The following is a 137,474-nucleotide window of genomic DNA, read 5'->3' as shown; positions in this document are numbered from 1 at the left end:
ACATCCAATGTATTAACTATAATTTTTAAAATTATAGCTGTCAAGAGGTCGATTGTCAACCCACTCCAAATCTGTTGTGTTTCTCCACAAACCTCCATAGACACATACCTCATGCTGTCAGTGGCTTACACCAAAGAGACAGCAAACCCACAGTCTCATTCAATTATTCACTAAAGTACAGTGTGGGGAGAAAAAGAAGTGGGTAACAAATCAAATCACAAAAACACAGTGTGAGTATTCTGTGGCACTCCCAAGACATATTCTCTTGCTCAGCCTTTGGAAACGTTGGCATGACAAAGCCTTGTTTGAAATCTTCTGAACAAAGCCGGTACATTGACACACTAGAGTTACACCAATAGCACCAGAATGAAAAGACACGAAAATGAAAACAAGATGGGAATAATTACCCAGCTCCTTTCAAGCGCTGCACACAAATTGACTCCCTGGAGAGTTGCATCAGAGAGAGCTAAGCCGCAGAGGGGCAGAGCTGAGCACGGTCAGTGGCTTTCAAATATATCTGATGGAGGAGGCTACAGTGGAGGCAAGCTCCAGTCCTAATATTACATTGGGAGATGTTTCAGAGTGGTATTCGCTGAGCTGGCAGCACTCAGCGATGGGCTGGGGCCCCTGTCTCGCTGGGAAGTGTGACAGTCTCCACCACGCCTGTCTGATCACATTAGAGAACAGGGGCACACTTAGGACGTAACCCCCACAGTTCCTCTAGGCGGCAGGAAATGGGGCCACCTTGCCTGATGCCATGGCAACCTGACAGGAAGTAGCAAAGGCACCAACCCTTGGGCTGCTCTTAATGGCTGGTGCTCCGGGGCTGTTCCTTATCTCTAAAACCTCAACTGGCTCTAACGGGTGGAACACTGGAACGTGCAAATGGAGGACAGGATAGACACAGAGCTGAAAGATCAGTGGGTGTAACTAAAATATAAAAATGTAGGTATATACAAAATAGTGTGCGTGAGAATGCTTTTACAGCAGGATGTACAGTAGGAGGGATGGATCAGTTGAGAGAACACAACAACCAGACCTCTATCTGGATCAGAGGCACATTCAGCAGCCAGTACTCTGACACCAGTATCACTGCACATTTTCCTTCATTTCCATGTTGATATCACTACCCAGGCAAACATACCTCGCCCCATTATCAACCCCTCTAGCCATGTTTAAAGAACCCAACTACAATGGATCCTTGGTCAACAGGATGCTCTGTCCCAATCATTCTCCAATCCTTTGTCAACAGGATGCTCTGTCCCAATCATTCTCCAATCCTTTGTCAACAGGATGCTCTGTCCCGATCATTCTCCAATCCTTTGTCAACAGGATGCTCTGTCCCGATCATTCTCCAATCCTTTGTCAACAGGATGCTCTGTCCCGATCATTCTCCAATCCTTTGTCAACAGGATGCTCTGTCCCGATCATTCTCCAATCCTTTGTCAACAGGATGCTCTGTCCCAATCATTCTCCAATCATTTGTCAACAGGATGCTCTGTCCCCATCATTCTCCAATCCTTTGTGAACAGGATGCTCGGTCCCCATCATTCTCCAATCCTTTGTGAACAGGATGCTCGGTCCCCATCATTATCCAATCCTTTGTCACTCAGACATGACTTCTTGCCTCCTCTCCTAACCGTGAGTGATGTGTCTGTCCAATCCAGACAGTATATTAATAAATTGTCTAAAGGTCTAGTGTTATTTTTAGGCTGTCAACTGTGCTCCTAGACCTAGGGCATCAGATGCTTGCAGCTGTCTCATTTTGATGGACGCGGGTCTTTGAAATGACAACCTCACAAAACAACAACAAATTAACCACTAATCACTATGTATTACCTCTCACTCCAATTTTTGCTTTACAAGTGTCATTTTATATTTTTAAAAAGCACCGGTAACCATGTAAGCTAATGTCATAGGAAGACAACAAAACCCTGTTGTTAATAAATACCAGTCCTCCTCACCAGACCTGACATTATGCATTTTAGGGAATGCTGGGAACTAAGGTCTGTTATTGTTTTTCTGAATGCGATGAACAACCTTGTTTAGGTGCTCGCATGTTGAAATGAGGGATAATAACTAAGTATCTGAAAAGCCCTTCCTGGCATTAGAAACACAACCCTTAGACAGATGTTAGACTCCATGCTTCCCCTTAATACAAAGTTGAGCCACTCAGGGCCATGACCAGGCAGGGTGCTTTGCATGGCTCACATTTTAATTTAAGAGAGATTACCGCGGCAGATGTTCACACTACCATTGTGAAGTTGAGCTACTACTTCATTACTTTCAGGCAGGGGAGAGTTGTTTTGTTCGTTAAATCAACCCAACATACACTAGTTCTGCTTTCAAGTGACAGTTATTGGCTGAACAGCCTGTGCTTTATGAAAGATCAATCGCAAAAAAATACAGTATACAAATGAACATAATATTGCTGTTGCCCACCACTAAATCACTATAAAATGTAAAATGGCTGTGGCAGTGCCAAGAAATGTGTGACAATGTATCATACAGTATTGGTCATCTACCTTGTCATTCAGAAGCCGCACATATGTATGATGACTTTACAACCAGGGGCAGTTCTAATTATACCCTCTCTTGTGCTCGCTCCTTCAAAAACATGTTCTTTCCCCTAATCCTGAATGTTATACAACATCTCTGCACATTTGCAAATGTATTGGAGACGATAAAACATTTATGTCTGCTTTATGAATTATTGATAGGGCTGCAGGCATGTCTCTAATTTTCAGCCTTGCCTTTTTTGCACTGAGCAAAAAGGCAACAACGTTGATTCAACCAGTGTGTGCCCAGTGGGATGTCTCATTTAATGATAATGAAATTAATTGCACAGGTTTTTATACTAATTTCATCATAATTTTATTTCAGCTCAGCCAGACTGAATCAACACTAGTTCTGGTGGGAAAATAAATATGTTAATTTCTTACAATGCTTTCTGTGAAAATGACTTTCGCACTATGTAATTCAAAGCAGCGTGAAAATGATCTCTGCCCCTTTTAATATCTAACACATGGTCACTGCAGTTGGTGTTTGGAACATGTGCACATGCCAAAGGAAATGCATAAAATTAGTCTCTGAAAAGAACCACTGGTGTAAGCATTTTTCCAAAATGCTTGAAATTCTAATTCTTAACCGTTTCTTGCAGTCTTCATGCAAATGCACAGTAAATTACCTTACAGTTATTGAACAAACTAATGGATATTCAACCCCCTGGGGATAACTTGAATTTAAGTATTAAGGTTATGAACAATCAAAGAACTGTAACATCTTTAAAATGTGACTGCATTCATTATTCAAATTCACTGTCTTTTTAAAATCCAAATTGATCCATTTAATCACTTAAAGATGCACCCCAGGATCTTAAGCACAACAAATTCACAACATATAGTACGAATTGAATTCGTAACATACGTAGTACACAATTTGATGATGTAGTACACAAGCATAGCACTCCATTATTTCCAGAGATACCAGAAACAATTTCCTAATTATCCACTTTTTGATCCACTATTTTCCAGAGCACTTCAAGTACAGGTAGTTGTATTTCAGCATAGAGGTAACATAATTAATATGTTATCGTCAATTCATGCTATAGGCTTTATGCAAACAACACTCTTAATACCATACTGTACAGGGTTATACTAGTATGCAGCCTAAGATTTTAGTCTGATCCATTTTATTTGCTGCAATGACCTCTCTCTCTCTCTTTCTCCCTCCCTCTCTCTCTCTCTCTCACTCTCCCTGTGTATATCTAATGCGTTGTCTACTGTGAGAGTGTGAATCTGCTAAGACAGAGCTAGTGATACACATCAATAGACATATTACTCTGGCTAGATAGAATGAAAATGCATCCCTCAGGGGAGAAAAGGCTCAAGGACATGCCTTGGAGCGCTTTCATGTTCATTTGTTCTGGGACATAAAAGCTACCAACGCACTCTCCTCCCACAGTGCACTGTCGACTGTTAATGATGTAGTCTGTGAAGTTAATTTATTATCTCCTCAAAGTGATGCACAGAGCTTCTTCACTGTGTTTCACTGTATTATGTAAAGCTACAGCAACCAACCAACCAACCTGGCCTCACTCCTGTTGCAATGAAGTCTGGGTAAGTACATGAGGAGGCCTCAATCCCATTGAAACTGAGGGGGCATGTGTCTCCTGAATTTCATCCACTTGAAGGATGAAAATACATATACAGGTAACTGCCAAAATAAAGGAAACACTTGAGTAAATGAGGGATACAAAGTATATTGAAAGCAGGTGCTTCCACACACAGGTGTGGTTGCTGATTTTATGAAGCAATTAACATCCCATCATGCTTAGGGTCATGTATAAAATGATCTCAACCCAATTGAACACTTACTGTACGGGAGATTCTGGAGAGGAGCCTGAGACAGTGTTTTCCACCACCATCAACAAAACCCCAAATTATGGAATTTCTCATGGAAGAGTGGTGTCGCAGCCCTTCAATAGAGTTCCAGACACTTGTAGAATATATGCCAAGGTGCATTGAAGCTGTTTTGGCTCATGGTGGCCCAATGCCCTATTAAGACACTTTAGGTTGATGTTTCCTTTATTTTGGCAGTTACTTATATATGAGCGTGAATAACGTACTCAACTGTATTTCCAGCACGATGCCTGTAAGTACATGCATGGGTCTCTCACAGCATGCGATTCATTAGATATACTGTATGGGCCTAATTGCAAGATATCAAAGAGCAGTTGATTTGCCCTTTCAGTATGTTCATCTCAGAGAAGCTAGCGTGAGCTGCATCAAAGATCTGATGGCATCTGTTCTCTTTGCAGCCCTAACACTGAAAAGTGATGCTGATGATGATAATTTACGTTTTTTTGCAAGATCCTTTATACTGTTCAATGCACATTCTCTGGGTCCAATATGTCTCTGAGCAAGGGTAAGTTAATCAGTCACTTTTATCTTCAGACCAAGTTTCCAAAAACTGAGGGATGGGGATGGGCTTCAATTTGGAAGTTTGTAAATATTTTTTTTTGCAAGGGCCAGATTACTGAACAGGCAAGTTGGGGCGCCCAGATAGCATATGATAGCAAAATGTGTAGAATTGCAGGAAATTAGCTTTAAAACGGCAACAATTTCTCTCAGCCTCATGGCAAAATGTGTAGAATAACAGGATGGGAAAAAAAGTTTAGATTTGCAAGAAATTAGCTTTAAATTGCAGTAAGTTAGCTGACCCCCCTCCCCCCCCCCCCCCACACACACACACACACACACATTTAAAAAATAATAATAATAATAATCTGGTGGGGGACCCCGGTGGTCGGTGCCCCGGGGCTCCAAATGCGATAGTCCGGCCCTGTTTTTTGCAGATCCTATATTTGTGGAGAACAATTTAGGTGGGGGACATTCAAGAAGTCAAGAAGCAGTAAAACTAATTGTGTTGCAAAAGGAGGTCAAGAGCATGAATTCTTCAAAATAACCATCCATTCCTTTGGGGAATAGCTCCCCCAGTTGAAGCTCTAAACTGTCAAATAAGATACAATTAGACGCTTAATGAGCCCTAGGTACAGACCCTCTGGACTTGTCAGCCAAAGCATATAATATATGTTCAGGTGATGAATATTACATGATCAAGTTGAAGTCTGAGAACACATATTGCCTTTTGAATCAAATGATCGGAAATAAAATAATATTTACATATCATGATACTGTATATCACTTGCAGCTGCCATATTGCCATATTCTTGTCAGTTTAACCTTACCGGAGGCTACTTATTTATGAGATACAGTAAGGGGGATACTTAGTCAGTTGCACAACTGAAAGCATTCATTCAAAATGTGTCTTCCGTATTTTTTTAAATCTAGCCAGGTAGTTGCTGTTTATTATTTTGGGCACCTGCATAATCCAGAACATGTACAACATCATATCGGAACGATGAGCATGATCTATAAACCTGCAAAGAAAATACATAAATTCCATTATGAGAATATATTTAGGCTACTTTGTGTTGTCCTATAAACATGCATCCAAAGATTATGAATATGGATGATGGTTGATAATCTTAATAAAAAGCATTTCCAAGGTTAAAGACTGACTGTGAGGCAACATTATTGGTAAACTTGAGTATCACCGTAACCTAAACCACACAGTCACAGACAGAGAGGGATGTGATAGATACATAGGCTACTCAGACAAAATGTGATATTATAATCAAATAAAGCATTTTGAAACTTTTTCTAAATTGCCACACTGAGGAGAGGAACAGAGTAGGCTAGTCTACTGTAGTCTACTGTAACTGGATAACGCCCTTACCTCTGTACCAAATGCAGGCGGCTTCCAATTGAACGATGTCTTCCACTCCTTCGTTACAAGAATTTCGCTGTCACCTTGAAAATTAAATTACCAATATTGACATCTTCGGTCGTAATAACCTTGCAGATGTTCAATTTGAACCTTTCTCTCTATATCGAAGCTCGCATTACAATAGAATAACCGACTTCTGTAAAATCATAACATCAGTGCATTATAACCTGGCCCTACGTTTCTCACTGTATTTGAAGCACTATGCGCGCTCCACAGAATACGTCGCTAAAGTCCGCCTGTTTTTCTATCATTAGCCAATAGAATTATTGGGCCACGAGTATCCTCCAATCACATGGAGGAGGCTATCGTGCTTTCTCTCAAACAATGATGTAATGCTTCAGTTTTCATCCTGCCCTAATGTTTACTGATGCGCCAGAAAGAACGAGACAGAATTGTAAGTCATGTTATGATTCGGTCATCGATTAGGTCATTCACTTTCTGTAAACGAGAAATAATAGTTTCAGTGAGGTCATGTTTTCGAGTATAAAGGTAATGTGCCAAACATGATACAGAGACACAATGTAATTTATTATGTACACAAGCACAGTGCATTTTTGATGGCAGCATTGTTATTGGTGGATTATGATATTGTTATTATATATTGTGTACTTTTCTTACCTTGCATTATTGTATCTAATTATGGATGTTAAAATGATATATCATAGAATTAAATATGAGTTGTAGTTTTGCGTTCTCATCATACTCTCCTCTTTACACAGTCTACATAGCAACCGCTAATCCTTTGTTGACATATAGCAGTGGTTCTTTAAAGGACGAACATGCACTGTCAAAGCGACCCATTTGTTTTCATTTCAGACTGTTTTTCCTCCACTAAGCCACTAAATGACAACCTGCATGTCAGTTTGTGTAGCTGTGGCAACTATCCAATCCCTTCATCACTGGTGATGAAGAACTCCAACTCACAGGCAAGAGAGATACCACGGACAGGCATTCTCCCAGGGGCTGCTATTGTCTGTACAAAAACATGGCATCTTTACCTTACCTTTACATTTTTTATTAGTACCTACCTACTTAAAATTATAATATTGCTTACTTAGTATGTTTAATATGGGGCTATGTATTGTCATGCATTTAGGTTCCATGTGTTTCATACATCATGCAATAGCCGCAACAATTGATTTATTCACAATCTCTGTATTTCAACATTCCAAAGCAATTCAATTACTATCTGAGGCCAGTAAGTGATATGAAAACTAGACAATAGCAAAGTGGATTGAGAAGAATCCAAAAGGATTAGATATGACATGAAATTAGATATTTGATTCCCAACCCTGTTATCCCCAAAACCCATTTAATATCCCAGACACTCTTAACCTTTATTTAAACCAGGTAGTACCATCGAGGTTAAGGATCCAAGGATTGCATTTACAGAAGACTGTTTGTCATGTACACTACCGTTCAGAAGTTTGGGGTCACTTAGAAATGTACTTGTTTTTGAAAGAAAGCACATTTTCTGTCCATTAAAATAACATCAAATTGATCAGAAATACAGTGTGGACATTGTTAATGTTGTAAATGACTATTGTAGCTGGAAACGGCAGATTTTTAATGGAATATCTACATAGGCGTACAGAGGCCCATTATCAGAAACCATCACTCTGGTGTTCAAATTGCACGTTGTGTTAGCTAATCCAAGTCCTCATAGCGCTTGATGGTTTTAGCAACTGCACTTGAAGAAACTTTAAATGTTCTTGACATTTTCCAGATTGACTAACTTCGATGTCTTAAAGTAAGTGTAACGGATGTGAAATGGCTAGCTAGTTAGCGGGTACGCGCTACTAGTGTTTCAATCAGTTACGTCACTTGCTCTGAAACCTAGAAGTAGTGTTGCACCTTGCTCTGCAAGGGCCGTGGCCTTTGTGGAGCGATGGGTAACGATGCTTCGTGGGCGACCGTTGTTGATGTGTGCAGAGGGTCCCTGGTTCGCGCCCGGGTCGGGGCGAGGGGATGGTCTAAAGTTATACTGTTACATTGATGCTGTTGACACGGATCACTGGTTGCTGCGGAAAAGGAGGAGGTTGAAAGGGGGGTGAGTGTAACGGATGCGAAATGGCTAGCTAGTTAGCGGGTACGCGCTACTAGCGTTTCAATCAGTTACGTCACTTGCTCTGAAACCTAGAAGTAGTGTTGCACCTTGCTCTGCAAGGGCCGCGGCTTTTGTGGAGCGATGGGTAACGACGCTTCGTGGGTGACTGTTGTTGATGTGTGCAGAGGGTCCCTGGTTCGCGCCCGTGTCGGGGCGAGGGGACGGTTTAAAGTTATACTGTTACATAAGGATGTACTGTTGTTTCTCTTTGCTTATTTGAGCTGTTCTTGCCATAATATGGACTTGGTTCTGACCTAGAATATGTGGACAACTACAAATACCTAGGTGTCTGGTTAGACTGTAAACTCTCCTTCCAGCATCACATTAAGCATCTCCAATCCAAAATTAAATCTAGAATCGGCTTCCTATTTCACAACAAAGCCTCCTTCACTCATGCCGCTAAACATACCCTCGTAAAACTGACTATCCTACCAATCCTTGACTTCGGCGATGTCATTTACAAAATAGCCCCCAACACTCTACTCAGCAAACTGGATGTAGCCCCATATACTACCCACCCCAGCGACCTGTATGCTCTCGTTGGCTGGCCCTCACTACATATCCGTCGTCAAACCCACTGGCTCAAGGTCATCTATAAGTCTTTTCTAGGTAAAGCCCCGCCTTATCTCAGCTCACTGGTCACCATAGCAACACCCACCCGTAGCACTCGCTCCAGCAGGTGTATTGCACTGGTCATTCCCAAAGCCAACACTTCCTTTGGCCGCCTTTCCTTCCAGTTCTCTGCTGCCAATGACTGGAACAAATTGCAAACATCTCTGAAGCTGGAGTCATATCTACCTCTCTAATGTTAAGCATTAGCTGTCAGAGCAGCTTACCAATCACTGTACCTGTACACATCCAATCTGTAAATAGCACACCCAACTACCTCATCCCCATATAATTACTTACACTCTTGCTCTTTTGCACCCCAGTATCTCTACTTGCACATCATCATCTGCACATCTATCACTCTAGTATTAATGCTAAATCGCTTACCTCCCTACTCTTCTACATTTGCACACACTGTATATAGATTTTTCCATTTTTCCATTTTTCTTTTGTGTTATTGACTACGTTTGTTTATGTGTAACTCTGTGTTGCTGTTTTTGTCGCACTGCTTTGCTTTATCTTGGCCAGGTCGCAGTTGTAAATGAGAACTTGTTCTCAACTGGCCTACCTGGTTAAATAAAGGTGAAATAAAAAAAAATGTATTTTACCAAATAGGGCTATCTTCTGTATACCCCCTACCTTGTCACAACACAACTGATTGGCTCAAACGCATTAAGAAGGAAATAAATTACACAAATTAACTTTTAACAAGTTAATTGAAATGTATTCCAGGTGACTACCTCATGAAGCTGGTTGAGAGAATGCTAAGAGTGTGCAAAGCTGTCATCAAGGCAAAGGGTGGCTACTTTGAAGAATCTCATATATAAAATATATTTTGTTTTGTTTAACACTTTTTTGGTTACTACATGATCACATATGTGTTATTTCAAAGTTCTGATGTCTTCACTATTATTCTACATTAAATAATCATTGAGATGACTGAACATATCAAATGTATGATAAGGTCATATGTTCAATATGTACATTTCTATCTCGGGTTGATATATCTTTGTTGCATTACCATGATGAAATTACAGACCTCTCTCTGATAATTCAACCTCAGTGTAAACAGTCCTGAGAGCAAATAAGTTGTTTGTGTTTATGGGGCTCCTTCACACACTCTGGTTAATGTGTGAGACCTCAGACCTGTGTGGCTGTCTTTCAGCTCCCCAGCGCTGAATGAAAAACAATCACATCCCTTGAAATCCGGGATTAAGTTGGATTAGGAAGGCAAATATTAATTCCCCCGGGTCGGGACTTTATTGTGCTTGGTCGGCCTCGGTCTGTCACTCTGGGACAGTCACGTTGCAAGTGACACAGAAACATCCGAATGCCTTAGGACTTCAGAGGCTTTCTGATCCTGAGATGCTCAAAGTGAATTCCAGTATGTCATAGAGAAAAGTATTTAATGCTGTACGCATCTAGTGTTGTGTAGGATAATATCAGTTAGACAATGAAGTGATATAATTTCTGTGTTGCATGCTAGAGTAATCAAACTCACTGGATTTTAAATCAAATATTTTATATAAACAAGAAAACTAACTGAAGATGTTACATTCATGTCTTTTATCTGGATAAACATTTACTTGTAATAATTCAAAACTCATCTTGATAACATTTTTATGATTTCCCCTGTGATGTCATGTATATTTCTGCCTAGTTGACCTAGTTATTGTTGTATTATAATTGTTATTGTTTACTGTAGGTCAGGATATTGATCCAGCATTAGAGCATAGTGCTGACTCATGAAACAGACCAGGGAAAGGTTGACGTGTTTGAATTCTGCCCTCTCTCCTCTCCTCCACCACTGTCTGTTGTCCTCTGGCTTAACCAGGAAAGAAGTATGCAAATTACTATAGCTCTTAGCTTTTCTGTCTGTTTAGTAGTCTAGATTTCTATCATGTGGTCTTTGTCTATTCACCGCCTGAGGAGGACTGTGAGTCAAAACACATTCACTGATGCTGTACTGTAGTTCTGTAGTGGTGCCACAGCATGTTGTGAACTTCCTACTGCACTCACTCTGTGTTACTGTACGTATTCAGCATATCATGCTTAGGACTATGTCTTGACCCACAGCATTTAGTGGTCACCTTACTCATTGGTGAAGGACAAAGTGCTAAAAAATAGGCTAATACAATTCAATATGTTCAAGGAGACAAAATTGCTGAACTGGTTTGAAATACAGTCTGCTTCTGATGGATAAAGGGACTTTTAGGGTACAGAGAGGCTCATTTCACAGAATTTTTATGGGACCATTTGAGATTTTAAATAGCCGCCCACCATTATATCTAGGTCAGAGTACGTTCTGCGTCATTTTAGAGGAATAGGTTTTAATGTTAGCAGTTGGCACCAGTCACTTACTAATGTACTGTAGCTTTGGCACAGACCCTCACTCTGCTTTTCAGTTGTGAAACCTATGTAGGTTGCACATTATTTTATGGTTCACATACACTACGTTGCCAAAAGTATGTGGACACCTGCTCGTCGAACATCTCATTCCAAAATCATGGGCATTAATATGGAGTTGGTCCCCCCTTTGCTGCTATAACAGCCTCCACTCTTCTGGGAAGGCTTTCCACTAGATGTTGGAACATTGCTGCAGGGACTTGCTTCCATTCAGCCACAAGAGCATGAGCGAGGTCGGGCACTGATTTTGGGCGATTAGGCCTGGCTCGTAGTTGGTGTTCCAATTCATCCCAAAGGTGTTCGATGGGGTTGAGGTCAAGGCTCTGTGCAGGCAAGTCAAGTTCTTCCACACCGATCTCAACAAACTATTTCTGTATGGACCTCTCTTTGTGCACGGGGGCATTGTCATGCTGAAACAGGAAAGGGCCTTCCCCAAAATGTTGCCACAAAGTTAGAAGCACATAATCGTCTAGAATGTAATTGTATGCTGTAGAGTTAAAATCTCCCTTCACTGGAACTAATGGGCCAAGCCCGAACCATGAAAAACAACCCCAGACCATTATTCCTCCTCCACCAAACTTTACAGTTGGCACTATGCATTGGAGCTGGTAGTGTTCTCCTGTCATCCGCCAAACCCAGATTTGTCCGTCGCACTGCTAGATGGTGAAGAGTGATTCATCACTCCAGAGAACGCGTTTCCACTGTTCCAGAGTCTTATCGCGGAGAGCTTTACACCCCTCCAGCCGACGCTTGGCATTGCGCATGGTGATGTTAGGCTTGTGTGCGACTGCTCGGCCATGGAAACCCATTTCATGAAGCTCCCAACGAACAGTTCTTGTGCTGAAGTTGCTTCAAGAGGCAGTTTGGAACTCAGTAGTTAGTGTTGCAACCGAGGACAGACGATTTTTTTTCGCCGGCTACGCACTTCAGCGGTCCCATTCTGTCAGCTGGTGTGGCCTACGACTTCACTGCTGAGCCGATGTTGCTCCTAGACGTTTCCACTTCACAATAACAGCACTAACAGTTGACCGGGGCAGCTCTAGCAGGGCATACATTTGGCAAACTGACTTGTTGGAAAGGTGGCATCCAATGACTTTGAAATTCACAGGCCATTCTTCTGCCAATGTTTGTCTATGGAGATTGCATGTCTGTGTGCTCGATTTTATATATCTGTCAGCAATGGGTGTGGGTGAAATAGCCAAATCTGCTAATTTGAAGGTGGGTCCATATACTTTTGTCCATGTAGTGTATTACAAGGTACTGTGTGTACTGACATACACTGAGTGTACAAAACATTAGGAACACCTGCTCTTTCCATGACATAGACTGATCAGATGAAAACTATGATCCCTTATTGATGTCACCTGTTAATCCACTTTAATCAGCGTAGCTGATGGGAGGAGACAGGTTAAATAATCATTTTTAAGCCTTGAGACATGGGTTGTTTATGTGTGCCATTCAGGGGGTGAGTGGGCAAGACAAAATATTTAAGTGCTTTTGAATGGGGTATGGTAGTAGGTAACAGGCACACCGGTTTGAGTGTGTCAAGAACTGCAATGCTGCTGGGTTTTTCACGCTCAACAGTTTCCTGTGTGTGATCCACCACCCAAAGGACATCCAGCCAACTTGACACAACTGTGGGATGCATTAGAGTCAACATGGGCCAGCATCCCTGTGAAACGCTTTCGAAACCTTGCAGAGTCCATGCCCTTACAAATTGAGGCTGGTCTGATGGCAAAATGGGGGGCGGGGGAGGGGGGGGGTATACCTCAAAATTAGGAAGGTGTTCCTAATATTTGGTATACTCGGTGTATATGGAGTTATTTAGACCAGGGAGGTTTTCCAATGCCTTGTAAAGAAGGGCACCTATAGGTAGATGGGATTTTTTTTTTAAAGCAGACATTGAATATCCCTTTGAGCATGGTGAAGTTATTAATTACACTTTGGATGGTGTATCAATACACCCAGTCACTACAAAGATACAGTCATCCTTCCTAACTCAGTTGCCGGAGGGGAAGGAAACCACTCAGGGATTTCACAATGAGGCCAATGGTGACATTAAAACAGTCACAGAGTTTAATGGCTGTGGTAAGAGAAAACTGAGGATGGATCAACAACATTGTAGTTACTCCTCAATACTAACCTAATTGATAGAGTGAAAAGAAGAAAGCCTGTATAGAATAAAAAATATTCCAAAACATACATCCTTTTTGTAACAAGGCAGTAAAGTCATACTGAAACAAAATTGGCAAAGCAATTCCCTTTTTCTCCTGAATACAAAGTGGTGTGTTTGGGGCAAATCCAATACAACACATTACTTAGTACCAGTCTCCATATTTTCAAGCATAGTGGTGGCTGCACCATGTTATGGGTATGTTTGTAATCGTTAAGGACTGAGGAGTTTTTCAGGATAAAAAATAAACGGAATGGAGCTTAGAACAGTCAAAATCCTAGTGGAAAATATGGTTCAGTCTGCTTTTCAACAGACACTGGGAGATGAATTCACCTTTCAACAGGACAATAACCTGAAACACAAGGCTAAATCTACACTGGAGTTGCTTACCAAGAAGACAGTGAATGTTCCTGAGTGGCCGAGTTACAGTGTTGACCTAAATCTACTTGAAAATGTATGGCAAGACTTGAAAATGGTTGTCTAGAGATGATGATCATCAACAAATTTGACAGAGCTTGAAGAATAATGGGAAATGTTGCACAATCCAGGTCTGGAAAGTTCTTAGAAATGTACCCAGAAAGACAGCTGTAATCGCTGCCAAAAGTGCGTCTACAAAGTTTTGACTCAATGGTGTGAATACTTATGTAAATGGATATTTCCGTATTTCGTTTTAAATACATTTGCTAAAATGTATAAAAACATGTTTTCTCTTTGTCATTATGGGGTACTGTGTGTAGATGGGCGAGAAAAAGCAAACAATTTAATCCATTTTGAATTCAGGATGTAACACAACAAAATTAGGAATAAGTCAAGGGATGAATACTTTCTGAAGGCATTGTATGTATCTCTAGTGTAGTGTAGGATGATACAAGTTAGACAGAGAAGTGATAGCATTGCTATGTTGAAGGCTAGAGGAATCAAACTCGTTGGATTTGAAATAAAATATATGTTATATAAACCAGACAACTAACTGAAGATGTTACATTCATCTGTTTTTTTATAAACATTTACTTGTAAAAATTCAAAACATCGTGATATTTTTTTTTTTTCCTTTTTATGATTTCATCTGTGATGTCATGTATATTTCTGCCTAGTTGAGCTAGTTATTGTTGTATTATAATTGTTATTGTTTACTGTAGGTCAGGATATTGATCCAGCATTAGAGCATAGTGCTGACTCATCAACAGACGGTTGACGTATTTGAATTCTGCCCTCTCCTTTCATCCACCACTCTTTTGTCCTCTGGTTTAACATCATTTGAGGAGTTGCCTGAAGCATGAGAGGAATGCAAGATGGAGGCATACAGCAGTGCTGAGGCAGAGGGCTCGTAGTGAGGACGACTGGCTACTATTCTGAACTTTGTGTGGTGATCTTTCTGGCGCCCAGAGCTGCTGAGGCGTCACCTAAGTGGTGTTACACAGAGTGGAAGAGGAGACGTCCAGTGGCTATAAGAGTCAGGATGGTTCCCAGACTTGCCCTCCTACAAGATCATCAGCAGACTCCATCATCTACCATCCTCTGTCCAGATCCCTTCACTCAAGCCATGAACTGACCCTCTCTATCTTCGGAGGATGCCGCTTTCAAAGACTTGGCCTCTATTGGTTGACCTGTCATGATATATTGGTTGTTTGTTTTTTGCTCTTGAAGCGCTTTGAGATTCTATGAAAAGCTCTATAGAAATGTAATTAATTAATATGAATTATTATTCTCATTAACCAGGAAAGAAGTATGCAAATTACTAGGGCTCTTAGCTTTTCTGTCTGTTTAGTAGTCTAGATTTCTATGATGTGGTCTTTGTCTATTCACCGCCTGAGGAGGACTGTGAGTCAAAACACATTCACTGATGCTGTACTGTAGTTCTGTAGTGGTGCCACAGCATGTTGTGAACTTCCTACTGCACTCACTCTGTGTTACTGTACGTATTCAGCATATCATGCTTAGGACTATGTCTTGACCCACAGCATTTAGTGGTCACCTTACTCATTGGTGAAGGACAAAGTGCTAAAAAATAGGCTAATACAATTCAATATGTTCAAGGAGACAAAATTGCTGAACTGGTTTGAAATACAGTCTGCTTCTGATGGATAAAGGGACTGTTAGGGTACAGAGAGGCTCATTTCACTGAATTTTTATGGGACCATTTGAGATTTTAAATAGCCGCCCACCATTATATCTAGGTCAGAGTACGTTCTGTGTCATTTTAGAGGAATAGGTTTTAATGTTAGCAGTTAGCACCAGTCACTTACTAATGTACTGTAGCTTTGGCACAGACCCTCACTGCTTTTCAGTTGTGAAACCTATGTAGGTTGCACATTACTTTATGGTTCACATATTACCAGGTATGTACTGACAAATAAGTCTTGGTAAAACTGTAATTCCACTGTAATGATGTATGAGTTACTTGTTGGTTACTACCCTTATGAAGGTACCAGCAATATATTGTCATTCTTATGTTTGGAATCTGTAGATAAGTCTCTGGACTGAAGATAAGTCTCTGTATGGAGGATGGACTTTTGGATGAGATTACCCCAAAGGTTTTTTAAGACCCCTAGATCTCTTACAAGAAGAGGGGATGGTAATCTTTTAGTCTTGGCCGAGCTCCAACTACCAGCTCTCTATGGGTTTCCAACCATCAGCTTGTCTTCCCTCACATCTCACACACTTCTTATGCACTTTGATAAAATAATGCCTTTAATAGGTTGCACCTCACATGTCAATAGTCATTTAGTTTGATAGTCATCTTGGTTAGGATACGTTTTGAAAAGCCAACTCGTCGAAAAAAAGTGACTTTTCTCTCTTTGATCATTAGAGTAATTAAGAGTTAATGAGTGTTGATGACAAGCCAAAGTGTCATTACCAAGAGGTCAGAGGGCGTGTAGCAATAAACATTGAACAGCAGCAGAGCCCAGACAAGGCCATCAGTTTGGTGAAATGAAACGTTTGGCAGCTCTGTGATCCATGACAAGGATCAGCTATCTCACCATCTGCATCAGTCGTCTCTCAACCTGCCTGCAGACAGCCAGGGAGTCTGCCTAATTTTCTTCGCCTAATCAACTCCTCTGTAATAAAGCCTCTCCACCGCCCACCTCTATATAGAGCAGATAGTCGTCCATCATTCTCTCTCAACTTCCAGCCAAGTGTTATCAAAGAACATTTTCTGGGAGTGTTCTGGGGTTTGGTTAATCAGTACATTGTGTGGAAGTCCTGCTGTGCCTCTGCTTCCTTTCCTCTTTAATTAATACCTAGCCTGGAACCCTGGAGGACCCGCTCTCCCCAGAGGGATGATGACACCAGCGACGGAAGCTCCTTCAGGGAGTGCTTTTGGAATATAGTACTGTGTATTAAATCCCTCACAGGTTGCATCTGATGCTATCACAACCAAAAACAGGAAGGATGATTGTGGTTGGTTTTCTAAATTAAGAGGCTGCATTTTGATATTCAGAGAGGTTTATTCATTTTGTTGTAAAGTTTTGGTATCAAGAATATCTCCCAACTGGGGCATTATTGGTTTCTGTCCTTTCAGAAAGAAGAAACCTACATGGTGCTGAAAATGATCATATGCTGTTTGGTTGAGGGTAGTTTCAGTGTTGGCATACTAGTATGACTGTCACTCCACACACCTTTCAGCATTGTGCATCATTTAAGATAAACCTTTTGAGATGTACTTCAAACTGCAATACACTTCAGAGAAACAGACAGCATCAACGTGATTTCAAAGAAAGGAAGAACAAAACCTTGTACAGAACAAAATAGGATTTTATTAACTCCTAATATTAGTTCTAGATCTGTTTTTAGAAAACAAGAATAATATCTATAACATTTACACAAACAAATTGAAGTGTGTAGATAAAAAATAGTTTGTCTCTCTCTTCCAGTAAATATAATATATTTGGATATTTCCAAAAAAATAAAAGCAAACCCTCCCCTCTGTAAATAAACCCCCAGAGACAATCACTCCCATGGGGAAGGGAAAAGGCTACACGCATCTGAAACCAAATGCGACAGAAACAAACGATAGCCAATACCTCAAAAGACATTGGTACTTATTTCAGCAAGAGATACGACAATTTTCACAAACATATATACAGTGTTTTAGGTTTCCCCAAATATTCTTGAATAGAAAACTGTACACAATGACAAAGCTCCCACACAATAGTACATGTCAAGGTTGTAGATCCATAATGTTTCAGAAACGTTCAAAAAGAGACAACAAAATGCAGCTCAAATCTCCAATCAGAGTTGAGAGCCACAGAACGTTTGAAAACACAACTGCATTTTTCATACAACCTTAAAAAACACAAAATGTACTGTATGTAGCATTTAAGTTACAATGAGATGATTGACAATGTGTGTCTGTGTGGCATTCAGACTATAGCGCTCATGAGCAGAGTAAAATATCCCTCCTTTGAAAAAAGACAATCAATACATCTTTTGCTGGTGAAAGAAGTGGTGAACTCAAATACTGAAGTTTATCGAACTTCTAAGCAACTCAAGATGCTCATAATTTCTCCCACTTCTGGTGGGCGAAAATATGTTCCAATAAATGGCTTTTCTTCACAATATCCATCTCACCCGTTTCAAAAAAATCCCTCACTTGCATAAATAGATACTTAACACCCAAATGTTCCTCATCTCCATTTGTCCGAAAACTTAACTTTAAGGCTTTGGCTAATTCATTTCTTACATCATTTGCATGGTAGTCAAAAAAGAATGATCAAATTCATATATGCTGTATATTATCAACAGTATAAAGAGGGTTCAGAATGGCCTGGTGCATTTATATCCAATTTACATTAGATAGATATCATAGTTTATTAGTTCAGCTAAACTTGCTTCGCATTAACTGATTTCTGAACAGTTTTCAGGAGAGTTGAGACAGCAAAATGCTAAAATGTGTAGACTATGGGACTGGGACAAAGAGGGCCAGTATGTTGAAGACAAGCACATGATGAACAACCTCCTCCTCACTGGGCAAAAACTGGTTGAATCAACATTGTTTCCACGTCATTGTGAGGACGTTGAATCAACGTTAAAAACTGATTGGATTTGAAAAAGGTCAAAGGGCATTTAAAAAATATATATTTTTGAACCAACTTTTAACCAACATCCAATGACATGGTGATTTTTTGTTGTTGAATTCACATCAGTTGACAACTCAAACAAATGTAAATCAAAACTAGACGTTGAACTGACGTCTGTGCCCAGTGGGTCATGTGCCATCTGAAAATTGGGATGACGAAAGGATCAAGTGAGTATTTTCATGTTATCCATATCTGAAAAGAGCTTAAACATGGATGCCTTTAGAACATATTTACAGCACATTACAAGGCTTATGTCCATATATGCAGTAGAATAACCTCTAGCACACAACAGTCAGATCCTCTTATCATAGAAGACGTAGCAGAGCTCTGTATCTACGTGATAAAACTGCAATAACACATTTACAAAAGCAATACATTTCTGTATAGACAATTATTCATATGCAGACAAACATACTGTATTCTTAGGTATATCATTTAGGCTTGTATTTCCAAGAATAGTTTTCATTTGTGACCAAAACGGACAACTTCTTTAGCAAAAGGCTTTTGCCCCAACACTGAGCAAACATAATCTTTCGGTAGCAGTCTCTCTCTTCTGTAAAATGCTGCCATTTATCCCTAACAAACCTATGACATCACTATCCCACCACTGTTGCTCCTGTCTGCTTTAAACTGTCAGCCCATGGGTCTGGGGAAATCCCCCAGCTGTCAAACTGAGAAATAGGCCAGGTATTTGAGCAATCCATCAACATTCATGTCATAAAAGTGACTGGTCAATAGTAAACACATTTCATTCAATTGCCTACACAACACAAACATGCTAGGCTAGAGCAGGATGCATCACCAGTACTGTAGCAATACACAGGCAGAAGTATCAACAAGGTACTGGAGCTACACCACAGAGACATAATATTACACACAAACTATCAAAACTATAGTTTTTGAATTAGAAGGGGTTAGTACATTTTAAGTCCCAGGTAATACAATCGAATAATATTAGCACACGACTGTTAAAAGACAGCAATATCATGAACAGAACACAGCCTGAGATGTATAAAGCTACAGACTGGGGCGTAGGATGTTAAAATATACAGAGGCATTTATAACCTTCTTGTTTCCATGATGTTACAATTTTGTTATTAAATACACTCTGCACAAAAAGACAGTCTAGCCAACAAGGCATTGCTAAGCGCATTGTCATAGAATAGATTGCATGTATATTTAGAACTATTGTTTATAACCGTTCAGTTGCAATAGTGTGATCAGCGTTAGAAATGACTTTTGGACCCATGTCATGATGAATAATAAAAAGGCATATTCTTGTGGTAAGTGTACCACCATGACATCGGCGTTAGTGACTGATTACATGTATGAATGACTGATCACGTGTATGAATACCAAACAGTGAAGGGTAACTGATTTGATGAGTGGCACACACTGTTCCAATACTAGCTAATTGTTTTGCCAATTGTGACTAGGAATGAAGTAGAAAAAAAGTCAGTCCCTCAAAGAGGGTTTTGACATTGTGATGTTAAGTTCAAGGTAAAGTGCTATGCATGAAATCACTGGCCAACAGTCTTTACTTGACTAGAAGTAGGGTAAGAGAGTGAAGCAGGTACTTAGAATAGCCAAACATCCACTAGGATTATTTTTAAGTGCTTTTGAGTGGGCAGATGTGACATCATTTCTAAAGGTTGCTTAGTAATCGTATGAAGCCTATTTCCTCGGATCTGCTGGGCACCTGTAACTAAAACCAGAGGTTAGACAGGCTCACAGAGAAACATACAGTCACAGAGCAGTGATTGAAGAGACACACATTACATTCTGGGAGAGGGTTCAACCAAAACACTAACTGGTTAACAGTTAGGTTCAATTCCATATTCTTGAGGCACTCCTATTTTTTAAAAATTTGTTTTTAGATACACATTACAATTATGATTTAAAATATCCCAATGTAATAATACAAATGAAATACCAAATGCGACTAGTTGTGTTTTGATTGAATCACCTCATTAAATACAATTTCAGATATTGTCCGTAGACATAACACTAAAAAATAAAAAAAAGCCTAATTCGTCCTGAATAAGCCCCCGATTAGACAACAATTACAAGCTCTCAAACTACAAAAGATGATTAAATGAATTCAGATATTATTAATGAATTCAGATATACATTATAGACTCCAGTACAGTAACAAACCAAAAGAGCCCTGCCAATAACAAGTTACTGTAGTCTACTGACTCTAGAAGGACAACACTACTTCATTAGATGGTACAGTAAGTATATTTGGAAAGGCTATTTGGTGTGAAGCTGGACTGTTGTTAAGGATATTAATGCATCTCCTTTAACTAGGAGCAAGCTGAGCTAACAATGTCATGAGTCAGAACTTTATAAAATGCACTCTTAAGAGTAAAATATGTACTCTTTTAATGTACAAAAATAATTGTTGGACACCAATTGCTAATCAACCAACAAAGCTTTTTAAGCTTTTTGCTATAAGCATTATTTGAATAAATTAAAATAATTGTGTCAACATTTCCAATTGTTTGCAAATGTAAAAATGTAAATGGCCAGTGGACAAATATCTCTATAAATCGACCAAGTTGTTTTCAGTAAAAACTAAATTAAATCAAAGCTGATCAAAAGCTTAACCATTTTATTTTCTATGATAACCTGATCTATTGTAAGTTATACTTGGTCTTCAACCATGTCGCATAATGAGATAGTATACAATTATGTTCGCAAACCTCGTCTTTTCTAAATCCATTTTGAAAGTAAACTGGGTATTCTGTGTGTGATTTTGGTAGCATTATAAGGTGTTATAGCCCTTGCATGAATGAAGGCTACCACTGCATCTCTAAAATTACATAGGATTTAATCAATGCAGCTGGTCTTTGGTGAAGTTTCACATGATACTCCAGAACCAATGTTCCATCTTGGCATCAAAATAATTAACTAGTAATTAAACCTAAAAGAAAACCTGGAATGGACAGTGAACATGACCGACTATCAAATTCACATAACAATAGAACGTGATCACACCTGATTCTCCATCAAAATAAACAATACATTTTAATGTTTTCATCTGAATCGTTAAAACACATCCACTAGTTCTCTGGTTTTCATGTTAAAAATGTAAAAAGCTTGACTTTTCCAGAATAAAAGTTCCAATCCAGCCATGAGATTATCAATGGTAAGCGCCATTTCTTTACCATGATTATAAAATGTTTCAGATGACTTGGCTTCTTTAAAAAAAACAGCATCAAGCATCAACATGCCTTCCAAGTTCATCTCAAAGTAAAACACTCGGTATGGTACCACTACAGGTACCCATCTCTTCTTCATGTAACTGGTCATTTGAAAAGTACTAGAGAATAAGAAACCAATTACATGTAAAGCAATGGGCAAGCACTACCATAATGCTTTCATGGACAAAGTTTAATCTATAAAGTCAAGTGCCCTGTCATGGGGGAAATTATAAAACAGGAAAATATATCCATTTAAATTTGAGGCAAAAATATGAATCGACAAAGAAAGAGAGACGCACCAAAAATTCCTTATCTGTCAACAACAACAAAAGAAAAAAAAAAGTAGCCCCTCTAAGTTTCAAAGTTGCCAACACCACCTCTTGGCCTTGATCCAGAACCGCTGGGCTAGCCCGTCATGAGGTTCTTTGAATGCAGATTCCAACTGCTAAAAAAATCATTCATTCAACAGCACTCCGGACAGTAGATCTCCACTCATGAGTGCACTCTGGCTTGGAGTACTTGATTTGGTCATGGAGTGTACCTTCTGTCCCATAGGCTGAACTGGGGAATCAATGTCCACAGGACTGTGGAAGGACTCCAGGACTCTCCTCATGGTTTCTGTGGGCCTGGCGACAGCACTACAGGAGTAGACAGGCCGTCCACACTCAAGGCAGGGATATGGATATGACTGCTTCCATTGGAGGGGAACTAAAACAATCAAGTACAGCTGATTAGTAACATCTAGAGTAGCTACATCATGTTCCCCATTTGTTATGTGTTAAAAGGCTCAACTATGTAATAAATGAGAAGTTGTGGTCCAGCACTGAGACGGTGTAAGATGTTGTAGTATGATTGTTAACCAGTAGAGGGAGGTTAAAGTATTTTCTATTAACGCAGTAACCATAATGTACCTAAACCTACATACAGTATAGTACCAGTCAAAAGTTTGGACACACCTACTCATTCAAGGGTTTCTCTTTGTTTTTACTATTTTCTACATTGTAGAATAATAGTGAAGACATTAAAACTATGAAATAACATAGTAACCAAAGTAAGTGTTACCTATGATTAAAATTACAGGCCTCTCTCGTCTTTTTAAGTGGGAGAACTTGCACAATTGGTCGCTGACTAAATACTTTTTTGCCCCACTGTATTTTATATTTGAGATTCTTCAAGGTAGCCACCCTTTGCCTTGATGACAACTTTGCACACTCTTGGAATTCTCTCAACCAGCTTAATGAGGTAGTCACAGTCATGGAGGAGGAGGTGTGATGGTGCTTTGCTGGTGACACAGTCTGTGATTCATTTAGAATTCAAGGCACACTTAACCAGCATGGCTACCACAGCATTCTGCAGCGATACGACATCCCATCTGGTTTGCGCTTAGTGGGACTATCATTTGTTTTTCAACAGGACAATGACCCAACACACCTCCAGGCTGTGTAAGGGCGATTTCGACAATTTTCTTTAGACATTAAAGGTGCAGAAATTGCTCCACCATTTCCTGGTTGCTAAAATGTTAATAGTTTGCTTAATTTCAGTTTGTGACAAAACAAGCTTGTGTAGATAATCATTGTACCTAAGTGTACATACCTCTAAACCGCTGTGAAATATCTTTTCCATAACCCAAAATATTGTATTTCCAGCTGGTGTACAAAAACCGAAAGTAAAAGACGCAAAAACGAAACTTAAGAATGGGAAGCATTGAAATAATGCACATAGAACAGATCTATCGCTTCTTAGACTTGCTTTCAATGAGAATGACTGATCTATAACTCACATTTCTATGGGAATTTGGTCGGCTCACCCCAAACGTTTCATATTGCAGCTTTAAAAGCACTATGATTTATATTGAATGCTGTAACACCACAGAACAAAACAATTAATACAAGTCCCATGATGGTAGTGACTGCCCATTACTGCTATTCACTTATTAACCATCATTATTCACATTACTTTAATAAAATATTTGTTGTATTTTACAACTTTAAAAAAAAAATCAGAGTCATCATCTCATATCTATAGAGCTGCAGCCTATTCGGTCTGACAAAAATCACAATTTGAATAGTTCTTCAAAGTAAATAAGGTATACTTTTATGACTGCTGAATACCAACAACTTAGATCAGGGGTCTCCAACAGGTAGATCCCGAGCTACCAGTAGCTCACCTATGAGTAGCTCACCTATGAGTAGCTCACCTATCAATTCTGAAAGTACGTGCATTTCTTCATTTGTTCCATCGCAAACTGTCAAAAACATAAATCTCCCGGCTACTATCCAATCAAAGCCACATTGACATTATCTCACCCCTGGTTAGCCACTACAAATGTAACAACCTCTGCCAATACATTTCCAGCACGTTTGCCTATGTCTGTCTATTTGGTGCACCGTTTGTTTATCACTTTATATGTAGCCATTGATTGATGCTAATGATAACCGCCATGTGAGTAGACAAAGAATTTCCCAAAAACCTTCTCAATTAAATGTTAACTGCAAATAATTAGGCCTACCTGACAGAACTGTATCATGATGATCTGTATCAATTGGGTGGCCATTGTTTTACAAACTGTGCCATGACATGTGCTGGAGCAGTAGTCCTAACAGCAGAAACATCGCTAGACTGACAGATTCCTCTCTTTCTAGATGTGCAATTAAAAAGGGAATTACATATTATTATGTTCTTCTGATGTGATTTAAACATTGACATGAACTCCAAATCTAATTTTAGTTTTTTCCTCTATGAATAATTGTAACATTGAGAGTGAAAAACATTTTAAAAAATACAAAATAAATCCAGGATCTTTTTTTTTTTTTACAGAGAAAACAGAATTCAGGAAAATACTGTACAAAAGACAATTTTATTGGGGCCCGTCATGACAAATACTGTTTATTAACCATTATTTTACCAGGTATATTGACAGAAAACATGTCTTGCACACCAAGAACATTAGGAACAGTTGCAGGGTAGAGGAGAGGAGAAGAACGTGTCTATTTGAAAGCTATATAAAAAAATAAAATTAAAAAGTAGCTCGTGCTAGAAAAGATCAGAGGCTCTGGACTTAGATCATGTATTTTCAGGCTCGCGAAGCACTGCTTTCTATCCCTCTCGAACACAAGCTCTCTTCTCTCAGTCAGTCCTCCCTGTCTGCGCCACACAGACCGGACAAGTATGCGGGTGCGCAATGGATTATGGTCATTGTAGTTAATTAACATGTTTTCTGTGCTAAACTATATAGAATATAGGCCTTCTGGAAACTAAAACTCCCTACTATATCGCACAGTTCAGGCTAGATCTGATTTATCTCTACAGAAACTGCACATCGAGCTAACAGGAAAAAAAGCGAACAAAAAAAAAAAATCAAATAATTTAACAGACGTGTCAATTCGTTTTTTTTTAAACTGAAAATGAACGACATATCGCTCAGCACTAATAAGTTGTGACCAACATTATATGGCATTCGGTAAATCTATAATATTTATAATCCAACCCATCTCTCTATACTTCTGTTAGTGATATAGATGAGATCAGGACGGCAGATGGCCTGCTCTAGTGCCCTCTGCCAGGCAGCAGCAGGGACAGGACAGGAAGGACATACCTGAAAGGAGAGCTTGGCCGGGCTCCGGGGAGCAATGGGACTGAGTGTGCTCCAGAAGTGGATGGTGGAGGGGAGAGGACTTGGTGTCAGTAATACCGGAGTCTAAGGGACAGAGCACAAAAATATAGAAAATGTATGATTATTAGCCAGTTTAACACAGAAACTATTTTAATCAATGCATTCATATCATATCAAAAGAAATACATTATGGTCTTGATAAATCATGTATAATAATAATTTGGTGAGGGTAGAAAGGCGTTTGGAAAGTTGAAAACACACTAATACACCGACATTTGTTAAATGAGGCCCCAGGAAGTGTGACAGTTTAATTTATTTTTATGTGGCACTGACCAGGCCAGAGATGTCACTTACCAGAGAATGGGAGGTGAACACTGTAGGAGTCAGAGTGTTGGTGGCACTTCCAGGGGCCAGGAGGCTGTTGACGGCAGCATTGACCTGATCCAGTGACAGACCAGGGGGTAGGAGGGTTGAGGAGGAGGGCAGTTCTAGGACTTTGGGCTTCTTGGCTTTCGGGGGTTGTACTTCCTGAGGCGACCAGGCTGGATGAGTAGCCGCTTGAAGAGCAACTGCTGGAGTCATGGAATTTTCTGAGGGGGAGGAAGGACCAAGAATGAGGGAACAGTAGGCATACCTGTCTTTACAGGAATAAAAACCCAGTAATAAGAACAGTGTTGAAGTGAGAAGCCAGTGTTTGGAGGATATATTGGCACAGGTGTAACTTCTGGAATAGACACCGGCTGGAATGCGGTTTTAACCAATCAGCACTGAGGATTAGACCTATCTGTTGTATAATACCACACATCTAAAGTATACAGTATAGCTACAAATATGTGGACATCATATTGTGTGAGGTATGTATGACTTGCCTGGTAAATGGGCCTCATCTTTGCCTTGTTCCTCCCCTTCCCCAACAGGCTGGCCCACTGGTTCCACGCAGGGTGGGAGGACATCAATGGAGAGGGGGGTTTCAGGTTCCCTTGGTCCTGATGCAGATTCAGGAACCTAGAAGAGGAGAAAGGTCCAAATAAAACCATGGAACAATGGAACATGTCATTTGCTCTTGTGTGTTCTCTTCTTATTCACCTCTACAACATGTTTCTCCTCCAAGGTCATGATCTCAACCAGGTCCTCTTCAGACGTGAGGTTTTGCTCTTTGGAGTGCACCAAAGGTGAAGGCTTGATGACCACAAAGACAGGGTGGCCCTGAGGCTGGTTCCCCACACACTCCCCCGGGGCCCCAGGTACAGCAACAGGGGTCAGGGTCAGAGGAGTGAGGGAGCCAGGGTCCGACACACTGGTCAGATAGATCTGAGGAGGGTCGCATAGGTTCTGGGTCTTCTGTGGCTGAGACTTCTGGACGTTCAAAACAGCATTTAAAGAGAAGCATTAGATTTGCACACCATAGCATCCAGAATCAGAATCCGTGAGCAACATTTGAGTCAACAGGGTACTATGGTTCAAACAGGGCATTTGGGTGCACTTTGTATAAAAGAGTTTTAAGCACAAATGTTAACACATGGATCGATAGAATCTTTGACAAAAGGAGGACATATTGTGACTTGTGAGTGTCTTACCGAGCTGCCTGTGGTTGACACTGACAAGGTCTGGGGGCTGAGGGCAGGCGTGGCGCAGGGCGAGGGATGAGTCAGTGTGACCTGCAGGCTACTCTCTACGCTGCCACAGCCCTGCATGGAGGAGCTCTGGCCATCCAGACACACCTGACAGACAGGTAACACTTGTAGTAGTCTGAACCGTTCAAGTCACTTCAATCACACATTTGACATTTCATCAACACCAATAACATAAAAAAAAGAAAGAAAAAAAGGATATTTAGTAGTAATGACCATGGTTAAAATGGAGAGGTCCTCGTCATGGTCCCTCACCTCCCGCAGTGTCCGGTCAGCGCTGTGGGGTCTGGGGGAAGAGTCCTGATTCAGCAGCTCAGTCTTTATAGGCTGTGGAGAGGTCCTGCAGGGGGCTTGGAGGGACTGGATGGTGAAGGTGGAGTAGAGCCCTGACTTCATGTAGTCGTTGCGAGAGCTGCGCTGGACAGAGACTGGAGAGGACCGCTGCATCTGGAGGTTCTTGGAGGGGCAGTTAGAAGACCCCCCTCCTGGGGACTTGGTCTGGCCCGCTGCATCAAGATTCTCCTGTTGCTGAGAATCCTCACCGCCTCTGACACAGTCCACTGATGAAGGGTCAGGGTGGGCCACAAACTTGTAGACAAACTTCTGCCCACTCACCTTCTTGATGATATTCTATAAAGGATTACACTGAATTAACAGACAATTGCAATAAACCATACTGAAAAAACAAAAACAATTACCTCAACAAAATATCTAGCTGAAAGAAGTAGGCTTACACCTACTGGGCTGCTACCAGCATACTGCTACACATAAATTATCTGTAACAGCCTTTTCTGCTTTGAGTCGTGAATTTACACCTGAACACAATGCTGAGCTCATTGTTTGTGGACAGAAAATCAACAAATATGATTAATGTTATAGCTTCACTCAGTGCATCAAACATCTCATAAATACTTGAAAAAGTCTCATACCAAACAATAAGCAGCAAGGATACCTTATCATAGTAGTATCGGAGCGCCCTGCTTAGTTTATCGTAGTTCATGTTGGTCTTGTTCTTGCGGAGCCCCCAGAGGCGTGCCACCTCCTCTGCGTCCAGCAGCTTAAACTCCCCGTCCCCAGAGGTCCAGGAGATGAGGTGCCTATGGCTGTCGTCCTCGAGGAGATGCAGCAGGAACTGCCACAACGTGATGGACGGGTCCATGGCTGCAGGGGGGAACAAATCAGAAACATGAGTGAGACTGCCTTGCAGCAACGATCCATAACTGACAACATCTGAATGAGCTCTCATGGCCTCATTTAGATACAGCAGCTAGTCTAGCCACTGAGTTAAGATTAGGGCCACCTCATTTGTGCCATGGCTAGCTACCGAATTTAGGTTGGGGCCTACTCATTTGTGCCAGTGTTTGGGAAACATTGCTAGAAAAGGAAAATATTTTGTCACACTGATTTGTTATTTTTCAGATCTGTGACTAGGGTTGCACATTTTGGGGAATATTCAGGTGGAAACTTTCCATGGGAATTAACGGGAATATATGGGAAATAACAGAAATATATGCAAAATTAATATTAATACCATTTCAAATGTAGATATTTTTTGCATTGGACATATTTACCATATCATATGGAGACAGAAACATAAACCTTTTACCTTATCATAAGTAGACATAATTACAATTGATTAAATCCTTCCAATAGAAATAAAAAAAACAATTTAGTTACGAATTCAACTTTAATTAAATGAGTTGATTCTTCACATTGGACAATTTCACTGAACAACAAAAGAAAGGGAATATTGAATGATCCCCAATGATCCATCGCATCTCCCAAAAAGGTTTTCAATATACATCTGTAAAATTATAGTCTAGAAACTAAAGCTTTGGTTGTCTTCCTCTCAAGCTTCCATGTCTTCTTCCTGGACCTCCTCAATGTCCACCTCTTGAACGTCAGACTCAGAGGCCTCATCTTCACTGTCACTTTCCAACTTTGTTGAGGATGGCTCGTTGTCAGGCTCAAAATTCCTCAAATTTGCCCGGATGGCCACCAATTTTTCAACTCTTGTATTGGTCAGCCTGTTGCGTGCTTTGGTGTGTGTGCTCCCAAACAAGGACCAGTTGCGCTCTGAGGCGGCTGATGGTGGGATTTGAAGGATGATGGAGGCAACAGGGGAAAGATCCACAAAGTCCCTTCCCCAAGGTATGCTGATGAGATATGTTGGCACGACTGCCATATTGCATCTCCATCCCAAAGCCCTTGCTTGGAAGTGTACTTCGCCAGACTGCCCTCATCCAGGCCAAGGTGGCGAGACACAGTAGTGATGACACCATAGGCCTTGCTGATCTCTGCACCAAACAGGATGCTCTTGCCAGCATACTTGGTGTCCAACATGTACACTGCGGCATGTATGGGCTTCAGGCAGAAGTCATCATGCTTTTTGATGTATTTCAGAACTGCAGTTTCCTCTGCTTGGAGCAACAGTGAAGTGGGCAGGGCAGTACAGATCTCTTCTCTTACATCTGCAAGCAGAGTCTGAACATCAGACAGGATGGCATTGTCTCTCTCAATCCGTGCAATGGCTACTGCTACAGATTTCAGGAGTTTCAGGCTGCTTACCACTCTCTCCCAAAATACATCATCCAGGAGGATCCTGTTGATGGGGCTGTCCATATCGGCAGATTGTGATATGGCCATTTCTTGGAGAGACTACTTCCCCTCCAGAAGACTGTCAAACATGGTGACAACACCACCCCAACGGGCGTTGCTGGGCAGCTTCAATGTGGTGCTCTTATTCTTCTCACTTTGCTTGGTGAGGTAGATTACTGCTATCACTTGATGACCCTTCACATACCTAACCATTTCCTTGGCTCTCTTGTAGAGTGTATCCATGGTTTTCAGTGCCATGATGTCCTTGAGGAGCAGATTCAATGCATGAGCAGCACAGCCAATGGGTGTGATGTGAGGGCAGGACTCCTCCACTTTAGACCAAGCAGCCTTCATGTTCGCAGCATTGTCTGTCACCATTCCAAATACCTTCTGTGGTCCAAGGTCATTGATGACTGCCTTCAGCTCATCTGCAATGTAGAGACCGGTGTGTCTGTTGTCCCTTGTGTCTGTGCTCTTGTAGAATACTGGTTGAGGGGTGGAGATGATGTAGTTCATTATTCCTTGCCATCGAACATTCGACCACCCATCAGAGATGATTGCAATACACTCTGCTTTCTCTATGATTTGCTTGACCTTCACTTGAACTCTGTTGAACTCTGCATACAGCAAATTAGTAGATAAAGCATGTCTGGTTGGAGGGGTGTATGCTGGGCGAAGAACATTCAGAAATCTCTTCCAATACACATTGCCTGTGAGCACCAGAGGTGAACCAGTTGCATACACAGCTCGAGCAAGACATTCATCAGCATTTCTCTGACTATGTTCCTCCATTGAGTCAAAAAACTTCTGATTCCAGGAGGACCATGAGCTGTTGCTATCGATAAGGTGTCTGATTCATCATCTTCACCTCGAATAGAAGTAGAGGGACTTGGCTTCCGGTGACGCAACTTAGGAAATGGCTGCCTAGTTTTTCGTACTGCACATCGGTTGGGAATTTCCCCCCCAAATTCAAGTATTTACTCTGAGCATTATAATAACTTACGCAAAATTTAAAAGGGGAAAACAGGAAAAGGTCGTGGAGCTACAACAACAGCCCGTAACAAGACAGCAGAAGATATAATCGTCGAAGAACCCGAAATGGCTAATGCTAGCGCAAATAAGATAGCAGCAGCAAAAGAACCCTCATTTCGTGAGGTGATGAAGGAGGAATTGCGCGAGGCGCTCACAGGCTTACGAGAGGAACTTCGAGAAGATGTAAGAAAATAACTAAATGAGTTCAAGAAGGACATTAACCAGAAACTGGAAGAAAACAAATTAGAACTTCACAGCATATCTACAAGAATGGGGGACGCAGAACAGCGCATTGGGGAAACGGACACATGGAACTTCGCAGTCAAGGAAATACTTGAACAGTCACTGAAAAGCCAACATGCACTACAGGCAAAAGTGACAGAACTCGAAGGTTTCTCACGTCGAAACAACATTAGACTTTATAACGTAGTAGAGGGCGCAGAAAAAGACTCTATGCCCAACTTCGTGGAGGGTCTATTCAAGGACATACTTGACGACGACACTGACCTGGGAATCGAGAGAGCACACCGAGCTCTGGCCTCAAAACCCCCCAGCGGCGCCCCACCAAGATCCATAGTAATACGGTTCCTAAAATTCTCAGTCAGAGAAAGTTTTACATGCTACCTGGAAAAAACCTGTTAACTTCCAAGGCCAACGAGTGTTCTTTGATCATGACTACGCGGGAGAGATACTGAAAAGAAGGAAAGAATACACCCCCATTAAGAAAGCACTTAAAGAGAAGGGTATTCGCTTCCAAACACCATACCCGGCAAAAATGCGGGTATTTCTGAAAAATGGCCCGGTTACATACGAGCACACAGACGAGGCGGCTGAGGACCTGAAGTCAAGGGGCTTCCCAGTGGAGTATACCGCCAGGAGAAAGGCGACATCACCAGCGGAAAGACTCGAGCAGGCTCTCCCATGGATCGTTGTCAACAAGCAAGGTCATGGAGAAAGAGGGAAACCATCTCGGCGAGAGGACGTTCACATCCGAGAGAGACTCAGGCATTTCCAACGGGAAGATGAAAGACACTGAATCGGATTTAACAGAATTAATAGTTACCGCAGCTGTTAAGACTTTGGGTTGTTACGGTTGACATTGCAATAGATAAAATATCTCCCCTATTTTCCCCCAATGCTGAACAAGGGTGAGTACCCAAAAGCATGTGTTCTTTATGAACACATTAAGTAGCGTCACGTTAATAACATATATATTAGCTAAGGATTAATGACACATTGACAACGGGGCGACAGAAGGGCATATCAAGGGGAGGATTCATGATATGCACGCATGACCGATATAGTTTTCACTTGTAATTAACCGATGTGTATAAGCGACGAAATAGGCGCCCTTATTATTTTCGCTTCCACCAGGTCTTGTTTGTGACTACGTCACGCATTTTCATATCTGAGCGAGGGGCCCATCCTGCGGACAGGCTCATCCCCTCAAACCCCAGAGGCAAGAGACAGTCCTCTGACATGGGAGTCCAAATACCAAAGTACTTTCCCACTTTGGTTTACTTTATTATCGTTCTTGAATTTTCGTTCATTTTTAGGTTCATGATAAGCAGGCAGATATAGTGCACAGCTTTTTTTATTTATATCGATGCATCATCGGGAATTTAAGGTCATAAGTCTCAATGTAAACGGACTGGGGAGTGCCATCAAGAGAAGTAAGGTAATAGCAAAGATGAAACGGGAGAGAGTTGACATACTATTCTGGCAGGAAACTCACTTATCCACACCTGAACACGAGAAACTCAAGAAAATGGGATATAGGAACACTTTTTTTTCTTCTTACAAAATGGGTAGAAGGGGAGTTGCAATCTTGATCCCAAATTCAGTTAATTTTGAGTTTATGTCAGAAATAAAAGACAAGGAGGGTAGATTTATACTTGTTAAATGTAAACTGGATAACAAGGAAGTTACATGATTTAATGTATACGCACCCCCAGGGAGTGACATGGTCTTCTATAGGAAGGTGTTTGATTTAATTGCCACAGAAACCACTGGCACTCTTATCTGTGGAGGGGATTTTAACACAATTCTAAACTCAAAATTGGACAGCACAAATCAAAATAGGAAAATGAGCCTAGTTGCCAAAAAGATCAATAGGATACTGCAGGATCTAGGACTGCTCGATGTATGGCGTGACACCCACAAGACCGATAAGGAATATACTTTTTACTCAGCCCGCCACACTGAATACTCCAGGTTAGACTACTTTTTTATGTACAGTGCAGATAGACACAGGCTTAAGGATTGTAGGATCGGGCAGAGCGACTTATCAGATCATAATGGAGTTTACCTCACTCTACACCTTGATAGCAAACCAAGAAATACTACATGGAGACTTAATACAAGCATGCTGAATGATCCAGCATTCAAGGAATCAATAAAGACAGAATTGAACATCTATCTGGAGAATAATGATAATGGGGAAGTATCTCCTGCTATACTGTGGGATGCAGCTAAGGCGGTTATTAGAGGAAAAATCATAGCCACATCGTCTCTCAAGAAAAAGATTAAAGCACAGAAATTGCTGAAATTACAGGAAACCCTAAGAAACTTAGAACGATCTCATAGTCAATACAAAGACCCTCTTATATTACGAGAGATTCAAAAGGTAAAACAGGAAATTGACCAGATTTATAGAGAAGAAGTAGAGAAAAAGCTTAGGTTCCTGAAACAACGATATTATGAAGCAGGCTCAAAGGCAACCAAATTACTAGCATGGAGACTCAGGAAACAACAAGCACAGAATACCATTTTAAAAATAAAAGACCCCAAAACAAAAAAGATCACATGCAAATTAGATGAAATACAGAATGCATTTGAATCATATTACACAAATCTGTACAAGCAACCAGAGAAGGCAGATGCACAGACAATAGAGCACTTTTTGAACTCACTTGATCTCCCCTCAATTGGGACAGAGCAAAATGATAGACTAACTTTAGAAATATCCACCGAAGAAATGAATAAAGCAATATCTCAACAAAAAGCCAACAAGTCTCCAGGCACTGATGGCTTCCCTTCAGAATGGTTCAAGACCTTCAGAGAACAACTAACACCACTACTTAAGGCCTGTTTTAACTGGACTCTGAGGGAGGGTGGTCTCCCACCGTCATGGAGAGAGGCCATCATATCTGTAATCCCAAAAGAGGGTAAAGATAAGAAAGAATGCAGTTCATATAGCCCTATCGCAATTCTTAACACAGATTATAAACTATATGCATCAATAATAGCCAAAAGAATGGAGAACATAATCCCAGAATTGATTGACGGAGATCAAACGGGTTTCATACAAAATAGGCAGACACAGGACAATATAAGGAGAACACTACATGTCATGGACCACATTACTCAGAATAAGACAAGTGCAATATTAATCAGTCTAGATGCAGAAAAAGCATTTGATTCAGTGGGATGGGATTACCTATTCCAAGTTATGGAAAGATTTGGTTTCAACAAAGAATTGATACAGTGCATCAAAACACTGTATTCATGTCTGACCGCTAGAATAAAGATAAATGGACATTTGACACGAACGATAAAATTAGAGCGAGGGGCAAGACAAGGCTTTAATCTTTCACCCACGCTCTTCTCCTTGTACCTCGAACCATTAGCACAGGCAATAAGACAGGACCCAACCTTAGAGGGAATAACAACAAGAGACAGTGAACATAAGATATGCATGTATGCGGATGACGTTCTGTTATTCCTTAAAGACCCAGGCTCAAGCGTACCTAGATTGATGGATGTTCTACAAACATTTGGAACATATTCAGGGTATGTGCTTAACGTACACAAGACCCAAGCCCTAGTATATAATTATACCCCACAGGAAGAGCTGAAGAATAGGTATAACTTCACCTGGACCTCTTCATCCATTAAATATCTTGGAGTATACCTACCAAAAGATACACCCAAACTTTATTGCATGAATTACGATCACATCAACAAGAAAATATATGATGACCTAGACAGGTGGAACTCACTTCCCTTAGATCTTAGTAGTAGAATTGAAACAATCAAAATGAACATCCTGCCGAGGTTATTGTATTTGTTCCAATCACTGCCCATAGAAATCCCACCTAAACAGTTTAGGGAATGGGATAAACGGATATCAAGGTTTATCTGGAACAGTAAGAGACCAAGAACTAGATATACAACATTACAATTACCAAAAAACTGTGGGGGTATGGCCTTACCAAACCTAAAAGATTATTATGTGTCAGCCCAATTGAGACCCCTGGTTTGTTGGTGCAATTCAGAATACGAATCCAAATGGAAAGACATCGAGACTACTTTGACAGGGATACCCATACAGTCAGTTTTGGGAAATAAGGACATGGTAAAAGAAATATACAATAGACAAAATCAGTGGATTAATTTCTCTCTGAAGACATGGTTTAGGGTAGTTAAGCAAAATAATTTAGACAGAGAGATCAAACTGCTGAGTTGGCCCGCATACGACCCCAGCTTCATCCCTGCAACTCAGGACAGCAGATTTAAACAATGGACGCAGAAAGGCATCACATCATTCAGTACAATTATAAGGAATGGGAACCTAGATAACCTCCAGGACTTAAGTAAAAAACATGGCTTGGATAAACAAGATTTTTACAGATACCTACAAGTCCGACACTATTTCTTAAGGGAGATAAAAGTGACTGACCCTCGAGCACCTCCAAAATTAATCCAAGTATTCACTAACGCATACAACTTGGGGAGTAACAAAAAAACGATTTCAAATCTCTACTTGGGTATTCAATCCTCAAAGAAACATTCTACAAACTATATTAAAAAGAAATGGGAGGAGGAACTTAACATTGAAATAACTGATGAAACATGGTTGAACATATTAGAGACTCAACAAAGCTCCACCAACTCAAGGTCATGGAGAGAATTCTGTTGGAAGAATGTTATACGTTTCTTCATAACACCTAAACTGAAATCAAAACAGACTGGCTCACCACACCCTTGTTGGAGAGAATGCGGTCTATTGAGGGCGGACCACTCTCATATCTTTTGGTCCTGCCCCGCAATCAAAACTTACTGGGGAGAAATAAGATCTAACATTGGAAAAATAATGGGATTTGACATAGAACAAACATTCATTTCTTTGTACTTGGATGAAATACCAGATAACTTACACAATAGAGAAAAGTACCTCTTGAAGGTCCTACTGGCAGCCAGTAAAAAGGCTATCACTAGGAAATGGCTACAAAAAGACCCTCCCACAGTGACACAATGGATAGACATTGTAGAAGAAATACACCACATGGAGCGTATGACCTTTGCTTTAAGAACTCAACAGGAGAGAGGTCAGGAATACTGGGAGAAATGGGTTTCATACTTGGAAAAGGTCTAATTCAAAGATGCTAATGTAACTAATATGATGATGAAGGTATGAAGTGCACTGTAACTGCCAGATCATTTTTGTTCTTTTATTTTACTTTATTTGTACTTTCTTTGTGTTCCTACAATAAAAACAAAGTATATAAAAAAAAAAGAAGTAGAGGGACTTTTGTCAGAGGTTGCTTGATGTGAGTGCTGAGGGAACTTTATGCACATGGCCAGATGATTCTGCACCTTTGTTGCATTCTTCACATATGATTTGGCACAGTATTTGCCAATCTACACAGCTTTTCCTTCTACATTAGCTGCAGTGAAATGTCTCCACACATCAGATAGTGCCCGTGGCATTTTCCTGTAAAAATGTGAAAAATAAATAGTAAAAAAGTTCAATACAATTCCATGTACAGATAAAAAGTTAAGCAGTTAGATTAAACAAGTCATTTTGTAAGATACATGTTTTAAAATGAAACATTTTGAAACAGGTGAATTAACACTCCTCAGTTATCAGGCTCAAGCAACCTAAAACCCAGATGGTAGCAAAAACTAACTAGCAGAAATGAGTTAGAAATGATTTAACACACTTTGCTGTAGGCTACTATTTACTAGTTTAAAAAAAAATATATGTCATATAAAACATATTCACCCCACCCAGTATTGTAATCAAAACTTACCAGAAAGCATGTAATCCTTGGCTCAGACAGTGTAGTAGTGTGGGCTCAATAGCATCTCATTAGTGTGCAGATCTTGAGAATCAGCTGTACATGTGATGGAAGAATGCACTGTGCATGCAGAGGGTTGCAATTCCATTGAATTGGGGATAGTTTAACCAAAATATGCCACAAGACCTAGAATTGCCTTATATATATCCCACAAAAAAGGTTCACTGTTATAAGCTAACTGTGATGAATTAAAGCAAAATTCCCCAAATTCCCAGGCTTAACTTCCCATGGAAATTTCCTGGAAAGTTTCATAACCCTATCTTTGATCATGTACAAAACAGATTATTTTAATTATTGGGTTTAATGTTGCCTACCCATTCCCCTTATTAGGGTTTAACAACATTCAGTATTTTAAGTTCAATCCCTACTAACATAAAAGAGCATCTTTATTTGGCCTTGCTCATTTCATTACAGTGAAGAGAGTAGTAGTGTAGTACTTCAATACAGTTGTTTCTGGGTATTGTATTATTTCCATACAGTTGGTAGTGTAGTATGTCAATACAGTGGGTAGTATGTCAATACAGTGGGTAGTGTAGTATGTCAATACAGTGGGTAGTGTAGTATGTCAATACAGTGGGTAGTGTAGTATGTCAATACAGTGAGTAGTGTAGTATGTCAATACAGTGGGTAGTGTAGTATTTCAATCCCCACGGTAGTGTAGTGTTTCAATCCCCACGGTAGTGTAGTATTGTAGTATTTCAATACACTGGGTAGTGTAGTTGTGTAGCATTTCAATACACTGGGTAGTGTAGTAGTTCAATACACTGGGTAGTGTAGTATTTCAATACACTGGGTAGTGTAGTATTTCAATCCCCACGGTAGTGTAGTATTTCAATACACTGGGTAGTGTAGTATTTCAATACACTGGGTAGTGTAGTATTTCAATACACTGGGTAGTGTAGTATTTCAATACACTGGGTAGTGTAGTATTTCAATCCCCACGGTAGTGTAGTATTTCAATACACTGGCTAGTGTAGTATTTCAATACACTGGCTAGTGTAGTATTTCAATACACTGGGTAGTGTAGTATTTCAATACACTGGGTAGTGTAGTGTTTCAATACACTCGGTAGTGTAGTGTTTCAATACACTCGGTAGTGTAGTATTTCAATCCCCTGGGTAGTGTAGTATTTCAATCCCCACGGTAGTGTAGTATTTCAATACACTGGGTAGTGTAGTATTTCAATACACTGGGTAGTGTAGTATTTCAATACACTGGGTAGTGTAGTATTTCAATCCCCACGGTAGTGTAGTATTTCAATACACTGGGTAGTGTAGTATTTCAATACACTGGGTAGTGTAGTATTTCAATACAGTGGGTAGTGTAGTATTTCAATACACTGGGTAGTGTAGTATTTCAATCCCCACGGTAGTGTACTATTTCAATACACTGGGTAGTGTAGTATTTCAATACACTGGGTAGTGTAGTATGTCAATACACTGTGTAGTGTAGTATGTCAATACACTGGGTAGTGTAGTGTTTCAATACACTGGGTAGTGTAGTGTTTCAATCCCCACGGTAGTGTAGTGTTTCAATACACTGGGTAGTGTAGTGTTTCAATACACTGGGTAGTGTAGTATGTCAATACACTGGGTAGTGTAGTATTTCAATACACTGGGTAGTGTAGTATGTCAATACACTGGGTAGTGTAGTATGTCAATACACTGGGTAGTGTAGTATTTCAATACACTGGGTAGTGTAGTATTTCAATACACTGGGTAGTGTAGTATGACAATACACTGGGTAGTGTAGTATGTCAATACACTGGGTAGTGTAGTATTTCAATACACTGGGTAGTGTAGTATTTCAATACACTGGGTAGTGTAGTATGTCAATACACTGGGTAGTGTAGTATGACAATACACTGGGTAGTGTAGTATTTCAATACACTGGGTAGTGTAGTATGTCAATACAGTGGGTAGTGTAGTATTTCAATACACTGGGTAGTGTAGTATGTCAACACAGTGGGTAGTGTAGTATTTCAATACACTGGGTAGTGTAGTATTTCAATACACTGGGTAGTGTAGTATGACAATACACTGGGTAGTGTAGTATTTCAATACACTGGGTAGTGTAGTATGTCAACACAGTGGGTAGTGTAGTATTTCAATACAGTGGGTAGTGTAGTATGACAATACACTGGGTAGTGTAGTATGACAATACACTGGGTAGTGTAGTATGTCAACACAGTGGGTAGTGTAGTATTTCAATACACTGGGTAGTGTAGTGTTTCAATCCCCACGGTAGTGTAGTATTTCAATACACTGGGTAGTGTAGTATTTCAATACACTGGGTAGTGTAATAGTTGACAGATAGTAGCCAGGTCTAATTCCAGAATAAAAGACAGTAAACGAAGAGCTACTGGCGAACAACAGGCCACAGAAAGAAAGGAAGTGCATTAGTAGTTAAGGAAGGACATGTTGGGCATGCAAATTAACCGTATTACCATTTTTTTTCTTCTCAATTACATAACTCCTATCAAACACCTTGGAAACTATCACCATGGTAAAAAGCCTTTCATTAATGGTAACTAGGGGAGGGAAACAACAAAGTCTAACATGAACATATGTGAGTGTAGTCTAGTTAGGCAAGTACTAGAGTGTAAGGATGCATCATTACTGTCAACATGATTTTGAATAACAAAGTTACAAGTCCTTTAGCTCATGTGAAGGAGGGAAGAACATAGGCCTAGCTTCAAAGTAACTGTTTCCCAGCTTCCTTAAGGCACACTCTGAACATGTCACTAGGTTTTTGGGTGAGAGCTGGGATAAAAGAATTGAGTAATGTGCACATTTTGTAATGTTCAGCTAAACAGTGTACAAAGCATCATAAATTAAATGGCCAAATAAATATTAGCGGAACTGACAAAGAGTTGTTGTAAATCTGTTTTCACTTACAAACATTATTGCCTCAGAGGTAAACCTATGCATGGAGTGAGCCTCAGCTTCAATAGCCAATAATTATTCACGGACAAAAAGGTCTGAGATGATTTATAAACCTAAATGAATGAACTGCATTGACCTCATCAAGACAAAGCAGCAGCATTGTACATAGAGATTAGACTAAAATCTATCAATCTGAATCTCCATTCATTCAAAACTGACAGAAGAACAATTACCAATGCGATATTTTATAGGCTAACTATGATTTTTGGGGGCTTCATGCCACCCATATGACCATCCTTCAGGGGGACAATGCATCAAAGGGTGTCTCCATTTTGAAAAGTGGTATTAGCCATCTATCAAGGCTTTAGCTTCGGTACAAGCATGAGACAAATAATGCCATTGTAGTAAATTAATGTACTGAAAAACAAAGGCATAAATTACAACACTTAGTACTGAGGTATAATTGTGTAGTCCAGTAAGACACTGGTTTGGATGGTAGATCTAATGAGAATAGGACATTGAGTGTGAGAAGTCCTGGGAACCTGTGTGATGTTGCTTTTGTGGTTGTTAGCAGGTACAGACCTTCAATAAACTGGGGTGGAGGAGGCAGCGGCAATAATTCTGTGCACCACAGAGAAACCGTATGGGTGACCTTTAGGCTGTGAGGTAAGGCAAGAGGGGGAGCATGTTTCATGTACTGTACACATACATTTTCTTGGTCAAGTTTACCCCTTCATTTTTGGAGATTACTTATGATTAGTTTAGTACCGCATAATGACCTATATACAAATTAGCCTACAGTTTCAACTCACAACAGTTAGGCCAACGGTATATAGAAATCAAGTTCTACTTGCATGCGAAAATACACCGTGAAATGCACCTTGGAATAATGCACCAATTCTTGCTTACATGATGGTCTACTCTTCATAGTAAACTAATCTTACAGAAAGTGTGGTTTTACATTCTTGTTCTTGGAATGGGGAGCAAGCTGTATCTCTTGTGAGTAAATCATCTTTATACTAACGTTACAGCCTGTACTGTAGTTCATGAAGATTGAATAATTGCTTTCAAAATTACCAATGGCTGAACCTACAAATTATTGTGACTATAATAAAATGCTTTAAAACACCTGTTGCGACATTACATTTAGCCAGAGGCTAGTTCAATATCCACATGGCTAGTAGCAATCTAGTCACTGGCAACATCCTAGTCCGATTATCAATTGAAGGCCAAACCTTTCTATTTTTAGCTAGCACAAGATGAACATAAACAAATATACATGACAGTCGAGACTAGTACGGAAATGTTTTTCCCGACTACATTCAATTTACATAAATTCAGGGTTAACACTTACCACTTATTACGGGGTTAGACTCCATCGCGTCTTGAAATTCCTTTTATTTTATCCGTCAATCAAATTACATCCATTATGTCAACGCACTGAACGAAGGTGTCAAAAGTCGATTTGCGACACCGTAGAGATGGATGCGATTTACAGATACAACACCGATTTGTTATTATGCAACAGTGACCCGATGGTAACACTTGCATCTCTCCCTCCATGCTACAGTAGCTGGTTATTGACAGTGGTGAGCTAGCTATCTAGAAGCTAACGGTTAGGAATGTTTGTTTGAGGGAAAGTCATGTTGATTTAATTACAGCAAATATGAGAATGGAATTCGCAAAACATTGGCTCGCTCCTTTTAGCTAGATAATCAAAACTTTCAAAATTACGTATGTTATTTTTTAAACAAATGACAACAGATCATGTTGCTAGCAAGCTAACATAATCGCCAAGATTGCGTAGCTGCCCCTTATGAAACCCCCACCGTCTCTCATTTGTGCGTCAATTCGAACGACTCAACGCTCAATGTAGACTTGCTTCCGAGTTCACTGGAGAGCGCCAAAAGTCCTCCATAATGTAAAATGTGTTTGCGATTATAGTCCATGGTATAAAAACATTCAACAAGGTGTGTCTTCTGACGCCCGAACGGCCTGATTTAATCCTTTGCTTTTCCCTCGTTGCTTCCTGTTTCCACAAATGCCTCGACTACTTTCGTGTTCCACCATCACTCATTGCTGCCTGCTGGCTTTTTTCCTTGATCGGTTGCTGCCTGAAAGGCTTCAAACGTCACAAAATCGATGACGTTTCTTGCTCACCAAGGATTTAGACAAGGTGGTAAAGTGAGAATTTTAACTGTCCCCTTGCAGTCCAAGTTTTACCCATTATATTTGGAGCAGCAACATTTAGTGAATAATCTGAATCTGTAGTAATCTTGAACAATCCACAGGTATACTTTCCCCCGTACTTGCCATATTGTTTTATTTTTTCTTACATAGCATAACAAAACATGATGTATGCAATTAGGCATGGGCAGGCATATAACAAAGTACAGGCCTATTTGTGGTAGTAGTCAGTGCCTTACTTAGACTGAAATAGGTGCCAGTACTGTTCATATTTAAGTGCAGGAGCTCCACAATACTTTTGAGCTAATATTCTATAAGAGAAAGAGGAGCACAAGCAGTAGAACATTTGAGGTGCTGGTACTCAGCTCCAGTGAGCTCCTGCCCAAGTCAAGCACTGGTAGTATAATTTTTAGCTTTATATAAACATTGTTCTTTACAACAAGCCCATCATTTTAAGATTCAGAGGCCCAGTGATATTATTTATTGAATGTTTAACTATTACATTCTATTAGCTTACATCTTTCTTTTTAACCTAAGGTCACATTTTCTTCAATTGTAAATCTTTCAAATGTATTTAAAAAAGTGCGCTAAATATCTTAGCAGCATGAATCTTCCTTGTTCCACATCAAACTAACACCGTATCGGGCACATGATCATGCATGTGTCCCTTTTAAGCAATATGTACCCAGAAAAAATGCATCTATTTTGAGAGTCAGGTCTTAACATCCAGTTGCCATGGAAACTGTTTCTGGTGTGATGGGGTATCAGTCAAACAGAGATCCTATGAAATTACTTTAAAAAAAATACAATTAATTATGAGTATTCCTAATTCTATGGTCACAAAAGCCTTACAGGTATATGATTGGAATAAAAAAAAAGACAGAACAATTTATTTCCCTTATATAATTTATTAATGTGAGTACATGGTAACTTGTCCAAAGGGCCAGAATTAAATGAGCGGTTTTGTAAAGTGATGGTGACTTTATGGCTTCAAAAGTCATAATTTAACAAGTGATAGTTTAAAAACAGAATTACAAAAATTAATTAAGTGAAAAAGAGGATATGGTTCCTGTGGATTTGGTTCCTGTTGCCGTATAAGTCAAGAGTCCAATGTCTCTGATACTTGAAGTATTAACATTGAACAGGAAAATCCAGTTTCTCAGCATGAGAAACTAATATAGAGTACTCTGAACGTTCCCTTCACAACAGCACTTCACCATGCTATTTGAAGATGAAAGTGCTGGTGGCTTTGAAGAAGTGACATTTATGCGAGATACCATACTAAGATCAGGCATGTTCATCCGCATTTGCAAGCTTTATTTTCTTCAATATTTAATTGCGTTATTGATGATGACTTCAGGCATTGAAAAGAGAGGTCAGGATACCAAAAATGTGAATTAATTTTTGGATATATTTGAGATATTATTGGAAAGAGTTGTAGGAATATAGTTTGTCAACATAAGGTTTGCTTGATCTAGTAATACAATGCAGAAAAATGCATCAAACATAAGCAAGCCACTGAAACTGGTTAACAGATTTTAAAACTTCTTTCCCACATTTTATTTTAGGCAGAATTACAGTTTTAAAGTAACTTCTAAACAGTACAACCTGTTCAGATGCCAAGTTTGTATCAAAGGTTTGTTTTACACACCATTTATATTACTTCAGATAAACCAAAGAGCAATGGAAATAATACAGCCTTGTCACTATTATGAATGTGATAGAAAACTGATAACGAAAGGTCAGAACAGAAGCACTACTGCAGCTAAAGAGCGTCTCTCGTCCTTTTCTCCGGAACATCCGTAAGATTTTGAAGCTCTCTTAATCCCTGTTAGTTAGAAAAACATTTACATCATTCAAAAAAAAATCTGCCATTACATTTATTTGTGAAATATTTCCCACATTGTGTAATATTGTACCATGCTCATAATACCATCATAATAGTTTGCAAGTAGTAAATACTATTGTGCGAGCAGGAATACCATCTTTTCAATCACTCACCTCCAACACCATGCGAATGTTGGCTTTGATTTTAGCTGAGTCTTTGGTCAACACTTCAGTGTGTCTGGAAAAGGAAATATAATTTCTAAGGATTCACTAATTTCTAAGGTTTATCCAAGATTTGAGAGCTTGAAACATGGGCCTAAATACAATGCTGTATCACAGTAATGTAATAACAAAACACATGTGCCCTCTAGAGGCAATCATTTTGACAGATGTTTACAAAATACTGTACTAATGACCTCTGTGTGTGTTTTAATGGATATTGCTGGTGCTACTCACACTGTAAGCTGATTTGTCTTTTTCTCAATGAACTTCAGAGCTTCTGAGTGCGTTAACTCGACAAAAAAGCCATATCCAACAGCAACAAAGATTTTTGACGAGTCCTCCCTGAAACAAAACAACTCCGTCAAGGCCTCAATCAAATCACAATAAAAAATAAAGTAATATGGACAATTTTCAATAAGCCTAATCACTTACACATGTGCTTGGACATAGAAATTACAGCCAAGATCTATCTCTGTTTTGAGTCCCTTTGTCTCAGATTCCTACGAAGACAATTTGTTAGTACGAACAAATATAAAAATGTATGCACTCACTACTGTAAGTCGCTCTGGATAAGAGTGTCTGCTTAAATGACCAAAATGTAAATGTTCTCAATAACTGAGGAAAAGCACAACAAAACAACACATTTATATTATACAACATTTCTGTTATACAACATGTATATGCCACAACATAGCTACATTAATATACATGTATAGAAAATGTAGAAATGTTGATGGCCCACTGTTTGATGGTCACATCTGTTCATCATGGTGTTTGTTGGCCCATAGATATCCAATGTAAGTGGGTACCATGGTGGTAACTTATACCTTCAGGCTTTCAATGGTATTTTTCAGTTGTAGATATTGTGCAATTTTTTCATACACTCCATCTCTTTGCTCCAATACCCTCCTGTCAGAACATAAATAAATTAAAATTGTGCACATGCGCGAAAATGTTGCGCACATTTGAGTTAGCGAATAAAATGACACTGGTCTAAGGAAAATAGACGACTTACTCCAAATCTCGTTTCAACACATCGCTAATAAACGTTTCATACTGCAAGACCTTTTCGTCAATGCTGGGTTTTCCAGCATGTGCCATTATGAGTCGTGAAATCAATCAGTTGTTGATAGTCATTCGTGTTCGAAAACGAGGCAATGATTCTGAATCCTGAAAACAAAATGTTCCAAAGATATTAACCATATGATGTAGTTAACTCTGCATTCGCCTTATTATTGTTAGCTAGCTGACTATCTATGTTTAATAACAACATAGTCCACAATTTTGTTGTAGCTTTGGCTTACCTATCTCAACAGCACAATAAAACTGCAGCTGTCTTATGTAACCACTGTCTAGCTAGCAGGCATGAATAACTAAGTACTTCCGGGGTTACGGATTTTTGGAATTCTTCAGAATAAGAGTTGTGTCTTGTATGCTTTGTAAATAAAAAATGAGGGTGAACATTTGAACAATTATCGATATATTTTATGCTAGTTATCATACAAATAATCATTTTAAGTTTTTCTATTAGATATTATGTGATTTTTGGAGAAAAAGATTCAAGCCTAAATGGTCAACAATGTTTATTGTGTGTCTACTAATATAATTTATTGCACCGTACACAATTTTCTGTACGTTGTGTCACAGTAACATGGGGTCAATTCTACTAAGGTGCACTTCTAGTTTCCAAATCCATAGAGTTTACATTAAGAAGAGCTTCACTGCTCATTCTGCGGACCTTAAAGAGTCCAATCCAATATGGTTTTCATGTTGGACATACATATTGCACCGTACACAATTCTTTTCAGAATTCTTCAAGCTCTGTCAAATTGGTTGTTGATCATTGCTGGACAACCATTTTCAGGTCTTGTCATAGATTTTCAGGCAGATTTCAGTCAAACTGTAACTCGGCCAATCAGGAACAGATTTGGCCTTGTGTTTTAGGTTATTGTCTTGCTGAAAGGTAAATTAATCTCCCAGTGTCTGGTAGAAAGCAGACTGAACCAGGTTTTCCTCTAGGATTTTGCCTGTGTTTAGCTCCATTATGTTTCTTTTTTATACTGAAAAATTCACCAGTCCTTAATGATTACAAGCATATCTATAATATGATGCAGCCAACACTATAAATGAATATTTGGAGAGTGGTACTCAGTAATGTGTTTTATTGGATTTGCCCCAAACATAACACTTTGTATTCAGGACAAAAAGTTGCAGTCTTTTTTGTTGCAAATAGGATGCATGTGTTGGAATATTTTTTATTCTGCACATGCTCCCTTCTCTGTCAATTAGGTTAGTATTGTGGAGTAACCACTATGTTGTTGATCCATCCTCAGTTTTCTCCTTTCACAGCCATTAAACTCTGTAACTGTTTTAAAGTCCCCATTGGACTCATGGTGAAATCCCTGAGCAGTTTCCTTCCTCTCCGGCAACTGAGTTAGGAAGGACGCCTGTATCTTTGTAGTGACTGGGTGTATTGATACACCATCCAAAGTGTAATTCATAACTTCCCCATGCTCAAGGGGATATTCAATTTCTCCTTTTTGAAAACCTTGTGAAGACTTACAGAAAACGTTTGACCTCTGTCATTGCCAACAAAGGGTATATAACAAAGTATTGATAAACTTTTGTTATTGACCAAATACTTATTTTCCACCATAATTTGCAAATAAATTCATTAAAAATCCTACAATGTGATTTTCTGGATTTTTTTCCCTCATTTTGTCTGTCATAGTTGAAGTGTACCTATGATGAAAATTACAGGCCTCTCTCATCTTTTTAAGTGGGAGAACTTGCACAATTGGTGGCTGACTAAATACTTTTTTGCCCCACTGTAATTGTATGTGTGGGGTACAGAGATGGGGTCGTCATTCAAAAATCATGTTAAACAATATTATTGTACAGATAGTGAGTCCAAGCAATGTATTATATGATTGTATGGCAAGCCTAAATAAGTTCATGAGTAAAAATTTGCTTAACAAGTCATATAATACGTTTTTACTCCTGAACGTATTTAGGCTTGCCATAGCAAAGGGGTCGAATACATATTTACTCAAGACATTTCAGCTTTTCATTTTTTATTAATTTGTATACATTTCGAAAGGCATAATTCCACTTTGACTTTATGCGGTATTGTGTGTAGGTCAGTGACAAAACATCTCAATTGAATCTATTTTAAATTCAGGCTGTAACACACCAAAATGTGGAAAAAGTCAAGGGGTGTGAATACTTTCTGAAGGCACTGTATGCCAGTCAGTTAACACTCCATCTACTGATCACATTATTTCCATTGTTTCTATTAAGCAGTTAGCTTCTCACCCATTCACAAGCTAATAGTCGGAATTTGTCACCTCCATTAAAAGGCAAGCCAATAGTGAAAGTCTGTTATAAAATGGCATTTTATTTTACACTGGAAGCAAACAAGCTAAAATAGTTATTTTATTGTTTTGTAAATAAAATATTGTCCTAAATTAGTCAGTGGGCAGAGAGTTAACGCGACAGTACAAAAGTGCAGACTGGATCCAAAGCTGTGTTCGAATGCCCATACTAACATACTGTAGCATAACATACTGTAGCATAACATAGCATAATGAATGACTAGCTAGACATCTTACGACTTCATTAACAATGTCCATTGAGAACGCACAACGACTATACCACATAGCTAAGCTAAGAATGACGTGAATAATCAAGTCAATAGGTTGCGTTCGTAAATTCACTCTGGCTATCTACTCCGATTTCAGCTTTTGGCATACTAACTATATCGATACAATGACCAATAAGCATACTACATACTCAATTTACGTCGCAAATAGTATGAGTATTCGAACACAGCTCTGGTTTTATGGACAAAAACAATCAATAGTTTTTGTAAAGTGCAATATTTGTACCATATAGTGGCCCCATGCAAACCTATTTCACCACAGTAGAAGTCTAGCAATACTTCCTATGACCTAGCTTTTTGTTCAAACTCATCTATTTTATAATCTACGGACTCTAGTATGTAGACTGGACCCTGGTTTCATGGACACACAATCGATTGTTTTTCCTGTAAAGTGCTATATTTGTGTCCATACACCCCACATTAAGCTGTTTGACTACAGAAAAAGTCCAGCAACACTTCCAATGATCTATATTTTTGTCCAACTCATCTGTTTTGTACAGATAAAAACATACTCCATTTCAGCTGATGAGCAGAGACGCTCCCCTGGGTGTAAACGCTGTGATTTTAGATACTTGAACTGCGTTCTAAACACTTAAAACACACACCCTATCCCCTCAGCCCTCAAAATAAGAGGGCACTTCTAATGACTTATCATGAAATCTAACGATTACACTTGCAGGGTAAGGGGTGAGGGAGGAAGGAATGATTTTTAAATGGACCGTCCTTGCCTGGAAATTCGTCACTCGTTCATCCCTTGATGATTGTGTTTTCAGCCACCGGTAGCTTGGGGGTGCTTTATATGCGCTACAGTCAATTATGATTGCATGTCTACTTATATTAACTATACAATTATTAATATACGCCTACTGTATGATAGCTAGCAAATTAATTAGCTTACTTACGTTAGCCTGACTAGTTGGAACTACCACTTTTGCAGCAATTACAGCTGCAAGACTCTTGAGGTATATCTCTACAAGTTTGGCACATCTAGCCACTGGGATTTTTGCCCATTCTTCAAGGCAAAACTGCTCCAGCTCCTTCAAGTTGGATGGGTTCCGCTGGTGTACAGCAATCTTTAAGTCATACCACAGATTCTCAATTGGATTGAGGTCTGGGCTTTGACTAGGTCATTCCAAGACATTTAAATGTTTCCCCTTAAACCACTTCAAGTGTTGCTTTAGCAGTATGCTTAGAGTCATTGTCCTGCTGGAAGGTGAACCTCCGTCCCAGTCTCAAATTTCTGGAAGATTGAAACAGGTTTCCCTCAAGAATTTCCCTGTATTTAGCGCCATCCATCATTCCGTCAATTCTGACCAGTTTCCCAGTCCGTGCCGATGAAAAACATCCCCACAGCATGATGCTGCCACCACCATACTTCACTGTGGGGATGGTGTTCTCTTGGTGATGAGAGGTGTTGGGTTTGCAACAGACATAGCGTTGTCCTTGATGGCCAAAATGCAACATTTTTGTCTCATCTGACCAGAGTACCTTCTTCCATATGTTTGAAAAGTCTCCCACATGCCTTTTGGCCAACACCAAACGTGTTTGCTCATTTTTTTCTGGCCACTCTTCCGTAAAGCCCAGCTCCGTGGAGTGTACGGCTTAAGGTGGTCCTATGGACAGATACTCCAATCTCTGCTGTGGAGCTTTGCAGCTCCTTCAGGGTTATCTTTGGTCTCTTTGTTGCCTCTCTGATTAATGCCCTCCTTGCCTGATCTGTGAGTTTTGGTGGGCGGCCCTCTCTTGGTGTAACAGTATAACTTTAAACCGCCCCCTCGCCCCGACACGGGCGCGAACCAGGGACTCTCTGCACACATCAACAACGGTCGCCCACGAAGCGTCGTTACCCATCGCTCCACAAAAGCCGCGGCCCTTGCAGAGCAAGGGGCAACACTACATCTAGGTTTCAGAGCAAGTGACGTAACTGATTGAAACGCTACTAGCGCGTACCCGCTAACTAGCTAGCCATTTCACATCCGTTACATTGGCAGCTTTGTTGTGGTGCCATATTCTTTCCATTTTTTAATAATGGATTCAATGGTGCTCCATGGGATGTTCAAAGTATCAGATATTTTTTTATAACCCAACCCTGATTTGTACTTCTCCACAACTTTGTCTCTGACCTGTTTGGAGCGCTCCTTGGTCTTCATGGTGCCGCTTGCTTGGTGGTGTGCCGCTTGCTTGGTGGTGTCCCTTGCTTAGTGGTGTTGCAGACTCTGGGGCCTTTCAGAACAGGTGTATATATACTGAGATCATATGACAGATCATGTGACACTTAGATTGCACACAGGTGGACTTTATTTAACTAATTATTTTTATTTTTTATTTCACCTTTATTTAACCAGGTAGGCTAGTTGAGAACAAGTTCTCATTTACAACTGCGACCTGGCCAAGATAATGCAAAGCAGTTCGACACATACAACAACACAGAGTTACACATGAAATAAACAAACATACAGTCAATAATACAGTATAAAAAGTCTATATACAGTGTGTGCAAATGAGGTAGGATAAGGGAGGTAAGGCAAGAAATAGGCCATGGTGCCGAAGTAATTACAATATAGCAATTAAACACTGGAATGGTAGATGTGCAGAAGATGAATGTGCAAGTAGAGATACTGGGGTGCAAAGGAGCAAGATAAATACATAAATACAGTATGGGGATGAGGTAGTTGGATGGGCTATTTACAGATGGGCTATGTACAGGTGCAGTGATCTGTGAGCTGCTCTGACAGCTGGTGCTTAAAGCTAGTGAGGGAGATATGAGTCTCCAGCTTCAGTGATTTTTGCAGTTCGTTCCAGTCATTGGCAGCAGAGAACTGGAAGGAAAGGCGGCCAAAGGAAGAAATGGCTTTGGGGGTGACCAGTGAGATATACCTGCTGGAGCGGGTGCTACGGGTGGGTGCTGCTATGGTGACCAGTGAGCTGAAATAAGGCGGGGCTTTACCTAGCAGAGATTTGTAGATGACCTGGAGCCAGTGGGTTTGGCGACGAGTATGAAGCGAGGGCCAACCAACGAGAGCGTACAGGTCGCAATGGTGGGTAGTGTATGGGGCTTTGGTGACAAAACGGATGGCACTGTGATAGACTGCATCCAATTTGTTGAGAAGAGTGTTGGAGGCTATTTTGTAAATGACATCGCCGAAGTCGAGGATCGGTTTTATGGTCAGTTTTACGAGGGTATGTTTGGCAGCATGAGTGAGGGATGTTTTGTTGCGAAATAGGGAGCCGATTCTAGATTTAATTTTGGATTGGAGATGCTTAATGTGAGTCTGGAAGGAGAGTTTACAGTCTAACCAGACACCTAGGTATTTGTAGTTGTCCACATATTCTAAGTTAGAACCGTCCAGAGTAGTGATGCTGGACGGGCGGGCAGGTGCAGGCAGCGATCGGTTGAAGAGCATGCATTTAGTTTTACTTGCATTTAAGAGCAGTTGGAGGCCACGGAAGGAGAGTTGTATGGCATTGAAGCTCGTTTGGAGGTTAGTTACCAGTGTCCAAAGAAGGGCCAGAAGTATACAGAATGGTGTCGTCTGCGTAGAGGTGGATCAGAGAATCACCAGAAGCGAGAGCAAGAGCAAGTATGTGACTTCTGAAAGTAATTGGTTGCACCAGATCTTATTTTGGGGCTTCATAGCAAAGGGGGTGAATACATATGCACGCACCACTTTTCCGTTTACATTTCACTTCACCAATTTGGACTATTTTGTGTATGTCCATTACATGAAATAAAAATCCATTTAAATTACAGGTTGTAATGCAACAAAATAGGAGAAACGCCAAGGGGGTGAATACTTTTGCAAGGCACTGTCTGTCCAATATGAAAAAGCTATTACATTTAAGGTGATTGGCCACTCTTTAAGGAAAGTAAAATGTGCAGTGACACTTTTCTAGGTGTAAACTCTGTGGATTTGGAAACTAAAAGTGCTCTTGAGTAGAATGGACCCCCTTTTACTTCAACACTACTGTACATTCAGGGAATTATGTACGGTGCAATATGTATGTCCAATATGAAAAACGTAACAAACATTGTGCAGTACGATGGGATAATTAGCAATGTTATTAATATTGTTACTATAATTTATAATTAATAGTAGCATTATAAATAATGTGTTGTTATTTGTATTATCGTTGTTACTCTGATAACTATCATTACGTGTATTGCTGTTAACAATAATGTTAACGCTATAATATTATTTGTGTTATAAAGGTGATTCACTTTTTTTCATGTTTCATTAGGGAAAAACAATCTAAGTCTGCTAAGATTTCCTCATAAAATGTTACGAATTTCGACCATTTTATTTTTTACAATCTTCATTGTGGGACTTTTATCGCCGAGGTCACGTCCATATTCTTGCTAGGTCTTGCTGGCGGAACGGATTTTCACATGCCCATGCATGTACCGGAAACGGAAGTAGCTAGCTCTTCTGAACTTTTCAGTTTTTCGATGGTTAGTGCTATCCGACTTCCTTGGGACGTACCTACCCTAAACCCTAACCCTTACCATTTAAAATGTCAACTTCGAGAGAGAGAACAAATCCAATTTTGATAAACTCCCATTGGGTGAAATACCCATTGGGTGAAATACCTCAGTGTGCAATCACAGCAGCAAGATTTGTGACCTGTTGCCACAAGAAAAGGGCAAACGGTGAAGAACAAACACCATTGTAAATAGAACCCATATTTATGTTGATTTATTTTCAATTTTTTATTCAACTGTTTGCACATCGTTACAAAACTGTATATAGACATATGACATTTGACATGTCTCTATTATTTTGGAACTTGTGAGTGTAATATTTACTGTTAACTTTGTTGTTTATTTCACTTTTGTTTATCCATTTCACTTGCTTTGGCAATGTAAACACATGTTTCCCATGTCAATAAAGCCCTTTGAATTTAATTGAATTGAGAGCGAGAGGCCCAACTCAGCGGAAAACCTGTCTCCCTCCAGCAGGTGGAGTTTTTACGCACACAAAGCAGGGAGTTCAATGAGAGAGTGTTGAATTTGGTGAACAAAAACATTTATGGCTTATTTGCTATATGAGGTTTATTTAATCGAATAGACGTTTCGTAATGCTTAAGTTGTTACGAGTGTACTGATATAAGTAGGACACGTGACATCCCGGCATCTTTGAGAAAAAACACTTTTTATCGGAGTGGTCTGGAGATGGATATGCATATTCATGGCATGAGGCTAGTAGCATAGCATCTCTCTCAATTTAATACACAAGGGATAATGAAAGTGGTGGAACTAACCTTCCACGGAGTTGTATTATTTTCCTGAGTATGCATAACACCGATTTGATTATCCATTTTATACCATGGCTATAATTTAGCCACATTTGCTGAAAGAAATGTGTTCAACATCCACTGAAGTAGCTAGCATGTTTACTAGATAGCTACAGTTGTTGTCTTGGTAACGAAACAAATTTGCTAGTTTAGCTAACCAAAACATCACTCCTAGTTTGCTTTTATGAAAATCGAATTCAACAGTGCCAATAAGGTTTTCAATTTTACTTTTGCTTTCAAATGCAGTTCAAACAACATGTGGGAATGAACGATAGCCATTGAATTCTACTGTGCTGATATACTATACGGAAATAATGCACGTTCTAGAATTCCCTTAAAGCCAATCAGAAACAAGTATTCAACAATGCCATGGTATAAAGGAAGTTGAGGTCAACAACCCTCATCATATATTTCAAAAAGGATTACAGTAATGAGATGTATCCACAAATCCAAAGAAAGCATAAACGGGAGCTAAAAAGCCCAACATACCGCTATGTGGACATCGACTCTCCCATTGCTAGGTCGGAGAGACATGTAATCTTGTCAGTATATCCATAATCTTTTAATACAATGGGGGATAGGGACGTTCCAAGGATCCATAATAGCACGCACCGTTTTTCGACAGCTGAAACTACATTAATTAGATCATTAATTGGTTGAACTAAAATTAATTATTGATGATTTAAATGTGGATGTTTTCTATTTTCAGAAAATACATCATATCATTCCGTATAATGACCGTATTTGATCATACGTCAGGGGTCAAAGCGTTATGGAGTTCAAAGGTCAGAAGAAAGAGCGCTCGGTTCTCTGATGGTCGGAGAATTGTACTTAAAAAAGGTATAAACGCGTTATTTGAGCTTATCATTCAATTAATATATTAACGTATGTGAAAAATACGGTTGTTGTTTGGATGGCTACACTCACTCCTTTCAATAATCTGTGGTTGGAGACGGTCTTGTCTTATTCAATTATTTAAGGAAACCTATTTGGGTAGCATGCTACATGCGAGCTAGCTAAATTAAGTTACAGGAAGCCCCCTAGGGCCGTCGTGTCAACTAAAGATCCGAGCCAAAGATAGTAAGCAACGCTTTCATGACAGCCTAGAACGAGGAAGTTATTTGTCTACTGACTTGAGCAGCTCACAATCTATTAGGATAACGTTATTTGTTCAACTGTCTTTTTTCCTTCGCAGAATAGTCCTGTAGGTAAACTAACCAGTTAAAAAAACATGGCTGAGTTGCTTCTGGATTCAAGTATCCGAATATGGGTGGTTTTACCAATTGTATTGATTACATTTTGCGTTGGAATTATCCGTCACTATGTCACCCAACTCCTGCAAAGTGACAAAAAAGTTGATCTGGAACAGGTGTCAGACAGGTGAGTTAACTGACTGAAATACTGTTATCCCATGGTTTGAGAAACTTTAGGCAAACTGTTGTAATTATGATTACTAAATATGTCAGCTTATTGCTTACTATAACCTTAAATTGACTTTTTTGCAGCCAAGTCCTTCTGCGTAGCCGCATATTAAGAGAAAATGGAAAATATATCCCTAAACAAGTAAGAGTTACATAATATTTTTTATATTCTGAAATGTTCTATTCCTAGTGTGTGTTAGAGATTTTTTTTATTTTTTTGTAGTCATTTAACATGCGAAAGCAATATTTCAATGATTCGGAAACTGGGTTCTTCAAGAAGGTCAAGCGAAAGGTGACTCCCAAAAACCCAATGACTGGTGAGTCAATCTATTTGTGTTCTTCCCACTTTGACAGTTGTTGCCTCTATTTTAGTTCCATTCTTATAAATGAGATTAGCAGTACATTTTCTCACTCTCAGAGATGCATTAAAATGTGGTAACAATTTTCTTTACTGCTGTGCTAGACACAATTATTCAACAACTCTTCCTTTTTCAGATACCAGCATGCTGACTGACATGATGAAGGGAAATCTGACCAATGTGCTTCCCATGATTGTGATTGGAGGATGGATCAACTGGGCATTCTCTGGCTTTGTCATCAGTAAGTTCAGTTTGTTAGGGACATTGACTGCCCTGCATAACCTCATGTTAGATGTTGAACTTGCAAAATTGGTCCAATAATTAGATAGGAAATAATGCCTACATAATATACAGTATCCTGAATTGTTTGCAATATAATTACACCACAGCCACTTACTATTGTATTGAAGTGGTATTGAACACTGTTAATAGTTTCCCCCCCCACAGCTAAGGTTCCCTTTCCTCTGACATTGAGATTCAAACCAATGCTACAGCGTGGAATTGAACTACTGTCTCTTGATGCATCCTGGTACAGTATTCCATTCATTCAGTTGTCTGTTTTCAACCAGCCTTTTAATTACACCAGCAAAGCAAAAATAGAAACATACTTGGGTAATTCAAGGGTAATGGAATTACGCAGAAAATGTATACCTAACAAAAACCTTTGAAGTTTAACAAACCATAGAACGGAACTCTATGCACAACTTCTAACAATTTCCACTGAACATTTTACGAAAACACATTTACAGGAAGAATTGTGCAGATACAAAGTTTGGCAACAGAATACAACTGAGGGAGATTTTACTGTAATTCTGGTACCAAACTTAGCATCAGCACAGGTAATTATTTTTACTGTGTAAATTGTTAAAATTAGTAATTTTACATAGAGTTGTATGGTAGGAATTATCCAATTGCATTCTTGTCAGGACAATCTTTAGGATGTGATTCAGTATATTCTTATGTTGAGGATGTGATTCAGTATATTATCTTGTTGAGGATGTGATTCAGTATATTATCTTGTTGAGGATGTGATTCAGTAGATTATTTTATTTGTAATTGTTTCTAGGGTGAGCTCAGCCTCTTGGTATTTCCTTAATGTTTTTGGACTGAGGAGCATGTACAGCCTCATTCTTGGACAGGACAATGGTAAGCTGATAATGCCAAGTCTTTGCCATTTTCATAGTGTATATGTTTAACAAGAATGCAGAAAGACTTGGTACCTTGGTGTTAATGTAGAAAACATGTTGGAACAACTCGTTTTAGAACTCTGTTAACAGAATACTGTATCTACCTCGTGAATGCATTTCAGAGTTGTTTACTGTACTTGTCCCAGTTGCAACCCAACTGAGGTACGATGTGGCGGGCACATTTTCGTATTACATGATGACTGTTGGTCTTCTGTTCCAGCTGCTGATCAGTCGAGGATCATGCAGGATCAGATGACTGGCGCTGCCATGGCCATGCCGCCTGATCCTAACAAGGCCTTCAAGGTGAGAAACAAGCAGCCTTGATGTCGGTCTCTCAGCATTAGCTAGCTGTACTTGGACGATCACCGTCAATCATTAAGCTTTAATGTCTAATCTCGCTAATATACTTTCATCTAAAGTAATGAGGATATGGTTTTGTTCTATCCTGGGGCAATTAGTTATTGTGTAATGATGTTGGACATAAATCAAAGACATGGGGGTTGTTGGAGCCAGTTTTCGTACTAGTAGGGGTTTTCTTTTTTACGCCTGTCTCCCGTGTTCTTTCAGAGTGAATGGGAGGCGTTGGAGATTGTGGAGCACAAATGGGCCCTGGAGAACGTTGAGGAGGAGCTGATGTCTCGAGACCTGAACTTTTGTGGAATCTTCAGTCAAGAGATAAAAGCCACAATGTTCTAATGAGGTTATTGACTTAGCTGCTGCTGTAGAGCCAGCCAGTTTCTGTGATACAGTGTATCATCATGGTTCTGAGGCAGTTGTTTAAAAAAAAAAATGTCTTAAATATGATTGTGATACCTAAACAGTATATTTTTGGCTCAAGGCAATAAAAAAACAATAGAAAGGCAAACATATATTTAACCTCTGACATTAACTTAATGACAACTAATGCCTATTTGTTTCGTTGTGTAAAAATACTGTAAGTTGAATGTAAATTATGCATGTTCTCAGCTTAGTTTTATTGTTGCCTTGCAATTTTTCACTATTACGCCTTACTGTTAACTGATTTCATTCTCCATTCATATATCAGCGCATCACACAGATGTATTATTTGTAGAAAATAGTTTGGTTGTGTTGATTAATTTCAGACATGCTTCTCCTCTGCACATTTCTGAATCGGCTTGTTCTCTTCATGTGTGTGTGTGAACCAAGGCCTCATCTCTGATATTGTCTGCATTGCTTGTTTGTTTTTAAGTTCTTAGTAGTAGTAAAAAAAAAATGTATTTTTCTTCAGCTGTTCTGTGCCCTCGGAGTCTCTTTCAGGTGTTACCTGATTAACTCCCAATACCATAAGCATTTTTAAACATACAAAATCTTGCCTAAACATCCACTTTGGCTGTACTGTATAATTTAATGAGATGTAGCCTGTCCATTGGAGCTGATGTTTTTGTATCTGTGCCAGAAGAGGTGGTGATATGGGGAGACGAGGATGTATTGGATCTATACCATCTGCTTGGCTTTGGAGATTTAGAAATAAATTATCTGCAGATCTGAAGGCTTTTGTAAAAGTGTATGTTTCATCAATCACGTGGAATGCCTGATCTCCGTGTAGAAAAAGCAATGCGTCGCATGTACGGTACATCTGACTGCATAATTAAATGTTTAGCCATGTCATCCTGAGGCAGAAGTATTATACACATACAATGTATAAGAATGAATCAGACATTTTATTTTACATACTCATCGCAAAGTAGCAACTTCACTGCATTGTGTCAAAGCAACGTTGGAACAGAAGGGAAGATGATGCAGGTGTGAAATGCCCATTTTCATTAATGTATGAATATGAAAACTTCACCTATAAGAAAAGGGGTACAGTATTCAGTGCACTGCAACATCCTAAATGTGGACATTCATGTATCGTACTGGACGTTAAGTAGTTCTGGAGGACCAAGGAATATGTTTGGGATGGCAGCTTGGCCTCTTCCAGATTGCTCAGAAAACACTAAACTACCTTGGAGAGTGCCTCTGTTCCCACTAAAAGCCCAGACATTTACTGCAGCATCACCAATCGTGTGTTGATACAAGAATATAATCATTGCGGTCACTCCATTGTACAAAATGGCTTCTATGTTTTGAACAGCAATTTCAGACCAAATGGGTGTTGGTGAATAAGATAATTGTGTAGTCAGGCTGGCTGGCATTAACCTTGTGTGTGCTGACCTTTTGTGCCTGAACATATTGTACCAATGTGATTCTGACAAACAAAAATATGAAGATTGACCTTTTACAGGTTTTTAGGCAGTATAATGGCCTTCCGCTCCAGTTTCTATAAACTGCATATTGACAACTACATACTGCATATTGCTTTCTCAGGGAAATAATGAACATCCCAAACTAAGCAGGCCTTGCCATTCAGAGCATGGCCACAGCCCAATCTAAACTACATCTCTAAAGGGCTTGTGTTAACCAGCTCTCACAGCCACCTTAAATCGAATTATAAATCCTGATCATTTACTGGTAAAAAAGATAAGGAAAGCCAGGATGTCATGTAAAAGTGTAAAATCTACCTCATGCCTACTGGCTATAGTCATCATTTATTAATATCAAAAGATGAGTATACAATAAAATATTTAATCTATTAACAAAGTAAATTAATTCACCCCGCCCCTGTCTCTGAATCAGATGACCAAAGACAATACATTTATTACAATAGAAAAATACTGTACAGATGCGCTTTAAAAAATCATTTAAGAGCTCTCTATCCATTGCTCGTCATTAAGAAATTGCACAGAATAAAATAAAACTAATATCTAATTTTAAAGATGTAGCCATTTATTTGCTTCTACTAAGAGAGTACAAATTATATTTGAATCCGAAAAATATGCATCTGTTTATGTCCTGCACAAGAGATTCTATCTCAAAATCACTGTTGATAGTGGAAAACTAATCCTAACTAGAAATGAAATATCTCCACGAGCACCAAGATGCCCAATTTATGTGTCTGATAATTCAATGAAAAACAAATAATGGATCGCAAGAGAAAATATACAACGCCACGGCGCCTCCAACTGTATTCAAAGTGTCTGCTTCTAATACTATGGGTTTTCTTTACCTTTATGTTCCATATAAATCACATTGCAGTGTTTTGGTTAATGCAGTTCTTGATATAAAGATAACAGAGAATGTAATCTGATTTTAAAATCAGGAGTTAACTGAAACCAGGTTATCCATGCTGTTAAAGTGTAAATCCACTCAAAAAAAATAAAAATATTTTGGTGTATTTTTCAATAGTACACTGTTGACAGTCACAAAATGTTTTCCATGTCAGCAGTTAAGTTTTCAAGATATTGGACATTCAAGAAGCAAAGTGTCACTGACCACATCATCATAATGATGCATTTTGCTGTATCAACAGCGGACTAATGGAAAAATGCCAAAAGATAGCTTTTTAGTGGATTTTCCCTTCAATGCAGCTGTTATGATCTGAATATCAAATCATTTCTGTGTAACAGTTAAGTACCTTACTGTGATTTTTTTTTTTTTTTTTTTTTTTTTTTTTAAATGGAGGGGCGAGGTCAAATCATGATGTCAGTGATCAGACAGTCGGAGTTCTAGAAAGATGCCACAGTTTCCGATTTGGAATTCCGAGGTGGATGACCGTTCAAAACTATTTTTTACCAGTCAGGGTTTTTCTTCTTCTCAGAGTTCTCAGTTGAAGGCACTGAAGTCAGATATTTCCAAGTTGTATTGAACGCGCCATAATTGGAGGGATATGTATCCTGAAAACTAGCCATTATTGGTAGGGAGGTTTGAAACTCTGTTATTGGTCTAACTTATAATGCCCGGTGATGTCACCAGGCATGCCAAAACTCCACCCATGCAAAACAAGCTGAAATTCAGGTCTTCTTTTCAAAACAGCTTACACCAAAAGGGCATAATTTTCACAATTTCACAGTATTATTCCAACCTCATAATGAGGAAATATATAAAACCCAGGAAATCAAGTTTTTGACTGCACTGGGCCTTTAACCTCATACATTGTGATTTACCTTCTAGAGCAAAATGCGTTCAATTCTATTCAAACAGCCTCAAGGAATTCTGCCTCGATTTGAGCTCAATTGAGAAGCACAGCAGTGGATCAAAGTTAGAGGTCATCTTTCCAGCAGTGCAGCACAGTACAGATAGATAGTGGTGCACAGATATTCACAATTCATAGGTCTTGAATCACCTAAATTATGATTGACTATATCCAATCACTAAGAGGTCCATTTGGCATCAGCATAGACAAACACTGCATACCTTAGTCTGATTAAGCAATGACAGATTTCATCATTCAATGTTCTACTATATTGGTCTCCCCAGATTTACTCGATAATCTTTCCAAAAAAATTAAATTAAAAAAAGAATAAATTGTATTCCTCACTCTTCTCCACCGGCCTGAGAATCTAGCCTCTCACTCCTTGTTCAATGCAGAACAGAGGAAGAAGGTTCAAGTTTTTTTGGAATAGAAAAGAAATAAAACAATACAAAATCAAAAAGCCCCATCAACTCAGGAAAAAGAGAAAAAAACACTAACAAATCTGCTTCAGTCTGTTTCCATGTTGACACAGGGAGTGGCTCCCTCCATCCCATCGTGTTTGGGGGAAGTGACATCATCAGCAGGCTGGGTGGGAGAGGAGCTGTCCAAGGGTGCGGGTAAGGTGGGCTGGCGAATCTTATCTTGTCGGTGGTAGAACAGGAGGTAGGCAGCATTGGTCTAGAAGTGGAGGGTATAGGCAAAGGAGGGGAGATCATGACATTGCAAGACAACAAAAATTAATAAATAATTATCAGCTGTCCTTTAGCTAAACTTACCACAATTTGTTCCTCCCTTGCATATGTCACCTTGCTGTCATCGAAGTAATACCATTGTCCGTTGTCTTTGTTCCGGGCATAACTGGTGTCTGTCGAGAGAGGAGAGAAAAGTTACACACTGCCTTGAAGGCATATATCAAAGTATGATATACAAAAGCAGCGTCTCACAATGTCCATCTCGGAGTCCGCCGTAGTGGTTGGATACTGCTATCAGATCATAGCGGCTGGGCGGCTCTCCGTTTGTACCGGTCTTCTTCAGCAGACAACCTGAAAAGTCGAGGTGTCTGTAATAAAGAGCAATAGGGTTGGATTAGGATAGCTCCTCTCAACACTAATAACTCTGTAGTGACTTAGAGTTTACACTAGTCACACTGACATCCTCCCCACTTAAAACATGTGGACAGAATGTCTATTATTATACTGAACAAAACTATAAATACAACAATTTCAATGATTTTATTGAGTTACAGTTAATATAAGGAAATCAGTCAATTGAAATAAATTCATTAGGCCCTAATCTATGGATTTCATGACATGGTAGGGGCACAGCCAGTGGGCCTGGGAGGGGGAGAGCATAGGCCCACCCACTGGGGAGCCAGGCCCAGCCAATCATAATTCGTTTTTCCCCACAAAAGGGCTTTATTATAGACAGAAATACTCCTCAGTTTCATCAGCTGTCTGGGTGGCTGGTGTCAGACGATCCCGCAGATGATGAATCCGAATGTGGAGGTCCTGGGCTGGCGTGGTTACACGTGGTCTGCGGTTGGGAGGCCGGTTGGACGTACTGCCAAATTCTCTAAACGACGTTGGAGGCGGCTTATGGTAGAGAAATTAACATAAAATTCTCTAGCAACAGCTCTGGTGGACATAACTGCAGTCAGCATGCCAATTGCATGCTCCCTCAAAACCTTGAGACATCTGTGGCATTGTGTTGTGCGACAAAACAGCACATTTTAGAGTGGCCTTTTAGTGTCACAATGTGCACCTGTGTAATGATCATGCTGTTTAATCAGCTTCTTGATATGCCAAACCTGTCAGGTGGATGGATTATCTTGGCTGAGGAGAAATGCTGATTAACAGGGGTGTAAACAAATTTGTACACAAAATTATAGAGAAATAAACTTACTGTGTGTGTATGAAAAAGTATATTTTATTTCAGCTCATGAAACATGGGACCAACACTTTACATGTTGCATTTACATTTTTGTTCAGTATAGAAGACACAGACAGGATGTAACTAACCTGAGAGGGAAGTCAACGATGATGTCCAGCTTCTCCCTGGAGTACTTGGTGTAAGAGAAGCGCTTCAGGTGGATGATGAGAACCTCCGGCAGTGACCACAGGTCAAGTTTCTTTGTGGCCAGTTGGTGTTTCTTACACATTGGGCAGTACCTGCAGCAAACACATGCAACACATCTTTAGAAGACCATTGCACACAAATCACAACAGTATTTAGCAGTAAGTTGTAATATGTTACTGATGTAAAAATATTAAGTCTACATCTTTTCCCGGGAAAACTGACATTTTAACTCTATTCAGCATCATTCTTGTTAGACAGAGATCGATAGATACTGTAGATGGACAGATTATATTTAATTTGGATATCTACTGTAGGTAGATAGACACTATAGAATTATACTATTGTAAGTTAAGGTTAAATAAAATCTACAGTATACAGTAAATACTGTAGATAGATACTGTACATAGATATACATACTGTACATAGATAAATACAGTAGATAGCTAGATAGATACTGTAGATAGATAGATACTGTAAAGCTCTAGGAAGAGTCTTGGTGGTTCCAAACTTCTTCCGTTTAAGAATAATGGAGGCCACTATGTTCTTGGGGACCTTCAATGCTGCAGAAATGTCTTGGTACCCTTCCCCAGATCTATGCCTCGACACAATCCTGTCTCGGATCTCTACGGACAATTCCTTCGACCTCATGGCTTGGTTTTTTCTCTGACATGCACTGTCAACTGTGGGACCTTGTATAGACAGGTGTGTGCTTTTCCAAATCAGGTCCAATCAATTGAATTCACCACAGGTGGACTCCAATCAAGTTGAAGAAACATCAAGCATGATCAAAGGAAACAGGATGCACCTGAGCTTAATTTTGAGTCTCATCGCAAAGGGTCTGAAAACTTATGTAAATAAGGTATTTGTTTTTTATGTTTTATAAATTCGCAAAAAAATTGTCATTTGTCATTTGTCATTATGAGGTATTGTGTGTAGATTGCTGAGAATTTTATTTTGTATTTAATCAATGTTACAATAAGGCTGTAACGTAACAAAATGTGGAAAAAGTCAAGTGGCCTGAATAGTTTCCAATGGCACAGGAGGATAGATAGGGTAGGATAGATAGAAATAACAGGTGTGGGGCAGTAGTACCAAGGGTTTTCTTCCTCCAGGGTCTCCACAGTGGTGAAGAGCTCTATGCACTCCTGCAGCTGCACTGTGGTCTGCTGGTGAGGGACCTCCATGCTTTGGTGTTTCACATACTTCTGTGGATGGAAGGAGTTCTGGAGTTAGCTAAATGACCAGCAAGCAGGCCCAAACACATTTAATAGCTTCACACTTTAATAACACATATACTGTAAAGCATTATTCACACATACCTCTGCCTCATTCTCGTTGTAGTATTTCTTCTTCATGTCAGGATCCCAGTCCATGGCTACATATGGTTGAGCTGTGAAAGAGATACAGTAATATTACATCAAATGTCCAGCTACTAAGCTCCAAAACAAAGGAAAAGTACACTACGTGGCCAAATGTATGTGGACACCTGCTTGTCGAACAACTCATTCCAAAATCATGGACATCAATATGGAGTTGGTACTTCGCTGCTGTAACAGCCTCCACTCTTCTGGGAAGGCTTTCCACTAGATGTTGGAACATTGCTGCGGGGGACTAATGCCACAGGAGCATTAGTGATGTTGGGCGATTAGGCCTGGCTCGCAGTATGTGTTCCAATTAATCCTAAAGGTGTTTGATGGGGTTGAGGTCAGGGCTCTGTGCAGCCAGTCAAGTTCTTCCACACCAATCTCAACAAACATTTCTGTATGGACCTCGCTTTGTGGGGCGGCAGGTAGCCTTGTGGTTAGAGCGTTGGGCCAGTTACCGAAAAGTTGCTGGATCGAATCCCCGAGCTGACAAGGTAAAAATCTGTCGTTCTGCCCCTGAACAAGACAGTTAACCCACTGTTCCACGGTAGGCCGTCAACTCAATTTGTTCTTAACTGAATTGCATAGTTAAATGTAAAAAATTGTCTCCAAAGCTGGAAGCATAGAATGGTCTAGAATGTCATTGTATGCTGTAGCATTAAGATTTCCCTTCACTGGAACTAAAGAGGCCTAGCCCGAACCATGAAAAACAGCACAGACCATTATTCCTCCTCCACCAAACATTACAGTTGGCACTATGCATTGGGGCAAGTAGCGTTCTCCTGGCATCCACCAAATCCAGATTCGTCCGCCGCACTGCTAGATGGTGAAGAGTGATTCATCACTCCAGACAACACGTTTCCACTGCTCCAGAGTCCAATGGTGGTGAGCATTACACCACTCCAGCCAACGCTTGGAATTGCACATCAGGCTTGTGTGTGGCTGTTCGGCCATGGAAACCCATTTCATGAAGCTCCCGACGAACAGTTCTTGTGCGGACGTTGCTTCCAGAGACAGTTTGGAACTCGGTGGTGATGTTGCAACCGAGGACAGACAATTTTTTTACACGATATGCACTTCAGCGGTCCTGTTCTGTGAGCTTGTGTGGCCTACCACTTCGCGGCTGAGCCGTTGCGGCTCCTAGACATTTCCACTACAAAATAACAGCACTTACAGTTGACCGGGGCAGCTCAAGCAGGGCAGAAATTTGACAAACTGACTTGTTGGAAAGGTGGCATTCTATGGCGGTGCCACGTTGAAAGTCACTGAGCTCTTCAGTAAGGCCATTCTACTGCTAATGTTTGTCTATGGAGATTGCATGGCCGTGTGCTCGATTTTATACACCCGTCAGCAACGGGTGTGGCTAACATAGCCGAATCCACTAATTTAAAGGAGTGTCCACATACTGCTGTATACACAGTGTATATGAGCCTAGCTACAGGAGTGACAAAGCAGTTGACAGTGTGAAAGTGATGTCTGAGACTCACAGCTAAAAGAGAAGGCACTGCCGTCCTCTCCCATGCCTCTCTCTGTGGTGCCGTTGGAGTTGACCGCCTGGATGGAGAAGAGCAGCTTCCTCCGTCTGGCCTCGCAGCCCTTTCTCTTTGCCTGCCTCTCGTTGGCCTGTGGCAGGCAGGGGGGGCACTCACCCCTCTCCTCCTCCTCCTCCTCACATGGCTGCTGCTGCTGGTGGCCTGCACCCTGCTGGCTGTCTGTTGGGCCTGTAGCACTGGCATCAACACTAGCACCACCACTGGCTCCAGCACCACCACTGGCTCCAGCACCACCACTGGCTCCAGCACCACCACTGGCTCCAGCACCACCACTGGCTCCAGCACCACCACTGGCTCCAGCACTGCAGGATGCCGAGGCACTGTCCTCTGTGCTGCACCCTGCCCTGACCTCACTGCTGGCCCCCTCGTCAGCTTGTGCCTCTCCTCCAGACTCCTGGGTCTGGTCTGGCTGAGTCTGGGTCACAGCAGGCCCTTGGCCGACACCATCACAACAGTGATCTCTCTTGGAGGGTTCTGGCCTCTCACAGTCATTCTCGCCGTCATCTGTGGAGACAGACAACATTGTGGAGTGGAGACACTAAGTAAAATCGTGAGTTTGTAGAAATCCATTCTGTCCAGCGTATCAATGATTTGCTAAGTGAGAATTTTAGAGCTCAGTTACCGTAGCTGACACCATTGGTCTGGGTCTTGTACAATTCTTCCTCCTCATCGTCGTCATCATCATCTTCACCCTCCTCCTCATCCTCCTCCTCCACCTCCTCTGAGGGATCTGGTGGTCGGACATATCGCCTGTGGAAACATCACCGCACCATCTTTCAGACACAGTACAGTACAGCATCTTTACAACCAGTTATCACAATCAACCTTGATAAGAGCCTCCATTCTAAAGCATTGCCTATTTTAGCTGATGTTTGGGCTGTGACAGTAACTCACGCTAGCCGCTGCAGGAAGAGGTGATAGAGGGCGTCGCGGCTGCACTGGCCTCGAGGCACGGTCATGAGCAGTGGGTGTCCGAAAAGGGACGTCCCATAGCTGCTGCTCCCTGAGCCGTAGTCCCTGTAGTGGGAGCGCTCCCTCAGGTACAGAGCCAGCACCACCTCATCCCCCTCCTCCTCCACAGAGCCTCTGTTCAGCTCATACCTATCAGGAAAACACACAGACAGGTGTCAGGGGAGATGCTGAAGCTAACAGGAACAGACCCCAAAAGTATGTTTTTGGTGTGGAGGTAAATGCTGTTTTTTTACATACACAAATATGTCATCCCGGTCCAGGATGCAGCTTAGAGACTCATCAGCATGGTACAGCTTATAGAAGCGATGGTTGAACACGTCGGCCACAACCATCTAAAATAGGAAATAAGGAAATGAGAGCGGCACAGGTCAGTATCAACTCAACATTTCATGTGACGAATGACAAAAGAGTTACCAGAGGCTACTGTTTATTTCACAGTGACTTTAAAACTATGTCTTACTTGATTGGCTGGGATTTCGGTCATTTCCGAGAGAACGGAGCACAGGTCAAACACTTTGCCAGCTTTGGGTACAACCAAGCGATGCTGGTGGGATAGTAAACAAATAAATCAATACACATGATCACATATAAAAAGGATGATGTAGGGCCAACTACAGGAAGATGAATCTTGTACCTGAACAGGTTTGGCCACAGGATCCAGAGAGACGAAGAATACCTCCATTACCCGGTCCTTGCTAACAGGCAGGGGAACGCTCAGGTAGCAGAAGGGGTCAAAGGTGACAGACACTTTGCGGCACTCGGGGCAAACCAGGGTGGACTTGAACAAGCCGTGGAAGGTGTCAACAATCACGGAGTTGTTCCGTCTCCGGTGGTTACGCCATGCCTCCTCTGCCACTTCCTGAACGTTGAAGTCAAAGGGTGAGTGTGAAAATGCCTTTTAGGTCTACTACAGCTTGCAGAGCCATGGTGGTACAGTATTTTACTATTATTCTCCCTGCCCTCTTTCCACTACAGGTTGTTACCTGGTCAGGCCTGCCAGCGGCATCCCTCAGCTCGATGTACTCCTTGTTCTTGACCCGATTGAGATCCTCATGAAGCCCGTCCAGCAGGAAGGAGAGCAGCTCCTGGGAGTCATGCTGCTGGTAGCCCAGAAACTGGGAGGCAAAGTGACCAACCTTGGTCTGGTATGAAAAACAACACACAAGGTTCTCAAGGTATGCATGGTAACACCTTAGCATGACAGACTGACAAGCCTTTTTAATTGATTATAAAATCGATTATAAAATTGTGACACTGATTATAAAATTATCAGAGTGTCACACACTGATAACTACCTTGAAGATCCTGGGAACCACAGAGTAGTGCCTCCCCGACCACATCTGTTTGATGACGTCAGCGTAGGCCTCTGCGATCTCCCCCTTCATGCCCAGGGGGTTGGTGAAGTTGAGCTCCTCCAGATAGGCATTCCTCAGGAAGTACTCCGTCAGTGGAGGAGTGTTACTGAGACACTGGACAGAGCAGGGAGAGGAACACAATCCATCCATCATAGACCAGGTCCCTGCATTTAGGTACAGCATTGACACATTATGTAGTAATGATGACTTACCTGCAGTGCAGAGTTCATGAAACATGTGTTTCCCAGATTGGTGAGGCCACAGACTCCTGGCTGGCCCCGGTAAGAGTCCTGCTCCTCCACAGAGTTCCTCCTACAAGACAGGGAAGGAGAAACTATCATCTACTGAATATCATCTACTGAATAATACAATAAGACAAAAGGTAGTGTAGACTCCTACAGATACAACACGTTTTCTTATCCGACATATGGGAATCACCATTACCACAAAACTGCGTTGCTACAACAGCAACGGTACATTCTCTAATGACACACTGATAATATTAGCAAAGAAAGAAAAATGGTTAAAAGAAAGAACCCCCACATGATCTGCGGTCTGGAGCTGGGCCAGGTACCATCTGCATTCCTCATCTCCATGATCACCGTCTGCAATGCAGGCAGGACATGTTACAACACAGTTGCCATTGAAACACACTACCACTGTATCTCAGCGCTGACAGTCAGGGGAGCAGGTAGGTGTGGGGTGGTGTGGGATGAGGGGCGGAGCACTGACAGTCAGGGTAACAGACATACCATGCCAGAGCTGAGGCAGGAGTCGAGGACTCTGACGTGGACATTCCTCAGCCTCTCACAGCTGGTGTCTGAGCTCTTCATCCACAGCCGGGTCTCTGCCCCCTCCACCACATCAAACTGCTTCATCATCACCTTCTGAATCGTATCTGAAGGGGAAAACATGAACAAACACACACACATATATCTATATACATACACACATATATATATATATGAGGTGCACAACGACTCAGCATAGCTACTAACGCATCTTTTGAATGCGTTTCTACTTACGGATGTGATCTGCACGGCTAAACTGTGCCGTCACAACATTTTCCATGTTGCTATGGAGGCACAAGAAGATTTCCACAGGGTAGACCTCAACCTTGACTAGGCTGGGCAGATCCACCACCTGAAACAGACCACGCATTAACAGTCAATGTATTGCCTAATACAAATGAAACACTTCAATGGAAGTTGTGTCTTTTCATAGCCACAACATGAGTCAGTACAACATGATATGATTTGACCATAGGTTCTGCAGGTTCTCTGCATCTCTGTGACCATTCTATTTTGGGGCAATTCCACAGTAACAGAGTGACATTTTACAAAAATGAATTTACTTGAAGAACAGTGCCAATGCAAAGTTTGGTCACAGAATGACGGTGTGCTGTCATTTTGTTACCAAACTTTGCATCTGCACTGTTCTTCAAATAAATGTGTTTTTGTCAAATTGTCAGTGGACATTTTTAAAAGTAGTCCTTGTGCATAGAGTTGTATTGTTTGTTTAACTTCGCAATCATTGGTTTTTGTTTGACATACATTTCATAGTGAAAGATCTGAGTCTCAGTGTCACTGTTACTGTGGAATTGCCATTTACCTTCCGCTCCAGGGCAGGCTGGACCTCTACCATGCCATACCAGGCCAGAAGCTTATGCCATGCTTCAGCAGGGATCAACACAAAGTCCTCATTCTCCACCAGACGCTCCTTCAGATGGTAGGAATCCAGTTCTGTGGGTATCATAATCATCATGATTTGTCTCTGACTTAATACTGTCTTCTGTTGTTACAGGACCTATTTGTGATGTGACACTCACCCTCAAACAGCTCTGTGTTGTCAATCTGTCCAGGGAAAGAAGAGGAGTTCTGGTCTCCTGTTTCCACATACTCCTTCCACTGCTCATACCATCGCCTCTCCACCAGGTACCTGCATGTGTTAGTTATAGGAACAGCTAAATTGGAGACTTATATTTTGCCTGCTGACATTAATTAACCAACAACTCCACATCACATCCCCCTAGACTAGTATTTTATCATTACAGCAATCTCTTTTCTGATTGGGGTGCATTTGGTTTATTTACTGATACAATTCTAGCTATAATGGAAAATTCACACTTGCAGGAATGGATATTTCAAAATTAGGGCAGCTAACCTTTGGCAAATCATGGTTACCTAGCTAACGTTAGTTGTCTAGTTCCCTTTTTAAATTGAGTTTGTTAGGACAAAACAGCACTTGAATGGTGTTTCATTCTTTCACACAGATTTCCTGACCTTTATATAACCACAACGGTAGCAGCGATCATTCCTCATCTGGGTGTTATACTGATAAATCCAGTGGTGTAAAGTACTTAAGTAAAAAAATACTTTAAGGTACTACTTAAGTAGTTTTGGGGGGTATCTGTACTTCACTACATTCCTAAAGAAAATGTACTTTTTAACTCCATACATTTTCCCTGACACCCAAAAGTACTTCTTACATTTCGAATGCTTAGCAGGACAGGAAAATGGTCTGATTCACACACTGGTCAAGAGAACATCCCTGGTCATCCCTACTGCCTCTGATCTGGCAGACTCACTAAACACAAATGCTTTGTTTGTAAATTAGGTCTGAGTGTTGGAGCGTGCCCCTGGTAATCTGTAAATATATATTTATTTTTTATCAAGAAAATCGTGCCGTCTGGTTTGCTTAATATAAGGAAAGTGAAATTACTTATACTTTTACTTTTGACACTTAACAATTCCATTTACTTTTGATACTTAAGTGCAATTTAAAACCAAATACTTTCACTTTCATTCAAGTAGTATTTTACTGGAGGACTTTTACTTGAGTCATTTTCTATTAAGATGTCTTTACTTCAACTCAACTATGACAATTGGGTACTATTCCTACCACCGGATAAAACGAAACTTTGCTGGCAAAAACGAAAGTACCAGCCAGCTAGCTAGCTAACGGGTATGAAGGAACGCAAGCGTAGCCAGCGTAGTTAGCTAATTTAGATAGCGCTCACTTGCTCAAAATAATAGGGACAACACAGAATAATCTGTAAACTTTAGAAAACAAACAGAATGCCAATAATTTGACATTAAACCGAAAGGATTGCAAATTGCTAGATAGCTGTCCCTCTCCTAGCTAGCGTAACAGCTAACAGGCGGGCTAGCCTGCTGGCAGTGTAGCTAGCTAATATTACAGTAGTTAGTAAGCTTGCTTCCTACAGCCAAAACTTTGCCATGATATGTCCCAACAGGCTATGTCAGCTGGGAGTCTGAGACGTGATGTTAATCGTAATAATAGCATCACAATCCAACTAACTAGTTGGTTAATCAAACAACTACCGTGAGCTGACATAACGTTAGCTAGCTAGTTTTCCGCATCATGCTCTCCCTAAAATGCTAACGCAGTGATCAAACGTCATTCCAAACACCAGCGCATATATTTCAGGCAAGAGTAATAACACACATTTGGCAATTAAAAAATGCCATTATCTAAAGATAATGCTAAATTATGCTGATTACGATATATGCCATCTAAGCAACAGCAAAGACATCACTGTCATTATTTGTTGTCGGTACATCAGTGTAGGGTTTAAATTCAGAGCAGAGGGCGGGTTAGTTTAAGTATCTTTAGTCTTACCAAGTATCCCCTGCACGGAGTTCATGTTCCTGAAGTAAAGACTCGATTTCTTTGCGTTGAGTCTCTAATCCAGGAGGTTCTGTAACCGCAGCTGAAGTAGTAGTAGCCATGATAACTCATAAATATCAGAATCTGCAAGAAAAACACTGAAGTCAACCACCGCATAGATTATGTGGAGAAACCCTTGGTGAGATGATTCAGGAAGCAGGAAGTATTTTGATGGTGACAACATCCTTGAATGCAGAAGTTTTTTTTTTGGCTTGTGAGTGTTTTCCTTCCAAGCAGGTGATATTGTATCCAGAGGTCACACGTTCAATATGTCAAGAATTATGAATCCAATCGTCACTTCATTCTTTAATGTTAGTGTTTCCCATATCTCTCCTTGGGGACGGCCAGAATGGTTTATGCTGATCAGTTGAAATCGTTTTATCAGTTTAGGGCAAGAACAAAAACGAGGACCACCTATTGGGCCCATGGGGTTGAGAAACTGTATACCTGTACTAGTGTATCACTGATGTGTATAAACCCCACACGTTTATATACATCATTGGTATTACCTGATAAGGGAACAGTTGTAATGCAGGGTGCCATGTGGCTCATTTGGTTGAGCATGGCACTTGCAACGCCAGGGTTGTGTTCGATTCTCACGGGAGTCCAGTATGAAAACGAATGCACCAACTACTGTAAGTCGCTCTGTATAAGAGCGTTTGCGTAATGACTAAAATGCAAAATATAGTGCAGCTTGAACCAGCCACCCTGTGGTTATGGCGCTCCAGGCCTCTTTGATTGTCCGTAATATGCGTTCCTACAGGGCGGCTATCATAGGCTGTTCTGGTGTAAAATAGGTTTTTATAAATTACACATGATTTGTGAAGTGTGGTCAATGGATGATGATATTGGAGAGAATATCATGGAGGAATGCCATTTTCATAATAGGCACAAGATGGCACTATACACTCATTTGGTAAAAACATTTGTAAGTAAAAACATTACCTATTTCCTCTGTGGTTGAAATATAAGTAACAAGGCTGTTTTTGTATATTCCTAGCTTTCCTTCTTTTAGGGTTCATTCTATGGGCATGGTGAAGATATCCCTCTAGTGGTGCGGGGGCTGTGCTTTGGCAAAGTGGGTGGGGTTATATCCTTCCTGTTTGGCCCTGTCCGGGGGTGTCATCGGATGGGGCCACAGTGTCTCCTGACCCCTCCTGTCTCAGCCTCCAGTCTTTATGCTGCAGTAGTTTGTGTCGGGGGGCTAGGGTCAGTTGGTTATATCTGGAGTACTTCTCCTGTCTTATCCAGTGTCCTGTGTGAATTTAAGTATGCTCTCTCTAATTCTCTCCTTCTCTCTTTCTTTCTCTCTCTCGGAGGACCTGAGCCCTAGGACCATAAGTCAGGACTACCGGGCATGATGACTCCTTGCTGTCCCCAGTCCACCTGGCCTTGCTGCTGTTCCAGTTTCAACTGTTCTGTCTGCGGTTATGGAACCCCTACCTGTCCCAGACCTGCTGTTTTCAACTCTTAATGATCGGCTATGAAAAGCCAACTGACATTTATTCCTGATTATTATTTGACCATGCTTGTCATTTATGAACAATTTGAACATCTTGGCTCTCTCTAATTCTCTCCTTCTCTCTTTCTTTCTCTCTCTCGGAGGACCTGAGCCCTAGGACCATACGTCAGGACTACCGGGCATGATGACTCCTTGCTGTCCCCAGTCCACCTGGCCTTGCTGCTGTTCCAGTTTCAACTGTTCTGCCTGCGGTTATGGAACCCCTACCTGTCCCAGACCTGCTGTTTTCAACTCTTAATGATCGGCTATGAAAAGCCAACTAACATTTATTCCTGATTATTATTTGACCATGCTTGTCATTTATGAACATTTTGAACATCTTGGCCATGTTCTGTTATAATCTCCACCCGGCACAGCCAGAAGAGGACTGGCCACCCCTCATAGCCTGGTTCCTCTCTAGGTTTCTTACTAGGTTTTGGCCTTTCTAGGGAGTTTTTCCTAGCCACCGTGCTTCTACACCTGCATTGCTTGCTGTTTGGGGTTTTAGGCTGGGTTTCTGTACAGCACTTCGAGATATTAGCTGATGTACGAAGGGCTATATAAAATAAACTTGATTTGATTTGTAGTTTTGATCAGTTGTAAGTGCTGCTTCAGAGTCTGGTCAGACTTATCTAAAGGTGTTATTTGATTGCATTTGACACAATGAACCCAAACCTATGACTATCGTAGTTACATTAATCTCTAATACCTGCATCCATAATTACACAGTTACCTAGTGAGGACTAAGTCTCAGTTTCCCCACTGTAGCACGCTGCAGAAATTGACTACCAATTGCAATCACAATGGATGTCCAAAGCCTCAGGTAGTATTGGGGCTGAGGGTGCTACAGCACCCCGTAAAAAAATCAGAATAAATAAAACATTTGAAAACAATGATTTTCTCAAAAGTGGGCCTTTACTAGTCCTGTATTAGCAGATCGATATAGCCACCTGTAGTGTGGGAATAATTTTTCAGCAGTTTGGTCTCATGTCTGTCTGCCCTTATTTGTTAAATATGCAAACAAGCTTTGGTGTTGGTCTGAGAGTGTTAGGCTTGCAGAACCCCATGTGTATCTTTTGCAGTGTTAGAACCCTGGGGATATTAGAATTCACTGACACCTCATGGCCATGCTGCCTTTTTGTATCCATAAATAGTTCACATCCTCAAGAGAATCTGCACACGTTTATGGCAAATTGATATCCTATCATTTCCTGTATGTCAATATTCTTCATTGCAGAGGAAGGCATAACTAAGATGTTGGTCACACCTGCGTTTCCAGGTGAAGTTGTTGGTCACACCTGCATTTCCAGGTAAAGATGGTGGTCACTTGTTTCCAGGTAAAGATGTTGGTCACCTGTTTCCAGGTAAAGATGGTGGTCACACCTCTGTTTCCAGGTAAAGATGTTGGTCACACCTCTGTTTCCAGGTAAAGATGTTGGTCACCTGTTTCCAGGTAAAGACGTTGGTCACACCTCTGTTTCCAGGTAAAGATGTTGGTCACCTGTTTCCAGGTAAAGATGTTGGTCACGCCCCTGTTTCCAGGTGAAGATGTTGGTCACACCTCTGTTTCCAGGTAAAGATGTTGGTCACCTGTTTCCAGGTAAAGATGTTGGTCACGCTCTGTTTCCAGGTGAAGATGTTGGTCACACCTGCGTTTCTTTTACTAGTAGACATCGGATGAATGTCATAAATATGAATCTGATGGAGCACAACAGTTATTTATGCAGTTATGTTCCTTACCTTTCAGGGTAAAACATTGATTAACTGTACATCATTTAAAAGGCATACCGTACTAGTGTCTGCAATGTGCACAAATTAAAGTCAAGCTGAATCATTTCATTGCAAAACATTTATTCCAACATGCATCATCATAGGCATTTTTTATTAGATTTTTTTATTTAACCTTTATTTAACTAGGCAAGTCATAGGCATACATTGAACATAATACCTTTATGCCTAAATCTTGCATCTGTCCTAAGGAAACATCTTTCTTTACAAATAGGAACTATCCATACAGTGACATTTACAATGAGAGATTGTCCTTTATCCAAATGCAAAATAAAACACCTGAGTTTCGTGTAGAGGAGGACATTGCAGTCTTTGCATGTATAAACAACTAAGTGGTTCTTCCTAATGCCTTATTTAGAATCACGAATGGTATTGTGGCATATTTATAACCTAATTGAAACGTATTGATAAATAATAGGTGATAGCACCATACATAAAGCATGACATAAATAATGAAACTTTTCACAATCAAGATGGTTTCTACTTGTATTCTACTTTTATGCCATACTTGGCACTGTATGTAGAGAGCAGAAAACCTTTTAATGTATAGAACATTTCCTTGTTGTTTGTTTTAATGCACTGATTGTATGAGCTATTAAAGGCTTAAACCAAAATATAATTGAAGCTGCTTCTCCACACATTATGAACCTGGTTTATTTTTTGTTATCGGTTTTTGTGCTTTAATTTAAGTTCCGTCTGTAGACCTTCTGCCAATCATAGAAGTAGCCGCCATGATAATGTATCAATGTCATGGATTCTGTTAATCACCACATGGGTTTAGTGAACTATTCTGTCGGGTAAAGTATTGTGAATATGCACCCAGATATTCAGTGTGCCTCATGTCTAAATTGTATGTGCCAAAATTACATGTACAGTACTTTGTTCCTTCTGGTAATGGGAGAGAACCCTTTTTCTGATAAATAGATGTCCTGTCATCAACAATGCACATTGCTTCCTTGTCAATTATGTTGAGATTAAATTGAGATGCCATTATTCAAGCAATACTTTTGTCATCTGTGATCACCATATATGCAAAGACACAATGTTCCAAAACAAATCATTTATGACAACTTTAACTGAAAATGAAGCTGTGCTGTGCTCTATATCAGTGCTGATATGATTTGACAATACATGGGAACCCACCGGATATTAGGAATGGCTGCTCTTCCTTCCTTAGCTTTCTGTGATGCGGATTTTGTAGGACTCTGAGTCTTTGTGCTTAAAGACATGAAGATCATATGCATGCTCTCATCTGCATCACACATACAGTACATTTAATTCAGACATAAGTCAGACATGTTTTTGCCATGACCTTTATACACACCCTATTTACATCATTATTTGAATCAAGTCTATAACGTGTATACTTTATCATATAAAAATTTCATATTTTCTTCTGTGCACATGCAAAAATGCCCAAGGAACCATGAGAGGTGTACAAATGAAAAAGTAATTTTAGGATTTCCCTTTAAAAAATAACACTGTAGTTATGGTCTGGATGAGGGACAAAATGAAAATCCATTCTGTACTTTAAATTGAACAGTATGAATACAAATTGGTTACTCTGTAGATATGACCTTATAATAGATCATCCTGTGAACAACATTTGGGCCTTTTGTGAGAAAACATCAGTAAATCTTTGGATAAGGTGGTAAAAAGTGCAAACGTGAAGAAGAAAAGCATCTAAATTAAAGTAAATCAGGGAAAATAAGGATGAATAAAAATCAACACGGTTTATTGAATGAGTTGATAAATAACTATGTTGATCCAGGTACAGTCTACACTACAGCTTTGTACATTACTTCCACATACATAGAGTAAGGAGACAAAATAACAGGGGCAAAATATTGTTGGGGCATCTCAAACAACATATAACCTAAGTTAAGTTTGAAATTAAGCAAACAAAGCCAAATAGTATCACTGCATTTTGTTCACTACAAAAGAGTTCACTGTCATTTAGGTCAGTTTCTAACTGGGGCATCTGTGTCATTTATTGCAGTGTCTGAGCATCTCTGCAGAGCTCCACTGTAGATTCTTATGGACACAAATATTCACACAAAAACAACTCATGCTGATATGTTGATGAAATAAGCATACAAATGATCCAATGGAGACAACATGTCCTCTGGAGCAAGTTTGAATGTTAAGGTAATAGAACAGAGAGCAAAGAGATTAAAACATCACAATATTTAGAAAAGTACATTATCAGTCTCACATTGTGGTGGCCTTGGTCCATCCCTCTTGCTGTGTCTCAGTATCCAGATGTGTTTCAATGTGATGATCGTTGTGATGCTGTAAATCTAACTGGTTGATAACGGATGGGTCCAGTTTGACTCCACCCCCCATTTTTAATGTGGGCTTTTGGAAGTCTTTAACATTTTGACACCAGTTTAAGTTAATTTTAGTTCTTGTTGAAGGGGTGTAACACTTCCTTGTTGCAGTTTCATTCCATTGACATCCAGTGGACCAGTGAGGTACCTAGTTACTGTTAAAGACAGGCCTCCTCTCCCTACTGCATGGCCTTCAATAACATCTCCTGCCCCTTAGTGAAATGTAGGTCCTCTGGATAAATTATTGGCCACACTTCAGTTACCTGTTATGATAAAAGGATAACGAGTAAGTCAGAATGATGCATAATCAAAACCTCATCATAAACAACGTCACATGCATGATTAACAAAATGCGTAGAATGTACATTAAAAACATACAGTATTTCAAAGTAACAGTCAAATAGTTCACTAGAGAAACAATGAAATAGCTCTGCTATTTCCACAGTCGTGATGACCATGTTGTTCTTAGTTAGTCCAACCACATGACACTTTTCACAATGAGTCTGGACAACAGAGTTAACGCAGCAGTGAATATGCTGTGTGACTGAATGAGGCTAAAACATGGTGTGTTCCTATATTCCTCTCAGATGATGGGCTTGGGAGATAATATTCAGTGTTTGGTCTCTGGTTTCAGTCAAAGTAGATTTTCTTAAGTCTGTAGAGAGGGATGCAAATGAACTAAGACTGTCAAGAGGAAGGAAGAAACTGAATGAATTGCTGTTTCTAATTAGTGGAAAATAGATTACAAGACCTGTCAGACCTTAATGTTCAAGAGTCACTGGTACTCTACAGCTATCCTGTTTTGTTGGAACAGATATTTAATTAAGCTGGCCCATTATGTGCATGAAGGGCAATCCATTTTGGAATTTCCTGCCTTGACTAAATTCGATATGTGCGCCAACTTGTTTCATGGAACCGGCCCATTGTTTCATGGAACCGGCCCATTGTTTCATGGAACCGGCCCATTGTTTCATGGAACCGGCCCATTGTTTCATGGAACCGGCCCATTGTTTCATGAAAACGGCCCATTGTTTCATGGAAACGGCCCATTGTTTCATGGAAACGGCCCATTGTTTCATGGAAACGGCCCATTGTTTCATGGAACTGGCCCATTGTTTCATGGAACCGGCCCATTGTTTCATGGAACTGGCCCATTGTTTCATGGAAACGGCCCATTGTTTCATGGGCATAGCAATGTGTTTGACTGATTAATATGATCTGTTGTTGAAATAGTGAAATAATTACTGCAGTTCCAATGAACATGACCAAGAGCAGTTGAGCAAAAAAGGCCAATAGCTTTGATATTCACTCATACTTGAAAAGATGAGTTAAAAATAGGCGATTCATATGCTATCCAGTACTTCAATATCCTGTTCCAAGATTAAAGTGATATGATTCATAATCTCAATAAAAGCTATACTGACTCATCATGCCAAAACTCCATGAAAGCAATTATAGTGTATGATAAGGATTATACTGGCTGAAAGATTCACCACCTAAATATGGACAGAAATGTCATTTCCTTTTTCTAAAATTCCATTCTTGATGGGACACTTGAAATGATTATTGACTATACAGTGTATGATAAACAAAAAGCAGAGAGCATTGGAGACTGGTCTGTGCAATATGTTTAAATCTGATTAAAATAACCATTGTTGGGGAAGCTACTCTGAAGACATAGTTAGCTAAACTACAAGCTATTCCTCAATGGACTTGCTACTTCACAACAAATACTGTTAGAAACACCTTCATGAATCTATGTCATGCACCAATGTAGTCATTTTATTTGAACCTTTATTTAACTTGGCAAGTCAGTTAAGAACAAATTCTTATTTACAATGACGGCCTACACCAGCCAAACCCGGATGACACTGGGCCAATTGTGCGCCGCCCTATGGGACTCCCAATCATGGCCGATTGTGATACAGCCTGGATTCAAACCAGGGTGTCTGTAGTGACGCCTCTAGCACTGAGATGCAGTGCCTTAGACCGCTGCGCCACTCGGCAGTGATGTGACTCTCAGAAGCACGTCAACCAAGAGCTAAAATACTCTGTTTTAAATACACATTGTTAATTTATAGAGAAATCATGACAATTGTCCCAACAGCAGTCTGGAATTTCAATAAAGTATTATATGTTTACTTAAGAAAGTTAATGAAATGAGATACCCCACTAAATGGTGATAAAATGAGTTAAATACTGAAGTAGCTAGGTTTAGCTGCAGTAATGCCATGGAACTGTAAAAATCAGTAAACAAGTAGTGAGCCTTGTACTCCCAGTTTCTGTGCATCCATTAAATCAAGTCTTTGAGTAGGTTATACCTTGAACAGACTGGAATGTATGCAGCTCTATACAAAGATGTGATGTCAACTGAAAACTGGATTGGAAGCTGAAATAAATATGAAGCTTCACTGGAGGAGAAACAAAAGTAACTCGATTCACGGAAAGGAGCATTATTAATTCGTACTCTTTTTAAAACATCAACCTACTCTCTGTATATACTATAGTATAGCCTCAATAACATCAAACATTTTTTGTAATGTAGGGGGAAAGATATATTCTTATTAATTTAGACATTCAAAGGTGAAGGGAGGGATAGATTAATTGCTGAATCAGTTCTTAAATTTACCTCCAGGTATTTTTCTTTTCTTTTCATAATTCGTCTTTAATAAAGTGTCTTGCATGTGCATCCAAATGTTCACTATGGGAATATCCATATCAATAATTATCCTTTTGGAAATGTCATGCTAACTTAGCAATATTTTGCTCCAAAGACCCGATAATAGGGTTGTAATGAGATGAACAGCCTGAAACTGCCTGACTTTTCCTTTGGTAATGGAAGGGAGTGTGTTCGGTGGAGATAGAGGACCGGTGGAAATAAACCCACAAGGCTTTACAGAGATTTAGGAGGGAGAGAAAGGACAGAAGGGAAAGAGAGAGAAAGAGAGAGAAGTGGAGTTGGATATTGCACAGATAAAGCTTCAGAGCAATGTGTGGATGAAAAGACTGGCAATGGGGCATTTATAACAGGCAACTTAAAAGAATTCAAGTCACCTTATAAATGTTGATTCTATAGATACATTAGGATCAGCTCAAGGGGTCATCCTTTAGATTCGCTCTGCTATGAGGCAAAAGGATTCTGGCTTTTTATGGTACTACAGCCTGGTACTGGTAAGTCATGAATTCAATTAGCTCTGTTTGTTACTTTAGCTGTGATGGCCAATACATAAGAAATATATTGTATGTGGATGCTTAGCAAATGTACAGAGTTTAGTGTAGTTACAGAAGTGATGTCACTGTGCAGGAGACCAATGTGTGCCAATGAGAGACCTACTGTGTTCTGTCTGGCTCGTCAGCCACTGAGAGACCTACTGTGTTCTGTCTGGCTCGTCAGCCAATGAGAGACCTACTGTGTTCTGTCTGGCTCGTCAGCCAATGAGAGACCTACTGTGTTCTGTCTGGCTCGTCAGCCAATGAGAGACCTACTGTGTTCTGTCTGGCTCAACTGCCAATGAGAGACCTACTGTGTTCTGTCTGGCTCGTCAGCCAATGAGAGACCTACTGTGTTCTGTCTGGCTCGTCAGCCAATGATAGACCTACTGTGTTCTGTCTGGCTCAACTGCCAATGAGAGACCTACTGTGTTCTGTCTGGCTCGTCAGCCAATGAGAGACCTACTGTGTTCTGTCTGGCTCGTCAGCCAATGAGAGACCTACTGTGTTCTGTCTGGCTCGTCAGCCAATGAGAGACCTACTGTGTTCTGTCTGGCTCAACTGCCAATGAGAGACCTACTGTGTTCTGTCTGGCTCAACTGCCAATGAGAGACCTACTGTGTTCTGTCTGGCTCGTCAGCCAATGAGAGACCTACTGTGTTCTGTCTGGCTCAACTGCCAATGAGAGACCTACTGTGTTCTGTCTGGCTCGTCAGCCAATGAGAGACCTACTGTGTTCTGTCTGGCTCGTCAGCCAATGAGAGACCTACTGTGTTCTGTCTGGCTCGTCAGCCAATGAGAGACCTACTGTGTTCTGTCTGGCTCGTCAGCCAATGAGAGACCTACTGTGTTCTGTCTGGCTCGATCTTGTTCTGCGTCTCTCCGTTCTGCTTGTCATTGGACTTCTGGGAGAGCCGAGTAGACATGGTGGCCGCCTGCACCACGGCTTTGAAGCTGCGCTTTCTTTTCTGTACGTTCTGCTCTGGGTGGAAGATGATGACATAGACCTTGGGTATGTAGAGCATCCCCAGAGACACAGAGGCACTCAGGCTCATGGAGACTGTCAATGTGGTGGTTTGGATGAACATCTAGATAGGAAGAGAAACACAGGGAAGGGTCAGAGACACAGATACAGAGACTCCATATTCACATGGTAACACATTCAACCTGGACACATTGTAGACTAAGGACAAACGAGACCATGGAATGTGATCCTAGCTGTTCTATTTCAGGGAACCTGAGACCATGGAATGTGATCCTAGCTGTTCTATTTCAGGGTATGTTTTATGTATCTTGCCCAGGGGAATCATATATTTTTTTCTGAGTAATTCCTGATTTTCACACATATGAACAAAATAATACTTCTCCCCCGCCCCTTTCTTGTAATCAATAGTCATTTGTGGGAGGCCACCTGGCCACTAGGTGGTAATACATGCTAATGCAATAATTCCATATTCCCATCACACAGATTTATTAAGAGGGTTAAAACATTGTTCCCCGGTCTCCCACACACTTCCCTTATCTTCCTGCTACCACAATAAAATTCCCCCAAAGCATGCGGTTGGTAAGAGCAGCCTTTGTCTGTGTGTCATGGTGTGTTGTCTTATGATAAAAAGGAACAAAGCATTCCTGGCGTTTCATCCCTCTCCGTGTCTCTCCTCATGCCCATATCAAAGGCTGGCTATAAAGAAATACTGTCTGCTTTGGAACTTAAAAATGTTATCAAGAGCCGGGCAGGTTGTTTCCCAATTTAATGCTCTCATTTAGACAATGGTTCATTTGCATAATTTCAGAGTAAAGAACAGGGTAAGAAAGTCAGCGTGAGCAAGTGAGCGTGGGAAATACCTCCTGCTAAATACTTTTTTTACAGAGCAACTTCTATCATATTAAATAATGCAAAACAGCCCATTTCAAAAAGTTACAGTTACATCAGTATCATGTCACGGTAGAATCTCACCTTCTCTGTGGACTGTGCCGTGCCAAAAAAGATGGGCACGAAAGCTAACCAGACAATGCATGTGGTGTACATGGTGAAGCCGATGGGCTTGGCCTCGTTAAAGGTCTCCGGCACCCCTCTGCTCTTGACTGCGTAGACAGTACAGGTCACCATGAGGACAATGCTGTAGCTCAGGCAGCAGATTAGCGACAGGTCGGACATGTCACACTTGAGGACGCCCCGGGCCATCTCTGGGTTGGGAGGCCTCTGCTCCTCGTAGTCTATGATGGTATGGGGTGGTATCACAGCGAACCAGACAAACACCCCTAGCAGCTTCATAAACACACACACACATAAACACATAGAGACCCACACTATGAATCAGGCCTCTCAAATGAATATACATTTTTTTTTTTTAAATATGTTTATCTGTTCTGCATGTCTATAATTTTATGTATAATTTAATTGCAATTACACAAAACAATATACTTTTACATTCAAATCTCAACAACATATATTCTTCTTCTATAAAAGTTGTTTTGAGGTGTGAGTGGGGGACAGAGGAGATAGAGAGAGAGAGAGAGAGAGAGAGAGAGAGAGAGAGAGAGAGAGAGAGAGAGAGAGAGAGAGAGAGAGAGAGAGAGAGAGAGACAGAGAGACAGAGAGACAGAGAGAGAGAGAGAGAGAGAGAGAGGGCGGGAGGGAGAGAGAGAGAGAGAGAGAGAGAGAGAGAGAGAGAGAGAGAGAGAGAAAGGAAACGAGAGAGAAGGAGAGAGAGTGAGAGAGGGAGAGAGAGAGAGCGAGGGAGAGAGAGGGGGAGAGAGCAGATGTGACCTGTCAGACTGAGTGGTTAAGTGGCTACTCATTCATCTGTTATGTTACTCTGCTGAGAGAGAGAGACACCATGGCCTTGCTGCTGAGAGTGAAAGAGAGAGAGAAGCCAAGGCATTGCTGCTGAGAGGGAGAGAGAAGCCAAGGCCTTGCTGCTGAGAGAGAGAGAAGCCAAGGCCTTGCTGCTGAGAGAGAGATAGAGAGAACTTCTGTGAGTGTAATGTTTACTGTTCATTTTTATTGTTTATTTCACTTTTGTATATTATCTACTTCACTTGCTTTGGCAATGTTAACATATGTTTCCCATGCCAATAAAGCCCCTTGAATTGAATTGAGAGAGAGAGAGAAGCCAAGGCCTTGCTGCTGAGAGAGAGAGAAGCCAAGGCCTTGCTGCTGAGAGAGAGAGAGAGAAGCCAAGGCCTTGCTGCTGAGAGAGAGAGAGAGAGAGAGAAGCCAAGACCTTGCTGCTGAGATAGAGAGAAGCCAAGGCCTTGCTGCTGCTGAGAGAAAGAGAAGCCAAGGCCTTGCTGCTGAGAGAGAGAGTGAAGCCAAGACATTGCTGCTGAGAGAGAGAGAGAAGCCAAGGCCTTGCTGCTGAGAGAGAGAGTGAAGCCAAGACATTGCTGCTGAGAGAGAGAGAGAAGCCAAGGCCTTGCTGCTGAGAGAGAGAGAGAAGCCAAGGCCTTGCTGCTGTCAATCCCAGGCAGGCAAGCAGACAACTTTCATAATCTGGCCTTGCTCAGCCTGACGTTCCCACTGACTAATTCACTATATGGTGGCACTAAACTCAAACAACAAATTCTTTAGGAGGCTCCTCTATGCGATGAATAATATCAGACATGCTGAAGTGTGTAAAGCAGTGACCATAGATTATGTACTGTTTTCAATTAGATCAATTACATTTTACCTGCAGGCCACCTGCAGAACATCCATGCAGCAACCTGCTCTTCTTGGTATTATATTTATTTAGAGTCATTTTCTAAATACCCCTGGCCGACATCTATGATGAACAAGCTGAGTTGATAAGCACTCACATTGATGAGGTTTATCAGTTTGCATTCAAATCAATCACTATGTTGGCATAAAATCATAATCTTTTCACAGTATTGCCTTAAATCAAAAATACATGTATTTAATATATCTCACAGAGTTTATCTTGATTGACAAGATAATTACTGAACTTTTCAAGTTCTGGATATGACATTTTATTATTTTTTCTTCTTTATAATGAATTTACTACTACAGTACACAAATAAATCAATATCTATCCTAAAGAGACCTTGATGTTGTAACTTAAAAAGCATTGGAGGATATACGTATGTAACATTACCATATACGAAACACACTACCACTACATACTAATCAACACCAGTAGATGAAAGACCTTGATGTTGAGGCTTGATGAGCACATAGAGCGAGGGCTAGCTACAGTGAGAGCAAGTAGACGCCCAACACATCAGACCTGATGCAAATCAATACACCAGGGGAACCAACTAGCGTTGCCTCGCTCTGAGGGTGCCCTGAAACTCACCTGTACAGACATGAGGATGAACGTGATGGCCAGCTGAGAGGTGGGGCTGATGAACTTAGGTGGCGACACAGACTTCTTGCCCTGCTCAAAGATGCGGTAGATGCGGTTGGTCTTGGTGAGCATGGCGGAGTAGGTGATGGCCATGCCCAGGCCCAGCAGCAGCCGGCGGAACGCACACACCACTGCGCCTGGCTCTGCGATCATGAGGAAAGTGATGAGGTAGATGAGAAAGATGCCCGTGAGGAGGACGTAGCTGAGCTCCCGGCCTGAGGCGCGGACGATGGGCGTGTCGTTGAAGCGGATGAAAGTGATGACCACAAAGGAGGTGGCCAGGATACCCAGGATGGCCAGGAACACAGGGATGATGGCCCAGGGGGAGTGCCACTCCAGCTTGATGATGGGCGTGGACCGGCAGCTCGTCCGGTTAGGCGTAGGGCGCATGTTGAAGGGGCAGGTCTCACAGTTCATCTCATCCAGCTGGTATTGGTAGCCGTCACACAACTCACAGTGCCAGCAGCAGGGCACACCCTTCACCATCTTCTTCCTCTCTCCAGGGTTACAGGGGAAACTGCACACTGAGTCAGGGATCTGACGGTCCCCACCTGACCACTGCATCTCCTCCATCTACAGTACAGAGAGAAAAATAGAGAGGGAGAGAGAGGGAGAGAGGGAGAGAGAGGGGGGGGGTAGAGAGAGAGAGAGAGAGGGAGGGAGGGAGTGAGAGAGAAAGAGGGAGAGAGAGGGAGAGAGAGAGAGAGATTGAGAGAGAGAGAGAGATTGAGAGAGAGAGAGAGAGAGAGAGAGAGAGAGAGAGAGAGATTGAGAGAGAGAGAGAGAGAGAGAGAGAAAGAAAGAGGGAGAGAGAGGGGGAGAGAGAGATTGAGAGAAAGAGAGAAAGAGGGAGAGAGAGGGAGAGAGAGAGAGAGAGAGAGAGAGAAAGAGGACAGTATGAGTGCTGTAAATGTAGTTAAAAATATATCTTTCTTCTCACAAATCATCAACAATGTAGCAAAATGTTCAGACAGACAATGTAATTGTCCTTAAATATGAGTTACATTGAGTCGCAGATTGTTGGTCCATTGACCTATGACTCTGTATCCAGGAATGGTAGTGTTTGACATCTGGTACTGGAAGATGTCATATCGTCCTGGTGCATCTCCATTCTCATTGAATAGAACTCCTGTCCCTGCACTGCCTGTATGAAAACACAAGAGAAGACTAGTGAGACAAACCAGCAACATCAATCATATTGAGGGAAATAACAGATTTACTGTTAGTAATGCTGAAATCGCTTACGAGTAAGTAAGATAAATTCATTCTATGAAACATAAATGCATAATGCACGTGAAAATCGGTGTCAATGGGAAGATCCAGTATTATCTGATCACTGATACATGACAACATTGCCTCCAAACAAGTCCACCTGTCATAAATAGTAAGTAGGGAACACACTATCATCATCCTTTCAAGAAGATTGTATTGTCTTTTACTGTGAAACAGCTAAACACACCGTTTTGGTCCATAAAGAGATGACTGGAGAAGAGTCTTACAAAGAGATGACTGGAGAAGAGTCTTACAAAGAGATGACTGGAGAAGAGTCTTAAAAAGAGATGACTGGAGAAGAGTCTTAAAAAGAGATGACTGGAGAAGAGTCTTAAAAAGAGATGACTGGAGAAGAGTCTTACAAAGAGATGACTGGAGAAGAGTCTTACAAAGAGATGACTGGAGAAGAGTCTTACAAAGAGATGACTGGAGAAGAGTCTTAAAAAGAGATGACTGGAGAAGAGTCTTAAAAAGAGATGACTGGAGAAGAGTCTTAAAAAGAGATGACTGGAGAAGAGTCTTAGAAAGAGATGACTGGAGAGGAGTCTTACAAAGAGATGACTGGAGAAGAGTCTTACAAAGAGATGACTGGAGAAGAGTCTTACAAAGAGATGACTGGAGAAGAGTCTTACAAAGAGATGACTGGAGAAGAGTCGAGGGAATATAGTTCTTAGTGGATATACAGCAGGCGGGTATGATGTAAAAATGTGACTTGAGTGATTGTGAAGCATGCTAATTTGATTTTAATGCTTTAGTTAAACCAAGTTTTGCATGATTGGTCCTTTCAACGTATTGAGGATAGACCAGAACCAAAGTAGAAGACAGGCTTTATGCAACAGAACTCCTCAACCAAGGTAGAAGACAGGCTTTATGCAACAGAAATCGTAAATACTCCTAACCACTTTGTGCATATTCCTCTGAGCTTTTTACAGTCCTGTACTTCAACCCAACCAGCTGTTACATATGTATTATTCATTCACACACTTTCCTTCCCTCAAATACCACACAGAGACACATTTCCTTTCATTTTCTAAACAAGGACAAAATAAAAACAGATGGATTTTGAATTGCATAAAGGACAATCACTGATTTTTGTAAATCAAAGGACAGAAAATTAAAAAACGTGATTGGCAAATACAATTGTTGCATTAGCCAAGGTCTTTTATCTTCAATGGATGAGCAGCTGTTTCATTTGCATTAGTGAGCTGAACTGTATAGCACCCTCTGACTGTTAGTTAGCTGAACTGTAAACCGCCCTCTGACCGTTAGTTAGCTGAACTGTACAGCGACCTCTGACTGTTAGTTAGCTGAACTGTATAGCACCCTCTGACCGTTAGTTAGCTGAACTGTACAGCGCCCTCTGACCGTTAGTTAGCTGAACTGTACAGCGACCTCTGACTGTTAGTTAGCTGAACTGTACAGCTCCCTCTGACCGTTAGTTAGCTGAACTGTACAGCACCCTCTGACTGTTAGTTAGCTGAACTGTAAACCGCCCTCTGACTGTTAGTTAGCTGAACTGTATAGCACCCTCTGACTGTTAGTTAGCTGAACTGTACAGCGTCCTCTGACCGTTAGTTAGCTGAACTGTACAGCGTCCTCTGACCGTTAGTTAGCTGAACTGTACAGCGCCCTCTGACCGTTAGTTAGCTGAACTGTACAGCTCCCTCTGACCGTTAGTTAGCTGAACTGTACAGCTCCCTCTGACCGTTAGTTAGCTGAACTGTACAGCTCCCTCTGACCATTAGTTAGCTGAACTGTACAGCGCCCTCTGACCATTAGTTAGCTGAACTATACAGCTACCTCTGACCGTTAGTTAGCTGAACTGTACAGCGCCCTCTGACCGTTAGTTAGCTGAACTGTACAGCGCCCTCTGACCGTTAGTTAGCTGAACTGTACAGCTCCCTCTGACCGTTAGTTAGCTGAACTGTACAGCTCCCTCTGACCGTTAGTTAGCTGAACTGTACAGCTCCCTCTGACCGTTAGTTAGCTGAACTGTACAGCTCCCTCTGACCGTTAGTTAGCTGAAATGTACAGCTCCCTCTGACTGTTAGTTAGCTGAACTGTACAGCTCCCTCTGACCGTTAGTTAGCTGAACTGTACAGCGCCCTCTGACCGTTAGTTAGCTGAACTGTACAGCGCCCTCTGACCGTTAGTTAGCTGAACTGTATAGCGCCCTCTGACCGTTAGTTAGCTGAACTGTACAGCGTCCTCTGACCATTAGTTAGCTGAACTGTAAACCGTCCTCTGACCATTAGTTAGCTGAACTGTACAGCGCCCTCTGACCGTTAGTTAGCTGAACTGTACAGCTCCCTCTGACCGTTAGTTAGCTGAACTGTACAGCGCCCTCTGACCATTAGTTAGCTGAACTGTACAGCTCCCTCTGACCATTAGTTAGCTGAACTGTACAGCTCCCTCTGACCATTAGTTAGCTGAACTGTACAGCGCCCTCTGACCATTAGTTAGCTGAACTGTACAGCTCCCTCTGACCATTAGTTAGCTGAACTGTACAGCTCCCTCTGACCATTAGTTAGCTGAACTGTACAGCGCCCTCTGACCATTAGTTAGCTGAACTGTACAGCGCCCTCTGACCATTAGTTAGCTGAACTGTACAGCGCCCTCTGACCATCAGTTAGCTGAACTGTACAGCGCCCTCTGACCATTACTTAGCTGAACTGTACAGCGCCCTCTGACCGTTAGTTAGCTGAACTGTACAGCTCCCTCTGACCGTTAGTTAGCTGAACTGTACAGCTCCCTCTGACCGTTAGTTAGCTGAACTGTACAGCTCCCTCTGACCGTTAGTTAGCTGAACTGTACAGCACCCTCTGACCGTTAGTTAGCTGAACTGTACAGCTCCCTCTGACTGTTAGTTAGCTGAACTGTACAGCTCCCTCTGACCGTTAGTTAGCTGAACTGTAAAGCTCCCTCTGACCGTTAGTTAGCTGAACTGTACAGCACCCTCTGACCGTTAGTTAGCTGAACTGTACAGCACCCTCTGACTGTTAGTTAGCTGAACTGTACAGCTCCCTCTGACCGTTAGTTAGCTGAACTGTACAGCTCCCTCTGACCGTTAGTTAGCTGAACTGTACAGCACCCTCTGACCGTTAGTTAGCTGAACTGTACAGCTCCCTCTGACCGTTAGTTAGCTGAACTGTACAGCGCCCTCTGACCGTTAGTTAGCTGAACTGTACAGCTCCCTCTGACCATTAGTTAGCTGAACTGTACAGCGACCTCTGACCGTTAGTTAGCTGAACTGTAAACCGCCCTCTGACCGTTAGTTAGCTGAACTGTACAGCTCCCTCTGACCGTTAGTTAGCTGAACTGTACAGCGACCTCTGACCATTAGTTAGCTGAACTGTACAGCGCCCTCTGACCATTAGTTAGCTGAACTGTACAGCTCCCTCTGACCATTAGTTAGCTGAACTGTACAGCTCCCTCTGACCATTAGTTAGCTGAACTGTAAACCGCCCTCTGACCGTTAGTTAGCTGAACTGTAAACCGCCCTCTGACCGTTAGTTAGCTGAACTGTACATCTCCCTCTGACCGTTAGTTAGCTGAACTGTACAGCGCCCTCTGACCGTTAGTTAGCTGAACTGTACAGCGCCCTCTGACCGTTAGTTAGCTGAACTGTACAGCGCCCTCTGACCATTAGTTAGCTGAACTGTATAGCGTCCTCTGACCGTTAGTTAGCTGAACTGTACAGCACCCTCTGACCGTTAGTTAGCTGAACTGTACAGCACCCTCTGACCGTTAGTGAGCTGAACTGTACAGCGACCTCTGACCGTTAGTTAGCTGAACTGTACAGCTCCCTCTGACCGTTAGTTAGCTGAACTGTAAATCGCCCTCTGACCGTTAGTTAGCTGAACTGTAAATCGCCCTCTGACCGTTAGTTAGCTGAACTGTACAGCGCCCTCTGACCGTTAGTTAGCTGAACTGTACAGCTCCCTCTGACCGTTAGTTAGCTGAACTGTAAATCGCCCTCTGACCGTTAGTTAGCTGAACTGTACAGCTCCCTCTGACCGTTAGTTAGCTGAACTGTAAATCGCCCTCTGACCGTTAGTTAGCTGAACTGTACAGCTCCCTCTGATCGTTAGTTAGCTGAACTGTAAATCGCCCTCTGACCGTTAGTTAGCTGAACTGTACAGCTCCCTCTGACCCTTAGTTAGCTGAACTGTACAGCGCCCTCTGACCGTTAGTTAGCTGAACTGTACAGCTCCCTCTGACCGTTAGTTAACTGAACTGTACAGCGCCTTCTGACCGTTAGTTAGCTGAACTGTACAGCTCCCTCTGACCGTTAGTTAGCTGAACTGTACAGCGTCCTCTGACCGTTAGTTAGCTGAACTGTACAGCTCCCTCTGACCGTTAGTTAGCTGAACTGTACAGCGCCCTCTGACCGTTAGTTAGCTGAACTGTACAGCACCCTCTGACCGTTAGTTAGCTGAACTGTACAGCTCCCTCTGACCGTTAGTTAGCTGAACTGTACAGCGTCCTCTGACCGTTAGTTAGCTGAACTGTACAGCGCCCTCTGACCGTTAGTTAGCTGAACTGTACAGCGCCCTCTGACCGTTAGTTAGCTGAACTGTACAGCTCCCTCTGACCGTTAGTTAGCTGAACTGTACAGCGACCTCTGACCATTAGTTAGCTGAACTGTACAGCGCCCTCTGACCATTAGTTAGCTGAACTGTACAGCTCCCTCTGACCATTAGTTAGCTGAACTGTACAGCTCCCTCTGACCATTAGTTAGCTGAACTGTAAACCGCCCTCTGACCGTTAGTTAGCTGAACTGTAAACCGCCCTCTGACCGTTAGTTAGCTGAACTGTACATCTCCCTCTGACCGTTAGTTAGCTGAACTGTACAGCGCCCTCTGACCGTTAGTTAGCTGAACTGTACAGCGCCCTCTGACCGTTAGTTAGCTGAACTGTACAGCGCCCTCTGACCATTAGTTAGCTGAACTGTACAGCGTCCTCTGACCGTTAGTTAGCTGAACTGTACAGCACCCTCTGACCGTTAGTTAGCTGAACTGTACAGCACCCTCTGACCGTTAGTGAGCTGAACTGTACAGCGACCTCTGACCGTTAGTTAGCTGAACTGTACAGCTCCCTCTGACCGTTAGTTAGCTGAACTGTAAATCGCCCTCTGACCGTTAGTTAGCTGAACTGTAAATCGCCCTCTGACCGTTAGTTAGCTGAACTGTACAGCGCCCTCTGACCGTTAGTTAGCTGAACTGTACAGCTCCCTCTGACCGTTAGTTAGCTGAACTGTAAATCGCCCTCTGACCGTTAGTTAGCTGAACTGTACAGCTCCCTCTGACCGTTAGTTAGCTGAACTGTAAATCGCCCTCTGACCGTTAGTTAGCTGAACTGTACAGCTCCCTCTGATCGTTAGTTAGCTGAACTGTAAATCGCCCTCTGACCGTTAGTTAGCTGAACTGTACAGCTCCCTCTGACCCTTAGTTAGCTGAACTGTACAGCGCCCTCTGACCGTTAGTTAGCTGAACTGTACAGCTCCCTCTGACCGTTAGTTAACTGAACTGTACAGCGCCTTCTGACCGTTAGTTAGCTGAACTGTACAGCTCCCTCTGACCGTTAGTTAGCTGAACTGTACAGCGTCCTCTGACCGTTAGTTAGCTGAACTGTACAGCTCCCTCTGACCGTTAGTTAGCTGAACTGTACAGCGCCCTCTGACCGTTAGTTAGCTGAACTGTACAGCACCCTCTGACCGTTAGTTAGCTGAACTGTACAGCTCCCTCTGACCGTTAGTTAGCTGAACTGTACAGCGTCCTCTGACCGTTAGTTAGCTGAACTGTACAGCGCCCTCTGACCGTTAGTTAGCTGAACTGTACAGCGCCCTCTGACCGTTAGTTAGCTGAACTGTACAGCACCCTCTGACCATTAGTTAGCTGAACTGTACAGCGCCCTCTGACCGTTAGTTAGCTGAACTGTACAGCGCCCTCTGACCGTTAGTTAGCTGAACTGTACAGCGTCCTCTGACCATTAGTTAGCTGAACTGTACAGCTCCCTCTGACCGTTAGTTAGCTGAACTGTACAGCGTCCTCTGACCGTTAGTTAGCTGAACTATACAGCACCCTCTGACCGTTAGTTAGCTGAACTGTACAGCTCCCTCTGACCGTTAGTTAGCTGAACTGTACAGCGCCCTCTGACCGTTAGTTAGCTGAACTGTACAGCGCCCTCTGACCTTTAGTTAGCTGAACTGTACAGCGCCCTCTGACCGTTAGTTAGCTGAACTGTACAGCGCCCTCTGACCGTTAGTTAGCTGAACTGTACAGCTCCCTCTGACCGTTAGTTAGCTGAACTGTACAGCTCCCTCTGACCGTTAGTTAGCTGAACTGTACAGCTCCCTCTGACCGTTAGTTAGCTGAACTGTACAGCACCCTCTGACCGTTAGTTAGCTGAACTGTACAGCTCCCTCTGACTGTTAGTTAGCTGAACTGTACAGCTCCCTCTGACCGTTAGTTAGCTGAACTGTAAAGCTCCCTCTGACCGTTAGTTAGCTGAACTGTACAGCACCCTCTGACCGTTAGTTAGCTGAACTGTACAGCACCCTCTGACTGTTAGTTAGCTGAACTGTACAGCTCCCTCTGACCGTTAGTTAGCTGAACTGTACAGCTCCCTCTGACCGTTAGTTAGCTGAACTGTACAGCACCCTCTGACCGTTAGTTAGCTGAACTGTACAGCTCCCTCTGACCGTTAGTTAGCTGAACTGTACAGCGCCCTCTGACCGTTAGTTAGCTGAACTGTACAGCTCCCTCTGACCATTAGTTAGCTGAACTGTACAGCGACCTCTGACCGTTAGTTAGCTGAACTGTAAACCGCCCTCTGACCGTTAGTTAGCTGAACTGTACAGCTCCCTCTGACCGTTAGTTAGCTGAACTGTACAGCGACCTCTGACCATTAGTTAGCTGAACTGTACAGCGCCCTCTGACCATTAGTTAGCTGAACTGTACAGCTCCCTCTGACCATTAGTTAGCTGAACTGTACAGCTCCCTCTGACCATTAGTTAGCTGAACTGTAAACCGCCCTCTGACCGTTAGTTAGCTGAACTGTAAACCGCCCTCTGACCGTTAGTTAGCTGAACTGTACATCTCCCTCTGACCGTTAGTTAGCTGAACTGTACAGCGCCCTCTGACCGTTAGTTAGCTGAACTGTACAGCGCCCTCTGACCGTTAGTTAGCTGAACTGTACAGCGCCCTCTGACCATTAGTTAGCTGAACTGTACAGCGTCCTCTGACCGTTAGTTAGCTGAACTGTACAGCACCCTCTGACCGTTAGTTAGCTGAACTGTACAGCACCCTCTGACCGTTAGTGAGCTGAACTGTACAGCGACCTCTGACCGTTAGTTAGCTGAACTGTACAGCTCCCTCTGACCGTTAGTTAGCTGAACTGTAAATCGCCCTCTGACCGTTAGTTAGCTGAACTGTAAATCGCCCTCTGACCGTTAGTTAGCTGAACTGTACAGCGCCCTCTGACCGTTAGTTAGCTGAACTGTACAGCTCCCTCTGACCGTTAGTTAGCTGAACTGTAAATCGCCCTCTGACCGTTAGTTAGCTGAACTGTACAGCTCCCTCTGACCGTTAGTTAGCTGAACTGTAAATCGCCCTCTGACCGTTAGTTAGCTGAACTGTACAGCTCCCTCTGATCGTTAGTTAGCTGAACTGTAAATCGCACTCTGACCGTTAGTTAGCTGAACTGTACAGCTCCCTCTGACCCTTAGTTAGCTGAACTGTACAGCGCCCTCTGACCGTTAGTTAGCTGAACTGTACAGCTCCCTCTGACCGTTAGTTAACTGAACTGTACAGCGCCTTCTGACCGTTAGTTAGCTGAACTGTACAGCTCCCTCTGACCGTTAGTTAGCTGAACTGTACAGCGTCCTCTGACCGTTAGTTAGCTGAACTGTACAGCTCCCTCTGACCGTTAGTTAGCTGAACTGTACAGCGCCCTCTGACCGTTAGTTAGCTGAACTGTACAGCACCCTCTGACCGTTAGTTAGCTGAACTGTACAGCTCCCTCTGACCGTTAGTTAGCTGAACTGTACAGCGTCCTCTGACCGTTAGTTAGCTGAACTGTACAGCGCCCTCTGACCGTTAGTTAGCTGAACTGTACAGCGCCCTCTGACCGTTAGTTAGCTGAACTGTACAGCACCCTCTGACCATTAGTTAGCTGAACTGTACAGCGCCCTCTGACCGTTAGTTAGCTGAACTGTACAGCGCCCTCTGACCGTTAGTTAGCTGAACTGTACAGCGTCCTCTGACCATTAGTTAGCTGAACTGTACAGCTCCCTCTGACCGTTAGTTAGCTGAACTGTACAGCGTCCTCTGACCGTTAGTTAGCTGAACTATACAGCACCCTCTGACCGTTAGTTAGCTGAACTGTACAGCTCCCTCTGACCGTTAGTTAGCTGAACTGTACAGCGCCCTCTGACCGTTAGTTAGCTGAACTGTACAGCGCCCTCTGACCTTTAGTTAGCTGAACTGTACAGCGCCCTCTGACCGTTAGTTAGCTGAACTGTACAGCGCCCTCTGACCGTTAGTTAGCTGAACTGTACAGCAACCTCTGACCGTTAGTTAGCTGAACTGTACAGCTCCCTCTGACCATTAGTTAGCTGAACTGTACAGCTCCCTCTGACCGTTAGTTAGCTGAACTGTACAGCTCCCTCTGACCGTTAGTTAGCTGAACTGTACAGCACCCTCTGACAGTTAGTTAGCTGAACTGTACAGCGCCCTCTGACCATTAGTTAGCTGAACTGTAAACCGCCCTCTGACCGTTAGTTAGCTGAACTGTAAACCGTCCTCTGACCATTAGTTAGCTGAACTGTACAGCGCCCTCTGACCGTTAGTTAGCTGAACTGTACAGCTCCCTCTGACCGTTAGTTAGCTGAACTGTACAGCGCCCTCTGACCATTAGTTAGCTGAACTGTACAGCTCCCTCTGACCATTAGTTAGCTGAACTGTACAGCTCCCTCTGACCATTAGTTAGCTGAACTGTACAGCGCACTCTGACCATTAGTTAGCTGAACTGTACAGCGACCTCTGACCATTAGTTAGCTGAACTGTACAGCGCCCTCTGACCATTAGTTAGCTGAACTGTACAGCGCCCTCTGACCGTTACTTAGCTGAACTGTACAGCGACCTCTGACCGTTAGTTAGCTGAACTGTACAGCGCCCTCTGACCGTTAGTTAGCTGAACTGTACAGCTCCCTCTGACCGTTAGTTAGCTGAACTGTACAACGCCCTCTGACCGTTAGTTAGCTGAACTGTACAGCTCCCTCTGACCGTTAGTTAGCTGAACTGTACAGCTCCCTCTGACCGTTAGTTAGCTGAACTGTACAGCTCCCTCTGACCGTTAGTTAGCTGAACTGTACAGCTCCCTCTGACCGTTAGTTAGCTGAACTGTACAGCACCCTCTGACCGTTAGTTAGCTGAACTGTACAGCTCCCTCTGACCGTTAGTTAGCTGAACTGTACAGCTCCCTCTGACCTTTAGTTAGCTGAACTGTACAGCTCCCTCTGACCTTTAGTTAGCTGAACTGTACAGCGACCTCTGACCGTTAGTTAGCTGAACTGTACAGCGCCCTCTGACCGTTAGTTAGCTGAACTGTACAGCGACCTCTGACCGTTAGTTAGCTGAACTGTACAGCGACCTCTGACCGTTAGTTAGCTGAACTGTACAGCTCCCTCTGACCGTTAGTTAGCTGAACTGTAAACCGCCCTCTGACCGTTAGTTAGCTGAACTGTAAACCGCCCTCTGACCGTTAGTTAGCTGAACTGTACAGCTCCCTCTGACCGTTAGTTAGCGGAACTGTACAGCACCCTCTGACCGTTAGTTAGCTGAACTGTACAGCGCCCTCTGACCGTTAGTTAGCTGAACTGTACAGCGCCCTCTGACCGTTAGTTAGCTGAACTGTACAGCGCCCTCTGACCGTTAGTTAGCTGAACTGTACAGCGCCCTCTGACCGTTAGTTAGCTGAACTGTACAGCGCCCTCTGACCGTTAGTTAGCTGAACTGTACAGCGCCCTCTGACCGTTAGTTAGCTGAACTGTACAGCGCCCTCTGACCGTTTTAGCTGAACTGTACAACAGCGTCCTCTGACCGTTTAGTTAGCTGAACTGTACAGCCCCTCTGACCGTTATGTTAGCTGAACTGTACAGCACCCTCTGACCTTAGTGAGCTGAACTGTACAGCGCCTCTGCCCGTTAGTTATGAACTGTACAGCCCCTCTGACCGTTTAGTTAGCTGAACTGTAAATCGTCCCTCTGACCGTTAGTTAGCTGAACTGTAAATCGCCTCTGACCGTTAGTTAGCTGAACTGTACAGCGCCCTTGACCGTTAGTTAGCTGAACTGTACAGCTCCCTCTGACCGTTAGTTGCTGAACTGTAAACAGCTCCTCTAACCGTTAGTTTAGCTGAACTGTACAGCTCCTCTGACCGTTAGTTAGCTGACTGTATCGCCCCTCTGACCGTTAGTTAGCTGAACTGTACACTCCCTCTGACCGTTAGTTAGCTGAACTGTACAGCCCTCTGACCGTTAGTTTAGCTGAACTGTACACTCCCTCTGACCTTAGTTGCTGAACTGTAACGCGCCCTCTGACCGTTAGTTAGCTGAACTGTACAGCTCCTCTGACCGTTTAGTTAGCTGAACTGTACAGTCGCCTCTGACCGTTAGTTAGCTGAACTGTACAGCGCCCTCTCTGACCGTTAGTTAGCTAAACTGTACAGCGCCCTACCGTTAGTTACTGAACTGTACCGCGCCCTCTGACGTTAGTTAGCTGAACTGTACAGCGCCCTCTGACCGTTAGTTAGCTGAACTGTACGCAGCCCTCTGACCGTTATTTAGCTGAACTGTACAGCGCCCTCGACGTTAAGCTGAACTGTACAGCGTCCTCTGACCGTTAGTTAGCTGAACTGTACAGCGCCCTCTGACCGTTAGTTAGCTGAACTGTACAGCGCCCTCTGCCCGTTAGTTAGCTGAACTGTACCCGCACCTCTGACCATTAGTTAGCTGAACTGTACAGCGCCCTCTGACCGTTAGTTAGCTGACTGTACAGCTCCCTCTGACCGTTATTAGCTGAACTGTACAGCGTCCTCTGACCTTAGTTAGCTGAACTGTACAGCTCCCTCTGACCGTTAGTTAGCTGAACTGTACAGCGTCCTCTGACCGTTAGTTAGCTGAACATACAGTCACCCTCTGCCCCGTTAGTTAGCTGACCTGTACAGCTCCTCTGACCGTTGTTAGCTGAACTGTACAGCTGCCCTCTGACCGTTAGTTACTGAACTGTACGCGCCCTCTGACCTTAGTTAGCTGAACTGTACCGCGCCCTTCTGACCGTTAGTTAGCTGAACTGTACAGCTCCCTCTGACCGTTAGTTAGCTGAACTGTACAGCCCCTCTGACCGTTAGTTAGCTGACTGTACAGCTCCCTCTGACCGTTAGTTAGCTGAACTGTAAGCTCCCTCTGACCGTTAGTTAGCTGAACTGTACAGCCCCTCTGACCGTTAGTTAGCTGAACTGTACAGCTCCCTCTGACGTTAGTTAGCTGAACTGTACAGCTGCCCTGACCGTTAGTTACTGAACTGTAACAGCTCCCTCTGACCGTTAGTTAGCTGAACTGTACAGCACCTCTGACCGTTAGTTAGCTGAACTGTACATGCACCCTCTGACTGTTATTTAGCTGAACTGTACAGCTCCCTCTGACCGTTAGTTAGCTGAACTGTACAGCTCCCTCTGACCGTTAGTTAGCTGAACTGTACAGCAGCCCTCTGACCGTTAGTTAGCTGAACTGTACAGCTCCCTCTGACCGTTAGTTGCTGAACTGTACAGCGCCCTCTGACCGTTAGTTAGCTGAACTTACAGCTCCCTCTGACCTTAGTTAGCTGAACTGTACACACCCTCTGACCGTTAGTTAGCTGAACTGTAACCGCCCTCTGACCGTTAGTTTAGCTGAACTGTACAGCTCCCTCTGACCTTAGTTAGCTGAACTGTACAGCTACCTCTGACCATTAGTTAGCTGAACTGTACATCGCCCTCTGCCATTAGTTAGCTGAACTGTACAGCTCCCTCTGACCTTATTTGCTGAACTGTACACCCCTCTGACCAGTTAGTTAGCTGAACTGTAAACCGCCCTCTGACCGTTAGTTATCTGAACTGTACACGCCCTCTGACCGTTAGTTAGCTGAACTGTACATCGCCCTCTGACCGTTAGTTAGCTGAACTGTACAGCGCCCTCTGACCGTTAGTTAGCTAACTGTACAGCGCCCTCTGACCGTTAGTTAGCTGAACTGTACAGCGCCCTCTGACCATTAGTTAGCTGAACTGTACAGCGTCCCTCTGACGTTAGTTACTAACTGTACGCACCCTCTGACCGTTAGTTAGCTGAACTGTACAGCGCCCCTGACCGTTAGTAGCTGAACTGTACAGCGCCTCTGACTTAGTTAGCTGAACTGTACAGCGCCCTCTGACCGTTAGTTAGCTGACTGTACAGCCCTTCTGACCGTTAGTTAGCTGAACTGTAACGCCCTCTGACCGTTAGTTAGCTGAACTGTACAGCGCCCTCTGACGTTAGTTAGTCGTGAACTGTACAGCTCCCTCTGACCGTTAGTTAGTCTGATAGCTCCCTCTGACCGTTAGTAGCTGAACTGTACAGCTCCCTCTGACCGTTAGTTAGCTGAACTGTACAGCTCCCTCTGACCGTTAGTTAGCTGAACTGTACAGCTCCCTCTGACCGTTAGTTAGCTGAACTGTACAGCTCCCTCTGACCGTTAGTTAGCTGAACTGTACAGCTCCCTCTGACCGTTAGTTAGCTGAACTGTACAGCGCACTCTGACCTTAGTTAGCTGAACTGTACAGCTCCCTCTGACCGTTAGTTAGCTGAACTGTACAGCTCCCTCTGACCGTTAGTTAGCTGAACTGTACAGCGTCCTCTGACCGTTAGTTAGCTGAACTGTACAGCGCCCTCTGACCATTAGTTAGCTGAACTGTACAGCGTCCTCTGACCGTTAATTATCTGAACTGTACAGCGTCCTCTGACCGTTAGTTAGCTGAACTGTACAGCTCCCTCTGACCGTTAGTTAGCTGAACTGTACAGCTCCTCTGACCGTTAGTAGCTGAATGTATTATCGACCTCTGTACCGTTTTAGTTATCTGAACTGATTACGAGCTCCCTATGACCATTAGTTATCTGAAACTGTTACAGCTCCCTCTCTTCCCGACCATTAGTTATTCTGAACTGTACAGCGTCCCTCTGACCATTAGTTAGCTGAACTGTACAGCCCTCATGACCGTTAGTTAGCTGAACTGTACAGCTCCCTCTGACCATTAGTTCGCTGAACTGTACAGCTCCCTCTGACCGTTTAGTTAGCTTGAACTGTACAGCTCCCTCTGACCGTTAGTAGCTGAACTGTACAGCTCCCTCTGACCGTTATTTAGTGAACTGTAACCCGCTCCTCTTGACCGTTAGTTAGCTGAACTGTTACACGCTCCCCTTCTGACCGTCTAGTTTTAGCTGAACCGTACAGCTCCCTCTCGGACCGTTAGTTAGCTGAACTGTACAGCGTCCTCTCGACCGTTAGTTATCTGACACTGACAGCACCCTCTGACCGTTAGTTATCTTGAACTGTTACAGGCTCCTCTGACCGTTAGTTATCTGAACTGTACAGCTCCCTCTGAACGTTAGTTAGTCTGAAACTGTAACAGCGTCCCCTTGACCATTTAGTTAGCTGAACTGCTTACAGCTCCCTCTGGCCAGTTAGTTTAGCTGCAACTGTACAGCGCCCATCTGCCTCGTTAGTTAGCTGAACTGTACAGCACCCTCTGACCGTTAGTTAGCTTGAAACTGTACAGCGCCCTCTGACCGTTAGTTAGCTGAAACTGTACAGCGTCCCTCTGACCGTTAGTTAGCTGAACTGTACAGCGCCCTTCTGACCGTTAGTTAGTCTGAACTGTACAGCGCCCTCTGACCGTTAGTAGCTGAACTGTACAGCGCCCTCGACCGTTAGTTAGCTGAACTGTACAGCGCCCTCTGACCGTTAGTTAGCTGAACTGTACAGCGTCCTCTGACCGTTAGTTAGCTGAACTGTACAGCGTCCTCTGACCGTTAGTTAGCTGAACTGTACAGCGCCCTCTGACCGTTAGTTAGCTGAACTGTACAGCGTCCTCTGACCATTAGTTAGCTGAACTGTACAGCGTCCTCTGACCATTAGTTAGCTGAACTGTACAGCGCCCTCTGACCATTAGTTAGCTGAACTGTACAGCTCCCTCTGACCATTAGTTAGCTGAACTGTACAGCTCCCTCTGACCATTAGTTAGCTGAACTGTACAGCTCCCTCTGACCGTTAGTTAGCTGAACTGTACAGCTCCCTCTGACCATTAGTTAGCTGAACTGTACAGCTCCCTCTGACCGTTAGTTAGCTGAACTGTACAGCGTCCTCTGACCGTTAGTTAGCTGAACTGTACAGCGCCCTCTGACCGTTAGTTAGCTGAACTGTACAGCGCCCTCTGACCGTTAGTTAGCTGAACTGTACAGCGCCCTCTGACCGTTAGTTAGCTGAACTGTACAGCTCCCTCTGACCGTTAGTTAGCTGAACTGTACAGCTCCCTCTGACCGTTAGTTAGCTGAACTGTACAGCTCCCTCTGACCGTTAGTTAGCTGAACTGTACAGCTCCCTCTGACCGTTAGTTAGCTGAACTGTACAGCGTCCTCTGACCGTTAGTTAGCTGAACTGTACAGCGCCCTCTGACCGTTAGTTAGCTGAACTGTACAGCGCCCTCTGACCGTTAGTTAGCTGAACTGTACAGCGTCCTCTGACCGTTAGTTAGCTGAACTGTACAGCGCCCTCTGACCGTTAGTTAGCTGAACTGTACAGCGTCCTCTGACCGTTAGTTAGCTGAACTGTACAGCTCCCTCTGACCGTTAGTTAGCTGAACTGTACAGCTCCCTCTGACCGTTAGTTAGCTGAACTGTACAGCTCCCTGTGACCGTTAGTTAGCTGAACTGTACAGCTCCCTCTGACCGTTAGTTAGCTGAACTGTACAGCTCCCTCTGACCGTTAGTTAGCTGAACTGTACAGCTCCCTCTGACCGTTAGTTAGCTGAACTGTACAGCTCCCTCTGACCGTTAGTTAGCTGAACTGTACAGCTCCCTCTGACCGTTAGTTATCTGAACTGTACAGCTCCCTCTGACCGTTAGTTATCTGAACTGTACAGCGTCCTCTGACCGTTAGTTATCTGAACTGTACAGCGTCCTCTGCCCGTTAGTTAGCTGAACTGTACAGCGACCTCTGACCGTTAGTTAGTTGAACTGTACAGCGACCTCTGACCGTTAGTTAGCTGAACTGTATAGCGACCTCTGACCGTTAGTTAGCTGAACTGTACAGCTCCCTCTGACCATTAGTTAGCTGAACTGTACAGCTCCCTCTGACCGTTAGTTAGCTGAACTGTACAGCGTCCTCTGACCGTTAGTTAGCTGAACTGTACAGCTCCCTCTGACCATTAGTTAGCTGAACTGTACAGCTCCCTCTGACCGTTAGTTAGCTGAACTGTACAGCGTCCTCTGACCGTTAGTTAGCTGAACTGTATAGCGACCTCTGACCGTTAGTTAGCTGAACTGTACAGCTCCCTCTGACCATTAGTTAGCTGAACTGTACAGCTCCCTCTGACCGTTAGTTAGCTGAACTGTACAGCGTCCTCTGACCATTAGTTAGCTGAACTGTACAGCTCCCTCTGACCGTTAGTTAGCTGAACTGTACAGCGCCCTCTGACCATTAGTTAGCTGAACTGTACAGCGCCCTCTGACCATTAGTTAGCTGAACTGTACAGCTCCCTCTGACCGTTAGTTAGCTGAACTGTAAACCGCCCTCTGACCGTTAGTTAGCTGAACTGTAAACCGCCCTCTGACCGTTAGTTAGCTGAACTGTACAGCTCCCTCTGACCGTTAGTTAGCTGAACTGTACAGCTCCCTCTGACCGTTAGTTAGCTGAACTGTACAGCACCCTCTGACCGTTAGTTAGCTGAACTGTACAGCGCCCTCTGACCGTTAGTTAGCTGAACTGTACAGCGTCCTCTGACCGTTAGTTAGCTGAACTGTACAGCGTCCTCTGACCGTTAGTTAGCTGAACTGTACAGCTCCCACTGACCGTTAGTTAGCTGAACTGTACAGCTCCCTCTGACCGTTAGTTAGCTGAACTGTATAGCGACCTCTGACCGTTAGTTAGCTGAACTGTACAGCTCCCTCTGACCGTTAGTTAGCTGAACTGTACAGCGTCCTCTGACCGTTAGTTAGCTGAACTGTACAGCTCCCTCTGACCATTAGTTAGCTGAACTGTACAGCTCCCTCTGACCGTTAGTTAGCTGAACTGTACAGCGTCCTCTGACCGTTAGTTAGCTGAACTGTATAGCGACCTCTGACCGTTAGTTAGCTGAACTGTACAGCTCCCTCTGACCATTAGTTAGCTGAACTGTACAGCTCCCTCTGACCGTTAGTTAGCTGAACTGTACAGCGTCCTCTGACCATTAGTTAGCTGAACTGTACAGCTCCCTCTGACCGTTAGTTAGCTGAACTGTACAGCGCCCTCTGACCATTAGTTAGCTGAACTGTACAGCTCCCTCTGACCGTTAGTTAGCTGAACTGTACAGCGCCCTCTGACCATTAGTTAGCTGAACTGTACAGCTCCCTCTGACCGTTAGTTAGCTGAACTGTAAACCGCCCTCTGACCGTTAGTTAGCTGAACTGTAAACCGCCCTCTGACCGTTAGTTAGCTGAACTGTACAGCTCCCTCTGACCGTTAGTTAGCTGAACTGTACAGCTCCCTCTGACCGTTAGTTAGCTGAACTGTACAGCACCCTCTGACTGTTAGTTAGCTGAACTGTACAGCACCCTCTGACCGTTAGTTAGCTGAACTGTACAGCGCCCTCTGACCGTTAGTTAGCTGAACTGTACAGCTCCCTCTGACCGTTAGTTAGCTGAACTGTACAGCTCCCTCTGACCGTTAGTTAGCTGAACTGTACAGCGCCCTCTGACTGTTAGTTAGCTGAACTGTACAGCTCCCTCTGACTGTTAGTTAGCTGAACTGTACAGCTCCCTCTGACCGTTAGTTATCTGAACTGTACAGCGTCCTCTGACCGTTAGTTAGCTGAACTGTACAGCGCCCTCTGACCGTTAGTTAGCTGAACTGTACAGCGCCCTCTGACCGTTAGTTAGCTGAACTGTACAGCGACCTCTGACCGTTAGTTAGCTGAACTGTACAGCACCCTCTGACCGTTAGTTAGCTGAACTGTACAGCGCCCTCTGACCGTTAGTTAGCTGAACTGTACAGCGCCCTCTGACCGTTAGTTAGCTGAACTGTACAGCGACCTCTGACCGTTAGTTAGCTGAACTGTACAGCGCCCTCTGACCGTTAGTTAGCTGAACTGTACAGCGTCCTCTGACTGTTAGTTAGCTGAACTGTACAGCACCCTCTGACCGTTAGTTAGCTGAACTGTACAGCGCCCTCTGACTGTTAGTTAGCTGAACTGTACAGCTCCCTCTGACCGTTAGTTAGCTGAACTGTACAGCTCCCTCTGACTGTTAGTTAGCTGAACTGTACAGCTCCCTCTGACCGTTAGTTAGCTGAACTGTACAGCTCCCTCTGACCGTTAGTTAGCTGAACTGTACAGCTCCCTCTGACTGTTAGTTAGCTGAACTGTACAGCTCCCTCTGACCGTTAGTTAGCTGAACTGTACAGCTCCCTCTGACCGTTAGTTAGCTGAACTGTACAGCGTCCTCTGACCATTAGTTAGCTGAACTGTACAGCGCCCTCTGACCGTTAGTTAGCTGAACTGTACAGCGCCCTCTGACCGTTAGTTAGCTGAACTGTACAGCCACCTCTGACCGTTAGTTAGCTGAACTGTACAGCACCCTCTGACCGTTAGTTAGCTGAACTGTACAGCACCTCTGACCGTTAGTTAGCTGAACTGTACAGCGCCCTCTGACCGTTAGTTAGCTGAACTGTACAGCGACCTCTGACCGTTAGTTAGCTGAACTGTACAGCGCCCTCTGACCGTTAGTTAGCTGAACTGTACAGCATCCTCTGACCGTTAGTTAGCTGAACTGTACAGCGCCCTCTGACCGTTAGTTAGCTGAACTGTACAGCACCCTCTGACCGTTAGTTAGCTGAACTGTACAGCGCCCTCTGACCGTTAGTTAGCTGAACTGTACAGCGTCCTCTGACCGTTAGTTAGCTGAACTGTACAGCGTCCTCTGACCGTTAGTTAGCTGAACTGTACAGCACCCTCTGACCGTTAGTTAGCTGAACTGTACAGCGCCCTCTGACCGTTAGTTAGCTGAACTGTACAGCGTCCTCTGACCATTAGTTAGCTGAACTGTACAGCACCCTCTGACCATTAGTTAGCTGAACTGTACAGCTCCCTCTGACCATTAGTTAGCTGAACTGTACAGCTCCCTCTGACCATTAGTTAGCTGAACTGTACAGCTCCCTCTGACCATTAGTTAGCTGAACTGTACAGCTCCCTCTGACCATTAGTTAGCTGAACTGTACAGCGCCCTCTGACCGTTAGTTAGCTGAACTGTACAGCGTCCTCTGACCGTTAGTTAGCTGAACTGTACAGCGCCCTCTGACCGTTAGTTAGCTGAACTGTACAGCACCCTCTGACCGTTAGTTAGCTGAACTGTACAGCACCCTCTGACCGTTAGTTAGCTGAACTGTACAGCTCCCTCTGACCGTTAGTTAGCTGAACTGTACAGCTCCCTCTGACCGTTAGTTAGCTGAACTGTACAGCGTCCTCTGACCGTTAGTTAGCTGAACTGTACAGCGCCCTCTGACCGTTAGTTAGCTGAACTGTACAGCTCCCTCTGACCGTTAGTTAGCTGAACTGTACAGCTCCCTCTGACCGTTAGTTAGCTGAACTGTACAGCTCCCTCTGACCGTTAGTTAGCTGAACTGTACAGCTCCCTCTGACTGTTAGTTAGCTGAACTGTACAGCTCCCTCTGACCGTTAGTTAGCTGAACTGTACAGCTCCCTCTGACCGTTAGTTAGCTGAACTGTACAGCTCCCTCTGACCGTTAGTTAGCTGAACTGTACAGCGACCTCTGACCGTTAGTTAGCTGAACTGTACAGCTCCCTCTGACCGTTAGTTATCTGAACTGTACAGCGTCCTCTGACCATTAGTTAGCTGAACTGTACAGCGCCCTCTGACCGTTAGTTAGCTGAACTGTACAGCGCCCTCTGACCGTTAGTTAGCTGAACTGTACAGCCACCTCTGACCGTTAGTTAGCTGAACTGTACAGCACCCTCTGACCGTTAGTTAGCTGAACTGTACAGCACCCTCTGACCGTTAGTTAGCTGAACTGTACAGCGCCCTCTGACCGTTAGTTAGCTGAACTGTACAGCGACCTCTGACCGTTAGTTAGCTGAACTGTACAGCGCCCTCTGACCGTTAGTTAGCTGAACTGTACAGCATCCTCTGACCGTTAGTTAGCTGAACTGTACAGCGCCCTCTGACCGTTAGTTAGCTGAACTGTACAGCACCCTCTGACCGTTAGTTAGCTGAACTGTACAGCGCCCTCTGACCGTTAGTTAGCTGAACTGTACAGCGTCCTCTGACCGTTAGTTAGCTGAACTGTACAGCTCCCTCTGACCGTTAGTTAGCTGAACTGTACAGCTCCCTCTGACCGTTAGTTAGCTGAACTGTACAGCGTCCTCTGACCATTAGTTAGCTGAACTGTACAGCGCCCTCTGACCGTTAGTTAGCTGAACTGTACAGCGCCCTCTGACCGTTAGTTAGCTGAACTGTACAGCCACCTCTGACCGTTAGTTAGCTGAACTGTACAGCACCCTCTGACCGTTAGTTAGCTGAACTGTACAGCACCCTCTGACCGTTAGTTAGCTGAACTGTACAGCGCCCTCTGACCGTTAGTTAGCTGAACTGTACAGCGACCTCTGACCGTTAGTTAGCTGAACTGTACAGCGCCCTCTGACCGTTAGTTAGCTGAACTGTACAGCATCCTCTGACCGTTAGTTAGCTGAACTGTACAGCGCCCTCTGACCGTTAGTTAGCTGAACTGTACAGCACCCTCTGACCGTTAGTTAGCTGAACTGTACAGCGCCCTCTGACCGTTAGTTAGCTGAACTGTACAGCGTCCTCTGACCGTTAGTTAGCTGAACTGTACAGCGTCCTCTGACCGTTAGTTAGCTGAACTGTACAGCACCCTCTGACCGTTAGTTAGCTGAACTGTACAGCGCCCTCTGACCGTTAGTTAGCTGAACTGTACAGCGTCCTCTGACCATTAGTTAGCTGAACTGTACAGCACCCTCTGACCATTAGTTAGCTGAACTGTACAGCTCCCTCTGACCATTAGTTAGCTGAACTGTACAGCTCCCTCTGACCATTAGTTAGCTGAACTGTACAGCTCCCTCTGACCATTAGTTAGCTGAACTGTACAGCTCCCTCTGACCATTAGTTAGCTGAACTGTACAGCGCCCTCTGACCGTTAGTTAGCTGAACTGTACAGCGTCCTCTGACCGTTAGTTAGCTGAACTGTACAGCGCCCTCTGACCGTTAGTTAGCTGAACTGTACAGCACCCTCTGACCGTTAGTTAGCTGAACTGTACAGCACCCTCTGACCGTTAGTTAGCTGAACTGTACAGCTCCCTCTGACCGTTAGTTAGCTGAACTGTACAGCTCCCTCTGACCGTTAGTTAGCTGAACTGTACAGCGTCCTCTGACCGTTAGTTAGCTGAACTGTACAGCGCCCTCTGACCGTTAGTTAGCTGAACTGTACAGCTCCCTCTGACCGTTAGTTAGCTGAACTGTACAGCTCCCTCTGACCGTTAGTTAGCTGAACTGTACAGCTCCCTCTGACCGTTAGTTAGCTGAACTGTACAGCTCCCTCTGACTGTTAGTTAGCTGAACTGTACAGCTCCCTCTGACCGTTAGTTAGCTGAACTGTACAGCTCCCTCTGACCGTTAGTTAGCTGAACTGTACAGCTCCCTCTGACCGTTAGTTAGCTGAACTGTACAGCGACCTCTGACCGTTAGTTAGCTGAACTGTACAGCTCCCTCTGACCGTTAGTTATCTGAACTGTACAGCGTCCTCTGACCATTAGTTAGCTGAACTGTACAGCGCCCTCTGACCGTTAGTTAGCTGAACTGTACAGCGCCCTCTGACCGTTAGTTAGCTGAACTGTACAGCCACCTCTGACCGTTAGTTAGCTGAACTGTACAGCACCCTCTGACCGTTAGTTAGCTGAACTGTACAGCACCCTCTGACCGTTAGTTAGCTGAACTGTACAGCGCCCTCTGACCGTTAGTTAGCTGAACTGTACAGCGACCTCTGACCGTTAGTTAGCTGAACTGTACAGCGCCCTCTGACCGTTAGTTAGCTGAACTGTACAGCATCCTCTGACCGTTAGTTAGCTGAACTGTACAGCGCCCTCTGACCGTTAGTTAGCTGAACTGTACAGCACCCTCTGACCGTTAGTTAGCTGAACTGTACAGCGCCCTCTGACCGTTAGTTAGCTGAACTGTACAGCGTCCTCTGACCGTTAGTTAGCTGAACTGTACAGCGTCCTCTGACCGTTAGTTAGCTGAACTGTACAGCGCCCTCTGACCGTTAGTTAGCTGAACTGTACAGCGTCCTCTGACCATTAGTTAGCTGAACTGTACAGCTCCCTCTGACCATTAGTTAGCTGAACTGTACAGCTCCCTCTGACCATTAGTTAGCTGAACTGTACAGCTCCCTCTGACCATTAGTTAGCTGAACTGTACAGCTCCCTCTGACCATTAGTTAGCTGAACTGTACAGCTCCCTCTGACCATTAGTTAGCTGAACTGTACAGCTCCCTCTGACCATTAGTTAGCTGAACTGTACAGCGTCCTCTGACCGTTAGTTAGCTGAACTGTACAGCGCCCTCTGACCGTTAGTTAGCTGAACTGTACAGCGTCCTCTGACCGTTAGTTAGCTGAACTGTACAGCTCCCTCTGACCGTTAGTTAGCTGAACTGTACAGCTCCCTCTGACCGTTAGTTAGCTGAACTGTACAGCTCCCTCTGACCGTTAGTTAGCTGAACTGTACAGCTCCCTCTGACCGTTAGTTAGCTGAACTGTACAGCTCCCTCTGACCATTAGCGAACCATTTTCAGTAAATACAGATGCGGTTCTCCTCCTCCTTAAAGATAAAGGAAGCCTCAATTGAAATGCCTGCATGGAAATAAGGACTTAGCAGGTTCTCTGCAGTAATGCATATAGCTTGTTCGGTAGGTCCCTTCAGGCATTCCCTTCAGAGTGTTTTCAGATGACAGAGACACTGGCACAGAGGGGCAGTATAAATGGGAATGTTTTTCATAGAAAGCTTCCGTCCCACCAAAGCAACACAGAACAGAAATGGTCTGTTATGAGATGAGAAGCACAGGGAGGGACAGCGGGGAGGAGAAGGGGATTTTGTGCCTGGACAATGGTGGTGGGATTGGGGACTGACAGTGGCTTAAAGAGATGTATTCTCAGAACCACAGCACAGCACGCTAGCATGGAGGAGAAGGATGGCCACAGTGTATCACCATTAGACAACTCTACCAGCCAGCCAGCCAGCTCTTCCTGAGTAGATGCAGTAGTTAGGTGAGCTAAATCCCTCACAAGTTCAAAATAAACATCTGCTGTGTCAGTAAGGCACAATAATAACCCACCGTTAAAGTTCACAGAACGAATATAGTTGAGCAGCAACTGGCCCTCCACGGGATCCATCTTGTCACAGACGCCCATTGCGCCGGGGCACAGGTCCAGGTGCATGCTGTGTAAGGCATGGGCCATTGCGTAGACCGCATCGATTACAAACTGCACCTTCCCCTCCTGCTCATAGGCAGTGTCACGATTTATCCTCTCCTCTCCTGTCACATGGAGAGAGAGAGGGGGGAGGGGTAGAGAGCAAGAGAAAGATACACTATTGCCAGTGTCCTCTTATCACTACAAAATAGAGTAACCAACGTTGATGTTTAATCAATGCTAGGTTCTGACCTGTACACTTTTTCTTTTCACTGTCTATTTTGATGCCTGGCCTTGTCAGTTTACACCTGAAATCGTCCTCCCAGAACTCAGCGAACCAAATGTTTCTACGGTTGTTCTCTAATGATCTGGAGGTGAAGTACTGGTCGAAGCCTGAGCCATGGAAACAAAACATCCAGTCAGAGGATTAGTGAAGTGGCAAACAGTGGCATCTTATCCCAGTGATCAACCACCATGGCAATGATACATAGGCATTGTTGGTTTGGGATGTAGGGTTGTTGGTTTGGGATGTAGGGTTGTTGGTTTGGGATGTAGGGTTGTTGGATTGTGATGTAGGGTTGTTGAAGTGTGATGTATAGTTGTTGGTTTGGGATGTAGGGTTGTTGGATTGTAATGTAGGGTTGTTGGATTGTAATGTAGGGTTGTTGGATTGTAATGTAGGGTTGTTGGATTGTAATGTAGGGTTGTTGGATTGTGATGTATAGTTGTTGGTTTGGGATGTAGGGTTGTTGGATTGTAATGTAGGGTTGTTGAAGTGTGATGTATAGTTGTTGGTTTGGGATGTAGGGTTGTTGGATTGTAATGTAGGGTTGTTGGATTGTAATGTATAGTTGTTGGTTTGGGATGTAGGGTTGTTGGATTGTAATGTAGGGTTGTTGGATTGTAATGTAGGGTTGTTGGATTGTAATGTAGGGTTGTTGAAGTGTGATGTATAGTTGTTGGTTTGGGATGTAGGGTTGTTGGATTGTAATGTAGGGTTGTTGAAGTGTGATGTATAGTTGTTGGTTTGGGATGTAGGGTTGTTGGATTGTGATGTATAGTTGTTGGATTGTGATGTATAGTTGTTGGTTTGGGATGTAGGGTTGTTGGATTGTAATGTAGGGTTGTTGAAGTGTGATGTATAGTTGTTGGTTTGGGATGTAGGGTTGTTGGATTGTGATGTATAGTTGTTGGATTGTGATGTATAGTTGTTGGTTTGGGATGTAGGGTTGTTGGATTGTAATGTAGGGTTGTTGAAGTGTGATGTATAGTTGTTGGTTTGGGATGTAGGGTTGTTGGATTGTAATGTAGGGTTGTTGAAGTGTGATGTATAGTTGTTGGATTGTGATGTATAGTTGTTGGTTTGGGATGTAGGGTTGTTGGATTGTAATGTAGGGTTGTTGAAGTGTGATGTATAGTTGTTGGTTTGGGATGTAGGGTTGTAATGTAGGGTTGTTGGATTGTAATGTAGGGTTGTTGGATTGTGATGTATAGTTGTTGGTTTGGGATGTAGGGTTGTTGGATTGTAATGTAGGGTTGTTGGATTGTAATGTAGGGTTGTTGGATTGTAATGTATAGTTGTTGGTTTGGGATGTAGGGTTGTTGGATTGTAATGTAGGGTTGTTGGATTGTGATGTATAGTTGTTGGATTGGTATGTAGGTTTGTTGGATTGGGATGTAGGTTTGTTGGATTGGGATGTAGGACTGTTGAATTTGGTCGTAGGTTTGTTGGCTTGGGATGTAGGATTGTTGGCTTGGGATGTAAGGACTGTTGAATTTGGTCGTAGGGTTGTTGAATTTGGTCGTAGGGTTGTTGGATTGGGATGTAGGTTTGTTGGATTGGGATGTAGGACTGTTGAATTTGGTCGTAGGTTTGTTGGCTTGGGATGTAGGATTGTTGGCTTGGGATGTAAGGACTGTTGAATTTGGTCGTAGGGTTGTTGGATTGGGATGTAGGTTTGTTGGCTTGGGATGTAGGACTGTTGAATTTGGTCGTAGGGTTGTTGGATTGGGATGTTAGGTGGTTGAATTGGAATGTAGGGTTGTTGGGGATACCTTCAATAGAGGCTCTCTTGGGTAGAATGGTGACAGCTCCCTCAGCCACGTCCTCCTGGTCTAGAATAGGGGAGCTCTTGGCACCCCAGCTGTCAGAACCTACAAACAGGAAGTGACCCGTGAGGTTGGCCTTCTTCGCTGCCTCCAGAACCCGTCTACACACACACACAAGGGAGGAAATGGAGTGGGTTAAACTCTAGTCTAGGGCACAGTGGCCTAGACTATAGCAATCAGAGACAGGCGTTCCTGTTTTTCACATTCAAATTTCATACAAGACATATGCCAAAGGTGCTTTGTGTGTTAGAATAATAAGCAACCAAGTCTCTGAGGTGAGAATAGAATCAACAGTAGGGGAGACTTAATCTTATCGTACAGAAGGAAATTAAATATATTCACACAAATCTTTAGGCAATTTACATAATGCCACCTGACAACTCCATATTCCATATGGTGTTTTGATATACGTTTAACAACTGACAGGGAGACATGACTGCTTCCAGGCAGATGGATTGGCTGCCAACACATCATATAGAGATGTCAGACCACAACATATACTGTAGTACATGTCTTGTTTGTCCTTCCTGCAGCACACACACACACGCACACGCACACACGGCGCAATGAAATTAGATAAAACATGTGACCTACAGTATCGTGCAATCTGAATGAAATAGGCAGGTCTTGTGTTAAAAACGTTCCACATGGAAATCCTACAGAAACATGGTTGGAAAAGAGACTAACATGAGTGCTTTCCAAGAGAGTCTAATTCTGTTATACTGTATGTGGCAAGAGCAGAGCAGCAGCAAAAAGACATGAGTCATTGAGTACATTAACTCATGCAATTGTGTCCTTGTAAAACCATGGTAATTTAAAAGAAAGGGACGACTGATCCTGTATGACATCTATTCCATAATTTTTGAATATCCTTTTTCTGGTTCAATGGTAACCTACATTTACCTTATATTTAAATCAGATAATACAATCTATGTTTCTATTTATGTGTCACGCGACAGGACAGTGGTCGTTTTTCATCCTTTAAGATGTATGGTTCAATTAGAACACACAAGGGTACTACACATATTTTCATATTAAGTTCATCTCCTTTTCCACCCAAGCTTGAATCAACTGAACCCATAGTTCGGATCAGTCCAGGCATGAAACAGATATGTCTCTCACTCAATCAATACAGATTCCATTTGAGCCCCACAGACATTTAATCCTCAGGTACCACATAGATTAATTCACTAGGGGGCCAGTTGGGTTTTCCTTTTCTTTCTTTTTTAACCCCCCTCCTTAAATACCTAATAGAACACTTCTAGACAGTATTCCATTCATACTTCTGAGCCTCATTAATATGGAGACCGCATTCTAATTACAGTGAACCATCACTGAAGAGAGGAGAATCTAACATGCAGTTCTCTACGGCGTAACTTATCTATCACTTACTTGATGTCATCCTCATTTGCAAAGATGATGACCCCCCGGGCATTGGAAGTTTCCATCAGCCTTCTAATGATCTTGTCAAACTCTCCCGGCTTGGGCTCTCGTGGGATCTTAAGAGACTGTGCGATGCACAGACCTCCTTCAGAGGGAGAGAAGACATGGACATTGATGTTGATACGGAACAAATAAACAGAGAGAGAGAGAAGACATGGACATTGATGTTGATACTGAACAAATAAACAGAGAGAGAGAAGACATGGACATTGATGTTGATACTGAACAAATAAAAATGAAATATGAATGAGAATAAAACATGACGGCTACCAGCAATAATCCATATTTGTGCTCTCAGAGATCTCATTATGAATTGATGATGGCCACAGGAAGAACGTGTTGACCACAGAGAGGAGACGATAGACTTCAGAATGGCTGTTTTCGGGCAACAGCAGCCAATACATGTATTATGATGGACAGCTGATTAACGTAACAGATTATATATATAGTACCAGGAAGAGAGGAGAGGAGCTTGTTGACTGTACCTGCCTCTCTCGAGATCTGCTGGAAGGAATCAACTCCGCTCTCCCCGTAGCTTCCCTCTGATGCCAGTGTAGACACATAGTTCCAGCCCATTGCCTTGACTATGTCCACCATAGCCTGTGCCTGGTACGAGTCAGGAGGGACCACACGCGAGAAGAAGTCGTAGCGATTATTGTCACTCAACTCTGGGGCTGTGGAGGCATAGCTGATCTGGGGAATCTGAACAGAGAACATGGTAAACCAGTAAACTTTCTCTTTATAATTCTTCTGTACAGCTGTTTATCTACACTGCCAATAAAAGCACATTTTATCTGCGTCAACTCTTTTTATGTGCCCTGAGGTTCATAAATGTCTAATTAGATATACATGTATGCAGTATATACAGAAGGCATTTCCCGGTTTTATTGCAAACATACGACATTCCCAAGCCAATGCTTTATATTAGGATATCAACCTGACAGAACGGTGGCTGTCAATGCATAAACTGACTCTGTGCTTATTTCCCAAGGCGCTCTGCTTGTATAAGGGTCTTAATGTCATGGCCACTCATTCCAGTGTTGTCTAGGCATTTAAAATGTAATTTTTTTCAGAGTCAGGTTTAGACAGATACAGAGGGATGTAAATAGAAAAGGAGAGAAAACATTGGACAGATTATCTGGTTTGGATTAGAAGGTTTTTTAGTAGAATTAAGTTAAGCACAGAGGGAGAGAGACAGAGATCAAGACGCAGTGGTGTTGTTTCTCAGCTTTACACCACACAATACATTTAATACTGACCATGTGCCACTTAGCATTCAAAGTCTGACCATGTGCCGCTTAACCTGCATTCAAAGTCTGACCATGTGCCGCTTAACCTGCATTCAAAGTCTGACCATGTGCCACTTAGCATTCAAAGTCTGACCATGTGCCGCTTAACCTGCATTCAAAGTCTGACCATGTGCCACTTAGCATTCAAAGTCTGACCATGTGCCGCTTAACCTGCATTCAAAGTCTGACCATGTGCCACTTAGCATTCAAAGTCTGACCATGTGCTGCTTAACCTGCATTCGAAGTCTCAACTCATTCTACACATTTACACACAATATGTGTGTGTGTGTGTGTGTGTGTGTGTGTGCCATGTCCTATCTGAATCAAAGTAAATATATATTAGCACTAGGAGAAATGCAAGTGTATTTTGTTTAACAATTAATGGTTATGTTGGTAAGAACCAATCATATTAATTAATTAATTCCTTAATGATTTCACATGGGATCAGCCCAGCCCATGGATGAAATACTGGCGGACTAACCAGACAGAGAATTTAATTCTCGTTTAGCTGAGGGGACCCCAATCCAAATCCAATATTTTAATCACCATAATGGTTTCTATCTCTATCATACTGTTGTTGCTTCGTGACTGTGAAAGCAGACTATCTGTATCTATACTGAACAAAAATATAAACGCAACATGTAAAGTGTTGGTCCCATGTTTCATGAGCTGAAAAAAATTATCTCCGAAATTGTCCATACACACAAAAAGCTTTTTTCTCTCAAATGTACATCCCTGTTAGTGAGCATTTCTCCATGTCACCCATTGAGCAGGTTTGGGATACTCTGGATCGACGTGTACGACAGCGTCTTCCAGTTCCCACCAATATCCAGCAACTTCACACAGCCATTGAAGAGGAGTGAGACAACATTCCACAGACCACAATGAAAGGTGTCAATCAACTCAAATGAGATGTGTCACGCAGTATGAGGCAAATGATGGTCACACCGGATACTGACTGGTTTTCTGATCCCACGCCCCTACATTTTTTAAAGGTTTCTGTCACCAACAGATGCATATCTGTATTCTCAGTCATGTGGAATCCATAGATTAGGGCCTAATAATTTTTTTTCAATTGACTGATTTCCTTATATGAACTGTAAGTCAGTAAAATATTAGAAACTGTTGCATATTGCATTTATATTTTGGCTCAGTATATATATCTACAGTACAATGTCTGTCTGTCTGTCTGTCTGTCTGTCTGTCTGTCTGTCTGTCTGTCTGTCTGTCTGTCTGTCTGTCTGTCTGTCTGTCTGTCTGTCTGTCTGTCTGTCTGTGTATAGTATCTATCTATCTCTCTCTCTGTCTGTCCCCCGTCTGTCACCTGTCTGTCTGTCTGTCTGTTTGTCTCTCTATCTCTCTCTGTCTGTCTGTCCGTCCCTTGTCTGTTTGTCCCCTGTCTGTCTGTCCCCCGTCTGTCTGTCTGTCCCCCGTCTGTTTGTCTGTCCGTCCCCCGTCTGTCTGTCTGTCTGTCAGTGAGACAGTTAAATGAACAAAACAAACATGTGTGCTTCCAACAAAGGTAATGTGGAGTTCAGGTGATGCTCCCAACCTAAAGTATTATCATGAGGAAAATAATGTTATGATAATCATTTACACTGAACAACCTATTACAGCTTCAGCAGACAACTCAAATAGTCCCCTATGTGCAGAATACAGACAATGGTTATGCTTTCAGATTCAATAGAAAGAACATAATTATTAAGTCATGATACGTTTTCTGAGGGAAGTATCACATTATTTAGCTTTTTACCATATCGTTCTGCAGAAAATATCAGGACTGAATAGAATAGACAGGACATTAGCACAGAATGGGCTGGATTACGGTAATCAGTGTTATAAAACAATGTTAGTGACCCTACATTATGAGGTAATTTCACAGTCGGGATGAACAGCTCCTACTGGGCACAGCTGGATCTCACTGTTCTGTCTGTATCTGGGTCTGTCTGGGGAAATGAGTCTATTCCCTTTTTACCTGCTGGCATCGGCTATCACCTAGGGGCAGCGAAGCAGTAGACATGTCGACCCTGATGTCCACCCCTCTACACAACCCTCCCCTCCATCAACATTTGACATCTAGCTGGAATTAAATTGCTCTCTGGATATTAAATAGTTGGGGTTTTCTGAACTTACATTCCTATCTGAAGATAAAATCCAGCTGCTCATGATTTTTACATTGGAATAAAGCTCTATTTAAGGAAGAGGAACCGAGTCAGAAGTCATGTATGATTTAGTGTTTTTCCTCTGAGGAAGAGGTTGAGTGGCCCAAAGCGTGAGGAGTCACCACAGATGGGGGAAAGTCTACTGTAGACTACCTTTTAACTCAAACCACCACCCTGGAGACCGGCCAACTGGGCCAGGCCTGATAGACAACGACACTATTCCTAAACACACTGAACAGGTATGCATAAGAGCATCTGAACTCCCGAGACCGACTCCTGCATGGGTATTGCGTGACATTTGTTCATGGTTATGCACTCAAAGACACTGCTAGGCATACTGATCATCCTGAAGGAAATGCTAATGTTTATTGAAGAGAAAAGTGAGCCATTGTACAGTGAAGACAAAACACAACTTGATTGCAGCTAGGATTGCACATTTTGGGGAATATTCATAGGTGGAAACTTTTCGTGGGAATTAACGGGAATATATGGGAATTAACAGGAATATATGGGAATTAATGGACATATATGCAAATTAATATTAACACCATTTAAATGTAGATGTTTTTTGCATTGGGTATATTTACCAAATCATATGGAGACAGAAACATAAACCTTTTACCTTATCATAAGTAGACATAATTGCAAACGATTAAATCCTTCCAATAGAAATTTTAAAAAACGATTTAGTTACGAATTGAACTTTAATTAAATGAGATGACTCTTCACATGGAATGATTTCACTGAACAACAAAAGAAAGGGAATTGTCACACACTGATCTGTTTCACCTGTCCTTGTGATTGTATCCAGCCCCCTCCAGGTGTCGCTCATCTTCTCCATTATCCCGTGTATTTATACCTGTGTTCTCGGATTGTCCATTGCCAGTTCGTCTTGTTTGTCAAGTCAACCAGCGTTTTGGTTCTCAGCTCCTGCTTTTCCAACTCTCCCCTTTTTCTCGCCCTTCTGTTTTTGACCCTTGCCTGTCCTGACTCTGAGCCCGCCTGCCTGACTGCTCTGCCTGCCCCTGACCCTGTGCTTGTTTGCCGATCTGTACCTTTGCCCCACCTCTGGATTGTTGACCTCTGCCTACCCTGACCCTGCCTACCGTCCGGTACCGTTGCCCCACCTCTGTTTTACTGACCCCTGCCTGCTTTAACCTGTCTATTGCCCGCTCCTGTTGGACTATTAAACCACTGTCAATTCGACATGTCTGCATCTGGGTCTTACCTTGATTCCTGATAGAAATATTGAATGATCCCAATGATCCATCGCATCTCCCAAAAACGTTTTCAACATACATCTGTAAAATGATAGTCTAGAAACTAAAGCTTTGGTTGTCTTCCTCTGGGGCTTCCATGTCTTCTCCCTGGACCTCCTCAATGTCCACCTCTTGAACATCAGACTCTGAGGCCTCATCTTAACTGTCACTTTCCAACCTTGTTGAGGATGGCTCGTTGACAGGCCCAAAAGACAAAAATATGGCCGGATGGCCACCAATTTTTCACCCCTTGTATTGGTCAGCTTGTTGCGTGCTTTAGTGTGTGTGTTCCCAAACAAGGACCAGCTGTGTTCTGAGGCAGCTGATATTGGTGGGATTTGAAGGATGTTGGAGGCAACTGGGAAAAGAGCCTCAGATCCACAGATCCAGGAGTTTCAGGCTTCTTACCACTCTCTCCCAAAATACATCATCCAGGAGGATCCTGTTGATGGGGCTGTCCATATCAACAGACTGTTATATGGCCATTTCTTGGAGAGACTCCTTCCCCTCCAAGAGACTGTCAAACATGATGACAACACCACCCCAACAGGTGTTGCTGGGCAGCTTCAATGTGGTGCTCTTATTCTTCTCACTTTGCTTGGTGAGGTAGATTGCTGCTATCACTTGATGACCCTTCACATACCTAACTATTTCCTTGTCTCTCTTGTAGAGTGTATCCATTGTTTTCAGTGCCATGATGTCCTTGATGAGCAGATTCAATGCATGAGCAGCATAGCCAATGGGTGTGATGTGAGGGTAGGACTCCTCCACTTTAGACCAAGCAGCCTTCATGTTGGCAGTATTGTCTGTCACCAGTGCAAATAGCTTCGGAGGTCCAAGGTCATTGATGACTGCCTTCAGCTCATCTGCAATGTAGAGACCGGTGTGTCTGTTGTCCCTTGTGTCTGTGCTCTTATAGAATACTGGTTGAGGGGTGGAGATGATGTAGTTCATTATTCCTTGCCATCGAACATTCGACCACCCATCAGAGATGATTGCAATACAGTCTGCTTTCTCTATGATTTGCTTGACCTTCACTTAAACTCTGTTGAACTCGAAATCCAGCAAATTAGTAGATAAAGCATGTCTGGTTGGAGGGGTGTATGCTAGGCAAAGAACATTCAGAAATCTCTTCCAATACACATTGGCTGTGAGCATCAGAGGTGAACCAGTTCCATATACAGCTCAAGCAAGACATTCATCAGCATTTCTCCGACAACGTTCCTCCATTGAGTCAAAAAAAACTTCTGATTCCAGGAGGACCATGAGCTGTTGCTATCGATAAGGTGTCTGATTTATAATTTTCACCTCGAATAGAAGTAGAGGGACTTTTGTCAGAGGTTGCTTGACGTGAGTGCTGAGGGAACTTTATGCACATGGCCAGATGATTCTGAATCCTTTTTGCATTCTTCACATATGATTTGGCACAGTATTTGCAAATGTACACAGCTTTTTCTTCTACATTAGCTGCAGTGAAATGTCTCTACACATCAGATAGCGCCTGTGGCATTTTCCTGTAAAGATTAGAAATAAAATGAGTAAAAAATAAATAAAATACAATTCCATGTACAGATAAATAGTTAAGCAGTTAGATTAAACAACTCATTTTGTAAGGTAAATGTTTTAAAATGAAACATGTATGGAAACAGGTGAATGAACACTCCTCAGTTAGCAAGCTAAAACCCAGATGGTAGCAAAAACTAATTAGCAGAAATTGGTAACAAGTTATACATGATTTAAACACACTTTGCTGTAGGCTACTATTTACTAGTTTACAAAATATCATGTATGTCATTTAAAATATATTCACCCAACCCAGTATTGTAATCAAAACTTACCAGAAAGCATGTAGTCCTTGGCTCAGACAGTGTAGTAGTGTAGGCTCAATAGCATCTCATTAGTGTGCAACATCTTGAGAATCAGCTGTACATGTGATGGAAGAGTGCACTGCACATATGATGGAAGAATGCATTGTGCATGCAGTGTTGCAATTCCATTGAATTGGGGATAGTTTAACCAAAATATGCCATAAGACCTAGAATTGCCTTATGTGTATCCCACAAAAAAGGTTCACTGTTATAAGCTAACTTTTTAAATGAATTTAAGCAAAATTCCCCAAATTCCAGGGCTTAATTTCCCATGGAAAATTTTCGGGAAAATGCTGGAAATTTATCGGAAAGTTTCTGACCCTTTGCAACCGTAATTGCAGCACTCATAACCATAAATGAAGCTTATTTGCTGCAATTCGTTGGCCTTCTGAATCTGTTTAACATGCTAAACTTTATCCCAAGTAGCGATGGCTTACTCTCCACAATATCTTCGCTCGTCACGGGCCTTTTATAGTTGAGTAAATTGCACAGTTAAAACGCTTCCCACAGTTCTTCCCAATTTGCTTAATTCCCTAAATGTATTTTCTATATCAAACATTTGCTATGGTTGGTTAGAGAAGTGTATCCTGGAGCTGAACGTTTTTCTTCTCATTTTTTGTCTCTTCTCTTCCCTGCTAGTGCTCTATATATAGCCAGGGGTCTGAGCGGTGGCCAGGGGCTTATTGTCCCGGAAGGCTTGCCTAATTCTCTGGCTAACAGCTGCATTGTATGTTATCTGGTTCCTCAGCTACTGTTAAATGGCTTATTGTGAAGGAAGTGTCATTAAGAATGTGTGACAAGCAGTCAGTGAGGAGATGCCCAGGCACGGAAGTTCTGTTAACTCACGAGGAGTGGGTAATTAGAACTGGCAATTTACTGGAGGCAAATAAAGAAAGGATCAGATACTTATAGAGGGGGATACTTTTCACTAAAAGATCCTGTGACAAGTTCTAGACAAAGACATTATGAACTGTATGTAGAGGCAGGCATACATACTGTCCAGTAGACGTCAGTGATGGATACATGTTCAGTCCAGGGAAGGAAACTGTAAATCATGATTTTATTTTAGAGTTGTTTCTATTTAATTGCAATATCTAATACATTCTGAGGCGAACTAACATATTTAGAAGGTAAAAAGGTAAAAAAAAAAAATCAGTCTGTGGCAAAAAGCTGGATCCAGAAGGACTATTAGCATGGCCATGCCACAGCGCTGAATGCTAAAAAATTGAGTACCTAAAGATGTTCCTTGAACCAAAATGCAATGTCTCTTCATTAAATAAACATACGCTTCAAAAGCACATCTCCACATCTCCAGAAGAGTCCACGGCGTAGCATTCTGCAATTATGCAGCTGGCAGGTCGCTGAAGTGCTGTAGCCGCTGTTTGAGTGGAATTGACAGCGCTGTTCGGTGCTTTTTTGTCACTTCATGACCTGTTTGTAATCAAAATAAGTGCGGATGACAGTGATTATGCGTGTGGCTGTCTACCTCTCTTTAGCTGGCTCTTTGATAGATTAGAGACAGGGGACTGAGACAGTGCATCTGAGGACCGTGGCCATACATTGCTGTAAATACAGTGTGTGAATGTGTCTCTTGTTTTGAGGGAGGAAGAACATTGGCAACTAAGGCTACTCAGACAGTCACTGAACTGACATAGGGCTGAGTGACAATAGCCTCACCAATCACAAAACACAATATCCCATCCTGACATGTTTGATTGTTAAGAGGATTTACTGGAGCAAAAAACTGCTGGAGGATAGACAGGCAGACAGGGCTAATGCTCAATTTACTGTGCTGGGCTGACAATTTGGACGTAACTTACCACCACTCAAATCTGACTTAAATCTTCCACAACTAATTTAAACTGGCCCTGTTTTTTAATCAAACGCACCTCTATCTGAATATAAATAAGAATTACAACATTTTTTGCCTACCTTTTAACAGCAATTCAGACAAAGCTGCCACTGGGCAAAAACTGGTTGAATCAATAGTGTTTCCACTTAATTTCAACCCCCAAAATCTATGTGATGACAATGAATCAAGGTGGAAAATGCTTGGATTGGCAAAAAGTCATCAACATAAGGGCATTTCATATATTTTTCAACCAAATTTTTACCTAAGTCCAATGACTTGGTGACATTTGATGTTGTTTTCACGTTGAATTCACGTTAGTTGACAACAACCAAATGTAAATCCAAACTAGACACACAAAACTAGACACAACTGACATCTGTGTCCAGTACATTAAAAAAAATGACTGTAACTTCAAATAAACTCAAAAACAATAGATCACAGTAAACCTTTGTTTGCCCTCCACTGAACAATGCTCAGGCCTAAATCATAACAAGTTGTGTGGTTCAATGGTTTTCATCTCTCCAATGCAAAATGTGCTTTTAATGAAGGTGCACTGGCTGCGTTGTGCAGTGTTCCTCTTTGTCCTCGTATCGTCTGAATGTGGAAGGTTTAATTAGTGTTTTGTCTTCAGACAGCTGTCCCACTGCATGCCCATTGCCCAGTGCCTCTTTACAAATCTATTTTCTATTTGAAGGGATTGCTTCCTTTCATAACGAAAATAATCTACAGCGTATTTTGTCAGTTGAGTGTGAGTTGATATTTTGCACCATGTAGAAAACAGTTCTCGGCTGAATATATGGATTAGGCTAACAGAAGCCAGTGGCCTTTTAGAGCTTAAACAGCAATGTTGTTGTTTCACTGTGCGTTTGTTTTTGCTTTGAAATTGATACCCAACAGAGAGCAAGTCAGGAAAGGCCACTGAGAGAATGGACACACAAAATGTACACCATTGGAAAATAGCTTGTCTAACAAAACATTTGAAAAAGGAAATGGTCTTTGCCAACATAGGATGGATGTACAGTTGAAGTCGGAAGTTTACATACACCTTAGCCAAATACATTTAAACTCAGTTTTTCACAATTCCTGACATTTAATCAGAGTAAAAATTGCCTGTCTTAGGTCAGTTAGGATCACCACTTTATTTTAAGAATGTGAAACATCAGAATAATAGTAGAGTTTTATTTCTTTCATCACATTCCCAGTGGGTCAGAAGTTTATATACACTCAATTAGTATTTGGTAGCATTGCCTTTAAATTGTTTAACTTGGGTCAAACATTTCAGGTAGCCTTCCACAAGCTTCCCACAATAAGTTGGGCGAATTTTGGCCCATTCCTCCTGACAGAGCTGGTGTAACTGAGTAAGTTTTGTAGGCCTCCTTGCTCGCACACACTTTTTCAGTTCTGCCCACACATTTTCTATGGGATTGAGGTCAGGGCTTTGTGATGGCCACTCCAATACCTTGACTTTGTTGTCCTTAAGCCATTTTGCTACAGCTTTGGAAGTATGCTTGGGGTCATTGTACATTTGGAAGACCCATTTGCGACCAAGCTTTAACTTCCTGACTGATGTCTTGAGATGTTGCTTCAATATATCCACATAATTTTCCTACCTCATGATGGCATCTATTTTGTGAAGTGCACCAGTCCCTCCGGCAGCAAAGCACCCCCACAAAATGATGCTGCCACCCCCGTGCTTCACGGTTGGGATGGTGTTCTTCAGCTTGCAAGCCTCCCCCTTTTTCCTCCAAACATAATGATGGTCATTATGGCCAAACAGTTCTGTTTTTGTTTCATCAGACCAGAGGACATTTCTCCAAAAAGTACGATCTTTGTCCCCATGTGAAGTTGCAAACCGTAGTCTGGCTTTTTCATGGCGGTTTTGGAGCAGTGGCTTCTTCCTTGCTGAGCATGTCGATATAGAACTCGTTTTACTGTGGATATAGATACTTTTGTACCTGTTTCCTCCAGCATCTTCACAAGGTCCTTTGCTGTTGTTTTGGGATTGATTTGCACTTTTCACACCAAAGTATGTTCATCTCTAGGTGTCACGTTCTCTGGAATAATTATCGGACCAAACTGCAGCGCGATATGGTTTCCACATAATATTTATTTGAAAACGCACAAAACAACAAAGAAAGAACAAAACAAATAAACTAACCGTGACTACAGAGGTGCAAAACAATATCCGATAAAACACAGGTGGAAAAAATGCTACTTAAATATGATCCCCAATTAGAGACAACGATAGCCAGCTGCCCAATCAACGATAGCCATGATTCCCAATCGAACTAATTGGGAATCATACCAAACACCAACATAGAAAAACTAAACTAGAACCCCACATAGAAAATAATAACTAGAAAATCCCCCAGTCCGCAAAACCTGAAACAAATGGGGAGGGTAGGGGGGAGGGTGATTCTTGTCGGTGGCGGCTCTGGTGCAGGTCGTAGCCCCCACTCAGCTCGCGGATCCGCCAGCATCGGTGGCGGCTCTGGTGCGGGACGAAGAACCCGCTCATCCCGCGGATCCACCAGCATTGGGGGCGGCTCTGGTGCGGGACGAAGAACCCGCTCAGCTCGCGGATCCACCATCTTTGGTGGCGGCTCTGGTGCGGGCCGAAGAACCTGCTCATCCCGTGGATCCAGCCATGGACCCGGGCTGAACACTGTGCCTGGACCTCGGTATCAAGGAAGGCTCCTGCCATGGAGCGGGACTGGACGCCGTATCTGGACTGAGCACCGGCGCAAGGGAAGGCTCCCGCCATGGAGCGGGACTGGATGCTGTTCCTGGACTGAGCACCAACGCAGAAGAAGACTCTGGCCTTGGAGCTGGACTGGACGCCGTGCTTAGACTGGGCATCGGCGCAGGGGAAGGCTCCAGCCATGGAGCTGGAGGTTCCGGACCGTTGACCGTCGCAGGAGGTTCCGGACCGTGGACCGTCTCAGGAGGTTCCGGACCGTGGACCGTCTCAGGAGGTTCCGGACCGTGGACCGTCTCAGGAGGTTCCGGACCGTGGACCGTCTCAGGAGGTTCCGGACCGTGGACCGTCTCAGGAGGTTCCGGACCGTGGACCGTCTCAGGAGGTTCCGGACCGTGGACCGTCTCAGGAGGTTCCGGACTGGGGACCGTCGCCGGAAGCTCTGGACTGGGGACCGTCGCCGGAAGCTCTGGACTGGGGACCGTCGCCTGAAGCTCTGGACTGGGGACCGTCGCCGGAAGCTCTGGACTGGGGACCGTCGCCGGAAGCTCTGGACTGGGGACCGTCGCCGGAAGCTCTGGACTGGGGACCGTCGCCGGAAGCTCTGGACTGGGGACCGTCGCCGGAAGCTCTGGACTGGGAACCGTCGCCGGAAGCTCTGGACTGGGGAGGCGCACTGGAGGCCTGATGCGTGGGGCCGGCACAGGTGGGACCGGACTGGTGACACGCACCTCAGGGCGAGTGCGGGGAGCAGGCACAGGACGTACCTGACTGGGAAGGCGCACTTCAGGGAGAGTACGAGGAGAAGACACATGACGTACTGGACTTGAGAGGCGCACTTGAGGCCAGAAGCGTGGAACCGGCACAGGTTGCATCAGACTGCTAACCGGATCCTCTGGTCGAATGTTGAGCAGAACACACTTGCACAACATCTCTCTCATCTCACTCTCTCCCAACTTCACCATTGCCTCCCTGACAGTCTCTGGCTCTTCCTTCTGCTCAGCCGCCAGCTCCATGTGCCCCCCCTCAAAAACACTTGGGGTTGTCCTTGGGCTTTCTGTAGCCGCGAACCCTGTCGTCGTCACTGTCATCCATAATCTCCTTCCGTCTGTCGCCAAGGAGGGGTTTTGCATCTCCCCCTCACTTCTTCCCATGTCCAGAAATTCTCTCCTCTTTGGGCACGCTGCTTGGTCCTGGTTTGATGGGACATTCTGTCACGTTCGCTGGAATAATTATCGGACCAAACTGCAGTGCGATATGGTTTCCACATAATATTTATTTGAAAACGCACAAAACAACAAAGAAAGAACAAAACAAACAACAAACCGTGACTACAGAGGTGCTACGTGCACTAACTCAAAACAATATCCCATAAAACACAGGTGGAAAAAATGATACTTAAATATGATCCCCAATTAGAGACAACGATAGCCAGCTGCCTCTAATTGAGAATCATACCAAACACCAACATAGAAAAACTAAACTAGAACCCCACATAGAAAATAATAACTAGAAAACCCCCCAGTCACGCCCTGACCTACTATACCATAGAAAAACAAAGGCTCTCTATGGTCAGGGCGTGACACTAGGAGACAGAACACGTCTCCTTCCTGAGTGGTATGATGGCTGCGTGGTCCCATGGTGTTTATACTTGCGTACTATTGTTTGTACAGATGAACGTGGTACCTTCAGGCATTTGAAATTGCTCCCAAGGATGAACCAGACTTGTGGAGGTCTACAATTATTTTTCTGAGGCCTTGGCTGATTTCTTTTGATTTTCCCATGATGTCAAGCACTGAGTTTGAAGGTAGGCCTTGAAATACAGGTACACCTCCTATTGACTCAAATTATGTCAATTAGCCTATCAGAAGCTTCTAAAGCCATGACATCATTTTCTGGAATTTTCCAAGTTGTTTAAAGGCACAGTCAACTTAGTGTATGTAAACTTCTGACCCACTGGAATTGTGATACAGTGAATTATAAGTGAAATAATCTGTCTGTAAACAATTGTTGGAAAAATGACTTGTCATGAACAAAGTAGATGTCCTAACGGACTTGCCAAAACTATAGTTTGATAACAAGAAAATTGTGGAGTTGTTGAAAAATGAGTTTTAATGACTCCAACCTAAGTGTATGTAAACTTCCGACTTCAACTGTATTACTATGCAGTCGGACAAATAGGTGTCCCTCCAGTTTCCCTCTTCCTAGATTCAAAGCACATAAACACGAACAAGGATCCCTAACAATGCTGTTCCGTTTCACAATTCACTTTCTTACATAAGACCCATGTAGGATGGGATTTTATTTTCGTGGAGGGCCAAGAAGAAGAGGGAAATACTCAGTAAGCTTACAGTATGGTGCAAATCTGACAATTAGTTACAGAGATTCCACATTTTCTGTTCTCTGGCACACTATCTAAACGGAGTAAAGAGCTCTTGAGCCTAACTGCCAACAAGGCCCAGTGAAGCGGAGGAGACATGATAGAGCATGCATTGCAAACGATACTGAGGTACACTGTCATTAATACTACTGTACAACAACACCTATTGACCTGAAGACTCTTGTTTAACAAACCTTTTTCAGTGATCGGTTTGCAGTTTTTCTCAGATTTTGCGTTCCATTTGTTCAGCTTTTTAGATGACCACATGTCCATATGCCTGCTGACTTCAGATGAAAAGCCCAGGTCTGGCAGCAGCAACAGAGAGGTTGTTCTGTGTTCTGTTTACCTGGGGCTTTTGACTTCCCCTCCAATACATTTACATGTTCCATCTCACGCATGATTTGTGTCGTTATTCTTTGTCGTAATAAAGCATAATCCATTGACTGCATTACCTTACGCTACAAAGGACACATTTTGAGCTTTAATCATATATTCATTAATTCAGTTTAACCATACATATTCATAATTTTAATGTTCGCTAAATGTCAGTGTGAACACAAGGTTGTTTTGTTCCCTAATCAGAGCCATAACTTTCATTCTGTTTCATAGTGTAGTGTATACTACAGACCCTGGTTTCATAGTGTAGTGTATACTACACACCCTGGTTTCATAGTGTAGTGTATACTACAGACCCTGGTATCATAGTGTAGTGTATACTACACACCCTGGTTTCATAGTGTAGTGTATACTACACACCCTGGTTTCATAGTGTAGTGTATACTACAGACCCTGGTTTCATAGTGTAGTGTATACTACACACCCTGGTTTCATAGTGTAGTGTATACTACACACCCTGGTTTCATAGTGTAGTGTATACTACAGACCCTGGTTTCATAGTGTAGTGTATACTACACACCCTGGTTTCATAGTGTAGTGTATACTACAGACCCTGGTATCATAGTGTAGTGTATACTACACACCCTGGTTTCATAGTGTAGTGTATACTACACACCCTGGTTTCATAGTGTAGTGTATACTACACACCCTGGTTTCATAGTGTAGTGTATACTACACACCCTGGTTTCATAGTGTAGTGTATACTACACACCCTGGTTTCATAGTGTAGTGTATAATACACACCCTGGTTTCATAGTGTAGTGTATACTACACACCCTGGTTTCATAGTGTAGTGTATAATACACACCCTGGTTTCATAGTGTAGTGTATACTACACACCCTGGTTTCATAGTGTAGTGTATACTACACACCCTGGTTTCATAGTGTAGTGTATACTACACACCCTGGTATCATAGTGTAGTGTATACTACACACCCTGGTTTCATAGTGTAGTGTATACTACACACCCTGGTTTAATAGTGTAGTGTATACTACACACCCTGGTATCATAGTGTAGTGTATACTACACACCCTGGTTTCATAGTGTAGTGTATACTACACACCCTGGTTTCATAGTGTAGTGTATACTACACACCCTGGTTTCATAGTGTAGTGTATACTACACACCCTGGTTTCATAGCGTAGTATATACTACACACCCTGGTTTCATAGTGTAGTGTATACTACACACCCTGGTTTCATAGTGTAGTGTATACTACACACCCTGGTTTCATAGTGTAGTGTATACTACAGACCCTGGATTCATAGTGTAGTGTATACTACAGACCCTGGACCTAATGAGTTACCATGGTGATAACTGTATCATTCTGATTATGGCAGAAGCATACCGTTACATTTGACATTTTAGTCAATAAACTGACACTTTTATCCAGAGCCTTGTACAGAAACTGCATTCGTCTTAAGATAGCTAGGTGGGCCAACCACATATCACAGTCATGGTAAGTACATTCGTCTTAAGATAGCTAGGTGGGACAACCACATATCACAGTCATGGTAAGTACATTCATCTACAGATAGCTAGGTGGGCCAACCACATATCACAGTCATGGTAAGTACATTCGTCTTAAGATAGCTAGGTGGGACAACCACATATCACAGTCATAGTAAGTACATTCATCTTCAGATAGCTAGGTGGGACAACCACATATCACAGTCATGGTAAGTACATTCGTCTTCAGATAGCTAGGTGGGACAACCACATATCACAGTCATGGTAAGTACATTCATCTTCAGATAGCTAGGTGGGACAACCACATATCACAGTCATAGTAAGTACATTCATCTTCAGATAGCTAGGTGGGACAACCACATATCACAGTCATGGTAAGTACATTCGTCTTAAGATAGCCAGGTGGGACAACCACATATCACAGTCATGGTAAGTACATTCTTCTTCAGATAGCTAGGTGGGACAACCACATATCACAGTCATGGTAAGTACATTCGTCTTCAGATAGCTAGGTGGGACAACCACATATCACAGTCATGGTAAGTACATTCGTCTTAAGATAGCTAGGTGGGACAACCACATATCACAGTCATGGTAAGTACATTCGTCTTAAGATAGCTAGGTGGGACAACCACATATCACAGTCATGGTAAGTACATTCGTCTTCAGATAGCCAGGTGGGACAACCACATATCACAGTCATGGTAAGTACATTCGTCTTAAGATAGCTAGGTGGGACAACCACATATCACAGTCATGGTAAGTACATTTGTCTTCAGATAGCTAGGTGGGACAACCACATATCACAGTCATGGTAAGTACATTCGTCTTCAGATAGCTAGGTGGGACAACCACATATCACAGTCATGGTAAGTACATTGTTCCTTAATAAAGTAGCGATCAGCAAAGTCAGAGCTAGTTGGGAGAAGAAGTCAATTGTGAGTGTTAGTTCACAAAAGGCTTTATTTTTTATTTTTACTACCAATCTTATTGTACAGTCTGTAGCCTAATAAAACATAGATCATATCTGACCAATTCACTAGAAAGTAGATGATTGAGTTCCATAATGAATCAAACTCAGGATATTTCCATTCCATTCCATTCACAATTCAATTTGTGAGTAGATTATTGGCCTTCATAACTTTTCCCTTGACACCAAATGTGATGAAGTAGAGATAAAGTAGAAAAACTGTCATGGAAAGTTTGTTGTTACTCAACTCCTACCCAAACTCTATCCAGCAGGCTCAATCCAGCCCAGAGAATACAATACCGGAACCTTTAGGCTGATCAAAGCCATAAACATGATTAGCTCCACTGTCTAAATCCTTATTGTCAATTAACTGTAGCTCTAAGTCAGCTGAATGGACTGTCCCAGAGCAGCCCCATGTGACTGCCCCCTCTCAGAGGGGATTGTGGGAGAGCGATGGCATTCCACAGCCACAGCGCCAGGGTCACCCTGACCCCATGTATCGCCAAGAACAGCCATACACATTGTCTAACATGATAACACACTGGTCCAACATCAAAACACTGCAACAAATGACTTACAACCACAAACAAACTGGCCAATGGCAACTCCCACCACGTATAGGACATTCACATTGATCTCACCTCAAATAGACGTAGCACGTTGGCAACCATGATGGACACAGAGCTGGCTGAGGCCCCGATCACCCCTATCACACGCTCAGGCTTGCGGATGATGGGCGGCTCTCCGTTGGAGCAGCGTATGTCCGAGGTATCCTTCTGGATGAGGGCCTGGACGAAGGTGAGCGACTGTTCCAGGGCGTAGGTGTCTCTAGAGCAGGTGTCCAGGATCCTGGCCCCCAGAGTGATGTTGGGGAGTAGCTCAGGGTCACTGTTGATCTGGTCCAGGGCGTAGAGCATGGCCTCCATGCGGTGAATGCCTTTCTCCTTCTTGATCTCCCCACAGGGCAGGCCATGAGGCCCCCTGGCGTGGATGGGGAACAGGCCTCCAAGGGTGATGTCTCCAGGGATCTTGATGGAGTGGGGATGGAAGTGCTGATGGGAGGCCCAGGACCCAGGGCTCATCCCCACACACAGCATCCATAGGAGGCGAGGCCACGTGGTGGAATGACAGCCACCCCATCCAAACGGCCAAACCATGCCATACTGGTGGTGGTAGTGTAGAGATGGGGGGGATTTAGATGTCATGATGCTATGACTTTATTGGCACGAGTCTTTACCCTCTACTTGAAGCACCTGCTAACAGATAAGATAAGGAGAAGGGAGTAATTGGGAGGCCTTGATTCAAGGCTTTACATTTCCAAGAGAGCAGGAATCATCAGATTTATACCTTATTTCTTATGAGAGTACAAAAACTGATATAATTGAGAAGGAGATAGCACAGACCAATCAGGGAGCTCAGAACATATAAGGATGGAGGACAGTCACACAAGCCAGGATTTACTGTTGAATACAAATCTGGGAGATGCCAGTAATGGCCAAACAATATTTATGATTCTCAAGGTAATATTGTATTCTTTTCAGCTATAAATGGTTACATCTTCCATTCAGTCAATTGCTCAGGGCACACTCCTGTTGCAAAATTGTACAGTAATCCCCTCACTCTATAGGAATGAAATGTGTAATGAGATGATACAGTATGTAGCTCGTTTTCATTGCAGAAAGTGGATTTGACTGGTTCTTAAACTCTTAGAAAAAAAGGTTCCAAAAGGGTTCTTCAGCTGTTCCCATTGGATAACCCCTTTTTGTTCCAGTTAGAACCATTTTTGGTTCCATGTAGAACCCTCTGTGGAAAGGGTTCTACATGGAACCCAAAACAGTTTATACTTGGAACAAAAAGGGTTCTACCTGGAACAAACAAGGGTTCTACCTGGAACTAACAAGGATTCTTCAAAGGGTTCTCCTATTGGTACAGCTGAAGAACCCTTTTAGGTTCTAGATAACACCTTTTTTTCTAAGTGTAGTGATGGTGTGACTGTGACCATCCGTGGCCCAATAGGGTTAAAGCTTTTTATAGAGATCACAGAAGTTGGGGCATCAGAATGGATGCGCGATTGACAGCATTGACTGCATTGCTGCATAAGCCAAGGCATTTGTACACAAGTGGATGGTCAACTGATCATAAAAGGTTGCCTACATGTAGGCAAACTCTTATACATGTAGGCCTACTATATGTACCGTTACGTTCCCCAGGAAGAAACCAACAATTGTCACTCAAACAGAAGGCGGAACTAACAATGAGTCACTGACAACAAGCAAAACAAAACAGGTGGGGTTTTAGGAGGTTCTGAAAGACACTTATGGGGGTGTCCACTGAAAGTTGATCAGCAACACCAACTAGAACCTAAAAGACACCCACCATGAGCGTCCATTAATTTGCACAAGAAGAGGCAAAGAAAAGAAGAACACACATCAAACCAAAAAGTGGAGCTAAACCAAAACAGGAAAGATTAGATAAAGTATTGTTTTTCTAGAACTCAAATAGGGAGAGTCATTTAAACATGTTAACCCTCCACATCTCTCAAGACCACTGGAGCACTGGGCCAGCCACTCTTAAATAGCACCTGGGACAGCACAGGTGAAACAATTTCCCACTTACAAGATGGCAACCAGCACAGGTGTAACACATACTGACTAACGAGGTGACACCAATCGGTGCGCCCCATGTCAAATCAAATCTAATCTAATTTTATTTGTCACATGCACAGGTATAGACCTTACAATGAAAATGTTAACTTACAAGCCCTTAACCAACAATGCAGTTTTAAGAAACATACCACAAAAAAAATAAGAAAATAAGTGCTATGGTAATAACGTCCAACCTCAAAATATAAATGCAAAAAAACAAAGCCTGTATCAGTAGGAACAGAAGTATATGTCCCTAAATTGCAATTATGTGTGATTACATGGAAATTGAGTGATAAAGCATATACAATTTATTGCTGCTTTGTAATGCAGGGGTTCCTTGTAGAAGATACGTTAGTCTCAATGGGACTATCCCCTGCTTAAATAAAGGTTAAAAATGGCCCTTATCTACAATATGTGATATTTCAGTAACTTTGCATTTCTGGGAAAATTAGCACTACTGACTTTCCACTGCCAGATTGGTGAAATCATAACGGATGCCTAAAGGGTTCTCTGCCACGGCTTCTTCTCTGAGTAGCTGATAACAAGCCAAGATCAGACTTACTATCAAATAGGCTTGAAATATGTCACCCCAATTATCTATGTGTAATGAAAAGGCCTTCACTTGAAGCATGACTTTTCTCTAACTCTGTGATTAAATTGCTGGCTCGAGCTGACAACTTTCCTTAGTCAAATTCAAAATGTGTACCCTAATTACGTTTTAAAGCAGGCTCTTCATTACATAATTTGATTTGGAGCATGCTGTAAAATGGCAGTGGTGCAACTTTGGATGTTAAACACGAGAGACAAGCACTCTCTGGGTTACACTCCAGTAGATCTTGGAAATGTCATTCTGATGGTTATAAACACCACTTAAACCTGTGAGCCTAATGGTCAGTATCAATAACATATAGAAACACTCTTGACTGGCCACCCCTCATAGCCTGGTTCCTCTCTAGGTTTCTTCCTAGGTTTTGGCCTTTCTAGGGAGTTTTTCCTAGCCACCGTGCTTCTACACCTGCATTGCTTGCTGTTTGGGGTTTTAGGCTGGGTTTCTGTACAGCACTTTGAGATATCAGCTGATGTAAGAAGGGCTATATAAATACATTTGATTTGTATTGCTCTAATTACAGTGTAAATGAGAGAGCTCTAATTAAAGTGTAAATGAGAGAGCTCTATTTACAGTGTAAATGAGAGAGAGTCTTGTCAGAGTTATAATGCCTACATTTTATAGCGTCAGGATTGCAGGCATGCAGGGAGTTTCATGTTCAAACCAATGATGTTGTTAATTAACGGTCTATTTCAGGTCAACCATCATAAATGTGCAGAATTGACAGCAGTAGGCTCAAGCCCAGCAGGCAAAACTGATTACAATGACATGACGCTGACATTTTTTGTGATGTCAGGGTATATACTCATTTTTGGCGACCAGAAAAAGGCGTCACTACCTGGTTGTAATCTGCTTACCTGTTATCACCTCAACCAGATTTCAACCAAACGTGACGTCATTATGACGTCTGATTCAAAAAATGTCCTCCTGCCGCGAGCTGCTGTGTGTTTGTGACCTGTGATGTAACTTTTCAAAGAGAGAGTAACTGTTGTTTTGCACTAGAAAGAAAATCATGATTCAAATGCTGCTCATGACATCCACAGGCAGCACTGACTCATCAGTCAAACAAGTAAACAAGTAGTCTGAATGTATCTGAATGCATGATTACACAGAGGTAAATGATTCAAGGTTAAACTAATTATCAAGTTTAGTCTGACTACAACCACCGCTTGCTATATTTGAATCTACTTCTATCATTTGTTGATGTATACTTTAATCTTCCCTACGTTTGGATTATCCTCATCCCTAAACTATTTTGGGAATATTTCATTGAAATATGTCAACAGACACATTGAGGATGATCCTACGTTGACACACATGTATGAGTGAGTTTCTCACTGGCTTCAAATGATGGACAGTCACCTCCACAGATAAACAAAGGCATTATAGTTCTAGACAGACTAGTTCCAGAAATAATCATCCTATATTCTCATCCTATAAGACAACGCCTCTGGATATGGGACACTGCTGTTGTCTGATCATGGATTGTGATGTACTCTCATCAAGGCTTGTCCAGGAGGTAAAAACGGCCCCAAACCTGGAAATCTGAAGATTACTGAGCATGAAAGTGTCCGAGTGAGGAATAGAATACACCAGCACTCACAAACACCATGGTGGTTGGTTATTGAATGGCTACATGCGCGCCGAGAGCCATTTGGAACACGGCAGTAGTAGTAGTGTGGGCCCCAATGGCCCCAAGAGGGCTGATAATGTTTCATTCTTTCAAAATCGCCCCCTGTAGTTCACATGGTACACAACAGGGACCAAAGCTGATACCAGATCAAACTGATCAATAGTCAGGTTCATCTCATCTCAAAATACTTACTATTTGTGTAACTATTTAAAAAAAATAAAACTGTTTTACTACATTTGAATACTTAATGGTCAATTTTTTCATCATATAGTAACAACATAAGTACACACCTAATGGCCTAATCAAGACCCATGTTCGAGTCCCAGTCCGGCCACCCCCACAGTTTGCTGTCAGCAGTGGGATCAAAATTTCAGTGATGCATAAACGAGAGACCACTTATTCATCACCAAAATTTAGCGTGATGCAAAAATAGGCAACGTGCGCATCAATTAGCTTGCTCGGTGCTGCAGGAGGGAGATTTTTGTGTGAGTGCATGTGTGGCTGTTTTATGAAAATCTGAGAATATTTGGCCAATGAAACATTTCTGGTTGGTCTCTGGGAATGTACACAGTTAGGAAGGGAGATTTGTTTTGAGTGAAGTAGCAGCAAATATGTTGAATGTGCAACTAATGAGCATGAAGAGCCCCACAAGTTTGATGAAATTACCTTATATCTTTCAGTCTAACACGGCTATTTGCTTACTTTTGTAGCTCTTCATTAGACTCGCGCTTTTTGTAAATAGTTAACTGCCCTCTCCAAGTTTAGCTAGAATTTAGCCAGAAAGGATTTGACAAATGTGATTGGTTGACGATATGCCATTGGCCTACGTCTCTTCTTGCACTGCACAGAATATCAGATCTTAACAACGATTGAAGAAGTGTTTAACATCACCAGCACCACATCCTTGATATAACATCTTGTCATAAGCACAACTTGACTGCAAAAGAGACATGTTGGAATGTCAATTCTCATCAAATGAATAGGAAGTCTGACTGAAATATGGGACAAATCAACCTTTTTTGTAAATTAGTGGTGTTTTAATGTGTTGATAAAATGTGGGACATGATTGTTTGGTTGCAGGAAGCGGGACAAAGGACAAAAAGGGGTGACTATCTTGCACAATGTGATCACCCTACTTTGGATAGCCTGTCTCCAGGATTAGTTAGGGACCGTCAATAAATTACACAATGTAAATGAGACAATATTTCCATGTTGCACACTTTTTAGTTTTCTCATTAAATTATTTTAATATTTGTATATGTATTTCTACAATTTATAGTTGTGCAATTGTGCAATTTACAGATGGTCCCTAACTAGCCCCATAGGGATATCCAAAGTCAACCCAAATTTACAACTGGCATTAATATTGGGTCACCTGCAGCTGCCCCCCTGAATTGATGATTACTTGTGTGCTGCAAACCCAACTTTAATTTACATTGTGACGCAGTCATGACCTCAAGTCTCACAAAACTCCGTTTTGGAGGAGACCGACTTTATGACCAAAATTCTTTGTTTTCAATTTTGACATTAAAATAAATGTTTATAACTCATACCGATGCCACACAGGTTGTTTTCTAAATGAGAAGTTGTTTTTTAGGGGCAGTTTCGCTTAAATGGCTGGAAGAAGTATAGTGTAGTTTAGGCTACCATGAATCCAGAACCATTGCAAATACGCGCCAACGCAGTGCGTGAGAGATGAGGTCCAGTTGCATACAGATGAATGGACAGACAGAGGGTCGAGGTAAACCTCGTCACACTTTTCGGTTTAAATAAGAAAACTGCTAACTGGCAAACTGAAACAACAATGTGTGAGGAAGTATGAAACGCGAATTGAACAACTTTGCGCATCATCACAACGCAAGCCCACGCGCCAAATTTCCGCTGTGTACCCATGTAATTAATTGGAGCAGTTTAACATGCAACCATTTGTAAGCTAGAACTTTTGGTGTATTACTGCAAAATCTACATATTTGTATTGTACATTAGCTATAATTACAGTTAGGCTACTGTGGCGGATGCTGATAGAAAAGGTGACTGACAGCAGAAAATCACCATCACATAATTACATCTCAGTACAAAAATAGCTGGACAGTGGTCTACTATAATATTTAGCATAGTTATAACATTTACACGATTAAACATACAATATTTGCTTGATGTTTACATAAAACAGTGAGATGTGCAATCACTTACCTGGAAATTCCATCTTGATGTTTCTTGAACTTGCTCCTAAAAATACGCAGTCATTGAAACATTCCAAAACGCAGATCAGCCTCAACAAAATATTTCACATTTTCACACTCTCCGAAAGCAATTTGCTGTTGTCATCGAGTAAACTATATCAAACATTTTGCAAAAAACAAAAATCAAGAACGATACTTGCTTGTGACGAATAGCTCTGAATTTTTTTTGTCATTAATTGGATTAAAGTCTTTATAACTTGCTTTCGAGGCTTTTGGAATTGCATCACACTAAAATGTGCAGTATTCCCCACAACTGTGACGCTTCAAATCACTATCAAATCTCTTAAAAGGCTGGTCTCTCTCTCTTTCGCTCTTTCTTTCTCTCTCTCGCTCTTTCTCTCTCGCTCTATCTCTCTCGCTCTATCTCTTTCTCTCTCCCAGCTACACACTAATGGTTTCAGATGTGGATAAAATGTTTGTGTGTCAAATATGATTATATGACATCAGACTGCTCATACTGGTCATCTCAAGGCTTCCCTTTACTTGGCCTTTACTGGTGCATCACCATTACATCACCATAACAGTGAAACATGGCGTAGCATCTGGAAGCCATTAGAAGGATGATATACTGTACCTGAGGGGAGATTTATTTGAGGTTATGTGTGGTTATTAAGGCAAACCTAACTCCTTTTTGGGTGACAAATAAGGGACACATCGAAATTTACTGTGGTCATAAAAACTATGCACCCCCCAAGGTAAACATTTTTCACATGACCCTTCCCTTGTACAGTAAAATACATTGAACACCCTTCCCGTCATAGAATTAACTCAAAATAATGTTTACGACCAGAAATTACAATAACTGTAGAGAGCCTGTATTTATAAACGTGGATATCTACTTCGCTTTTGTGGCACAGTGGATTCCACGCAGGGCTATGGGCCAGAAGGCTGAGGGTTTGCCAACTACCACAGAGGAGCTCACTCTCCCTACCTGTTACATTACTTCAAATCAAATCTAATTTTATTTGTCACATACACGTGTTTAGCAGATGTTATTGCGGGTGTAGCAAAATGCTTGTGGTTTTAGCTCTAACAGTACAGTAATATCTAACAAGTAATATCTAACAATTTCACAACAATACACACACATCTAAAGTAAAGGAATGGAATTAAGAATATATACATATTTGGGCGAGCAATGTCAGAGCAGCATAGACTAAGATACAGTAGAATAGGATAGAATACAGTATATACAGTTGAAGCATGAAGTTTACATACACTTAGGTTGTTATTAAAACTCATTTTTCAACCACTCCACAAATTTCTTGTTAACAAACTATAGTTTTGGCAAGTCGGTTAGGACATCTACTTTGTATGACACAAGTCATTTTTCCAACAATTGTTTACAGACAGATTATTTCACTTATAATTCACTGTATCACAATTCCAGTGGGTCAGAAGTTAACATACACAAAGTTGACTGTGCCTTTAAACAGCTTGGAAAATTCCAGAAAATGATGTCATGGCTTTAGAAGCTTCTGATATGCTAATTGACATCATTTGAGTCAATTGGAGGTGTACCTGTGGATGTATTTCAATGCCTACCTTCAAACTCAGTGCTTCTTTGCTTGACATCATGGGAAAATCAAAAGAAATCAGCCAAGACCTCAGAAAAAAAATTGTTGACCTCCACAAGTCTGGTTCATCCTTTGGAGCAATTTCCAACCCCCTGAAGGTACCACGTTCATATGAACAAACAATAGTACGCAAATATAAACACCCATGGGACCACGCAGCTGTCATACCGTTCTGTCTCCTAGAGATGAACATACTTTGGTGCGAAAAGTGCAAATCAGTGCAAACCCAGTACAAACCCAGAACAACAGCAAAGGACCTTGTGAAGATGCTGGAGGAAACAGGTGCAAAAGTATCTATATCCACAGTAAAACAAGTCCTATATCGACATAACCTGAAAGGCCACTCAGCAAGGAAGAAGCCACTGTTCCAAAACCGCCATGAAAAAGCCAGACTACAGTTTGCAACTGCACATGGTGACAAAGATTGTACTTTTTTGGAGAAATGTCCTCTGGTCTGATGAAACAAAAATAGAACTGTTTGACCATAATGACCATCGTTATGTTTGGAGGATAAAGGGGGAGGCTTGCAAGCCGAAGAACACCATCCCAACCGTGAAGCACGGGGGTGGCAGCATCATGTTGTGGGGGTGCTTTGCTGCAGGAGGGACTGGTGCACTTCACAAAATAGATGGCATCATGAGGTAGGAAAATTATGTGGATATATTGAAGCAACATCTCAAAACATCAG

General features: G+C 42.3%; 5 protein-coding genes across 7 annotated transcripts; 1 reads left to right on the top strand and 4 right to left on the bottom strand.

The window, feature by feature from the left end:
* Window positions 1-17,384: 17,384 nt before the first annotated feature.
* Window positions 17,385-41,853, bottom strand: elk1 (ETS transcription factor ELK1). Of its 2 annotated transcripts, XM_039011201.1 has the most exons (9): window positions 41,130-41,853; window positions 28,130-28,338; window positions 27,394-27,807; window positions 27,124-27,267; window positions 26,633-26,902; window positions 26,416-26,551; window positions 25,901-26,136; window positions 25,529-25,630; window positions 17,385-22,641 (listed from the first exon to the last, which is right to left on the bottom strand). In XM_039011201.1, the coding sequence occupies exons 1-9, from the start codon at window positions 41,152-41,154 to the stop codon at window positions 22,543-22,545; spliced, it is 1,635 nt and encodes a 544-aa protein (XP_038867129.1). In that variant the 5' UTR covers window positions 41,155-41,853; the 3' UTR covers window positions 17,385-22,542. The 2 variants fall into 2 exon arrangements, with proteins under 2 accessions (XP_038867129.1, XP_038867130.1); XM_039011202.1 differs by lacking the exon at window positions 17,385-22,641 and having other exon boundaries at window positions 24,798-25,630; window positions 27,433-27,807.
* A 1,459-nt stretch (window positions 41,854-43,312) lies between these two features.
* Window positions 43,313-45,394, bottom strand: uxt (ubiquitously-expressed, prefoldin-like chaperone). The gene is made up of 7 exons (XM_039010199.1): window positions 45,316-45,394; window positions 45,027-45,181; window positions 44,839-44,920; window positions 44,444-44,511; window positions 44,246-44,353; window positions 43,964-44,027; window positions 43,313-43,790 (listed from the first exon to the last, which is right to left on the bottom strand). The coding sequence occupies exons 2-7, from the start codon at window positions 45,110-45,112 to the stop codon at window positions 43,728-43,730; spliced, it is 471 nt and encodes a 156-aa protein (XP_038866127.1). The 5' UTR covers window positions 45,113-45,181; window positions 45,316-45,394; the 3' UTR covers window positions 43,313-43,727.
* An 8,318-nt stretch (window positions 45,395-53,712) lies between these two features.
* Window positions 53,713-57,441, top strand: zgc:86609 (TMCO1/EMC3 family protein). 2 transcript variants are annotated; one of them, XM_039011199.1, is made up of 9 exons: window positions 53,713-53,804; window positions 54,160-54,344; window positions 54,470-54,527; window positions 54,609-54,702; window positions 54,881-54,985; window positions 55,192-55,273; window positions 55,811-55,890; window positions 56,152-56,234; window positions 56,499-57,441. In XM_039011199.1, the coding sequence occupies exons 2-9, from the start codon at window positions 54,196-54,198 to the stop codon at window positions 56,625-56,627; spliced, it is 780 nt and encodes a 259-aa protein (XP_038867127.1). In that variant the 5' UTR covers window positions 53,713-53,804; window positions 54,160-54,195; the 3' UTR covers window positions 56,628-57,441. The 2 variants fall into 2 exon arrangements, with proteins under 2 accessions (XP_038867127.1, XP_038867128.1); XM_039011200.1 differs by lacking the exon at window positions 53,713-53,804 and adding an exon at window positions 53,839-54,044.
* Window positions 57,442-58,461: 1,020 nt separating this feature from the next.
* Window positions 58,462-71,119, bottom strand: usp11 (ubiquitin specific peptidase 11). The gene is made up of 21 exons (XM_039011197.1): window positions 70,927-71,119; window positions 69,113-69,222; window positions 68,896-69,026; window positions 68,310-68,427; window positions 68,037-68,182; window positions 67,828-67,889; window positions 67,497-67,596; window positions 67,225-67,398; window positions 66,913-67,071; window positions 66,564-66,788; window positions 66,390-66,473; window positions 66,167-66,261; window positions 65,852-66,058; window positions 65,580-65,707; window positions 64,892-65,461; window positions 63,360-63,430; window positions 63,133-63,245; window positions 61,983-62,132; window positions 60,909-61,024; window positions 60,741-60,829; window positions 58,462-60,642 (listed from the first exon to the last, which is right to left on the bottom strand). The coding sequence occupies exons 1-21, from the start codon at window positions 71,034-71,036 to the stop codon at window positions 60,472-60,474; spliced, it is 3,129 nt and encodes a 1,042-aa protein (XP_038867125.1). The 5' UTR covers window positions 71,037-71,119; the 3' UTR covers window positions 58,462-60,471.
* A 9,526-nt stretch (window positions 71,120-80,645) lies between these two features.
* On the bottom strand, window positions 80,646-129,286 carry grm6a (glutamate receptor, metabotropic 6a). The gene is made up of 10 exons (XM_039011558.1): window positions 128,723-129,286; window positions 112,222-112,438; window positions 111,686-111,821; window positions 110,240-110,394; window positions 108,437-108,577; window positions 108,109-108,309; window positions 85,157-85,296; window positions 84,102-84,725; window positions 81,761-82,072; window positions 80,646-80,891 (listed from the first exon to the last, which is right to left on the bottom strand). Exons 1-10 carry the CDS (start codon window positions 129,284-129,286, stop codon window positions 80,646-80,648), a joined length of 2,736 nt encoding a protein of 911 aa, XP_038867486.1.
* Window positions 129,287-137,474: the final 8,188 nt, after the last annotated feature.

Source organism: Salvelinus namaycush, chromosome 16, assembly GCF_016432855.1.
Source record: "Salvelinus namaycush isolate Seneca chromosome 16, SaNama_1.0, whole genome shotgun sequence".
NCBI lineage: Eukaryota > Metazoa > Chordata > Actinopteri > Salmoniformes > Salmonidae > Salvelinus > Salvelinus namaycush.
This window is presented reverse-complemented; position numbering and strand designations above follow the sequence as displayed.

Bases quoted from the DNA above. Each gene is read 5' to 3' on its own strand.
- elk1 (XM_039011201.1), bottom strand. From the start codon at position 41,154: ATGGAGTCTAACCCCGTAATAAGTG. The intron at 27,808-28,129 runs GTATCCTTGCTG...AATCCTTTATAG, and splicing joins TCCGATACTACTATGATAAG to AATATCATCAAGAAGGTGAG. The intron at 25,631-25,900 runs GTAAGTGACATC...TCTGTCCCTTAG, and splicing joins TGTTCACCTCCCATTCTCTG to ACTCCGGTATTACTGACACC.
- uxt (XM_039010199.1), bottom strand. From the start codon at position 45,112: ATGGCACATGCTGGAAAACCCAGCATTGACGAAAAGGTCTTGCAGTAT. The intron at 44,512-44,838 runs GTATAAGTTACC...TTGTCTTCGTAG, and splicing joins ATACCATTGAAAGCCTGAAG to GAATCTGAGACAAAGGGACT. The intron at 44,354-44,443 runs GTAAGTGATTAG...GTTTTGTTTCAG, and splicing joins TTCTATGTCCAAGCACATGT to GGAGGACTCGTCAAAAATCT.
- zgc:86609 (XM_039011199.1), top strand. From the start codon at position 54,196: ATGGCTGAGTTGCTTCTGGATTCAAGTATCCGAATATGGGTGGTTTTA. The intron at 54,703-54,880 runs GTGAGTCAATCT...TTCCTTTTTCAG, and splicing joins TCCCAAAAACCCAATGACTG to ATACCAGCATGCTGACTGAC. The intron at 55,274-55,810 runs GTACAGTATTCC...AATTGTTTCTAG, and splicing joins CTGTCTCTTGATGCATCCTG to GGTGAGCTCAGCCTCTTGGT.
- usp11 (XM_039011197.1), bottom strand. From the start codon at position 71,036: ATGGCTACTACTACTTCAGCTGCGGTTACAGAACCTCCTGGATTAGAG. The intron at 67,597-67,827 runs GTGGGGGTTCTT...CCTGTCTTGTAG, and splicing joins AGCTCCAGACCGCAGATCAT to GAGGAACTCTGTGGAGGAGC. The intron at 66,789-66,912 runs GTAACAACCTGT...TTCAACGTTCAG, and splicing joins CCGCTGGCAGGCCTGACCAG to GAAGTGGCAGAGGAGGCATG.
- grm6a (XM_039011558.1), bottom strand. From the start codon at position 129,286: ATGACATCTAAATCCCCCCCATCTCTACACTACCACCACCAGTATGGC. The intron at 108,310-108,436 runs GTCAGAACCTAG...TCCATGTGACAG, and splicing joins TGAAAAGAAAAAGTGTACAG to GAGAGGAGAGGATAAATCGT. The intron at 84,726-85,156 runs GTAACTCATATT...TCTGTACTGTAG, and splicing joins CCAACAATCTGCGACTCAAT to ATGGAGGAGATGCAGTGGTC.